At 37.2% G+C, this 144,179-nt stretch overlaps 2 protein-coding genes across 2 annotated transcripts; one reads left to right on the top strand and one right to left on the bottom strand.

Moving 5' to 3' along the window:
- Positions 1 to 43,512: 43,512 nt before the first annotated feature.
- Positions 43,513 to 65,680, top strand: cracr2aa (calcium release activated channel regulator 2Aa). Its single transcript, XM_028449765.1, has 18 exons — positions 43,513 to 43,638; positions 51,700 to 52,077; positions 54,505 to 54,616; positions 54,683 to 54,863; positions 57,472 to 57,618; positions 57,703 to 57,793; positions 57,878 to 57,973; positions 58,640 to 58,827; positions 60,046 to 60,117; positions 60,276 to 60,321; positions 60,712 to 60,791; positions 60,882 to 61,215; positions 61,382 to 61,514; positions 62,201 to 62,282; positions 62,459 to 62,573; positions 62,747 to 62,848; positions 63,028 to 63,104; positions 64,509 to 65,680. The coding sequence occupies exons 2-18, from the start codon at positions 51,847 to 51,849 to the stop codon at positions 64,594 to 64,596; spliced, it is 2,175 nt and encodes a 724-aa protein (XP_028305566.1). The 5' UTR covers positions 43,513 to 43,638; positions 51,700 to 51,846; the 3' UTR covers positions 64,597 to 65,680.
- Positions 65,681 to 68,224: 2,544 nt separating this feature from the next.
- On the bottom strand, positions 68,225 to 110,246 carry LOC114465068 (protein arginine N-methyltransferase 8-B). The gene is made up of 10 exons (XM_028449830.1): positions 109,577 to 110,246; positions 100,160 to 100,405; positions 97,276 to 97,431; positions 82,800 to 82,863; positions 82,174 to 82,316; positions 80,657 to 80,744; positions 79,630 to 79,745; positions 72,624 to 72,774; positions 70,359 to 70,480; positions 68,225 to 68,929 (listed from the first exon to the last, which is right to left on the bottom strand). Exons 1-10 carry the CDS (start codon positions 109,643 to 109,645, stop codon positions 68,846 to 68,848), a joined length of 1,239 nt encoding a protein of 412 aa, XP_028305631.1. The 5' UTR covers positions 109,646 to 110,246; the 3' UTR covers positions 68,225 to 68,845.
- Positions 110,247 to 144,179: the final 33,933 nt, after the last annotated feature.

Genomic DNA, 144,179 nt, shown 5'->3' with positions numbered 1-144,179 from the left:
TAAATCCTTTCCTTTTTACATATAAATCATACAGTTGTGGTCTATATAAAGCAGAACTGCAATGCTTGGGTCTGAATTCCTCATTATTATAGCTCCACAGGCCCCTTTTCTACCCCTTTTCTGATGTGCTTCTGAGAGCAACTCCTTTTGGTGAGGTCTCTTTAAATGCAAATGAGACACTCCATACCCCGCCCCCTCTTTAGGTGACACTCGGTTCAACTCCACCCTGCTCAGCCATTTTTGTAGTTTGATAGAAGAGATACGGCTATGTAGCGGCGCATAAACTTTTTATTCAGAGGTTATTTACAAAATGTCAACAACAGAAGACTTGTCCATCCAGCCTTACATGTTAAAGCCAGAGTCTGACCCAGTGGAGCGAGATGAAAATGAAGATGATGAACCTGCAGAACCCTAACAAGTGAGCTAACACAAGCACCGAGCTAACGCTAGCACCAAGCTAACATCACGAAATGCATTTTAATACAGTCTTTTCAAAGACAAAAACGGCAAAATGAAATGACTAATGAAAACTTTAGACTTAAATTAAATCACGTAGGCCATATCATCAAGGATCTAAAACGAGCACACAGCGCTAACATATGAAGTCTGAAGACGGTGCAACTGCTAATGCTAACAAAACAATGACAGGGACGTCTTATCATCACACTTTTTAGCGTTATTTACAGCTTACCGAAGTGCTCTGTTCGTCGTCTCCAAAGATAGAAGGAATTTAACCCTCAATCAGACAAAGTCTTTCAGTAAATCCTTCTTTATACTGGTGGAGGTTGATGAAGCAATCATCCTTGAAGTGCTCCGCGCGCACAAAAATGACCTTACCCACAGATGTGGGTACATTTCCGTGAAAAATAAAACTCAACCAGGCACTTTGAAAAGGTTCTGATGCTGGGAGACGGTGTAATGAAGCGTGTGGGTTACTACATCCAACAACCAAACATTTTGACTTATCCTCTCGTAACTTCGGCATCCTTGAGCTTGGACTACAAAATAAAAGTGAGAAATAAAAATGGCGGATTGCTCGAAGTGTTGGACCTGGAGTTGATGGACTAATTTGGCAGTTCCGCTGCAAATACTGTGATGTAATAGTTCAAAAAACGTAATAGAGAATAGAAAAATCGAAACAGATTGAAAAATATGAGCAAAATAGAATATAAAGATATCAACAGAGCACCTGAAGAGACTAATTAGATTTTTTCTGTACTTCTAAGCACTCTAAATATACAACAAAATGCATTTAAGGGCTAAAAAGTGGATTTAGCATGATATGTCCCCTTTAAGTGACCCCCCCAAAATTTCACAAATCATGTTTCCAGGTGAATTCATGTCTCATTAGGCGGGGCTGAGACCCCCCTGGCTCCCCCGTAGTTCGCACCCTGGTTACGATCCTTCTGGATGTGCCTGTGGAAAAAAACTACGGCCGACTGCAATCTGAATGTGACTCACATTTTCAATCATTGCTTGTCAGTAGTCACGGGATTCAATTTCACATAAACTTGACAGAGTCAGAGGAGTTTAATCACCACAGAGATTGATCAAACCTTTTTCATTCAACTGATGAAATAAGCTTTTAAGTGATCTGAGTCAACACCTAAATGATTTTCATCAAACAGACTTTGTGAAGACTTTCTATCAAACTTCAAAAATATCCAATAAAAACTCTAAAGTGAAGCATTGGGCTGAATATCCAATGAATACGGGTCTGCTGCGTTACGTCTCCACCACAACACCAGAGCTGATTGGTTTCACTTTAGGCTGTGTGTTTATTTCCACTGGGTCGGTGGAGAGTCCGGAGCCTTCAGGCAGAAAAACGCAGGACTTCTATTTCTGCTGGATACTGGAGTACGACGCATCAACTCAGCACAGAGCAAATGTAGCAAAACAGAAGGTTAAGCACATACTCAACATTAAAACATCCTGTTACTTTTTAAAATAAAACACTTCAGATCATAACTACGTCACAAAAAACGCCATAATGGGCGGGGCCAGGTCCGGAGTCAACAGGTAAGAAGTTTTCAGAGGTCATTGTGAAGTCCAAACCATCCAAAAAAGAATTACAAATATTTACTTTCTTATTTCCGCCTTTAGTCTTTAGTTAAAGATAAAGAAAAGTTCCAGGTGATGTCATAAGTTGAAAATTATTATTGTTTGTTTAAAGTGATTGATATTAATACTTAACACTTAGTGAAATGTGTGTTTACAGTTTAATTAATAAATTAAATAAATAAATAAATAAATGCAATGCAATTTGAGAAAATGTAATTGAGAATTCAAAAATTAAGTAAATTTCAAACTAAGGATTTATAATAACTATTTATAAATTAAGTACATTTTAGGTTTGATTTTTAGTTGTGTATTGCTTTATTAGGTGAGTATAATTTGAGCATACTGTTTAAAATTACAAAAACATTTACTTTAAATCAGGAAAATGGATCAAGTTAACTAAAAATAACAGTGCTGGTAGACTTAGATTCTTTAATTTAATTGCAAATATAACATCCCAGCATGAGAAAATTGTTTATGCTTTGATTCTAACTTTCCCTCTTCTTCCTTTGTCCAGGTTAACAACCTGCTTAAACCTGCTTAACCAAGGAACAGTTCAAATAAACTGTCAACCAAGCACAGAGTTGTTCTCAGCGTCCTCTGTCTTCCTCTCTGGCCCTTCAAGTTGGGCAGTGGTGTTACAAACACATACAAACTTGACAGTCATTGGACGACACCATGTAGGAGGAGAAGCTCATCCTTGCGGTGGAGAACCACAAAATAATTTATAATGTCACCCATCATTTTTACAAGGAAAATTATAGGAAAGATAATGCGTGGAATGCCATATCAGCAGGTGTGGGTGTATGGTGAGGACATATTAATTGTCTTCATTACTAATGTAATGCAATTTGTATAGATAGATAGATAGATAAATATTTTGTTTATTTATTTTAGGTGATATATACAGTTCAATTAAGTGTAATTTAAACATTTATTTATGATGTTACTTGACATTAGTTAAAGTGAATAAAGTAACAGAAATTCAACATTTGAGGTTAAAGTTTCTGAAAAGTGGTTTTTGTGAAGGGATTTCTTGTTCTTTGCCTTTGTCTTGACCTCTTTCCACAGGACGTGTTACTTCATCTGTTTGTTGTTGCGTTTATACCACATACCTTTAACTGCCTTCTCGCTCAATTATGTAAATATCGCGAGAAAAGCAGAGACGTATCTAGTGAAAATTTGAGGTGATAGTGTGTCTTGCATCAGCAATAAGGCCTCCTATGGTGCTCTCCTCTGCTGTAAACATACCGTTTGATTTATAGTAGAGTGGACCACTGTTCGCTGAATACTAATGTGACAAAGTGAAGCCTTGCATACAAATGTTTGCCCCCTTTTGCCTTAGCCGGCACTTGCACTTTTTTTTTTTCTTATCTTCTTCTCAATTTCTCCTTAGTCCACGTTTGTGTTCCTGCCATCACTCTGACTCACTTTTTTTTTACGCTCCCTTGAGAGCCAACACGCAGCCAGCATTCTGTTTCATTCTGTCTTTGTGCATTAGCTAATCGTTTTACTACTAAAGGACAAAAGCAAGCTCGAAAAGCACATTTTCCGAACTTCCATTGTGCTTTGGGACACTGATTGCCTTTCTGATTGAAAGGAATTTAAAGCCCATAAGTGGCGCCACGTACTAGCAATGACCTCTGTTTCAGGCAGTGATGATATAATTCACCATGGAATGGTGGTTTGGGTGACAATGTATAAATATTGATAGTTGGGGAAAAAACTCATGAGTAATTTTTTTTTTATTTTTTATTTCCCAACACAGCCAGCGTTAATTTTGTTGATTTAAAATTTCCGTCAGCTACGTTTTTTAAGTCACAATAACGAGACTATGACAAATCAAAAAACAAACAATAGTGAATGAAAACTTTATCAAAATATATTGATGTTTTTGTTAAATAATAAAAATGGAACTATAACGTTCACATGGGATGAAATTTATTCAGAATGAAATAAAAAGTATCCAACCAAAACTGCTTTTGTTGTGTGCAAGGCAACAAAAGAAGGTGAGTGATCCAATAGGAAGTATGCCGATTGTGTTTATGGACTTGCTACAGTTCATGTGGTCTGTCTATCTATCTGTGTGTATTTAAAAACATTAAAACCATCCCATGCCAGGTTGATCAATGGAATTGATTATACAAAAATATACAAATCGCTTATGCTTTATATTTTATTCAACCATGTCTGTAACAGATTTAGTCGCCCAAAATCTCAATGTCAATTAGTCGATTAAATCTAGACTATAACTGAAATAGTCATGATGGCTAAAATTTGAGAAAAGCTGAGGCTACGTTCAAAATCGCATACTAACGTACTGTAGTACTCATACTAAGTTTGACTTCAGAATGAGTATGTAGTGCATTCACATTGAATGGTATAAAATGAGTGAGTATGCGAGAAATACCCAAATTTGTACTATACTGAGACATTATTGAAGTATGCACGGTGGGCACACTAGTCAGACTCAACCGTCCCATGATGCATTGTTAGCAGAATGTAAAATCACCCTGGGACTAGTTTTAAGCTAAAAATCAAACATCCCCTTTTCAAAACAAAAGCATCTTTTGTTGTCTTCCATTATCCTGCGTTCACACCGGATGCGTCGTGATTACATACAAAGTCAATGAATAGATGCATCCCAGATGCAAAATCTTTCCTGTGGGTGGGGCGAGCGCGCTCCCGATTTTATGCATATCCTCACATTCGCAAGAGTTGTAAATATTGAACTACTGCAAGTGTTTCGCATGACGAAAGCTAATCAGAGTCTTTGTTGACGATGACGTCAGGTCGTCAACACGGACACCGGTCTGTTCACCTATTCAAGCATGGAGTAGAAGCTATGTGTGAGCACCTGGAGCTGTATGACACAGCTTTTATAACCGGGACCGGAATAGGAAGGATTAGCGTGGAGGAGAATCAGCTTTCGTCTTTGAAAGTCGGCACTGAGCTAGGATAGCATTAGCTGCTAATCACACCGGCTTTTTTCACTGACAGTTTATGTTTATGAGAGGTGAAAAAGGAGCGCAGCTCCTCACTTCAGCAGGCAGTGAAACTCACCGAGTCGGATGTGTCGCTGGTGGGCGGGGCTTCGCTTCAGACGTGCATATGAAGCAAATGGGGACATTTTTTGATCCTGCGCGACAAATGTGGAACGTTTCGTGTGGCAGATGCATCCGAAGCTGCAATTTGTCGGCATGAATTTGTTTATGCAAGCTTTATAGATCAAATGAGCACATATTGATATTCTACTTGGTCACTTTCTCACTTAAAATACGTTCAGAACTTTCTAAGGTGGCGAATCAACGGAGATATTTAGCCTCAGTGTGCTTCAGGTTTTTGTCGTATGTTCAAAATGCATCTTGGGAAACTTGGAAGTATACCTACTAGGGATGTAACGATTCACTCAACTCCCGATACGATTCGATTCACGATACTGGGTTCACGATACGATTCTCTCACGATTTATTTTACAAAATGGGACTGTAGACAAAATACTGTATTTTTTTCCTTTTATTTTTCATTGTCAAAAGAATTCTTTGATAAACTATTCAAAACAATGCAATTTAACTAAAAATAAATCTTGAATTAAATAAATAAAAGAATAATACAAATGAAAATGAAGCCTATTAATTTAAATTCTGGTTCTATAATAAACAATGCAAAACTGCATAATAGTTCTTTTTCTTTTAAAAGTGCAACTGAAAATGTATTTTGTGCCTTAAAAAAAAAAAACAGTGATTACACTGATTTACGTCATATATGTTTGGACCAGCAGAGGGCGCTGGTAACACAGTGGTCGGTTGGCATGCAGATATCTTGCAGTGAAGAAGAGAAGCTATGCTAGCAGACAGAGCTAATAGAAAAACGTGACTTTTACAGATATTCAAGTAATATTACAGATATTCTTTCGGTGCTAAAGGGGCAATGAATCATTTATTAACATATTTAAGAGTAGAAGGCGGCCAGAAAGAAAGTATTAGCAGACTCCGCCCGCCACCTACACTTGTGGTTAAAAAAAGTACTGCGATTCAATTTTCAGAAAATCGATATCAACCGTGATACCTATAAATCGATTTTTAACTGCCTTACGATTAATCGTTACATCCCTAATACCTACTCCAGTAGTAACGGTCATCATCCTAATCATACCTATAGTATATAGTAGACAGTAAATACTCATTGAGTTTGTAGCATATAGTATGTAGTGTGCCATGTCAAATGCAGGCTGTCATTTTAGTCAAAACACGACTGAAACTAAATCACAATGAACACTGAGCAGAATAAAAACAATCATCGTCAATAGTTCTTCAAAGCTATTCACGATCAACAGTTTAGGAACATAAGCATCATAAACCATCTACCTAAATCTGACACTGGAGCAATATATTGCACTGACCATGTCGCCATGTTGTGATGTCACGTCTTCATCTCACTGCCTTGATTGAACAACATAGATCACATTTAGCTTTGCTGTTCAGAGAATGAATATGAGGCGTGTCACTTTTAGCTAAACAGATTTGGCAATAACATCAGCACATGACAAGGTTCTGCTCTTTGGTAAGGGATACCATGATGACACACACACACACACACACACACACACACACACACACACACACACACACACACACACACACACACACACACACACACACACACACACACACGCACACACACAAACACACATACACACACACACAAAATTGAAACATCAAAATGACAACATGATATACACTTGACATACACAGATACGAAAAGCAAAACTATGTCACTGATTTACAAAAACGTCTCCAGCCTGACGTTTATTCTTCTAATGACTATTCTGAGTCTACCGTGCACTTTTAAAGGTTCCCACTACATTTGCGTCTGCCAGCTCACGCAGTGCAACGCCAAGAGACGACAGATACTAAACACGGGCTGACTTCTCCAAATACCACAAGACCGCAAGCGACTTTACCATATTTTCCATCATATGTAATAAAATTGGATTTAAATGTCACATGAGCACGAGAACAGACAGGCTCAGAGAGCAATACGTGAAAATTTAATTATGCCAATCTGCCAGTCTGTAAAAATTGAGTAAAATGTATTTTATTCCACCCTGTAGAGTGCATTTACTTAACCCATGTTGTTTTGGAACACCACAGATTTATCTGAATGTCAAACCGGGTCATTTTCAAATTCTGCTTTTTCAATTTAAAGCTGCTGGAGTCAGTAATCTTTTTATCAGATAAAGACATAGTGTTGGCCTTGTGGATCAATAAAATGAAGAACATTTGCTTGACAAAAAGATGTAAAAGTTGGAAAATGTCATTGGAAAGTTTTTTTTTTCCCCTCTCTAAACACTCTCTTCTTGACATTGTTGGAAAAACTGTATCAGATAAAGCCATAGTATAGGCCGCATTGATGAATAAATTAAAGATTATTTGCAAGAAGAAAAAACATGTAAAAGGTGCAAATTGCCACTCGAAAGCTTGTTTGTAACTCCACTGTAAACACTGTTATATTGACATTGTTGGAGTTTGACACAATGCATTGCAAAGAAGTGTCTTTACATCATTCTTGCTGTGATATCTTTTTTTTTCTTTAACAGACAAAAGAGTTAGTGATTCACTTGACACATTTTTGTTCGAGTTTGTTCTCGTTATTCACCTTGATATCACCTTGATCTGTGAGACATTCAATTTCTGCCCAAAAACTCCTAAATAACCATCTACAACAATTGTTTTGCTGCATCTTTCAGTCTGTGAAAACACCAACAATGTGTTGGAAAGTCCCTTTCATAGAGTTGTTGGGGTCAAACACAAGAAATCACAAAAAGAATGAAGTAAAAACACTTCTATGACCCCATCTACAGGGCTCCCATAATGCAATGCACCAAACTCCAATAACATCAATATAATAGTGTTTACAGTGGAGTTTAAAAAAAACTTTCAAGTGTTTTTCTTGCAAATGATCTTTGATTTATTGATCTATGAGGCTGACACGATGGTTCTGCTATATATTATAGGTATAGATAGGATGATTAGGATGTAGAATGTTCCCACTGAAGTATACTTCCAAGTTTCCCAAGATGCATTTCAAACCTACAAACGACAAAAACCTGAAGCACACTGAGGCTAAATATCTCAGTTGAATCTCCAACTTTGAAAGTTCTGAAAACATTTTAAACGAGAAAGTGACAGTAGAATATCAACATGAGGTCAACTGATCCATAAAACTCGCGGAAAACACATTTCTGCCAACATTTCTGAGATTTTTTTTTGTGCTACTGACAAAACTTCCGGTTAACTTCAAAACAAGAGCCCTACTTACAAAAGGGTTAAAAAATAATTATTGAAGACAAGAAGAGAAGCTTTTGTTTGAAAAGGTTTTTTTTTATTTTTAGCTTGAAGCCAGTTCCAGGACGATCTGACATTCCGCTCGCAATGCATCATGGGGCAGTTGAGTATTAGTGTGCCCAACATGCATACTTATATAGTATACATCTGTATAGTATACATCTGGGTATTTCTCGCGTGCTCAATCTTTTCATGCTATTCATTGTGAATGCAATAAAGGCTCTATTCTCCCATGCACGTTCAAAAAGCCGCGCCGCAACGCTGTTTTTGGCTGCGAGCTTTTCTCCCCCTGTACTTAAGTCAGTCACTGCGCGCCTTCATCCCAGTTACGCACTGTGGGTGGAGCAGCCCTGAAATGTCTGGCTTCACGCGCATTCTCCAGTGTGCGTAAGTCCTTTTCCTTCTAACCCTGGATTAAGTGCAGCGCCCTGAAAAGGTGAAACACTATTGCACTAGAAGTATGGACTTCCACTAGTTACATTTTAAGCCACACGGACTCATAATATTGCAGAAGAGACTCCCGGAAAGAATTGATCCAAAGCGACACTGACACGCTGTCAACAAGCGTTGGGAAAACTCCATGTTGTGTGATTTGTAGACAGCCCAAAAAAATGACATCACCGCCTCCTTTCCTTCAGCCCGCCTTCATTTACAGAATGAACACTTTTTGGCTCCTTACGTGCGGAGGGCGTGTCAGGAGCCTGGACCAGAGAATACACTTAAGAGAGAAGCGCGAAACTGCAGGCACGCAAAAAAGCACTTAAGTCCAGACGGGAGAATAAACCCCTATATACTTATTTTGACGTCAGACTAAGTGTGAGGAGTACATTAGTATACGATTTTGAACACAACCAATGGATTTATCTGATTTTTTTTTTAAAAAATTGCATCTCCACCAGCTTTAACATGGAAATCCGGGAAACATTTTTGTTACAAGAATAAATTCTAACAAAATACGCTCACCCTACCAATATGAGAAGTGAAAAAGTCCTCGCTTGATAGAATATGAGACACGTGTACAAGCCTATCTGGAAATAAACAGCCAGCGTTCAGACTCGTTTACTCCCAAAGCCATGAAGATAATGAAAGGTGACGAAGAGATCTTTGATCTGAAATTACAGAGACTTGCTCCTCAGCAGCCCCATTTGACGAGTAATGACCATGAGTGAAATTACTCCCCGACATAATGATATCTTTAGTCTTTCTCGGGGCTTTGGAGTCTTGTGTTTCTCCAAACTGTTTATACCATCAGCTAGGATTACAAAGAACCTCTGCACTGCTGCTCCACCACACACTCTGCTGCGATATGGGATACAGTGTCGCTGAGGCCCTAATAGGCCCTTTAATCTGCTCATCCTTTCAACAGCTGCAGCAGACCAGTGCGTGAACACATGCAGACGCCGATGAGGAAAATATTTTCGACTCCTGATAAACAGTGGTCTGCTAATGTTTGGACGTTTTCTGCAACATTGCACTTTTTGAAGATGATAGTGTTTGTCTTTGTGTTTATTTCAGCCCAGTTCTTTTTGACATCTGCGAGCAATTCAGTGAAGTATTCTTCTGTTTTGTCTCTTTAGATAAGCTGTAAATGTGTGAGGAACTTACACTTTGTTTAGCTTTTCTTTTTTTTCATTGGATGTTGATTCTCTGACTGACAGTAGATTTTCGGAGCCTTAAACCAATGGACTGATTTGTGTTGCTTTTTGTTTACACACATAAAGGGAAAGGTAATCCTTAGATGGTGCTTCAAACAGGTACATAAATATACAGTATGTGTGGGGCAAATAAGGATTGTTACCAATCATTAGCTTTGCTGCTGCTTTGAACATTAATCTCACGCCCGGACTTCAAGGCTCAGCTTGAGTGAATGAGTATTAAACTAATTATAGGGATACATGATAAGATGGGGGATTAACCTTGAAGTTTTCATACAAGTGTGTGTCTGATCAATGTCGTGCAGGATGTGATAAACCATGACAACACAAAGTGCTGATCTCTCTTTTGTTCTTCAAAATCATGGTTTCATTGAACATCGGCTTCTCTTCTGTATTGTACAGAAATATAGTCGGACCACTGTACTGTTAGATCATGTTGAAACATCAACTTAAAGGTTTGATTGAAAATCTTTTGTTTTGACTGACTTTAAATGGCTAAAAAAAAAAGAAGACCTGTTCGAAATGACCAACAAGTTAACCTAAAAATCCAAATTGTCAACAATTAGGATCAGAACAGAGGATACACTGGCCACGTTTACATGGGAGCTTTAATTCCTCTTTAAAGCAGAATAAAAGTTTATTCGTCTTTAACCTGACCTTGTAAACGCATCATTCCTAATGCTATTTTAATTCTGAATAAAGTTAATTCTGAATTAGGTGGCCGGTTTATTCCGTTTTTAATTTCGAATTAGATAATTTCTCTTTCTAAGCTGCTTTAAGTTCATTTGGATCGTTTTGCACGTGCGCAACTTGCTGCGGTGATGCGCTGGTGATGGCATAATCTAAGATGGCGGCGGCCCGGACTCCGGCCGAGACTATTTATTAAGAGCCTTAAAAGACATGGATATAATGAAAAGAGTAGATGGACGGAGGCATAAACATGCAGACTTTCACACGGACACATTAAACACACATGGAGCTCGGTAAAGGGAACAGGCTTTACCGGATGTCTGGCGGAGTAAGTACGTCCCCGTACTGCATTCACAGGCTGTAATATCACCATTTTATCATTTTACCAGTTGTTAGAGCTACTATCTTTACCAGGGAGCAAACATTTATTCCTGGTGTTTTCCAGAGGTTTACTGGGCTTTTTAAGGGTAATTAGTTCCTATCTCCTTCCGCTCCGCAGTCCAAACTGAAACCGTGTGTTATTGTCGAGCTGCTGCTTCAAACCTACAATCAAAATAAAAGTGAAAACAGTTCACATGTGTGGTGTTCTGTGTTACAGCCGACAATAAAAGGTTTGTTTTGTGTTTCTCCTGATAGACGTGATACGTCACGTTCACCCCCTGTCCAATCAGAGCCTTCCCAACCCCCAGACCTAAAGCGGAATTATCTAAAGCCGAATAAACTGGGTTTCCATGTAAACCTCAGTTTGGGAATTACTATGTCCATGTAAACACAAAGCAGAACACTTTAATTCTGAATGATTTAATTCGGAATAACTAAAAACATCATGCACCCGTGGCCACTGATGGGAGTTTTTACAATGTGGAGGATATAGATCTCACATGCACCCAATCAAAGATCAGGAAATTTGACTCACAATGAGTTAAATGCAGAGTGGGGACATAGTCTGTTTTGGATGGTTATGATTTTCCAGATATCTTCTCATCTCCTACATGTTACAAGCTCCAGTATGTCTGCAAATCTTCAATTTCCAACTATCTTCCTCCCATCTCAATAATTTAATAAACAAACCCATCTCGGTCTCAGGAAGTGAATTTCCTCAAGTTAATCCTTCATAAACTTTGTGTTTCAACCACACTGTTTTTCTATTAAACATGCAGGACATGCGTGCAGGCAGTTTAATATGATTAATGTATGACCAATAAGTGCAATGACGTCACATATGACAACATAACAATAACAGCAAGAGCTAAGACAGTCGTGGAGTCATCATAACGGTGAATAAGATATGAACTCCAGTCAGTTCTTCATTAACCCTTTGCGCTCATTTTTGAATCCAGAACTTATTCAGTTTGTATATCCAGGTTTCAAAAGGGTGTAGCTGCATCACGATTATCGTGACTTTTTTCCAAACGTTTGGACAATATGTTGTCTAACAATTATCGCAATAAGCACCAAGATGTAATAGAATGCTTTTTTTTTTCCAACTGCAATTTTTTCTTTCCAAAAATATCACATTGCATATTGTGACACCAGTGTATCGTCCCACCCCTACTATGTACTGAACCTCTCGTTCTACAACAGCCCCATCTTAACTTTTAACTTCTGCCTCGAGTTACGCCGTTTTGACTCCTCCACACGCGATCACCTTTTCTTTCTGCTCTGACCTCGCACCCACGAAAGGCAGGTTTTAAACAATTTTTTTATGGAAAATGTCTTTATTTTTTCATTTATTTTCTAGGGTTACCACTATAAGAATGACAGTATCCATGCATATTTTGTTCTTGCAAAAAATATTAAGTAAAAATACGTTTATTCTTTAGCTTTTAAAATGTTTTTATAAACACACCCCAAATGCTTTTGTATTGAAAGTCACGTGTTCTTGTACAAGGCTGTGTATAAAAATGAGACAATTATTTTCTTTTATTCATTCATTTATCTTCAAGAAAAAAAAAAAGAATAATGATAAAAATCTATTTCTCGAACACAATTGTCAAACCCAGATCCTTTTTTTTCTTTGCTATCAGCCCATCCAACATGTTTTTTAACAAAAGACAAAAGCGGTTCCTTGTATTCCATTTCACCTATTACTCAAGCTTTCCCTCTGACACATTTCCTGTTTTGTTATGTTAACTTCACCGTTTAAACACAATGCCAAAGGTTTTTATGGTTCAGGATCAAGTCCTACTGCACACATTTAAGAGCATATAATATTGTTGGTACACTAGACAGTCAGGAGGCTTTTTAATAATCGGAATGACCTCAGAGTTGAAATCTCCTCTAAACCAGGCATCCTTTCTTTAGGATCCTAATGGAAAATTGATCGTGTTCGCCAAGTTCATGGATCTGTGTGTAAGTAGTTCTCTTCTTACTTTTTCCATCAGCTCCATAAAACTGCTACATGTAAATTATACAGTTTTAAGCTAAAAGTTGCGTGACCCCAAGTAAACAGGACAATAGAAAATAGATAACAACAGCATGGAGAACACACAAAACGGTAATCAAGCTTGTAAATGGACATAAATAAAGTATTCATACAATCTAATAAGTGCTAATATCAGTTCATCAAAATATGTCATCGTCTGATTAAAACCCAAAAATATAGCATCTGCTGAAAGCTAAGCTTCAAGCTAAGAGTTATCGAACAGATGGACACCAGAAGATTCTCAAAAATAAAAGATGTCTGGGAAAGAGTGAGCTGGCAACCAAAAGCACTGATGTGATGTAATACTATCATCCTTTGGTCGATGACTCACAGATATCAACAAGTAAACCTGACCAGTCTCCATAGCAGAGGAGATAGAACCACTGCAGCAGATTCACAAACAAGAACATTTATGTATAGCATTACAAAAGCTATTTTGTATCTTGATGGTTTTATTTTCTTGGCACAAAGCATGGAGTCGCAAAGGAGAGCTAACCTGCTGCTCTTTATTGTGATCTAGGGTTTGTGTTTTGTAGTTTAGTGTTTGGATGCTGGATGTGACGGCCCCTATGTGGAGGTTGGCCCAGTGTCCTCCCTACATTTGTTCAGTCTGGCCAGGGTCTCAACTTAAGTTCCTTTTGTTTCTTTGAGTTAATTATGTTTTTGTTGCTACATTTTGTTACTTTTCTGAATAACCACTTTAAAAATCATTATGTTTTGCTTGGCATCCTTTATATGCTGCGGCCCCTCAAGCTCTTGACTAACATCCTAAAGGGGGCCATAACATATTTGGGGGCTTTTCCAGGGTCAATTTTAAGAGCTGTTCTGTAACATCAGGATGGGCTTGTCTAAAAGTTTGGGGTTTTGTTTTGAGTTTGTAAAATTTGAACTGACTTTGTGTGTCGTAAATTGTGCTGTGGCTGTGGTGGCGTGTGTGTGTGTGTACGTGTACGTGTACGTGCGCGTGCATGTGCATGTGCATTATGCCATATGTTTTGGTTTCATAGTGCAGTTACCAGGGGCGTAGCACCACATTTTGGACCCCGGGTGCAAACCATTTTGCTGGGCCCCTACTGTAAATGATGTAAACTATAAAACTATACTATATATACCATATATTTTTCTTTACAATAACCCAGAGGTTCCAGCCTTCTTTGGGTTGTGACCCCATTTTGATATCACAAATGTCTGGCGACCCTCTAGAGTTTGTTTTTTGATCATATTTATTAAAGTGTGTTACAAATACAGAGTAGCCAGGATTCGAGAAAAAGTGACAAGTGCGCCACCCAGTGACGTGCAGTCAGGGTAGGCAAGGTAGGCAGTGCCTACCCAAGGGTGAATTGACATTTTGAGTTTTCGTTTTAATTATAATATAATTATAAATGATTTGTTTTTCAATTTAGCCTACAGTACCTATAAGTTTGAAAGTGTCAGCATTTTGTACTTTTCATAGCCCAAATAACTAAACATTGCTATTTCCTGGTACGACAGAGACACAGCACAGTCTCACTCCGCTGTAAGGCAGGAGGAGGCCACACCCCCTTCCAAAAGCACATTGCTGCTCTGCCTCTGTTCCCATAGAGTGTTTTTATGTGTTTGCGCATGCGCAGTCAGTTTCCCAATATGAAAACCCTTTACGTAAAAAGGCATCTCTCTACGCTGCCTTTGGACGCTATGCTAAATGCTATACGTACATTCACAGTACATTAGTGAATTGATATCAAGTGGCCGCTGCTGCTACGTTCTCTAGCTAGTGGGCGGGATAACACTACAGGCAGGATGACAGCGCTAGAGAAGATAAAGAAACTTTCTTTTGAGGAAAAATGACAGATTTTAAAAGATGGGAGAACCAACACCTGAGCGACCAGACCTTCAGCAAAGGAAAGGTCAGAAAATTGTTTGTATTTTCTACAGTGGTAAGATTGTCTTTGTGAATGTGCCTCACTGAGGCTGTTCCGAGTTGTTGTCATTTTCTCCATGTTTCCGTGTTTCCATGAGATATATTTTGTTGGGAGAGTATGGAGGCTATATTAAATAACTGTTTATGTTTCTTTAATGGTGTTTTATGTTGTTGATTTTGTTAGATGGCTTAATACTTGTTCATGTGGATCTTGTTGGGTTTTTTCTTTTTTATTATAAATTTTATATTTTGATAAGCGCATTGAGATGACTTTGTTGTATATTGCGCTATACAAATAAAGTTGAATTGAATTGAATTAACACTTGCCAGCAGAAACATATTAAATTGTCATTGCTGTTGACATTGGTGGTCTCGATTTGGAACACCCTGCCTACCCAACCCTAATGCTCACGGCACGTCATTGACTTTATTTGAACTAGATTTATTTTTGAGACAGTATAGGATACAGTTATTTAATATTTATTGTGTGTGATGTGTAATTAAAAAATGATACATTTTAGAAAAAATATTTTATTTTATTTATAACAATTACTAGACATTTAAGGCAACCCCTTTTTAATTCCAGGCGACTTTCCATGGGGTCCCGACCCCGAGGTTGAAAAACACTCCAATAACCTAATGACTGCATATCCATTGTTTGCATTTTATAAATCTGTTCTACTATGGCGACTGGTAATTTTTTGGGGGGTGGGGGGCATAACTACAAAAAAAAAAAAAAACTTCACAAAAACAACTTTTTCGTATGTGACCCCAGACCTTCATTCATAATAGCTACGGTATAATAATTACAAGTAGTAGAATAGTGAATTGATTCCGGCAACAAGAAATAAAGCTAAAGAGAAATACATTTTTAATCCAGAGCAATCACATATTTCATCGCCAGGGGGACATGGTCTTGAATAAAGGGATTATCTGACACGCAAACAATGCTGCACACTGGGATGGGCAGTCAATCATGGGCCATATGGGAGTCATCAACTCTACAAAACATTACATCATGCCCATAACTCAGCACTCCTACCTCTACACAGAAGTTGACTGTCGTATTTGGCCAATGTGATCATTTGTGAACTACATGGTTACACAACATGGGGTTCAACCAGGTTTGAGTCCCAATAATCCCAGTTGTGAGGCCTGTACTAAGCAAAGATAAATGAGTGCATACGAAAACTCATCCTTTAAAGCAGTGAGGTTTGATATTGATATCAGTTGCACACCCACAGATTAATAAAATGCTAATTGGTGTTTTATGTTTAACCTGATGGCAATTATAAAATGTAAGCTCCAATAAAACAGATAATGTGTGGTTTTAGACATCGATGATTTGTTGCAGCTAAGTGGTCTTTGCTGAATTCCACAAAATACCACAGAGTAAAATCTATGGAACCATACGCTTTAAATGAAGGGTAAATGGACAGATAATAAGAAGTCTGACCTTTCTGTTCTTAATGTACAAACCTCCCTATTCTTCCACATGTATTGAAACCTTCCAGCTATAACCAAACAGTTGAGTTAATATAACTTCTGTATCTTTGAGGAATGGTTGCCATGGCAAATAACACTTTGAAATTACACTTTCTATTTCCTTTGTTCACCCTTTTTGTCATAGTATCTACTAATATCGGGGGGAAACGTGACATCACGAAAGGAATGTTTCTATTTTTGTGCTTGCCAAAAATAATTCTGCATTCTTTTTATGCATTCTTAAATGTCTAGTAATTGGTATAAATAAAATAAAATAATTTTGCTCAAAATGAATTAAAATTCTATTTTTTTAAATTTTTTTGAATTATTATTATTTTTCAAATACACATCAGACACAAGAAATATTAAATAACTGTATCCTATACTTTCTCAAATATGAATCTAGTAAAATAAAAATAAAATGCAGTAAAAAAAATATCTAAGGTGGCGCCAGTGACGTGCTGTGAGCATTAGGGTTGGGTAGGCGGGGCATCCAAATCGAGAGCACCAATGTCAACACCATTGACAATTTCATGTTTCTGCTGGCAAGTGTTAATTCAATTCAATTGAACTTTATTTGTATAGCGCAATTTACAACAAAGTCATCTCAATGGTCTTTGCATAGTCTACACCTGAGATCTTGTCTGGTGTGGTAGATCTGGGCCTCTATTGCTCTGGTGCTCAAGGCCTGCTCCTTTGCAGCCATGATGAGTGCCTCTGTGCTGTCCTTCAGTCCAGTTCTGTCTAGCCATTGTTACGATTTCTTGATATACGCCACTTCAGTTTTTTTTTGGTGGTACATCCCATGACAGAACCTCCAGAACCTCATCTTCTGTTCCCCATTGTCTGAGACATTCACTGAGCACATCATCTGTTGGAGACTTGTCCTTGATATACAGTACTTATGGATCTTGGATGTTTCATCCTGGATTGTGGCTCTCACGCTCACTAGTCCTCGGCCTCCTTCCTTACGGCTAGCGTACAGTCTCAGGGTGCTGGATTTGGGGTGGAACCCTTTGTGCATGGTTAGGAGCTTTTGTGTCTTAACATCTGTGGTCTGTATCTCATCCTTTGGCCAGCTTATTATTCCTGCAGGGTATCTGATTAGTGGCAGGGCGTAGCTGTTTATTGCCCGGGACTTGTTCTTGCCATTGAGCTGGCTTCTTAGGACATGCCTTACTCCTCGGAGGTATTTGACCGTAGCCGCTTTCCTAGTCACTTCTTCGAGGTTGCCATTTGCTTGAGGGATTCCGAGGTACTTGTAACTGTCCTCAATGTCTGCTATCAACTTGATGCCATCCATATAGAGGAGGTGACTGATGGTGGCCCCGTTCCTGAGTCGGTATCGCTTCATGGTTGCCTGGTGGACATTTTCGCCATGATCTTATTTTTCAGGTCAGTCGCTGTCTTGTTGAGCGTGATTGCGGTTATTGGGGTTTCGTACCCAGTCTCCGGAGGGGGGGGTTGGTGTTAACTCCACTCTGACCTGGCCGCATGGCTCCACCTTGCCGTAGCATTGGTGTTGTACCTCCTCAATCTCAAGTTGTGATAGCAGTTGCCTTTTGTGGATGTTGGAACACTGAGCTACTAGTTGCTTCGCCGTGAGTTTTGACTGTGGGTTTTGTAGCAACCTTTTCTCCCACATCCTTTGCATGTAGCCCCTCTGACTAGGGTTACTGGAGTAGTAGCATTCCAACAGAGCCCTGTTATCGCACCTCTCCCATTTCAGTCTTGTTCTTGTTCCAGTAGCCCATTTTTCATCAAGGTGCTCTGGTTCCCCAGCACCTGACGCAGACCTTGTTTGGCCGGGCGTCGTCTGAGCCGGCATGTCATTCATTTCATTGTCTCTCATCAATGTATGAGGTAGGCAGTAGTGTGAAGGGTCTTGCCCAAGGACCCACACTGGCAGATGGTATATTGCTCATTTTCCCCAGCGAGGATTCGAACCAGGGACCTCCTGTGTGCAAGTCAGGTGTTTTGTTCTCAATGTTGTAGTGGATTACTTTTTTCACACTTTTAGCCTCTTTTTCATTCTAGCGTGACACTGCCATTTGTGATCACATATTATCTTCTAGCAAAGTTTAATATCTTACCTCAATGAGGGCTGTTTATGGCCACAAATTTGCACTATAACATTTTTTCGCAAAAAAAAAGAATCATGCATACACGAATGTAACATCTATCTCCTATTTGTGGTTCTACTAATTAGAGAGTGCAGTGGATTCCACTTCACTTTGGCAGTAGACAGGGTACGCCCTGAGCAGACTACTAGTTCATCACAGAGCTAACACAGCCAAGCATAATAACAAACACTTATCCCTACAATCTATTCAGAAACGTAGAAAAATGAGCTTTAATACTCAAGGGGAGCCTGACCATCTTACACAGAAAACAATGAGGCCACCCACATTGAACACACAACCTTTTAGCTTTGAGGAAGTGATCCCAACTCCATCAACCCACCCAGGTCTGGATTATTAAGTTTACATTTACTCTTACTTGATATTTTGAATGCTATATTTTTAAGATGCTAATCCTGTTTGTTAAAATCCTGCACATTTCCTTTTTTACTTTTTTTATTTGAAGACAGTTTGTCTGAAAACATCTGATATGATCAAATGCTTAGTCACAGAGTATAGTCATACTGAAGTGTGTTACAAACAGAAATATTTAGTAGCTGATGTGTCACTGCTGATGTACCGTGCCAAGACATAAAAGAGCAAACATCTTTAGTGGCTGAAAAGTGACTATTAATTACTTTGTAGTAAAAATAGAGAAGGTACACTTAGTGCCGCACAAGAAGATACAGATTTCCAACTCGGCTGTTATTTTTGTTTTTGTTGGTAGAGCCAAGCAGGCTATCAGTTTTGAAGATGACTATTTCTATATAAACACATACTTACTGGCTTCATTCTAACGCTGTCATTATGCTAGATCTGAGCGCCACACATTGCCACAAAAGCTTTAAAAAATCACTTAGATTTTAAGTGGGAGGACTGTGTCGTGCCATCTACCCAAAGTCATAAAAAGTACATTTACACAAAAGAGAACACAGTGAAAGGGGAATAATGAAAACACAGTCTGGTGCTTTATTTGAGTAATGGCTGATCCAGTTTGTAATGTTATGATGGTAAACTCTTACACACCATATTAATACAAAGACTGTGTGCATGATTAATTATTGCCAGAGGTTTTTGTACTCTTGACGACCAGTGTTTCTTTGTACAATCAGGGTAAAGAACTATAAAACAAGACACTCGTAAACACACATGGCTAACACACCACTGTGAACCGACCTGACACCAGTTAGCATTGTAATGTAGCCTGAAGTCTTGCTTTCTTCATGGATTTTGCATGTGCTGTACATATGTTCAAAAACAAAGCTCTTGGCAAAAATAGTCCATAGAATAGATAAAAGGCTTACACTTTGTCCTTTAATGCACATTTAATGCCATGGAATCACTCTAGTGACGATATGATACTGTATGGTGTGTACAGCTTTTTCTGTGCACAGTTTTCAAAAGTCAAAGAACACAGTCCAAAACATTATTGTTTGAATAATTAGAGTATCATAATGTGGGAGTGAATGTTTGTAAAGAATCAGAAGCAGAAAGAATTGTGCCACCCACTCTGAACCCACAACCTTCTCGCTGTGAGGCAGCAATGCTTCCCAGAGAGAAACCCTCTTTGTGGCAAAACATTTGCTTTCACTATCTATTTAAAGGAGTTTTACAACTAGCTCTTTAAAGTAAAAGTTTAGGAACACATGTAAATGTTAAAATGTTAAGACTAACCTATATCATTTCATTGAAAAGTGTGGCACTAAACCAGTGTGGTACATTTTTGTAAATTGGTGGCCTTTATCAGTACCAGCTAGGGATGGGAATCGAAAACCGGTTCTTTCTGAGAACCAATACCTAGGAATCGTTTGTTTGCTTGTGTTTCAATTCTGCTTATCGGTTCATCTTATGTCGCAAATACGTAACAATAAACTCTTCCAGGTCCTGTATATTGTGTTTATGCTAGCACCAAGTGAAGCTCCTTCCACCATATAGTTGTTTGCTGTCCACCGCGGAGAATCCACCTCCTCCACCCGCAGCTGTGCTGTCCTCTGTGCTGTGTTTGTAGCGTCTCTCTTGCTACACTACTCACTTCTAGGTTCTGTACACTTGCGCTAAAGTTACATCTTGCACTGACTTTTCTCCTGAAAACAACAAACTTCAGTAAGAACACACACCTCTTCACCAGTTTATGTCCTCATAACAAGTAATCAGACACGGGAGACGGACTGGTACTTATCATTGTCTTTAGTTTGCTCTTTCACATGTTCACACACACAGCTGATGACGTCACATGTAACAACGGGGACGGCGTCTCTGAAGGTCCATTTATAGAAATGTAAACAAAGGCTAAACTAAAGCTTTACCGTTTAAATACATAACATTAAGTGCAGCTGTTGTCACGCCCTCTGGCTCGGAAGCCAGGTAGTGCAGTCTCTGTTCCCTCTAGGTGGGTGGTAGTTTGGCAGGTGGATTGTCTTCCAATCAGCTGATGAAGTGCACCTGGGTCTGATCTTCTCCACTGAATAAAGCTTCACTCTGGAGTTCAGTTCCTCGTCGGACTGTAAAGCTGAATCGTCAGTGTCTGACCTCCAAAATCAGTCTGGTTGTATATTTGTTGCCAGTACTTACCGTTATCTTTATTTCTTCAGTTGGAACTCTGCACACCCTGGCCTTCAAACCCTCCTCTACCCTCTGTGGACAAGAACAGGACAAACGCCGGATTTCATTCCCCTCTGCCCCCCTGCAAACTCCCTGGATCCCTACACCAGGACTTCCGCAGCTTCACCACTCACCCTCCATCACCCCATCAGCAATCCACCTGCCACTGCCATCCGCCGGACTTCCTTTCCCTCACACTCTGCTGCACCCCAGTTAAGCTTTTTATTCAGTTGTTACTTTTCGCTCATTGAAGTTGTTTTTTGTTAGGATATTTTAGTGTAGTGTACCTTTTGTTTCCGTTTGCTTTTGTATTTTGCTGGTTGTTTATTAAAACTTATTTTATGCAATTTTGAGTCGTGTCTTGTTGACCTGCACCTGAGTCTCACCATTCGTAACAGCTGTACTTTTGGATCAAGTTGTCCAAGTTCAAAAGGAGCACTGTATATATTCTCAATTTTATAAAGCGCTTTTGTATATATTATTATTCAGTGAAAACAATCTATACCTGGTGGATTAAAAGGGAGCTGATATCCCTGCAGGAAATTAAAGAGACAAAGATAATATACAGTAATAAAGAGTTAAAGCAAACAAATCCATTTGTACGTCATTGTCACAATATTATCAGGATAATTTATTACACTTGCATAGTGGTCACCATACCCACAAGAGGCTTTACATCAGAAAACATGAGCAAAATTACTTTTGACATATTTTTAATTTTGATAAGTGTTTCACATACACATATTAATGAACACAAACAGGTAAATAAAAGCACATTTAAACATACATCTTAGTAACACCATCAAAATACAAATAATCAATATTATTAGAGTAAGGGATTGTACAAAATAAAGATAAATATAAAGGCTTAGCCTAAATAAAACAAAACAAAACTAATAAACCAAACAATAATTCAACAAAATTGCTGTCGATTGAAAACTTTAGTGCACAATGTAACTTTGCAACAAAAAAGAGAGCTACATTTAAAATACCTTCTAGTGATCGTTTGGCTCATATATTATTATTTTTAATTCAAATACTTATACTTATTGACATTCACATTTTGTGAAAAATCCCTAAACTTCCAGATTTAACATTCCAATACGAAAATTGCAGTAATGAACACACATCAACTTAAACAATTTCAGTTCTCAGAGGTATTGCACAAAGCAATTATTTAGCAAAAATAGCGTCATTTTCTGGTGGTGCTTTATAAAGCAGCATTGAACAACACAAGCTAAAAAACAAAAGCACCGTCCGCACCATTCCTGCCAGTGAAGTCATCTGTGACATCGTCAAATTTCCTCAGGGCATCTGAGAGAAAGAATTATGTTAAGATATGTCTAACAGCAGGTGTTTAGGTCTCGGCTCAATTAGGAATATTAATGTTTTTCTGTATAATCTGTATGCATCTATATATATATATATGCAACACCTTGGAGGTCAGTAAGGCTTTATTGACTGGGATTTATTTGTTGAGCAGTAAAACATGTTAGTTCATGCATGAGTCTGTCTGTTCAATCCTTGTCCTAGAGATGTTGATGTGTATCCAACATCTCCCCCCACCCGGTGATCAAAAGTTTCAATTTTGTTCCCAAATTCATTCGAAGAAATAAAATTCTTATTAAAGCGATGAACGGGCCCTCGCAACAACGTGCATGAATTTATTTTATTGCATAATTGTGACCATCACCAGCTCTTTCTAAGGAAGGGTAAGAAAGACTTTATTTTAGGGAGGATATAAAAAGAGAGGGCAGTGTTCCACCTTGGTGAGGGGGAAGGAAACAGGGAGGAGAGACTCAAAGTAGGAAAAGGAAAGGGTGCGGAAGAGTTAATTATTTTATAGTGAGAGTGAGATCTGACGTTATATACAATATTTTAATTGTCATAAAACACAGTGACTGTACAAAATATATATGAATTCATTTGTTATTTTCTTAGCACTTTTCATATGTGCAATTTTTCTTCACAATATAAATTGTGAAGCGACACTTGGTCCAGCAGTTCATGTATGGTACTGCAGCAAAAATGATGCAGAAAACATTAAAAGACGTGTCGACGCAAATTTTGTAGGCAACCTTATCAATTATGTTACTAATCATTTTTGCATTATTGCTGTTACACACAATGTGGTTAGCGCGAATCTCGAGACGGTCTGTATATTGAATATATTTTTTTCCTTTCCCCCCATGGCAAGAATCTCAAACGCCACCTACGTGTGTATCCCGTGTGTTTATCATTATATAAAATTATATATATACATGTTCTGTATGAGTTGTGGAACTTGTGATTCATTGCTCATGTTATTGTGAACAGTGAATTGTAGATTCTAATCCGGTCACCCTTTAGTCAATGCCAACAGAACCTACAGGAGCCTCTATAGGTATTTCTCACCCCATAATTCTGCTTATAGTGGGAGCTTTGTGTTTGACAAATATAACCACGGCCGATAATTGCACTTGCCATGACAGGTAATCAGTTTTCCCTTTGTTCATTAGTTGTATGTGCCGTCCATTACTAGAGGAGCTGCACTGCGTTTGCGTAAGTTTAATCCCAAACGGTGCAATTTCCTGTGTTTACAACTCCATTACACAATGAGACCTTACAAATATCCGCCTTCATGGTTCATATATGCTGTACATTTTTCTTGCAGGCACACATGTTTAAAATGGTTGGCCTTTGATTTAAAGCTGCTGATGATCAACAAAGTGGAGCCCAATCATACATCGGCATGACTCGTCATTTTTCTTGGTGTTTACTTGAAAATTTGCTTCATCACCTACCCTGAGCGAAAAAGAACATTTTGTCATCACAATGTCACACAAGGCTTTGACTTAAAGTTGAAACCAAAAACAGATAATGCCCATAAAAAAAGAACATGTATTCTCCTCTTGGGTTTTAAAACTTATGCAAAGCATTCACATTACCACCATACACCATAATATTATAACAAACTGAGAGGTTGCCATTTTCTTAGACTGTCAAATGTATGACTTACTTATAATAATAATAATAATAATAATAATAAAACTTGTATTTTAATGCACTTTACATTTAAAATAAATATCAAAGTTCAACAATGGTAGCATAGAAATAAAAGCAGGTTTAAAATATAAAACAGAAAGTGGGTCGGCAATGTTAAAAACACATACTTTAAATAAGAAAATTTGAAATGTATTTTGACTATGAATTTTAATTATTCATTTGTTTTCTATATACCATTATTACTGTATGGAAGCACTGCAATTCTAGAAATTAAAGTTTTTTTTGTGCAAGATTATTTTTATTCAAATCAACAATTTAATGACGTGAATTTAAAATTGAAACATTATTAGTATTGAAACTTGAAATTTTATTTTCTCATGAACAAGCTTTCCCCCGTAACATTTGAATGATATTATTAACGACTTTTTCATTTAATAAATGTGTCTATTCAGTGAGAGAGCAACTGCTTGTCATACTGTACATCTGGTGAGCCCCCTACAGTATCACAACAAGCCAGAAACAATCCCTTGATCGTGAAAAAGCCACAATGTCTAAGTGCTACCATCTGAACTTTAACTTCTATCAGAGTTCTGCTTTCAGTAAATGTTTGTTTTTTAAAAGAAAGAACATGTTAGCAACATTTGAGTAACACAGAATGGTTCAAATAAAAGAGAATTGTATTCATCTGCATTGTCTTGTTACCTTTGACCTACTGAAAGATTCTGTTTACCAGAATAATGTCTATGATCAGCGATGGATTGACAAAACTCATCGATTTTCTAATGCTGAGCCTATTGTATGGTAAGCATCACTGATACACGAGTACAATGCTTTTAGTGCAAGGATGTGGAATAATATTCCATTAATTTTTCAACATGTACCACCATATGCATCAAGTGCAACATGCAGAACAATAATTAAAAAGGAAAACTTTATTCTCTTCAAGAATATAATTTTTCATGGTGTTTGTGGATAACAGAATAAATATAAATCTATCTATAAAAGCAAGGAATCTCTGTCTGATTGTGTGTGTGTGTGTGTGTGTGTGTGTGTGTGTGTGTGTGTGTGTGTGTGTGTGTGTGTGTGTGTGTGTGTGTGTGTGTGTGTGTGTGGTGCGCGCGTGTGTGTGTGTGTGTGTGTGTGTGTGTGTGTGTGTGTGTGTGTGTGTGTGTGTGGCTGCTGCTTGGTTCAAGGATGTGCAATGTCAGATTTGTTTGGACGTCCCACCCCCACGTCCCACCTCCTGAGTCGACGGACTCAGTTATGATGTCATCTGTCCTAGCTCTACAATGATCTCTACAGTGATGATGTCATCAGTCCTACCCCCACAGTGATTATGTCAACCCTATGTTCTAATGGTCTAATTATCCAATGTTCCAATTTATTATAGAGAGATGTCATCAGTCCTTACCTGTTAAAGGTGCAGTCTGCAACTCTTATAAAAGTGACTTTTTGTCATATTTGCTAAAGCTGTCACTATGTAAGGACAGCTTTACATGAAACTTGTAGTTTGTGTGAAAAAACAGGTTCATTGAGTCCCTCTGAGAGTTGCGGACTGCACCTTTAAAAGCAAGAAGAAGGTCTGTGTGTATGTGTGTGTGTGTTCCTCAAATATCTCTGGATTTGTTTGGACTGCAATGATACTGTTAATAAATTATTTTATAAATGCTTTAAAAATGACTGTGTTGGATTAATGATGCTAAACAAGTCAGAACCGTGTCTGTTTTGGTCTGAGGCGATCCGGATCCTCGAGGGCAACAAACTGGAATCGTATTAGATGGGTTCAACTCCCTAATAGCCAAAGTATATGAAAACACAGTAGTTATCACTCTGTACATTTCACAATAAACCTAAATGTCCCTGACGTTCCACCTTCAAGGACAACCTCATTTGGCCGTCCATGAAAAAGCTACTTAACCTCCCACTGCACTAGTTTCTTTTGATTTAAACTCCCTAAGTTACACTGAAAACTTTCATTTCATGAAACACAATGAATCCCAAAGAGAAAAGTATCCCAAATGCAGCTTTAGTCATCTAATTGTATTTTTAAATTGTGATTGATGTTCACAATTCACCACATGTTCCAAAAAATGCTAACCAATAATCTCTTCCAGGAAATGCTATGATTTAGTAAAAAAAGAAAAAAACAAAATTACAAAGTTGTCTGAGGAAGAAATGCAGAAATTAAACAATTATGTGGAAATTAAACAATTATGAAAACCTAAAAGCCGTTTTTCTTGTTCGTGTGGCATTTTACCATCAGAGCTTATGCATGGAAGTTTAGCTAGTTTTATTCTTTTAAACCAGCCTGAAATGGGATTGCATAATATTAACATTGAGTCACGTCATTCAGGTAGAATTTATGGGAATTTATTGACCATGTGGTGAGCAGATAAAAAAAAAATAATGCTTCATCAGAACCAAGAAAACAAGACATCTGATTCATGTCTGCATGTTCAGCTCAATGGCTCTTATCTTCTCCTGAGAGCAGTTTTAGCATTTTAAACCCCAAAACAAAGAAAACTGGAAACACATGCTTGAGTGGGAAAAATCCCAAAATGTTTTGCAAATGCCATCCATTTCTCAAAAACCATTCAATGTGTTCAGTTTTGTACATTCCACAGCAAGAAGTGTTAGCTTCAGCTACTAGCTAAGGCCTTAACCTTTGTGGAGATAGCATGTTCTCCTCTTTCCATATTGCTTTTCTGATTGTTCCCCAATTTCTTTCCACACTCTAAAAGCCTTCAGGGAAGATCATGTTGGGATTCTGGTTTTGTTTACTTCTGTCTGCTCTGTGCTGCTTTATTGAGGTTCTGAGCAGCTTTTTACTCTCAGCATTTGCAGGATTTAACACCAAACTTAACCGTGATCCAGACATTGATGAAATAGGATTAGACTAATGAGACGGAATGTAATATTTTTCAGGAATAGTGAATGGAATACTCAGAGCTAACATTGTAACAAACACTTTTAAAACTAGATGTACAGCAGATGAAGTCATGACAAGATGGACAGATATAGGAATAGCCTATTTATTCCAGAAATATTGAATCCTCTTTACTGTAAAGCTGTGACACAAATCCAATTTGGTATGTAAATGTGTAAAATTAGTCTAAAGTATAATATTCAGTTCCATAGACACTTTTCATAGACACTCAAAGCGCTTTACATTGATGTGCATTATTCTTTCACTCCACACAGTGGTGGTAAGCTACTATTGTAGCTACAGATGCCCTGGGACAGACTGACAGAAGTGAGGTTGCCATAGTGCACCATCGGTCAATCAATTACAATCAATAATTCAGACCAAAAACAACACTGTTGCTGCCGTATAAGCAGGAATGAATGAATGCAGGAATTGATGACTGTTAATGCTTAAATTAGTGAGATTATACAATACAAAGAAAACAAACTGTCAGTTTCACTTTACTAAGGCACAGACATTGTCTGTGGCTCTGATGCGTCGTTCGTACATCTTACAGGACTGACGCTCTCAGTGTCACCACAGAAAACATGAATTAATTAATTTATCAGTCTGAAAGCGTCCGACTCACGCAGGCTTTATCAGCTGTCTAATGTAGGTCAGTCCATCAGATATAAATCTATATGTTTCCTATAGGAGGTCATCGGCTAAATGAAAGGACTGATCGATGCCTAAATATTGTCTCTCCCGTCAGCTGTTAGATCAGATCCACACAACTACGTGTTCACAGAATGACCCACCTTTTATAGAGCAGGTTGTTTTCTAAAGGAACTGATTGGTCAGGAGGCGGGGCTTTCATACTTGCTCTTATCTTATCCACTTCATAACCTGGTTCCGACCAGGTTAGTCATTCAGCATGAGTTAAGAAGTTAGCCAGCGTCATAATGTAGGACACAGAATAAATAGCGATAAGAGGAAATCCAGCTTCGTAGTACAGGCCCAGAATGACTCCAAAAACACACAAAATCTACTTTTTTTCAGATCACATGTTTAGAACATTTTTTTTCATTCAGTAAATCCATTTATAGCAAATATTAGGCAGCCATGAATAGATTATTACAATTACAATTATTTTTTAAAAATTTAAAAGCACATAGAGATTGTGTTACAAAGAAGCCCTTTAAATTCAGATCAGACGAGCGGCATATACAGGATGTGTCATAATATATGTTTAGAGGAATGTGATGGTTTTGGTGAAACAGCAGCACATAGGGTTATGGATATCATTTTTATTTAATCTAAGTCTTTTAATAATTTGGTAAACAGAAATGTGTCTGTCTATCTCTCTGTAGTAGCTTAGTGCTAATGCTTGGTTGTTTTACAAAATATAATGTATTTATAATGTCACCAGACACAAAGCATTGCACACTACATTGTGTGGTATGAAAATAGATAATATAAAGTAGCTAATATCTTAACTTAATACTTCTATTTATTTTAATGGATATTTATTCTAACCAGTCGCTTTGTTCCAGATTCAACAGGATGTGACACTTAGAAAGAAATCCACCTAAATTCATGTCACATTACTATCGTGTCCATTCAATTTATTGAATAATCCTCCGCAACTTGCATTAGTTTTTTTTTGTCAAACATTTAGTTTGACCAACTTTGTAGATTTATTCTTAATCAGGTAGAACATTGATGTGTTTGGCTTCTGTAGTCACAACAACTAAAAAGTTCATTTTGAGGGTTACAGTTGTTTTCTCACGTTGATCGTTCATTAGATGAAGTTGAAAATTGACCAAAATATAGGAAAGAGTCCAATAAAACAACATATGTGAAAATTTAGGTGCCAAATATTTTTATTTTTTTTATTTCACCAAAGCATCTAAATTAGACATTAATAACAGGCAAACTACATTTGTATCAATTGTGTAGTAGGAATTAGATTAGTGATTCTCAACTGGTGGGTCGGTACCCAAAAGTGTTTCGCGGAGCTGTACTGGACGGGTCACGGACAGCTGGTCAAAAATACTGTACTGTGTACACTAAAGTAAGGGCTCTGTGCTAGGTCCAATCCTCTTCTGCATCTATATGATCCCCCTTGGTAATGTTATGAGAAAATACTCTGTTAACTTTCACTGCTATGCTGATGATACCCAATGTATGTAAAAATGAAGCCAGGTGAGACAAATCAGCTATCTAAACTTGAGGCCTGTCTAAAGGACATTAGAGCCTGGATGGACCAAAATTTTCTTTTTCTTAACTCAGACACGACTGAGGTCATTGTACTGGGCCCACGACACCTTAGAGAAACCTATGCTAGCCTAACTGCCCTAGATGGCGTTACTCTGGCATGAAGCACAACTGTTAGAAACCTTGGGGTTCTATTTCATCAGGATTTATCCTTCAACTCTCACATAAAACAAACTTCAAGAACTGCCTTCTTTCATCTCCGTAACATTGCTAAAATCAAACCTATCCTGTCTCAGAGCGACGCCGAAAAGCTAGTCCATGCTTTGTTACCTCTAGACTGGATTATTGTAATTGTCTTTTAGCAGGCTGCCCGAGCAAGTCGCTTAAGACACTTCAGCTGGTTCAAACTGCTGCAGCACGTGTACTGACCAAAACTAGGAGAAGAGATCACATTACTCCTGTATTAGCCTCTCTGCATTGGCTTCCCATAAAATATAGAATAGAATTCAATTCTTCTTCTCACTTATAAAGCCCTAAATGGACAGGCACCAGTCTATCTCAAGGAGCTTGTAGTGCCATACGATCCCCCCAGAACACTACGCTCTCAAAATGCTGGCCTACTCGTTGTTCCATTTGTCTCTAGAAGTAGTATAGGAGGAAGAGCTTTCAGTTATCAGGCCCCACTTCTCTGGAACCATCTACCAACCACGGTTCGGGGGGCAGACACCCTCTCTACCTTTAAGGTTAGGCTCAAAACATTCCTCTTTGGTAAAGCTTTTAGTTAGGAACCAACTCATAGCTCATAGTTGAGATGCAATAGGCATAGACTGCCGGTGGGGGGGTCTGGCATGCTCGGTTGGAGAGAGGTTGGAGAGGGCGTTAAGAGAGAGGTCATTTAGGTTAGAGAGGGACCGGAGAGGGTCATATTCCTCTCTCTAACACTCCCTCTATGTCTGCTTCTTCCCTTGTGTGTTTGCTCCTGTACTCTTACTGGCTTTTGTCTTGCAGGTCCGTGGGATCCTCAGTGTGGAGTTACAGAGTCTCAACAACTCTGTCTCCACCCTTTCCTCTGCACACACCAAACACAGCATAACGTGGATGGCTGTTCATCATAGGAATGGGATCCACACAAGGTTCCTGCTGCTTAACAGAAGGTTTTCCTTGCCGCCATGATGAATTCATGTTGGGTGTGGGATACATATGTATGTGTTAATACGTATATATGCATATGTGTGTATCCATAAAATGAAGAGTCCGTCCTTAAGACTGCTCTACTGTAAAGTGTCTTGAGATACCATTGGTTATGATTTGGCACTATACAAATAAAGATTGATTGATTGATTGATTGATTGATTGATTGATTGATTGATTGATTGATTGATTGATTGATTGATAAAGGCTAAACAGAAGGGGTCCAAGAACAGAGCCCTGAGGAACCCCACAGGACATTGGTAATCTGTCAGATTCAAAGTTTCCAATGCTTACAAAATAGCTTCGCTCCTCCAAGTAGGACTTAATCCATTGCATTACTTTTCCATTTAGTCCAACGCATGTTTGCAATCTGTCCAACAAAATTGTAAGATCTACAGTGTCAAATGCAGCACTTAGATACAATAGAATGAGAACAGATACTTTTCCGGAATCAGTGTTCAACCGTATGTCATTGATCACTTTGATAAGAGCAGTTTCTGTGCTGTGTTGAGAATGAAAACCTGACTGAAATTTATCAAATATTTTGTTGAATGTTAAGAATTGACTCAGTTGGTTTAAGACCACCTTCTCAATGAATGGAAGGTCGCTGATTGGTCTATAGTTAGCCAGTATAGAGGCATCCAGTGTTCTCTTTTTTAACAGAGGTTTCACAGCAGCTACTTTCAGGGATTTTGGTACGGTGCCTGATTGGAATGAGCAGTTAATTATCTGACACAAATCAGTGACAATTGACTTTACAACAGTTTTAAACAAGTTTGAGGGTGTTGTGTCAAGGCAACACGTTGATGGATTCAGCTGCTGAACAGTTTCCTCTATTGTTTTTGGGTTCACTGTAATAAACTCTAACATTGCAGTTGACTCATCCTTTAGTGGTTGAAGCTGTTCAAGCTTTTCGTTATCTTGCTGGTTTGTTCTGATGTTTGACCTTATTGATTGTATTTTTTCATTGAAATATACAGCAAATTCATTGCATTTTCCAGCTGACAGTAATTCAGGGGCTATCTGATCTGGGGGGGTTGTGAGCTTTTCAATAACAGAAAACAACGTGCAGGAGTTGTTGACAATTTTGGCAATAATTTCAGAAAAGTATTGCTGCCTTGCTTTGAACAAGCCATCATTGAATTTTCGCAGACTTATTTTCTATAGTTTGGTTTTCTCTTAGTTTTGATTGGAGCCACCATATCTATGACATTACAGACTTTTGTATTAAACTCATCCAAAAGATCATCAACTGTCTCCGCACCAAATGTTGGTGTCATTGCTATGGCTTCCATTAACTGTGCACTTGTGTTGTCATTTATGTACCTTTTCTTTAAACACACAGAAGTAGGGGGAACAGATGTTACAGTCTCTAGGTAAAAAAAAGACACAGAAATGATCAGATAGAGCTAAGTCTCTTACATCAACAGCAAAGATATCAACACCTTTAGAGATAACCAGATCCAAAGTGTGACCTTGAGTGTGTGTCGGACCAGTCACATGTTGTGTAAGACCAAAAGTATCCATTAAAGCATACAGTTCTTTGGCAGTATTGTCCATGTTATTGTCTACATGAATATTTAAGTCACCTGTTATGATTAAAAAGTTGTATTCAGTGCATACAACTGACAGCAGTTCAGCGAACTCATCCATGAATTCTCCAGAATATTTTGGGGGTCTATAAATGACTAAAAACAGAACTCTTGAATCACCCTTCAGTAAGAATGACATATATTCAAAGGAGATAAAATCACCAAATGTTATTTCTTTGCACTGAAATATTGATTTAAAAATGGCAGCAACTCCACCACCTTTCCTGCAAGTACGACACTTATTTAAATAGATAAAGTCTTGTGGTGAACTTTCATTGAGAATAGTATTACTGATACCATCATTCAACCACGTTTCATTAAGAAATAAAAAGTCCAAGTGATGTGTCAAAATAATATCATTAATTAGTAGTGACTTGTTAACAAGAGATCTAACATTAAGAAGAGCTAATTTTAAAAACTTTACTGGAGACACTGGTGGACTTTTTGGATGACATGTTATAGGAGTCAAATTTTTATCTCTATAAAGCTTTTTGCTTTTCTTTAATTTCACAATTTTACCTGTGTTACCTGTCACCACAGAAATTAAAGAAGGTGCATTAACTCCATAAGGCCCTGACTTTTTCTGGTTGTTCCTAAAAATAGAGGTATTGCAGTCCGGACCCAGCACACATCAGACCTGTGTCGCTCTAAGATGAACACAGCTGGCCTGAGGAGAAGAGTGATCATGGGCCTGGTATCATCGAGGAGGGATGGGTGGTGCAGATTGGTTCTTTAGAGGAGATAAGATGGGACCGTGGTGGGGTAAAGGGTGGGGTGTCAGTCTTGTGCCAGCCAGAACCAGCTCGTTCATCTGGGCAGTTCAATCCAAGAAGGCAGGGGTAGGAGAGAAGCTGGATGAGGTGGAAGTAGGTGAATTTTGGGGGGAAGCAGGTGGGTCCTGAGATGTAGGGGTTGGGTTGACCTTTTCATTTTGGCGATTTTGAGTTCTTGCTGGAAGCTCATCGACTCCATGTTCTTTCCTTGTTGTTTTGTTCTCCGATGGTACATGTTGTCCTCTGTAAAACAAGTAAAAGTAAAACAAGTTGGATGTGAAGAGTTTTATTCCAGCCTTGTTTAGACACAGTCCATCTGCTCTAAAAAGATGAAGGCGTTCCCAAAAAATAGGAAATTTTTCTATGAATTTAGTGAAAGGGCAGCACAAGCCGAAGACAAAAAATTATTCGAGGACTAAGTCCTTGAGAATTTCAGATCTCCTTTGCGGACTGGAGGTATCGGGCCACCAATGAACACTTTAGGCTGCAAACAGCTCACAGTTTTTAGCAGACGGGTGAAATCTAGCTTTAACACCTTAGACCCCTCCTTGGCTAAATCATTTAACCCAAAATGAATCACAACATATTTCAAATGTGGGTAATCTGCAACAATATGCAAGATTTGTCATGTTGCTGCTAAACATCTTCTGAGCATCTTTGACAGAAACGTCTCCCACTATCAGTGTGTGAGGTTGTTGCTTTGGCCTACCATGTCGCTTTTGTTTTCCTGAAGCACTTTCAGTCTTCGCAGTTCCAGAAGGTTGTGTGTTGACCTCATTAGAGCCAGATCCTAGGTCATTCAGCAGTGGGGCGAATTGATTACCCAATTCTTCATGTTTAGTAAATAAATTCCTCGGTGAGCTCCGCTCTGCTCTTTTGCTGCTGTCAGCTCAGCTGCCGGGAGTATCATCACAATAGAGTCAAGGCCTCTCACAACCTTCATCAATCCTTTTGGAAGGTTCCAGTTTAGCAGACTTCCATTTGGCATAGCATCTGCACCCGAGCATTTCCAGAGGAAAATGTTGCAGATCATGGATGAATTCTAGGGTGTGATCTGTCATGCCGATGACGTTCTTGTTTACGGCAGAGACAAACAGGAGCATGATAAGAGGCTGCACTGTGTTCACAAAAAGTTCCAAAGGGTGGGACTCACGCTTAATGAGCGTGGCAACATGTGGGTGCATGGGTGAGACCAGTTGTTGTCTAAGTGTAACATTATCACAGTTTCCTGACAACATTTTATTGACAATCTTATCTTAGTTAAGGTCACACGGGATTATGTACAAGAACAAAATAAAATATAACTTTTTTTGTATTAGAAAATGGTCATACGTAGCATTTTGAATAGGCCTGATGTTTGGTGATTTCCTTGGTTTGGACACAGCATGTGACTCCTGTGGCTTGAAACACAAGACTCTTAAAGTCTGAGAAAAAGAGCTTTTCCGTTTGGTTGGAAAGTAGGAAAGAGGAGGAATTGTCCTCTTTTGATCTTAAATCTTTAGGTTACAGCTCAACAGACTGGAATGCTTTGATGAATCCATCCTTATGTAAACTGTTGGGGAAAAAAGGTTCTCCACAATAATTATTCAATCAGCATCTCACAAAAACAGAAGCTTGTCAGTCGGAACGTCACACGAGAAATCTTTATAACGTCAACGTCATCTGAAGATCGCAGTTAAATCGTTTGTAACAAGAGCCCTCAAAGTGCACAAAGTCCACCAACCATAAAATACCCTCTTTACCAGATATTCACATTTATCTGAACCTGATCATGGTACCACAAGCATTCTCACTTTAAAGGCTTGGAATACATTTTTTACCCCATTAGTAACAACACAGTAGGTCCAAATGTATATGAGCACCCACATGTTTTTGCAATCCAAATTCAATGGGGATGAAATTTGTTGCGGTCATTGAGGAACAAAGTCGACATAACAGTGTCAAATTTCATAAACATCGGTCAATTACAAACTGACTTTACAAACTTTTTTTTAATTTCTCCAATGATGAGAAATAGGGGTTTTTAATATTTTTTTAAACTAATCAAGCGTCAGTATAAATCATCTGGATTCACTCCAAAATGTCATGGAATCTTTCATGGCCTAAGGTCTATCTTTTGTTAAAATTTTTTGACGTAATCTTGCTAACAGATACATAATCTAATATGTTTGGTGGGTGCAGAGGCGTTGCAATAGGATAGCAACACAGGATATTGCCTAGGGCCCCAAGCTGAAGGGGGCCCTGAGGGATGGCTGACAGTCAATTTCAATAGCAAAATAAAGAAACTGCTTTGAGACGCTGCAGCGACAGCGCATTGAAAATCCCCTGCATGGGGCCCTTTCTGAGTAGTCACTGGCTAGTTGCTAGTAGGGGCCCCGACAGACGGCAGATATCAGTGACACAACTTGAAAACCCCCGGACACATTACAGTGATATGTCGGGAACCTCCCTAAAGGGGCCCCACTACTACCGGTCCCTGCGTCAACGTGCTGATGTTATCACCTATAAAATGAAGCGGACATATCCCACAAGGCTCATGAAAAGAAGAAAAAAACCAGAAGAGAATGAAAAGAAAAAACGTACTCTTACTATCCACTTCAATTCCTTGTTTTTTGTTGTTTTTTTTTGCTTGGTTGCATTTTTATCATACTTAAAATTTTGCGCATTTCAGTTGTGTTGGTTTTTCTGGCATTTACATATTGTGTGTAAAGTTTACATTCAGTTTAGATAGTTATGTTATTTATTTTTTATGTTAATTATTTAATAAAGTATTTCTTTAATGATCCGTTGTCCTGGACTTCATTCATCATCATTCTGGGGCTGGGAGGCCCCATAGTCCTTCTTGCCCATAGGCCCTCAGGGGGTCTAGAAACACCTCTGGGTGGGCATAATAACACAAAAGGGAAACTAAATCACAACACTATTGATTGATTATCACTTATTTACATCTTGCTTTACCTTTTGTCTTAACAGGGCTAAGAGTGAATGTGTGTGCAGGACCGGCCTTCCCGCCAGGCAACACAGGCAGCTGCCTAGGGGCACTAAATTGCACCCCCCCCCCCAAAAAAAAAAAAAAAAATACAACACTGTACATGTTTTCTCTTAATTGAATATTAATATTAAAAATCTGTAACAATACCTGCTGATCTTCTGCCCATTTGTATGCATATATACATTTATTTTATTTTAATTCTTTTTCTATTATGTATAATTCTATTTTCATTATTTGCACATTGGGTTCTATGGTTTTAAGATTTTTGTTCGTGACCAGTAAAAACCAAACAGGAAAGTAGAAATTTGATTGCACTGTTTTGCATTGCTTTTACTTCTATTTATGCTAAATAATATTTATTCTGACCATAGCATTCTACCATTCATTATAATGTGGATTGCAGGAAGTGCAAAAAAAAAAAAATTAAAAAAAAATACAGGATGCTAGAACATTGATGTCTGGCTTCTAATCAAAAACTAAAAAGTTCATTTTAACGGCTATTTTCTCATGTTGAATGCTCATTAAATGAAGTTGAAAAATGAAAACCAAATTTTGTCAAAATACATTAAGTACTTTTGACTTAATCTTGCTAACAGACAAACAAATAAATATATGCTGGAGGTATATATTTGGTGGACATGTTAGTGAATGTGTGAGATAATGGGAAAAAAATCACTGTAAACCTGTTAAAAAAAAAACAAAAAAACAATTCAAACGATCATACAGTTGGAAACACGTTTTCATATCAAAAATAGTTGGAATTTATATATGGTATTTATCAGAGGTGAAAGGATTACAAGTACTCACGTTGCTGTAATTGAGTTGCTTTTATGGGTACTTGTACTTTTTTGAGTATATTTCTAAATCAGTAATTTTACTTGTACTTAATTATGTTTTATAATAAGTAAAGTCATTAATTACATTTCTACACCCAACCGGCACTGAGTAAATTATTTTGTTTTAAAATGATCAACAGACATTGTGAAACTGCAAAAAAAAACAATGAAATGACCAGACAACAATCAAATGCATCACATCATAGCAGACCAATCAGATTAGAAAATTGGTTCCAATTGTGCAAGATTTGGTCTCTTCCTTTTTAAGTTTATACATGAGATGTTTACTGTATGCAAGGGAACCGCGGCAAGATTTATGATTGAAAACAAACATGAGGGTTGAAAGTAACTAGTAACTTTTACTTTGAGTATTATTTAATTGAGCTACTTTTTACTTGTACTTGAGTATTTTATGTATGACTTACTTGTACTTGTTCTTTTACAATTTAAATCAAGTAACAGTACTTGAGTAGGCTATATCAGTACTCTACACTTCTGGTATTTACACGCAATCATCATCATCATCATCATCATCATCATTTAAAAAGGAGTGACAGTCCAAACCGGCAAACTCACGGTAAGACTGGGTTAAAATCAGAGGTGACAAGTAACAAAATACAAATACGTTACTGTACTTAAGTAGTTTTTTCTGGTATCTGTACTTTACTTGAGTATTTATTTTTTTCGGCGATTTTTCACTTTTACTCCTTACTTTTTAAAACAAATATCTGTACTTTCTCCACCTTACATTTTAAAAATAAGCTTATTACTTTTAAGACCTTTGAAGATGACATCACAACAACATCAAACTCAAAGCTTCTCTGGGTTTTATTGAGCATTTGCACTTTTTTTTTTTTTTTCTTGAAACAATTTATTTACAAATTGTATTTATTATTAGTGCTAAATTCTCTAGGTGTTCAAAGGTAACATATTAACTTGTTTCCATGTACCAGTATTCTACAAGTTCTTAGAAAAAAATAAAAAACCTGGACATTTGTTTTACTTTTTACTTTTTTTTTTACTCAAGTACATTTAGTAGCATGCACTTTTTAACTTTTACTCAAGTAAGAGAGCAACTTCAATACTTTTACTTTTACCAAAGTCATTTTTTATTTAAGTATCTATTAGGGGTGTAACAATACGGAAAAATCACGGTTCGATACGTACCTCGGTTTTGAGGTCACGGTTCGGTTCATTTTCATACAGTATGGAACAAAATGCAAAACATAAATTTGCTTGTTCATTCAAGACTTTAGTAAACCAACAATACAGAATATGAAAATAAAGTAAAAAAAAAAAAAAAAAGAATACTATACTGTTGTAAAGTGCTGCCTGGTAATAATAGTATTCTCAAACAAAAAATACATTAAATATTAAAAAAAAATAGCTTGTTAACAGTTTTTATCTGCTGCTATAAAGACTCTGATGGTCGTTGTTACAGCTTTGGTCAGATCTGAATTGCTAGGCAGAGGCTGCTTGAATATGGAAGTCAGCCGCGTTTTCACTGAGGACGTTTTTTTTCTTGTCGCTCTCGGATGGTGCCGTTTCAAGTGAGTTAGCATGTTCGTCGTGTTCCCGGAAACATACCCGATCTCAGCTGAACAATGTGGGCACACTGCCCTCGTTTTATCCACTTGCCTTTCTCCGTTGCAGTATTTCACCCGGAAGCCGGAGTGTTCCCAAGCAGAAGACTTTAGCGACAGGGGAGGGTCCTCCAGCTCTGGTTTCTATACCCAAACCGAACGACCTGTACCTAAACGGTTCAATACAAATACATGTATTGTTACACCCTTAGTATCTATACTTTTACTTGAGTACTGAAGACTAGTACTTTTGCCACCTCTGGTTAAGATATGTTTGTGCTTCACAGATCAGTTATTGGAGTCATTTCCATTAAAAACATTTGGGAAGCTGGAGTCAGCTGGAAGTTTTCTCTTATGCTGAGACAGCTGCCACTCATTGTGCCAAATGTTTTATCTGTAAAGTCTGTCTTGCATAATAAGTATATATATATGTGTGTGTTAGTCACCAATCCCAGCAGCCTACTTACTTTGCTTGCATGCTACTGTGGTCTTATCTTGGCAGCAGTTTGGAGCCAGGTTGCACGCAAGCCTTCACCACATCCCTGGAAAAGAAGTCAGATTGGTCACAAGTTTTACCGCTGTAATGTAAAAAACACAGAAATAACAACTCAGACGCAGCACATTAAGGAGCTGTGACAAAAGGATGGAAGACAAGTTTTTCAACTTTGTCAGGAAATTAATCATAGCTTCGGGACAATGAAAGTGAAACTCATAAAGAATGTGGTATTTAGAACGTTGCATTTCCACCATGAAATGATCATTTGATGACAACCTATTAGAACAGCCATTCTCAACTGGTGGGTCACGGACCTGTACTGGGTTGGTCGCGGACAGCTAGTCAAAAATAAATAAAAACTTAATGTCTTTCATGTTGTACTTTTGTTTTGACAGGCATGCTGTGAAAGCATGTTGTACAGGAAAATAAATGAATAAATTATATATGTGTGTTTTCAACAGCTATTTTTGAAAAAACTAAATTTGGCTGGTTGAACTGGTTGAAAAAAGTGGGTCACGATTTATTGACTGTGGCAAAATGTGGCAAAAGAGGTATTTATTATATGCAACATTGATTATTTCTTTCTCAGGGTTGTGTTTTGATAATCTTTAAACTGAATATAAAATTAAAAAAGGTAAAAGGTGCTGCTACACCTGTGCACTTGTTATTTTTACTTCTGATTCATAATTGGGCAATACATGAAACGTGCCTCATATAGATATGGTCTAATCATTTAATTATATTTTAATTCCAATAAAGTGAAAGATTTTGGGGGAAAAAAATACAAGTTGTCATAAATAACAATTTATGACAAGGTATTGGACAAATATCTGGTAGTGAACCTTACTCAAACAATGAATATAGAGCTAAAACTTGTATATAAACAGTATGCACAAAAAACAAGACAAAAAATGTAATGAAAAAAAAAAAAATATCCAGACCTAAAAATATTTAGAAATATATATAGTGTTCTACAATTCTGAGATTTTTTTTCACCCACTTATTTTCTTTTTATCTCTCACTTATTTGAGGTGATGTATTGCTTATAAAAAAAACAAAAACAAAAAAAACAAACAACAACTATCCATTGCTTCAAAAATAAAACAAAGGTCACTGCTTCTGATGGATTCACTGTCCACATCCATAGCCATGGACATTTCTCTGTTTATGGCCATAGACTGAACCACACAGGCTGATTCCTCATGCATTAATGAAAGCACAAAAAAACCCCAGTACTACTGGTACGGTTACCGAAGTACATGTATGTAGCGTTTTATGGTTAGGGTTAGGTTTAGGGTTAGATTTAGGGTTAAGTTTAGGGTTAGGGTTAGGTTATAACCCAATATCGCAACAATTTTTAGGGTTAGATTTAGGGTTAGGGTTAGGGTTAGATTTAGGGTTAGGTTTAGGGTTAGGTTTAGGGTTAGGGTTAGGGTTAGGGTTAGGTTATAACCCAATATCGCAACAATTTTTAGGGTTAGGTTTATGGTAAGGTTTAGTCTTAGTCACGTGACCTAAACTGGCCAATGACCTACCTATCAAGTGTGACCTAAACTGGCCAAATAGGGGCACTGCGTACTGATACAATGTCGGTATAGTGATACGGCAACCGTACGAATAGCCACTGCCTAAATTAAAATTCAGAGAAGGATGAAACTCCCCAAGTATGATGTCAGTTGTTCCTGTGCCTAAAACCAGAGTGTTGTTTCCTTATTACCTAATCTTTGATTGTCAGCACTGGTTCACCTTTATGCTACTGAGGGGTATTCCATAAAGGAGGGTTAACAAACTCTGAGTCTATCCATAAACTCTGGGTCAACATACCCCGCGATGGGAAACTCTGGGTATCTGATTCCATTACAGCTGGTATGAAGTGGGTTAATCAACCCTGAGTATGTAAACCTTGGGTTACTGACGTGCATGCGCGCGATAAAAAGCCATCATCAATATATCAAAGATGACGAGCTGCCATGGCAACCGTCCGGAAAATAGTGATTTATTCACCGTAATGGGTGAAATAAGCTGGTGTTTGAGGAATATGAGCCTGTTCTGAAGGTGCGTTCAGTCTTCAGTGACTATAGTGGCTTAAATCACCCGTAATTAGTCACACTTTTTGGTCACTTCATCACTTTATTGCTTCAGTGACGTGATGAGCGGTGAATAATATGAATAAAATGTGTTTGAGGAGACGTGGCAGCAGCAAAGAATGGCTGTATATTGAGCTCTCCTGTTACACTGGATATTAAGACAGTAACTGTCGCTTGATATCGCATCATTTATATTGATTTTTAATGTAATATTGTTGCCAGAGTCATCTCGATGTCCTAAAAAAACACTGAAGCGGGACGCGAACCCGCAACCTATCACTTTCAAGCGCAGCGTCACAATTCACTATGGCATCGTTCCTTCGAAGGTGCGTAGTCTACAGATTTAACTGTATAACACTATAAAACAAAAAAATCGAGCCTTAAAAGTGGATTCATTTAAATGATCATCTCCTCTTTTACATTATCCACAGGTTTGTATTCAGTGAACTTTACTACAGACGTCAGTAGATGTTTTAATGCAAATCAATCTCTCAGTGACTTTCACTTAATGCTCTGCATCCACAATGTTATGAAGAAAACTACCGTTTGCCTAAAAAAAAACCAAAAAAAAACGTAAAGCAACACAACATTAGTAATGATGTGAACACGTCTGTGGTGTGTGATGTTACTAATGTGTTTCAGAGAAAAGTGTTAAGGTTCATGAAAGTGTTCAGAAACGGTGTTCAGGTGGGCGGAGCCAGGTACAAACCCAGGGTTTCTTTGATAAAACCTGCCAGCGACCAGGTTTAGTTCATGAACAATGTTACCATGATAACATACTCAGAGAAGAACATACCTCACGTTTAGGAATGGGATACTCTGAGTTTCCCTCATTTCAGCCTGAACATACTCAGAGTTTGAACATGGAATACCCCTCGGGTGTACATTTCCATTATTTATTGGTTTTATTTAGGAATGGGGACAAACAGTATGTCTTATATAAAGGTTATCCTGCATTTCTTACTCTAACATTCTCTGTAAACCATGACAATTGCTATAACAGACAAATTTTATTTGCATGTTTGGATATAGCCCTGCAAAAAAAACAACAACCACAACAACAACAACAACAACAACAACAACAACAACACAATGTATTTTATAGTGTATAAAAACAGCTACATCTGCTTGATCTGTACACATAATTCCTGTAAAATTATTAAATTAAAAATATTTTGGTATTATACTTAAGGTATTTATCTATTTTTGTGTCTGCTTCACTGAAAGAGAGAAGCTCCAAAATATTGAACAACTGTATAATGACAATAAAAAGTATTCTATTCTATTCTATTCTAATAAAAGTCAAAAGTAACAACATCAATGACCTACTAGCTGGTGATAACAGAACCCTGATTTATGATGGTTGAATAAGAGTTTAGATCCTGTTTTAATGTCCTATACTGCCCTCATGTGTGGCCCTCTGGTATTACTCCTGGATTATCAACAGTCCAACCTCTGTTTTAACTGGATACTGTTTTCAAAGTGTTGTCTTTTTAATTTCCACATTTACAAATTTTTGATGGACAAGAAAAATTACACATAACAAGGGAAATATGGATGTTTACATTTTTTTTCTCTATTTTTTTTTTTTTTATTCATCAATAAAAATTGGTAAATTTTTTTGTTCATTTACATTGGTTAATATTAATAGTGTGATTTGATAAATACCCTACTCATTAATTTGTAGATTTGTGAAATGAATTGAAAATAAATCATAGCTTAGATATATATATATATATATATATATATATATATATATATATATATATATATATATATATATATATATATATCTACTGTATATAAATAACAAACTAAGAGAACTAAGAGGTGTGTTAAGAAGATGAAGTAACACTGAACGAGGTAAGAAATGGGCCTATGACCAACACATCTAGACACAAAACGTGATTAAATTGTTGTAAAATAGACCAAATGACACCAAAGATCAGGGGTGTCGAACTGATTTTAGTTCAGGGGCCAAATATTATTATATTATGTGGAAAAACAAGTAATTTAAACTTTATTATGACCTAGTTTTTACTTGTACGTATGCATAAAATACAAAATATGTATGTAAGGAACAGGCATTTTGCAATCAACAAGTGACAGATCACAGTTCCAACAGGATCTTCACTTTATATAACCTAAATTTGTGACCAATTTCTATTTAATTAAGGAAAATGTTGTGTAATAATTTGAGGAAAATGTAAAGATTTTGTTAGAATTTTTTTTTACAGTTTATAAATTATAAATGATAAAAAAAAAAAGCATGGAATATAAGCATCGGGAAAGCTGTGCGCTGCAAATATTGTTGAGTTTCATTTACACAAAGATTCATGTTTTATCTGTAGTTTATACTTCCTCCTGCGGGCCGAAATGGATGCTCCAAAAGGCCGGATTTGGCCCCCGGGCCATGAGTTTAACGCTTGTGGACCTTGTCTTGAAAATCTGTTTATTTAATTTATAAATGTATTGTTTTAGCACTCTACAACACATGAGTTGCTGATTGGTTGATTTATTTGGGAGCCACAGTTGTTAGTGGGTACTTCCGTGTTGGTGTTGCTATGGGTTACCGATGACTATAGCCCCTCCCTCTAGACTTGCTGTGTCGGTGCTGGAGGTAAAATTCCTGCACTTGGCTTTAGCGGCACACATCCACACTGAGAAGTCCTCATAAAGGGAAGAAACCAGCGACAGCAGGTCGGTGAACACTAGTAACTAAACTTTACACGTCCACATGCTGGTATTTATTACTAGTTGTGTGTACGGAAGCACTTTACTTTACTTTTCTTTTTTTTTTTTCTTCTTCTTCTTCTTCAGTTTTGGCGGAAATTGCTGTTGATACAAGGAAGTGGTCTCGTGCCCTTTACTTAAAATGCAGTTTATTGAAATTATTATTATTTTTAGATAATATACCCTACTGCCAAAATGTTGTGTGTTATATTTATTGGTTCTTTTAAGGTGAAACAACCAAAATTGCATTTTCTAAACACGTTTGGTGAACTTTTGAGTTTGACAGCTTAGTTTTAATGACAGGTGTGGACAGTATTTACTAATTGTCTGACAATAACAGCAGATTAATAGAAAGCTGCTGTTATTACAGTTAAAATACGCGTTTTTAAGTTTTGATTTTGGCTCAATGACGTGACGTCCAACTGTATTTCAATTTTAGTAAAAAAATAAAACAAAATGAAATGAAATGTGTTAAAGGATACCAAATAAGTTGGACCTGTCCTATATATTAACTCACTTATTTGTCTTTTATTTTGTTATTTAAAGTGTCAAAATATCATGTGGTGTGACTGTCCACAAAAGCTTTCTCGAAAACATCTTCAAAATTACTGTAAATCTATTTAAATTATTTTTTTTATTCTTGTTGGCATGACTTCCTGTAATTCTTTTGTAGTCCAGTATTAGGATGACTTTTTAGGTTGTTGTCTAGAATTATTATTTTTAAATTTTTGTCTGTCAAAATGTACTTATCAGAACTGGGTTATAGGATCTAACAATAAAATAAAATAAAATTAAAAAAAAAAAAAACGTTTTTATGAGTTTATCAAGTTTTTCTATGTTAAAGAGTTACATCAAACTTGTTTTTTAAGTCTTAAAGTTAAATGCTTAAAATAAGAGGCATCTTTTGAAATAAAGATTTTTGTTTTTTGTTTTTTTTATTAATATTTTATTATCTAAACTGAAAAACATTGTATATGAATTCGATTGATTTTGCTGATCTCTGATTTTTTTTTAAAGAAAATTTTCAGTTTCGATTTGATTTTCAAGTTATTTTTTTTCTCAATGCACTTAAAAATGACTGCAGACATCATATATATTGTCAAAAGTGCAACTTTATTGCTGTGATTGTCCTCAAGAGTTAAAATGCATAAAACAATCCCAAAATAAAAAGTAAATGAGGCTCTGTCATTCAACAATTTCAAGCTTTAACCCAGGTTTAAGCAAAATTGCAACAGCTACTTCACAGTAGCTTCAATTTTATGATTAAGAAATCAGATAACTACATATTTTATAACATATAACATTACAATTAAAAAAAATAATAAACTCTTCCCTTAGCGTTTCAGCATAGTGTTAATAAAACATTAAACATGTCTGTGGCACACATATAACCTGCTCAAAGGGTAAACACACATAAACAAAGAGGGGGCTGGCTCACATCGTGCTACGGTAACCCACAAGGACGGAATGCGAAAAAATGTGAAAAAAACTGTGGTGGGGAAAAAAATCTTCAAAATTTAAAATTGTTTTTATCTACAAATTCGATTAATCGATTAAAACAATTTTTTTGCCCAGCCCTAATCTGCATGGTTCCTTTATAGACAGGTGAGCTGCAGAAACAAAGAACTTGAAGAACCAAAGTTAAAATCTGTTATCTGCTATAATAATATAACTAATTATAGACAAGTAGATGTAGTTCAGATCATGGCTATCTATATGTATAATTTATAGGAGTATCATTTAAAATGATGTAAGTGTGACAGATTAGAAGTTTAAAGGAAGCTTGTATTGTTTAGCTGGTTATATCATTTGAGCCTTGTCCATAATGGAGATGTTGTTGAACTACAGTAGCACACACAGCTGTTGCATGCCTTGTTGTCTTATGACCGATAAGAAATACGTGGAAAGTGATAAGCTTCAACTGGGCCTCAAATACACCAGAGAGATTTCCCTTCTGTTTATACCCTAGAAATTACAATCAGAATTACAAACTAGTTGACAACTACTAGTATTATGTATAAATACCAGAGAAATACCTTATTTCATTTCTCATGGATGGGCCTTTGCTTTTATTCTTTGTTTCATGTTGACTTTTGATTTCAAAGTTTCGCACTTGCCTCAAACATAACATACATTAATATTAAATATTTTGATACAGGATATTCCATCCTGATATAAACACAGAATGTAAAAAAGACATGTCTACATTTTTGTCATTCAGGTGTAATAATAATAATAATAATAATAATAATAATAATAATAAAAAGCAAACTTGTTGCCTTAAAAATATATTTTTAGTTGACTTAAATTAATTCGATTTATTTAACTTGTAAGTTAATCAAAAGTAATTGATCTAAGTCAACATAAATTGTATTTATTTTTAGTCAACGTTTTATTCTTTACAGTGCACACATGTTGGGTAATTCTGCGCACCTTACACACATCCCACAAATCTTTATTTGCGTGGGTCATCGCACACACCCTATGTCACTCATGTTCATGTAGGAACTGAGTAAACTTATGGTGCACCTCTGTAAGGCATTCTTCCAAACCAGTGCGTGTTGTTCAGTTGTTGTCTGCACAGAAGTCACCACCGCAGATTTCATCCAGTCAATATTTCTAGGCAAACACGACGGTTCCTTTCTACCATGTCTGTGCTCACCTTTATCAGTGCATGTCAGATGATATTAGTCTCAACGAGAGATTTCTTGTCCCCAGAGAAAATCGAAAGTTATTTTAACCGTAGGGTATGTCAGGCATTGTACATTACATATTGTACACTGCTAAAAAAAAAAGAAATAAAAGTTAGGATCACTTTAAAGTAAGGGTGAACAATTAATTGCATTTGCAATATTATTGCAATATCATAAAACGCGATTATCTAATTGCAAAGGCTGCAATTTTAATTTAATTTTTTTTGTCCTGTCTTGTCCTGTTCGGTTCAGAGTGTTTAAGAAGTGCAGTCCACATGTTTACATGTTTCATGAAATGTGAAGTTAGTTAGATATGTTGAAGAGGTAAAGTCACAGATTCGTTTGCTTTATTGTTGTAATCTGTGCTTTAAAATTTGTATTTTATATTTATTCAAAGTTGAAATCAATCTGAAATTGTTTATTATGAAACAGATTTATTTATTGCTTGTGTTCATTGAAAAATACATGACAACAGGCCCTTGAAAAAATAATCGCATATGAAATTGCAATATTGAGGGAAAAAATTACAATTAGATTATTTTCCAAAATTGTTCAGCCCTACTTTAAAGTCTGCGTATAAACATAAGTTAGTTCAACTCCGTGCAGGATATTGATTTAATAGCAGGAGGTTGGATCATTAATCCGTTTTAGCTTCTTTATTTAGTATTAATGACACTAACAACAGCTGCCACAGACACGTTTTCAGACATGGAGACCACATAATTTATACAAACTACTGAATAGTATTTTATATAGTGTCTGCAGTGAAATTTAAGCAAAATAGAGTACTCTGCTTTTTTCTCAAAATGGTGATATACGATAGAATTTTTTTTTTTTTTTTAACAAAATAAAGTCTCAACAGAAAGACAATTCTGTGTTAAATTTGCTGATGCAAAATGCCAAACAGGCACAATTATTATTATACGGCTGCACACTATGTGACATTTTTGGCTTCTTCTCCGTTGATGGACAGCACGTGTGAGTGATTTCTGTAGTGTGGCTTATTTAGGGGGAAGGTCTGGGTTAGGCCGCACTCAGAAATCCATCTAACTGAGCTTTTCATGCTTTTCTGAGATGTAGTGAAAGCAGCGACTCCTAAAACAAATATTACAAAATACGAAATAAACTATAAAATTGAAATAAATTGTTATAGGTCGTTTTGTAATTTTTGATATATCGCCAATATAGAAAACTCGATATATCTTGATCCCCATTAGCCACAGCGAAAGCTGCTGCTATTTGTCCTGGGGTCTGTAGAAAAATACACAATATACAATTACAGAAAGATAAACAATGTCCTGGACTTTAAGGGGTATGCTACAAAGCTAGATTACCTCTCATCGCGCTAACTTCTGAGATTTAATCAGCATGTGCTGGACTACGAAGCTGGCCATCGTCTTACGGCGCTAAATCACCATGGTTGGTCGGGACCAGGTTTTGTTCTGGCTAGAATCTGAGTGAGTGCTAAAGCCCTGCCTCCTGACCAATCAGTTCTCTTAGAAAACAACCTGCCCATTGTTAGAAGATCCTGGTTGGTGCAGATCTGACAGCTGTGTTTAGGAAATAAGATTATTAATGGATAAATGCAATCCTTTCATTTACTGATGACATCATTTAGGAAAGATATAGATTTAAATCTGATGGACTGATCTATAGTGAGCTGATGAAGCCTGTGTCTCTGTATGTGCGGACGGGTGAAGTCACTCGTTCATTAATTCATTAATTCATACGCTATAGCAGGGTTTTTCAACCACTGTGCCGCGGTTCACTTGTGTGCCATGAGAGATCGTCAGGTGTACCGTGGGAAATTAAAACTCTTAACGTTTAACAACACAGGACAGAATTGAATTATAAAAATTTATTATTAATGTATTAATAATAATGTTTTTTATATATATATATAGTATACACATATAATATAAAAATACATTATATAAACAAAACTATATTTAACAGAATGACGTTCACTTCTAGTTCTAATCATTATTTAGGTTTTGTTTTATATTTATATTCAAGACACTTTGATAAGAATTACTGAATATTGTTAATTACACTTTTTATTTGAAAAAATCATAATAGAGGTGATTGTCTTTGGTAACATTGAAAAGAGGACTGCTGTCAGCAAGTATCTGGAGTCTCGATCTTTAAAAGCTAAAGACCAAGTCAAAAACCTTGGTGTTCTGACTCAGATCTTACATTCAGCAGTCAGATCAAATCTATGACAAAAACAGCTTCTACCACCTAAAGAACATCTCCATAGTGAAAGGTTTAATGACTCAGAAAGATCAGGAGAAACTGGTCCATGCTTTTATCTTCAGCAGACTGGACTATTGTAATGGTCTTCTGACAGGAATCCCCCAAAAGAGCATCAAACAGCTACAGCTGGTTCAGAACGCTGCAGCTCGGGTCTTAACCAGAACAAAGAGGTCAGAGCACATTAGTCCAGTTTTAAAGTCTTTACACTGGCTCCCAGTCAGCCTCAGAATAGACTTTAAAGTTCTGCTGCTGGTGTATAAATCTGTGAATGGGTTTGGTCCAGAATCCATCAGTGAGATGTTAGTCAGGTATGAACCCAGCAGGTCTCTCAGATCTATGGACACAGGTCAGATAGTGGAGCCCAGAGCTCACAGTAAACATGGTGATGCTGCTTTTAGTTGTTATGCTGCAAAGAAGTGGAACAAACTTCCAGCAGAGCTGAAGTCAGCATCTAATGTGAACATTTTTAAATCAAAGTTAAAGGCACTTTTTTTCTCTACTGCGTATGATTGAGAGAGAGATTTTTGGTCATGTTGTTGTTGATGTAGTGTGTTTGTTGGTGATTTTAAATGTTTTTACTGCTGATTTTAAATGTTTTGTTTGCTGCCGATTTTAAATGTTCTTATTGATTTTAAGCTGTTGAATGTTTTCTGTTACACTTTTTGATCATGTAAAGCACATTGAGTTTGCGTTGTGTATGAAATGCGCTATACAAATACATTTACCTTGCCTTGCCGAGATATTTTTGCTGTTGTTCATTTGATTCCTATTAAAAAACACGTATAAGAATGACTGCAGATTGTTAGTTTCACTTTTTATTTGAAAGAAGACATGTGAAAGATCATAAAAACATTTTTTTTTGTGTGTTTATTTGATTCCTATTTAAGACACTTTAATAAGAATGACTGTATATTGTTAATATAGGCTATAAAGTTTAATTTTTTTAACATTTTTGGTTGGTGGTGTGCCTTGGGATTTTTTTTCCAAAACAGGTTGAAAAGCTCTGCGCTGTAGTGAGGCTGACAGCATCAGCAGGAACATACATACTCATCCCAGTGTGTGTGATAAATAGAGGTCGACTTGAATAGAAACGCGTGTGTGCTGTAATGAAGTTTAACTGATCAGAGCGCTGTATGTTTATTATCCAATGGATTAATATCATAAATAATCTGATGCTTTTACGCATTATCAGTGTCAGCATCTTCCTGCCTGAGTTCTTTTATTCCTGCCTTTTCTGTAACAACAGTGTTGTTTTTGGTCTGAATTATGGATTTTAATTATTCATAACTTTAAACCCCTAACCTAACGATGAAGTGGATCAGCGTCCTGATGCGCTGCACTAACACTGTTGCTCTTCGCTGTCATCATGGGTTTAAATTCATTATATTTGTTTAAGATCATAAGCTGTTCCTCCATTATAAAGACGCTCGCTCTGCCAGGTTTCTTTATTGTAGTGATTTGGTCAGACGCTGCAATCTCCACCCCTCATACGTGAGCGTGCACGTAGCAGGCTGAAATCACTTGGCTTAAATGAACATGTTGTTATCGACCTTCGTAGGACAGCTTCTCTCTGACATGGAATGTTTGGTTTGGTGAAGCTTGCTAAGGGAGATAAATCCAGGATTTAATTATCTAGCTTCGTAGCATACCCCCTAAAATACATAATTGGAACTAGGGCTGGGCGATATATCGAATATACTCGATATATCGCAGCTTGTAGTCTGTGCGGTGTTGAAAATGACCATACCGTTAAACTCGCGGACTTTTTTTTTTTTTTTTTGATTTTTTTTTTTTTTTTTTTTTTTTTTTTTTTTTTTTTTTTTTTGAAATGTCATCTTAATGACAACATGCACAAAATGGCACTATTTGTTTTAAAATATTGTAGTGGCATTATGTACAAAAAGTGCACTTTAATTTTGTGTTTTGAAATGCCATGTGAGTTGCATCCTGCACTAATGTCTTGTTTTGAAATGTCTCTGTTACAATTTTGCACAGAATGTGCACTTTCTGTTGACAATTTTATGTTTGAGCCACTCACTGTTTAATAAATACAGTTATGTCAACTTTGACTTAGTTGTGATATCCCCTTTTTTGCATGAAAGTTTAAAATTGGCATATATTAATGCAGTATGATCAAGAATGTTTTAATGTAGACATATAGAATCATCATACTGGTGTGATTTTGTGCATCAAAGTGTTAATTCAAGGGTAATGCAAAATATCGAGATATATATCGTGTATCGTGACATGGCCTAAAAATATCGCGGTATTTATAAAATGCCATATCGCCCAGCCCTAATTGGAACAACAGTTATCAACATTATTATTATGTATTGTACAAGTAATATAAAAATATGGCCTGTTGTGTCTAACAAGCAAGATATTACAATCCCATTAATAAAATAAGAATCAAATTATCTTATGCATTATAAAAGCATAATTAAAGGTACAGACTTCACACTGGAACAGCTTGAAAATAATGTCTTACCTAACCTACTAAGTTTTTATGGAGCTTTTATGGTGTCTTTGAATTCAGCCCCTCATAGGTTGTTAATAATAATAAATTCCATCAAATGCCATGACATCAACTGGTTCCTAGTATACCCAGTCCTTATCAGGAGAGAAATCAAGCTTGATTTCCCCATTGAGATCTAATGTCTTTTCAAATGTTTCCTCAGTGTTTTTGAGTCCGCCCTTGATTTTTGGATTATTTCTTCAAAGGTTGATTAAGTTGTTGATCATCAGCCCTATTTGTATTTTGTTTCCTTCATTTGCTTGAAGGTTTAATTATAATTTGTAATCCCCTGTCCTGTTGATAAAAACAGTTGAAATAGAGATTCACAGATGTTCATATCAGTATGATCTCTTTCAACCGTCTCCTGATACTTAAGGAAAAAGTGAAACATCTGTTTGTTTGTCTTTTTGATTCATTGCTTTTCATTACTAAACAGCCTCATTTGGAATATCACGATTGATGTATTCTTTTGAAGGCAACACAAATAATGATACTGGTAATAACCATGTATATATAGTCTGAATAAGTGGCTGTAAATGACAACTACCAATGTTTCTTTCTTAGGTTTTCATCCTCTAATTATTGCTGTGGTTGCTAAGAGATGACAATCACTGACATCGGTGAAATCAGCAGCTCCATGGTAGAGTTCAGTGGGATCTCTTGGATTCTCATTGCCTCTCATCAGTGACACAGAAGGCGCTCTCTGGGACTATGGAAAGTTGTTCAGCTTTACCTGTTGATGCCAAAGCCACCAACGCCACGCGGACCAGCACAGGATGGCAGAGAGGAGAAGGCAACAACGAGTCCCCCCTAAGTCAGAGCGATCAGAGGAAACATGAGAATGGGAATGTGGGAAAAAATACTATTCAGGAGAAAACTCATGAATTCTTTCAGATGTGCGACATTGAGAACAAAGGCTTCGTCACCCGACGCGACATGCAGGTGAGGCCTTTTAAAAAAAAAATACATTTTTCTTTCAATTATTCAATTACGTCTCCAACCAGCGGTGGTTGGGGAAAAAAAAAGGATTTCATTTAAAAGTTACTTTTCTCTGCATGTCTATTAATGTTATTTGCTACAATTAAGCTTGAATTAATTACTTTATTTGGTTGCAATAAGTAAAAAAACAACAACAAAACAACAACAATTAAAAACATACCAAGGCTTATTTCCTTTTGCTTATCTTGTACAATCAATCCCATCAAATAATCAAGAAAATCGAGAAATCAAATGCCAACCAAACAAGAAAACGTCCAAATGTACAGCTACAGCAGTTTCATCTTTTTTTTTTTCCCATTATTTTCTTTTGATGCTTGTTTCAAGCTTAGAAAAGAACAACATATCCTTTTGATTTACTAAAAAAAATTAAGGTGCATAATTCTTGAAACTATTTGATAATTATCATTTTAATTATTTATAGTTCAGCTAAACTAATACAAACATTATTTACCCAATGGCAACATAAGCTTTTGTTTTTTTTTTTTTTAAAAAAAAAAGTCACTGTTGGGACCAGTTTTCTATCTATGTGTAGTTGGAATGAAGCTTAAGGCCTTATTAATCTTGGAGTTTTACATTTTTCATATATTAAATTAGTAAAAAGCTGAGATTGTTGTCATTAATGGTATTTACCATATTTGGAGAGAAATAAAATATGAAGCAAATTTAAAGCGTATAAAAGAGCGACACTGAGTGCCAGATTTAGGCTTTGTCATGTAACTACTCCACTCACATTATTGTGCAGATTAGTTTGAATATTCATTACTACCATGGCTTATTGTTTGATGAAACACTTCAGTGTAGGATGAAAACACTGAGTGAGCTTTGATGTGCTTTTTAGGAAACTGATTTTGAAATGAGATGGCTAGCACGAAAACAAACCTTTTCTTTTTATGGACGTTTGTGTGTCTCTACTGAAAAATACACCACACTTCAGACTGTCATGGGTTTTTTTGTTTCTCAGTGTTTTCATTCATTTCCACACATTGGACAGATTTTTTTTATTAAACAACACAGCTTCAATAGCCATGAACACAAACAGAATAGATTTCCATCAAATTCATCCGTTTGTTGACAAAAGCAAAAATGCCTCCCTTTGATAAGACACTTTACAATAACAGCTGGTAGTCTTACACAGATAATGTTCTTTCCTGGTTCCTCCCTTGGATTTTAAGGGTGTCTTGAGTCAACATTGGTGGTAATAAAGTAAATACTGTGTTTAAAAGGAAAACGGGCTTTACCACGAGGTGTGGCTCTGTCATCAGTTCCTAGGTTTAGGTTTTTGGGAGGGTCACTTCTCATTGTTAACCTTTGGATTAAGTTCTTTAACAAATACACTGCTGGAACACTGAAACCGTAGTTAAGCCTTTTTAGTTTCAAACAAATAACATTAAAGTCGTTGTAAAATAATGTTTAGCTGTGCTGGAAATGTTTGGTGTTGATGTGTTTACTAGTAAAAGCACACATCAAAGAGATAATTATAGATAGTCTAGATTTGGGGATTGTGTTTTAACAGATTAAAGCTGCTACCCCCAATATTTTTCATTTTTATTCAATAAGATTATAGTGGAGGCCTCATAGATCAATGATTCCAACAGTATTTACTCCACAAAGAAAGGAATAGGTTGAAATTGCAGCTTGAAATTGTGTTTTCATCTTCACTCTTTTGGAATTTCCACGCATTGCATTGTGGGATGTGGAGTCGCGTAGACGAGTTCGTAGACATGTTTTTAATTCATTATTTCATTCAACAAATTTGGTGTCTAGCGGATCAATGTCCTCATTATTTGGCAAAAAACACAAGAAGTCATTGTAAGAATGAAGTAAAAACTTTTCTATGCATCTGTTTACTGGACTCCACATCCCACAATGCAATGCGTGAAAATGTCAACAGACGGAGTGATAAAACAAACTGACAAACATTATGTTAAGGTTTCATTTAATTCAGACAACTTTTTTTCTCCTGATCTCCTACTTATCGCTTTCATGTGGCCTTATGAGGTATTTCTGGGCTTTGATGCTTTCCTGTAGGGATACATCAAAGCAATCACTAGATGCCTCTGAGGAAGACGGACAGTGGCAGTCGGAACATGTCAGGAGATCTAATATCCTGCAAAAAAGTTGTCTGAATAAATTCAATCTTAACATATTATTTAAAACAAAGAAGACAACATTAACTTGCTTGAATTAAACTGACAAACAGACCTTTTTAATTTTCTCTTTTTGAGTAAATGATGTTTAATTCATTGATCTAAAGGCATACACTATGATTGTATTTAATTAAAACTATCGGCGTAGCAGTTTTAAAGGAAACATCCACCATATAAATTGTAAATATTCTCACTATTTGATATTGATTTTCTTGTCAAACAGAGGCTGAATTGTGAACTTCCTCTCAGTGCGGATGAGTTGGAGAATGTATTTAACACCCTGGATGCAGATGGAAACGGTTATCTCACCCTGGACGAGTTCTCCTCAGGGTTTAGTATGTTCACACTTTGCCTTGGATTTGAAAGAAAGAATCACTTTTAAGGATGTGTCATTGTCCTAGGTGAGTTTTTGTTTGGCCATAACTCTTCAGCTGAGGAGAAGAAGAACCCTGGTAAGAGCCTGTCGGAGGTTCACTACCAGGCCCAGTGGGAGCAGAGCCTGGCCACAGGCGCCGAGGATGAAGAGGAAAAACACTTCTGTGCGCTCATGGAAAACCTGGGAGCCAACAGCGTCTTTGAAGAGTGAGCATATGCCCTCACAGCTCATGTTTGTTGGCTCTACTCCATTTATTTGCACACTGTCCGTCTCACATTCAGCTCCAGCATGTATTTTAACTAACCTGTCCTGAGAGCGTAATCAGCTGAGCAAACTTACAGCTCCAGCATTCTCACCCAGGACAGTCTGTGTTGAGGCTATTTCAGAGAGATGAGGAAGGAAATGGCAAAAATATAAATATGGTGGATTTTAAGGTCTGGGCTTGACTCAAAGGATCAGAAGCAGAGGGTTGTCCTCTCTTATTTTGTAAAGATAAATATATATATACACTTAAATGAAAAATTAAAAAAAATTTGAATATTTGTTTTAAATAGAGAATTTTTTTTTTTTTACTTACCAAAGCAGGAATACACTTCTGAACACTGACTGCTCTGATAAGTGTGATAGGGATGGGAAATGCAATCATGGATTCTCTGAAACTACAAAGATTCCTGCTCTTTGCTTCACTAAAGTAAAATTTTATTTCATTTATTTGCCGAAAAAAAAAAAAATGATGACATTTGTGCACTTTTATTGAGGCTGTAGACCTGGGTGCCATAATATTGTTTAACAAAATTATAATAAAGATGTGAATTGCTTAAACCACAAAAAAAAAAAAAAAATCAGAAATAAAACGTAAAATATTTAAATACCAAAACATTACATTTATAAATAAATCACATTCAAATCAATAATCAGACGTGATAGATTACAGGTAGATTGAGACACTCCTTTACCATGCAGATTAAACTCAATATTGGGTCATTCCATGTAATTTCACAAATGGCCCACGCACTTTGGTCTAAAAAAATTCTGAACTTTTCACCAATTGTTCCATGATTATTCACTAGGCACACGGTAAATTTTTTGTTTGATTGGATGAAGACTTTACTGGTGTGTATAGTGTCGATTTTCGCTCGTCCTGATTTTTCTTCTTTTCAGCGTCCAATATCTGAGGAACTAAATCACATAGGAAACTCAAAGTTCATACAGTAATACAGCTCCACCTACTCTCTCAGAATCTATAAAAACATATGCAATACATTCTATCTGGTTGACATGCCATGTCCTCAAAACTGGAAAAAAAAGTTTATATACCATTAGGGCCTTTCATATGACACAGCTCTCTGTAATATCATCTTTGAGCAATGTACATAGACTGTTCACATCACTATTGATTAGTCACATATATGCATTGGTTCTTAGGTGACAGTCTCTTGAAATCTGAAAAAATACTTTTTTTACTATCTTCATTGACCATAATAACTGAATATGGGAATGGAGGAAAAAATCTGATCTCTGTTTTTAATTTATAGTATAAAGATTACTCTTTCTTGTGATATAAAACTATTTCACTTAATGCAACTACTACTTTTTTTATTTTGGACCCCATTGGGGTTATTTCCCCACTGGCCAATATTGAAACTCCTTTACATGAGGTCAGTGTAGATTGTCTTATCATCATTTGTTGGTAAAAATGTCAGACTTTTTTTGAGACCAAAGTGTGTGGGATGTCCTGAAAAATTGTTGAAATGACATAGAATGATCCTGTAAGTAAAACAAAAGTGGATGTCAGATTAACAAATGTCTTTATTATTTTACCTGATTTTTTAAGGTAGATATTGTATTTTAAGGTACAAAATGACATAAAAATGTAATTACCTTGTAAATAAGTGATGAAGGTAAAAAATACAACTTGTTGCTGTTTGTTTCTCTGCAACTATATAGAGTATATTTATTCAAGGCTCAACAGTCATCTGCCTGGCAGCCTTAGAATTATGAATTACAGTTTTATTTTTGTTGGTCACTGTCACTGAAAAACAGGGTCCCCGCAGATTCTTAAAAAAGTCTTAAAAGGCATTAAATTCATTCATCTAAAAATAAGGCCTTAATTGTCACTGCAATTTCTTAAATTCATGTTTTAAAAGTCTTAAATTTTAACACATAATAAGTTTTTATGATTGTAATTAGTCTCACCTTTTAAAATAAATGGTAACATTGGTTTTTGAAAATATATATAATTTACCGTAACATCGGCCAATCACAACAGCGAAACAAACTACAAAACAGTGACGTGGTTGCAGATGCGAGCGTCCTGCTTGCAGCAATTTTCCACAACATAGGGAAAATTTTAATTTAATGAAAATTGCCTGACAACAAATATTTTTTTTTATGTTTTTTATTATTTTGTATTTTTGTTGTTTCATAGATTTCTGGCAATTTTTGTAGTCATTGTGTGTTTTGAGTGATTTTGATTATTTTAGTATGTTTTTTTTGTATATTTTACCATCATTTTGTGTATTTTTATACTTTGAGGGCCGCCAGTTGCACGTCTGCACTAGACGCTGACCCTAACTCTATGTAATTGATGTGGCATTTTTTTCCTCAATTGTGTTTACTGTGAAGTTTGTCTTAAATTTAATTTCAAATGACAGAAGCTGTAGGAACCCTGAAAAACCAACCAAAAAAATTACTTTTTGGACACTTTCAGTGAGATTTTCAGTAATAAAGTTACATTTTTTATCCACACACTTGTATTTGAATGTGTACTTGCATTTAATTACTTTTATTTAATGTCATAATTTACCTCTTTAGCCCTTCGGACGTTCGCACTCTCTGGGTCCAGCTCCGCAGGGATGAACCGCACCTTTTATCCAATTTTGAAGAATTCCTGTCCAGAGTAACGTCCCAGATCAGAGAAGTCAACCAAGAGAAGATAGAAATGGAGAGTGCTCTCCAAAGGTCGCTGAAAGCCTTTGTGTGTCCATTTATCTAGAAATGTAAAGAGCAGATCATCATCACACTGGATTTTTTTTATTCTTACAGGAAAGCAGCAACGCATGATGATGAAATCCAACATCTCTATGAAGAAATGGAGCAGCAAATAAAAAATGAAAAGGAGAGAATTGTGCTGCAGGTATGAATTTTGAAAACAATAGCTTATTTTGGTTTCTGTTATTTTAGGTTTTATAACATTATCTGTTTCATATCTGGACCAAAGGACTATGAGCGATTTCAATCCCAAAATGAAGTCCTGGAGCTTCAACTGTCTAACAAGGAGAAGGAGCTGGAGCAGCTGTCCCAGAAACAGAAAAGGGTGAGTTTAATTCATCTTTCCATGTAAGAAAAAAATATGTTCAGTGAAGAGTGCTAAAGTATGTATAATAAAATTTAAGGATTTGGTTAACTATCAAACAGCACAAAAAGCTTACAAAGCAAAACACAGTCAAATGGCAGTAAATATCTAACAATAGTTAAGGAGAAATAAAAGGGACTGTTAAAGATTTTTGACTTCAGAAATAAGTTTAAAATACTGTTTACTTGTTATTTTCAAAATTATTGTAATAAATTGTCTTTTATTATTATTTTTTATTTTCTTTATTTTTTATTTTGCTACAAATGAATGCAATATAATTCATGTTTTGGGGGTATAAAACATATAGGGAAGCTTAAGAATTAAGGAATTTTTGATTGACTTCCCTCCTTTGGGTAAAACTGAAAAAAACACCATTCTCACTCTGTAATGATGTAGTTCTTGTAAATTTTTATTAATATCCAAAAGTAAACTGACAAATTAAACTGGACTAATGAACATTGTAATAAAGAAGTTTTTTTTGATGTAATCTACTGTAACTACTACAGTAAAGCTTCACTGCAGTAAACCTAGATTTCTAATGAAGTCTGACTTTTTTCAAAGTTTGAGTAGGAACCTGACTTTAATATTAACTTCTTCTTTCCTGTTGGCCAAACCAAACTCTTCCAGCTTGAGAGCCAGTGCAAAGAGCTTCACAGTGAGCAGCATGTGACCAAGGTGGAGAACGTAAAGCTGAAGCAGACCAATGTAGATTTAGCGCGAGAGTTGGAACACACCAGCCAAGAGCTCAGCTTGGCACAAGAGCAGCTTGGTTTACTGCAAGAGCAGTCTGCACGGCTGCACGAGGACAAGGAAATGTGAGTGACTCACACAAACACCCACATGTGTTTCACTACTGCACCCTCTATTACAGGAGTTCTCAACTGGTCTCTTTCTGGGACCCACATTTTCCAACGGTCATTAAATTGTAACCCACTTTTGTTAGAATTCAATCAACCAAATGTATTTTTTAAAAAATGGCTGTTAAAAACACATCTATAATCTTTTTAAAACATAAATCCATATATTTTCCTGTGCAACATGCATTTCACAGCATGCCTGTCAAAAGAAAAGTTTCTTTCAAAATAAAAGACAAGACCCACCAGTTGAGAATCGCCAAGTAAAATACAGCTGTTTGGAGCATCCAATCCAGCCTAAAGTACAAATGAGTAAGAAAACACAAATTATTGTGTGTAAATATCTCACTTCTCTACAAATTCAATGAAACTCCACAATATTTGAACAGTTTTCCCATGCTTATATCACATGGACAGTCATTTATTATTTTTAAATTGCAAATTGTTAAAAGAACTCTCCATTTTTCCCAAAATCCTGCAAATTTTCCTCAAATTATTCCATAAAATTTCTTCAAGTTAAATAGAAATCTGTCACTTATTGCTTGGATCACTGTTACACATACTTTACATTTAGTGCAATATGGGGCACAATAATGTTGAAATTACTCGTCTGGTCCATGTTTAGCCCTGAACTAAAATGAGTTTGACACTCCTGCTCTATAATATGCATTTACTCAATTTATTTAGATATTTTAATCAACGGAAAGCTTGTGGAAAACACTTAATTTGTTTTTTGTTTTTTTTTTGCTTGAGGTAACGGACTTATTCAGTTGCTATCAAGTTACAGGAAGCTTTACTATAAAGTGCTGGGTTATGTTTGTCCAGCTGCTGCAGCAAAAAAGTAGGTTTGCATTTCTTTTCCTCTTTACAGCTTCGACATTTCTTCTGTATGGCTGCAGAGCCACATCCTTTGAGATTAGCACATCTTTTTAGGTGTCAAATGAAACTAGAGACTTTTGGTTTGGCCTCTATTTTCTTATATATAAGCAGAAATCTGCTCATTCTCTTTAGGGCGGCCCAATCCCATTTTAAGGGCAATGCACAAATGTTCACACCGCTGTCTCCAACTAAGCGAACACACAGGTTGTTGTTTGGATTGTTGGAGGAAAATGGAGTATCCAGCTGTCAGACATTGATTCTGCTGTTTCCTGAAGTAATAATGTGCATTGTTCAACACAGGGAGATCTACAGACTGACTGAAGGACTGCAGAGGGAGCGAGGAAGCCTCCTTAAACAACTCGACTTACTCAGGTACACAGGTACACCCAACAAAGGCAGAATGACAATAAATACATTTCTGTAATAGGTTTTGTGATGCAAGTGTAAATCTAAAACACATATATACATAATATAGGAGTCTTAAACAAGCTACCAGTACTCAATTGTGTTTTGTTCTTTTCTTTGTGTAGGGAAATGAACAAACACTTACGGGATGAGAGGGACATCTCTTATCAAGTTTGTTTCACATATTAAAATACATTCTCTTGTTTATTAGTGTCGTATTAAGACTAGGCCTGGGCAATATATAGAGATTCAAGATATGTCGAGATTTTGGTGATATGGAAAATTACAAAACTGCCTATAAGGATATATATGTTTTATTTTATAGCTTACTGTGTATTAAAATACTAATTTTAAGAGTAGCTGCTTTGGCTACTTCTCAGAACAGTAAAATGTAAATTAACTCAGAATGTTCTTTCTGGAAAGACTTTAATGAGTTAAAAATGCTGACATACATATCGTATATCGCCCAGCCCTGATCAAGATGCGTTTTAAAGACAAGTGACAAATGTAATCATGAGTTTAAAACATATCATGAATGAAATAATCCTGGTTTATCTGCAGAAACCAAAGAAAACACCAGTCCTGAAGCAGAGGCCTTATATTGGTGCTGTGAAATATTCCAGCCCAAGTGTTTTTAAAAGGTCAGGTTTACACGGTTTACGTATTTGACGAAAATGTAGTTTTTTTTTATTTTTATTAATTTGTTGATGTGCTTTTTTTGCAAATTTTAGTGAGGATGAAGAGGAGCTGACCTCCAGCTCTGTGAGGCAGAGCCTCGCCAAGGGCTTGTGTGCTCCATCGTACTCTGCAGAGGCTAGAGGTCACCTCCAGAGGATCATCTCTATTGAGGAGGACCACCTCCCCCACCTGCTCAATGAATGCCGCACAAATAATCCACTTGAAGAATGTGATGAGGAACAGGAAGTCTCAGACTGTGAAGAAAATTCAGACTCAACAAGTGATCTTCAGCCACGTACGTCCTCACCTATGGAGCAACAACCAGGAGGAAAAGGAACCCCGATATCTCCGAGAGTTCAGCCTGTTGGCAAGGAGACCACTATCAACGTAAGCATGTGGAACACTTACTACATTCAGGGTTTTTTATTCTATCATCATGGTTGTAGATATACTTTTAAGGCCTTTTTTGCTGTAAGAATAAAAAGAAAAACATAAAATACCCTCACCATGCTTTATTTATTTTTTATGACTCCTTTATGTTGTGTCTCTACAGGAAGAGGGTGCTCCATCTGTGCCAGACCGTCTCTTTAAAATCGTCTTAGTGGGAAACTCCAGCGTAGGAAAGACCTGCATCCTGCGACGCTTTTGTGACGACTGCTTCCACAGCAGTATCTCTGCCACCGTGGGTGCGTATTTCATGTTTGGGAGGTGTTGAATATTATTTTACACATCACTGGTTACTGTTTGTTTTGGTATTTCAGTACAGAGGTAATAGCAAGCTAAAGTCAAACTGTTATCCTGCACAGGGGAAATGCAGTAAAGTGTTTCTCAACCATTGGACTGTGCTTTAAAAGTGGATGAGTATTCTTGTAACTTGGATCCTGCATAATCAATTGATGTAATGGATTTTTTGAACTACAAATGGATTGGCTTTAATTTTTTAATTCAGTCAAACACCATTAACAATAACTTAAATGTTACTTTTAGACATCCTTACCAGACTAATACACCATGTCTGTCTAAAAGAAACCTTTAAATCATTATTATAGAAGAAGACATGGCGATCACAATTAATTTAAACCCCATTAGTGCCTGAAAAGAGAAATATTGTTGCAGCAGAAAATCACTTAAAAGTATTGCAGTTGTCTTTATAGTTGGATAATAACAGGGAAATTAAAGACACAATCTACAACATATTCCCAAACTAAAATTGGTTGTTTTTTACACTAACACAAAGATACAGGTTGTTTTAATTTCCACAATAATTTATTAAATTGCTTTTTTGTGTGTGCATTTTTTGTCCTTATTCTTGCTTATGACTTTTATGTATTAATTTGTTTTTCTCCACTTTGGGAGCATCTGGTTTTTTTAGGTATTGACTACAGTGTAAAAACACTAACTGTTGATAACAGCCAGGTGGCGCTGCAGTTATGGGATACAGCAGGACAAGAGAGGTCAGTGAGTTCATGTAGTTTTGGTTATTGCTTGAAAAAGTTTTTTTTTAACCTTTTAATTGTGTTGGTATCACAGGTGTTGATTTTAAATAAAACATGTTTTTTTTTTCTTTCTTTTTTGTTGGACCTGTGAACCATAAGACAACTTTGTGTGTTTCCTCCTGCTCTACTTGCAGGTATCGAAGCATCACCAAACAGTTCTTCCGTAAGGCTGACGGTGTCGTTGTGGTGTACGATATCACAGCTGATCAGACGTTCACTGCTGTCAGACAGTGGCTGACAAGTGTTAAAGTTAGTCTGCAGCTCACGTTTATCATTTTAATATGGAATGAGTCATTGTTGCTTTATTTTAAATAACTTTCCAAGAGACAAAATCACAGACATTTAGTGCTTAATATTCATGTTACCCAGACTAATTCTCAACAACTCTTTATCTCCCTATCGTAATGCTTTCTTTGTTGCAGGACAGTGCAGGGGACGACATTGTTGTCATGCTCTTGGGAAACAAAACTGACAAAGAATCTGAGAGACAAGTTCAGAAAGGATTGGGAGAAAAGCTAGCAAAGGTTCATTTTTGATCCACTTTTATTGTGCTGGTTTAATTCTGTGCACTGTAGTATTATTTGTTGTTGTTGCCGTTGTTGAAACCCAATTATTTGTGTAATGTGAGGAGCCCTCATACAGAGAAGCTTCTATCAGACACTGTTTGATCTCCTGCTGTTGTGATGATTTGGTTCTCGCTTAGGACTGTCAGATGATCTTCAGTGAATGCAGCGCACGCTCAGGCCTCAATGTAGCCGAATCCATGGTTCGTTTAGCCAGGTGAGAAGAAACAGCATTATTTTTGTGTGTTAAACTATGTTAAATCATCTGAATATTACTTTAAAAAGCAATTTCCTTTTACAGTTGACACGTGATTGTTTGATTTGATCAGTGTTTCTCAAATGAGGGTAGGTGTACCTCTAGGGGTACGCGATGGCACTACACGGGGTACTTGAGGAGAAAGTGGAAAATTAACAAATAAAGTGTCAGTTTTAGTCACACCCTTAGCGTGATATGAAAATCAATCTATTCAGGAGTGTTTTTCAACCTTCACTTTGTGGATCTAGTTCAACTAAAATGCAGTTTAAAAAAAAATAGATATATATATACAGTATATATATATATATATATATATATATATATATATATATATATATATATATATATATATATATATGAGCTCGTACATGATAAAAAACTAATTCTAGAAAAAAAAATGTCTTTGGGGTCACCAGAAATTCTTGATGGGGTCATGACCCAAAATAGGTTGTGAACCACTGCACTAAATACAGTTTCATTCCACTTATTTACAAAATGAGATTCTTTACAATGTGTGTTGTCACTCATTAAATCCATCATTATGCTCTATAGTTGTTTTTAAATAGTTTTCTAAGCTAAATGTTGCAGTTGGACAAAAGGGGGTACTTGGATTCAGAAATAAGTGAAAAGGGTACTTGAGGCAAAAAAGTTCTAGAACCACTGGATTAAACTGGACCACACTTCAACATATCAAAGTCAATACATTGAGTTCAAATGTAGATAATTATGAAGATATAATTCAAGCATGTGTCAGATGTGACATTGATTGGCAGGCGTTTACCTCCTCTGGTTCTTTTGTAATAGTTGTAAAAGCTGCAACAATATGAAGCAGCCCAGAATCAGCTGCTGGTCATTTTATGCTAACATCAACAAAGTTCATAAATTCACTTTCACAGTAAATTTCAAAATACATTTCCTGAAAAAATGTGTCTAATAAATGAAACCTCGACATATTAGTTAAAAAAAGAAGATAAAATGAACTTGCTGGATTTATGTGATATTATTTCATCTATGAAATATTTTCATCTGGTCTAACTTTTTTTTTTTTTTTTTTTTTACATGCTGTCGAAGGTCAACACTACTTGTAGTGCAGTCTTTTTACGGCAGTTATCAATAAATACATTTATTTTATTGCATAATTGTGATCATCACCAGCCCTTCCTATGGAAGAGTAAGAAACACTTTATTATAGGGAAAATATAAAAAGATAGAGCAGTGGTGAGGGGGAAAGGAAGTTATAGTGGGACAATGGAAGGACTGGTTAACAAGCAATCAACTATTTTGGTTGTGTCATGTGATGCTACTGTTGTGCATATTGTGTTGTGAAGATGTGCTGTTTTCATTATTAATCTCATTGTTTGTTAGAATTCTCAAAGAACAAGAAGATCGTGAGAAGGAGAAGACGGTGCAGCTGAACAGCAAACCTTCAGAAAGCAAAAAGACCTGCTGCTGATTAATAGCTAATGCAATAAGCATCACTGTGAACATAATCACTGACAGCTCTTTGACCTATACATGGAATCACTGTAATACTGTTTAGTAATAGCTACAGTTAGTAACGATGGAGAATCTGTGACTTTGATTACCAGCAGGGCATTGAGGGAGATCAAATCCTCCTTTTTTTGAGTCCAAAAAAAATTTCAAGGTAACTTTTCCCATCAAATATTTATTCAGCCTCTAATGGCTCTGTAATATAAAAAAAAAAGACTTTTGGTGTAAATAAAAAACGTAAAGTTTGATCCAGCATTAATGATGGTGTTTTAAACTAGATGTTCTAAAGCTTTGGGTTTTGTGCACAGATATTATGAAGGACACACATTTACTTGAGTTCACTGCTTCATTCAACAGGTCTGCAGGTTTGTTGCAATTACACTGTTCAGTTTGAGTTTAAAATAAATATATGAACAAGTGTATTTTTTACAGGACAGGTTTTTGATATTTCTGTCCTTTTCATTTCCAAGTAACATTGCAATGTTGTAAAATGCATATATTCTTGTATATTTTGTGTTTCCTTCTCTTCGTGTCATTTCAGAACACGGGAGGCCATTACATTGATCAAACTTAATTTGTGTGAGGTAATATTTAAATAGTTTAGTGTACAATTATTTTTGCCAAGTGGTTTCTTTGACCTTTTGTTGCACTTTCAGTTCAAGGCAGCTGATAAAAAGCAGCTGTGTAAATATAACAGTATTTTAGATAAGAGTCTAATCCTACATGTAAAGTTCTGGTGATGGAAGATTAACTGTAAAAAGTCTAGTTTTTATTGTTGCTAATGGTTTTTCACCACTGCTGGGATTCTGCATAACACTTTAATGTATTTGGTGTTTAACAGTAATAAATACAGAGAAATCGATCACATGTATGTTGTGAATGAACCATTTCAATTTTTACTGTACTTAATTATGTTTTGCAATCGATAGGCATTATAAGTAAAGTGTGTGGACTTAGGTTTTGTGCCATTAGCGATTTATGGAATACTCAGTGCCAACATTAAATGTGAGCATTTGAACCTTCAAACAGCATTTATTAAGTACATGTGTATGTTACTGTATGTCAAAGAATTAAATAAAGATGACGATTTATTGTCAAACAGTTACTATTGAAGAATGTTATATATTACTTGCTTTAGCAGCCTAAGTGGCATGTGTTTTTTGTTCTTTGTTTATTTATTTATTTTTAAATGAATACTTTACCATTTCTAGACCCGTTAATGTCATATTTATAGACATATACATGAGGTCTAAAGAGTTCACAAGTTCTTACATGATAATAATATCATGAGTATTGAAAAATATTTTTTATACGTTATGAATCTATTCTTAATTTCCCCAAAGATTGACATTTTTCACATTATTAATACAAACCAGGCGAGTCCTCCTGATTTGGATATTTTAATTACACTATGAAATATTAAAGGTGCTGTGTGATGTCACTCAAGAGAGAAGTTTAATAATTCAGCAGCTGACTGATGTTAAATAGAAGATCAATAATTGAAAATCTAGTAAAGACTTCAACAGCCCAATTTAAATTAGTACAGGGCTTAAATGCAACAGTAAGCCTTTTTAAATAGTCTTTTGATGACATAAACACATTCAGTAACAATTTACTTGAAGTTTTATACATAAAGCTGACAATACGTCGTTAATAGTCGTTAACTAAATAATGGTACCTTTGGAGCTATGTTGACATTTTTGGGTTAGGTCAGGGGTCTGCAACCAGCGGCTCTGGAGCCTCATGTGGCTCTTTGACTGTATTGCAATGGCTCTTTGTAGCTTTAAAAAAAATAATTAAATAATTGTTATTTCTTACAGAGGGTGTTGATGATTAATGACATTAACGTCAAATAAAATTATGATAAAACAATTGGTTTACCTAAAAATAATGCTGTGGTATCAAATTCAAAGTTATTTTTTGTAGCCCTTCAAATTCATTAACTCATAAAATTATTTGATATTATTTTTAACTGTGTAGAGTTTACTACACTGTATTGTCTTTATTGAGAAGGTTTTTGTTTGTTTTTTTCGGCTCAGGAAGGACTTTAATCCAGGCGAGATGTGGCAAAATGGCTCCATTGAGAGTAAAGGTTGCAGACCCCTGGGTTAGGTGGAGGGATCTAGTGGGGTTAGGGTAATGAACAACACTTAAAGCTGCAGTTTGTAGAACCATGAGGTGCTCCACGCTCCTCCCTCCCATCCTGAAAAACTCACCGGTCCTCTTGCGAACGCTTGGAACTCTCTGCGACTGTTTTATCCATAGAAACTAGTAACAAATGTAGGGACTTTATCTTGTGTTATTGGAGAGTAATCTGATGTTTTAGAGACGTGAAAACACGTATCTCTCACAGCTGTGAGAACAATAAGAGGCTCAGAGACGCTGATCAGAGCAGACACACTCCACACTGCAAATGAATTGTGTTGGTTGTCTGACTCCACCGTAGATAATGTTTCTCTTAGGTTTACAAATATTTATCCCGTCAGTTATCATTATCTCTCTCTGTGTGTGCGTGGGGCAGACTGTGCACGGACTGGAAGCGGATCGCGCGCAGTCAGCTTTATACACCGAGTCAGAGAAACCTCCATGACTCTATTCCTCACAAACATGTTAGTGCCTTTATTCTGTTACTTCTCCACCTCGGTCTTTCTTTTTCCTCTTGCTTTGCCGTGTAACCGCTGTGCCAAAAAACTTATGCCATGGGACTGTCCCTACACTCGGATCGGGAAAGCGCATAGACTTTTGACGAGCAGCTCGAGCAGCCAATAGTAATGCTTAAAACAGCTCATAGGATCGCCCTGTTGGTAGAAAAATCTCTGATTGGTTGAAGTCCAGCGTCACGCTCCTTTATGTCTAAAGCTCATTTACAGAGCCAGGATTCACTGTCCACTCAGAACACTTTGGATTACAATACGCTCAAAGATGATTATGGATTTTTGACCAAATAACACCAAAAAAAATTACATGTTGCAGCTTTAATGACACCTTATTCATGCTAATGACAGCGTAATGTCATCCTTTATATACAAAACCTCAAGTAAAGTGTCACTTCACATTATTTATTTTATTTTTTTTTACTCTGAAATGCCCTTTAGGTGACCAGATTTTAGATTTTAAGTGTGAGCTAATGTATATATTATGCAACAAAATTAACAATTAAGTTGAGTAACTAAAATCGTAACATGTCGTAATTCAGTGAAATTCTAATTGCAGCATTTTGTAGAAATTTCAGTATGCAGGGAAACATGTTTCTTCACTGTGCACATGATAATCCATCCATCCATTTTCAGACCCACTTATTCCCGTTTTAACAGGGTCGCGGGGGTCTGCCAGTGCCAATCTCCGGCTCTCATAGGGCGCTGGGCACTCTCTCATTCACTCCTATGGGCAATTTAGAGACTCCAATCAACCTAACAGTCATGTTTTTGGATTGTGGGAGGAAGCCCATGCAGCACGTGGAGAACATGCAAACTCCACACAGAAAGGACCCAAGTCCACCCCAGGGCTTGAACCCAGGACCTTCTTGCTGTGAGGCGGACGTGCTAACCACTAAGCCACCGTGCGCCCGCACATGATAATAAACACTGTGAATCTTTCAATAAAAGGGAAAAGAGTACACTCAGCCAAGGCATTGAGGATGAGGAGAATTAGTTTGTGGTATGTCAACAACTGAGCACATTTAGGGTCTTTTTAAACAGTTTTAATAGAAGCTAAAACACACTCACTGTAAACCACTGCTACACACAACCATTCATGTTACACTTACTCCGTCGTCTCCTAGTGCTTTCAGGTTTCTCATGCTGCTAAACTAATACAACTATAAAATAAAGCATTTTTAGTCATCATTGGCTTCATGTCACCTACATAAAAAGTCTATCAACACTTTTTTTTCTGTATATGCCACTAAATCCTTAATAAGGTCCAAATATGGGGAAATAAAATACATAACAAAACACACCTTGACACCAGTCCGTCGCACATTTACACACATTAACATTCATCAAACTACAAAATATTCCTGACCTCTTTTGTTAACATTGCATGCTACTGCTGTTGTTCAACATCAATCTGTGTCTTTAGGAGCGTCTCTGCCTGCGTGTTCTTTGGGACGGATTGTTGTTTTCTCCATTGGACATCTAATACCGTCACTGTCCACTGTGCGTCTCTTTTTTGGTGTTTAAGAGTTGCTCAGAGAAGTGCACCCGTGTGCTTCAGCGCATCTTGTAGTCGTGGGCTATAGCAGCTTCAGATAACTGCCCTTTGAAATCTAGCTCAAAGGTAAAGTCCAAATCACGCTGCAGCAGAGAGAAGAAAAACAACAACTGATTAAATACACAGAGAAACGGAAATGCTGTCAGATTTCACAATGTGGTATAATGTAAAACATCTGGGAATATATAAGAGCAATAAGTCTCACACTCACAAGGTCTTTAGTAGAATAATCAAAGTCAATGCATTGCTGCTGCAGCTGCTTGAACTGTTAAATGTTGCAGTGCCTTTGACGCGCGAGGGCAGTGTTTTATAATAAAACCAAGATAGTTGCAGTAAAATGGCAAAAAATGCATGCTTAAACTATTATTCCATGACACACATACACTAAACCAAATCTTCTTTTAGTTCAGGAGCCAAATACGGACCGGTTTGATCTCAAGTGGGCCGCAGATTTTAGGTGGTAAAACGAACAATTCAACATTAATGTGGCCTAGTTTGCACTTCCACATGGAAATGATATATAACGTATGTAAGACACAGACTAAATCTAAGCAATAAGTGACAGACATCAGTCCCTGCAGGATCTTCACTAAAATGTTCTTCATTTTGTGACCATTTTTTGTTTGATTTGGGGAAATTTCAAGAAATTATTTGAGGAAAATAGCAGGATTTTGGATAAATTAAGGGTTCTTTCAATAATACGCAATAAAAGCTGTTCATTGAATTGCATTATTAGAAGCAACTGTGATATCTACAACTGGATTAATGGTAATTTACCCAATGATTCATGTTTCTCCATCATTTCTACTAGATGTCAACCAATATGGGATTTTCAATAGCTGATGCAGATACCGATTTTTTATTTTTTTTAAAATTTCAGCCGATATCTAAAGCCGATTTTGGAAGCTGATATTTGAGGCCGATGTACTTTTTTTTTTTTTTTTTTTAAAGCACATTGATTATGAAAGACAATTGAAACACTCATATGATATAAATGTATATATTAGAAATTAAATTAAATACACCAATAAAACTCTTAACATTTATTGAACTTTAAATATATATATTTCAAGTTTCTTTCTTAACTTAAAGTGTCTAGTAATTAAGTTAACAAAATATTTTAAAATACACAATCAAACAGTAACCTGAAAAGTGATTAGGATAAGGAGATTTGATCAGGCACTACTATATTATATCCTTATTCTATTATATCAGCTTTTTATTTGTAAGCCTATTGGCTTCTACCTCTCCCATGCACATGCTATTATCATGATTACTTTTTTTGTACATTCATACATCCAAATGGATGCTTTTTTAGTGTTATTTCTTTGTTCCTTTAATGGCCACTCTAAAGTGCTAAATAAAAAAAAATTAAAAATTAAAAGAAGTTGGCCTGATATATCGGTCGACCTCTAATTTCTATTTTGTCCAATGGGGCCGAATTAGATGCTCAAAGGTCTGGCTTGGCCCCCAGGCCATGAGTTTGACACACGTAACCAACATCATACTCACAATATTCTTTTCATTGGGCTTCATAGCAATACTGCCAATCATCTCCTCTCCTCTTCTTACGGTCAGATAGTCCTCCAGGTAAAACACAGTCTGCTTCCAGTGAGTGTACGGAGCATCTGGAGCTGTTTGACACATGGAGGAACACATTTTAATAAACTACCACCGTTTGTTTCTAGTCATCCATCTTCCTGCTTTATGTCCCTCAGACGTTCCTTTAAGGTTTAAAGTCAGCTGAATGATGGGATATATTAGATGTCAGAAAGTGTAATAAACAGGTTGGCAACACTATTTAATCAGGTGTTCAGTCAAAACCTATTGGTTGATTTAGCATTCTCTTTACTGACATCCAAACAGTCAAACGGTTCATTCGCAAACAGCAAGGCTCCTAGAATGATTTGTCTGTCACTAACTAACCCATACTTCCACTCATCATCCTAAGCTGGAACAGTTGATCTGGGTAGACGTACTGTGCCTAAAAAGTAGCACTCTTTAAGAACAAAAGAACAAATGTATTTGAAACTGTATTTCTGTATTTTTTTTTTAAATTAAAAAAACAGAAAGTCAGCTACTGGGGGTAGAAAAGATTGTTCTGTAAAAAAAAAAAAAAAACAGTTTCATTTCAAGGTACTGTACATCTGACTGGAAAACCTTTTAACGTTTTCTTCATTTCGTTAAGCAATAGCAACCTCTGGAAAGCCATTGTTGATATCAACCATAGTAAAGCTAAACACAAGTATTCTTTTTGGGTTTACTAAAGCACAAGTTTAGTTTATATATGAAGCTAAAGCCTTACATCCTAAGGATGAGGGAAAGCAGATTCCTGCTTATCATTGGCTTTTGAATATATATGGACCAATCAGAGAGCTGGATTTGGTTAGAACCCCTCCTCTTTATTTGCATTAGGTCTACTAGAGAATATTATGGCTTTACTACTTGTTACTACTAGTAAAAACAGTCTAATAGTACTAGTAGTGAGATTTTGAGTGTATTAGTAGTTCTAGTAAACACATTTGTTGTTTTACTAGTAATGGTTTTTGCCACACTAGTGCATGAGTCGACCTTAGTAAAGTAAAACCATCTACTAACTAGTAGATAAGTTTGTGTTACTAGTAGTACTTTGAGTTTTTATTAGTAACATATTTTAGGTAGGTTATTATTCCACGAGTAACATTTTCTTATTCGCATAAATAGCTTATTATTGCGACTAGTGACACATTTTAATTAAATGGTACAGCCAGAGCTATAGTGACGTTTCTATTTTCACTAGTACATGTGCGCTAGTAAAGTACTCCAAAGTTGAGTAGGCTTATAGTAGAGTTAACTATAGTTGATATCATCGATCAAACTGCTTTCCATGAGAACTACTCATGTTGTAGGTGTAAATAGTACTGATACATCCTGTACTCAAGTAGAAGTAAATCATACATAAAATACTCAAGTACAAGTAAAAAGTAGCTCAATTCAATAGTACTCAAAGTAAAAGTAACTAGTTACTTTCACCCCCCACGTTTATTTTTGGTAATAAATCTTGCCACGGTTCCCTGGCATACAGTAAACATCTCATCAAACTTAACAAGGAACAGACCAAATCTTGCACAATTGGAACTTCATTTATTTTACGCAAAGGCATCTGTATGAAATAAAAGCTTACATTTATGAAGTCTAAAACTGAGAAAATAACCTCCATTCAGTAATGCTTTGGTGCGGTGCATTGTGTTTAATCTGGTTGGTCGGCTATGATGTGATGCATTTTAATTGTCTGATCATTTCATTTTTTGTAGTTTCACAATGTCCGTCAATCATTTTAAAAACAAGAAATAATAACTTACTCAATAATGTTTGGGTGTAGAAATGTAACAAATTGGTTCTTTTAAGTACAACTAAAATGACTGATTTAGAAATATACTCAAAAAAGTACAAGTGCCCATAAAAGCAACTCAATTACAGTAATGTGAGTACTTGTAATCTGTAACTTTCACCTCTGCACTGGTGATGCTGTATTTGCAGTAATAGGTCAACCATTGCCACTAGAGGGCAACAATGCGTATGTCTTTAGATGAACCTGACACACCTGCGGCTGATACATTCATTCTGCTGTGATCCTCACCTGCCTGGCAAGTTACACTCATTTCATTTCATTATTTCCAGATGAATGTTTTAGGAACAAAAAGGTCATTTCAGTGTAAAAGGGGATGTTGATAACATTTCAACATTTCTGGGCTGTAAAAAGATGAATGAGGTTATGTAAAGAGGACCACAGCGTACCTGTGGAGAAACCTGTCTTCTTGTGACACTTAGTGAACTCTATGTTGAAGTAAGTGACCAGAGCGTGGATGTAGTCATTCCTCTGGATTTGCAGACAGAAGGCTGAGGTAAAGGAGAGGTCCTCAGGTTTGACTGTGTAGATGTCCACCTCCTATAAACACACAGCAATTCATTTATTATAAAACATTATTAATGTTTACGTTCATGTAACTTCCTCTTTTACGCGGTTAAACAGAGCCTGTATCTTTAACATATTGTACCAACTTATCCTGTACTGGGATGCACTGGTTGACAAAGGCTGGGACAAACACACTGGATAGCAGACCAGTTTATTACCTGGCTGAATAAACTTTTAATTTGAAGTGCCCTGCCATGGTTTTTACTGCAAATATCCTCTGCATTTGTTTAAATGAAGTCATTGTCCTTCCGTTCCATAGTGCACTAAAGCCTTTGGCTGAATATGAGTGGATAACATCACATGAAACTGCAATATTCCTCCTGCTGCTGCTGTTGGCAGTGAAGTCATAACTGATAAAACCACAGCCATATTATTCAAGTACAGTCCCCCACATTCTTTCCTTGATCAAAAGGTGACGTAATTTACTCACAATTACAATGTTATGGGTTAAAAATTCCACTTGCAAGATTGTTTTTGACTCTAACATTTGGTTTGTGGACAAATGGTCTCATGTGACATGAATTAAAAAGTCTTGCACTGCATTGTGGGATTGGGAATCAAATTTAGTTGTTTGTTTATTTTTGGCCGTGGCTATGGATACGTTAAATGTACCCATAGACTGCCACTCTATGCATATGCAGCACCCCTCATTGGCCAGTTTAGGTCACGTGATAGGTGCACCACGTGAATTAAAGTTCCGTCAGTTTTATTTTAGCTCATATTTATTTTTAGCTACCCCGCTAACTTTTTTTTTTTTAAGCCCTAACCCTAACCAAGGAAATACCCTAAAATGTTCATTTTTTTCATATATGTATTTTCAAAGGTTGAATTTGCCTTATTAAAGATGTTAAAATGAAAAAATATATATGGTAAAAATGGGATTCGAACCCACGGCAGTGGAAGGAACAATCCTTGAGTTAGGGACCTTAGACCACTGGGCCATCCTGACACTGTGATAATACAGACACATTACGATCATGTAGAAAAGGTCCAGCAACGTCATCGGTTGTAGCCATAGTCCCGGGGGCTATGGCTACATTTAACCCATCTATAGACACTTTCTTTGTTTTACTTTTTGTTTTTGTTTTTATATTTGTGCCAATAAGAACCATGTTGTAAAGCAGGCCATTATCTACAATTCTACAATTTCATTTAGCAGACGCTTTGGTCCAAAGTGACGTACAGCACAAGCAAGTACTTCGACCCTTACTAAGTGCAACAAGTGTCTAAAGTTGCCGCAGGTTCTGCTATCGAGTACTAGAAGAAGTTCCTTCATTTTTTTTAATTTTATTGAATCAACAAACAGCTGTTCTAAAAGGAATACTATGAATTGTATTTTGTCAGAATTGCACTTCTGGCTCTGGACAGTTCATATTTTTATTCTTTAAAAGTTGTTTTGTTGAGTCATGGTATATAAAGCTGAATTTAAAATGATTGGAACGTTTTTCTGAAACTTAAAGTAAATACATCCAGTCTTTTTTTAATGAAAAATAGTCAAAGGGGTCACACAATGCTGCACACACCGGCTGGAATAGAATTTGTGTTAGCTCATCAAGGAACAATTTGGTTTGCGACCCTAAGATTTTCGCTGGCATCATCGGGGCACTCCATGAGAATATTCTGCAGGCACCATTATTAATAACAAATGGGACTTCTATTTGCTGGCTAAAACCTCTCATTTCTCCTTTAAACACGTTCACTCTAAACAGACAATATACACGTCCTAAAGTTCTGTCACACTGTGGTTTCTATCTGTGCTGTGTTTACTCTCTGCCAATTATTGTGAAGGAAATATAAAACACTTTACAGCGGCGTCTTATCCAAACTGTTAGCGATGATTTCATATCTCTTCATGATGGTCTCTGAGTGTTATCACTAAAAGTTGGCAACAGCAGCAGCAGCCTAATAACACGAGGTCCAGCTTGTGCACTGAAACTTTAATGAGGTCCTTCTACAAATCTATCCAAAGATCAAATCTAGTGTCAGAGGAGTATCAGCGTCTTTTTATTTCTCTGGCGTTACAAGCAACCAGCCAATCAGTGAGCCTCATAGTGGAGTGTGTGCAAGAGCTGTGGTCAGGATACGAGGGATGAGGGAATGGTCAGGAATCATCACTGGGGTAGGATAGATGGACCTGAAAATGACGCAAGGGAGTAAATAGCCACATGAAGTGCTGCAGTAACGGCTCATTAGCTAGAGAGCAAACACCAGCTTAAAACAAAATGAGAAAAGAATAATAAAAATACACACTTGGCTTTATTGATGTTTGCTCTGTTTAGAAATGTACTAAAAACCACATAGTCTGTTTGCAGATGGTAAATATGATTTTAAAAAAAAACTAGTACAGTGCCCGTCGGAAGTATGTATTCCTATAGTGGGAGGAGCTTAAGTATAGTATGTGTTTGAAGGTTAGATATACAAAGAGGTGTACATACTCTGTAGTGGTATAAAGGGGTTTATTTGCGGGTGCAAAGTAAAATAGTGTGTATGATTTCCCTGGTTTATTTCTATGGGACATGAGCATGATAAATGTGTTTATTTCTAAATTTTTAATTAAAGTGTAATCCCGCCCACTAGCTAGAAAACGTAGCAGCAGCGGCCACGCTGTATCAATTCACTAATGCACTGTGAACGTACGCATAGCATTTAGCATAGCTTGGTTACGTCCAAAGGCAGCGTAGAGAGCTGCCTTTTTACGTAAATGGTTTTCATATTGGGGAACTGACTGTGCATGCGTAAACACATAAAAACACGCTATGGGGCCAGAGGCAGAGCAGCAATGTGCTTTTGGGAGGGGGTGTGGCCTCCTCCTGCCTTTACAGCGGAGCGAGACTGTGCAGCGTATCTGCCGTACCAGGATATAGCGATGTTTAGTCATTTAGGCTATGAAAAGCACAAAATGCTGACACTTTCAAACTTATAGGTACTGTAGTCGGAAATAGAAAAATATTTATTCATAAATTTATAATTAAAACAAATAATCAAAATATCAATTGACCCTTGGGTAGGCACTGCCTACCTTGCCTACGCTGACTGCACGTCACTGGTTGAAACCCCTGCACAGATTGGCTCGAAAATGCGCTGTCTGTTTAATAGTGTTGGTTGGGAGTGCCTGCAGGTATAGAGAAGATACTGATTCAAGGTGAGATCACACAATAATACGTCCCCAGGGCAGATGTGAGAGAGGGCAACGCCGTCTAATCACTGCCACTGATAAGAAGGTCAACACGATGATCAGATAGAGGAGACGTGCTGCTGGTGACAAGCCACAGCATCCAGATCAAACCAGTTCACACACAGAGAGGTCACTACCCAACTATACACACACCAGTCAATCAATGCCACAGCGTAATTACAGTAACACGTGTGTTTTATGTGTGTAATCACGTCCATAATGCACTATGTAATTATACAATGATGTCCCGTCAGTTTACCCCGCTCGGCTCATTACTACAGCTGGCAGGTAAATTAGCATAGGAGTGGATGGAGATGTTGTAAATCATTCATTTAATCGTCTTGCTTTTCACAAAGGTCATTTAGCAGCTTAGATATTCCAGCTAACACAGAACCTAGCATACACAGGAACATTTATTGCCACTCACACAAATATATAAGAGTTTTGTCTGTTGTAAACTGTACGTAGAAGATATGTAGAAGACTTGATCCTCAGTGGTGTCCTGTGTTTTCAGCAGATTGAATTATAATAGCATATTTTCCCAGATAAATAGTTCTAAGTGCCTTCAACTAGATTAAGCTGAGTCGATGGATGGAAATAATGTCTATAGGGAGCGCAAGTAGTATAAGTGTTAACAGTGAGATGCACTTGACTACTTTTGGCACTGATTTTAATATTTTGCTATGATTTGTTGGTTTCAAAGTCTATTTTTTTTATACTTGGTGCATATTTCAAATGACGAAGTTTTTTTCTAACTGGGACATCATAATAAAAGTAGTTAATTCAATAGATACAATATAATTTAATATAATATATGCTGTGTATGTGACTTAAAATTAGGTTGGGAGGAGTCGTCTGTTTATATTGGTATCGCTGGACAATCGGCATATTGGATATCGGCAAAAAGCTAATATCAAATATATCCAAAGAACTGTTTTAAGAATATGTTAAGGATTTTCAGGAAATATACTTTGAAATTTCCAGTACTTTGATCTCCTGAGTGAATGTCAAAGTAAATTTAGTGAAAAAAGTTATATGAATAAATGAAACTTTAACATATATTTTGAAAAAAGAAGACAAAAATGACTTGCTGGAAGTTAAGGACAAAACAATTTTAAAGGGATCCTCCTCTGTTTTTACGAATGTGGTCTAAAACCTTTGAAATGTCTTTATTAGAAGCCTAATAAAAAGAACACATTATTTTGCACCACATTCATTTTATTAACTTTTAAAACTGGGACAACTTTACCCAGTGCGCCGCCATGTTGAAATGACATCAATGGTGACGTGATTAGCCTCTTTTAGTCCATTGAGTTGTATAGGAGGTAGAGATGTAACGATTCACTCAACTCCCGATACGATTCGATTCGCGATACAGGGTTCACGATACGATTCTCTCACGATTTATTTTACAAAATGGGACTGTAGTCAAATTTTTTTTTTTGGGAAAAAAACTAGAAAATGCTGTATTATTTTCCTTTTATTTTTCATTGTCAAAAGAATTCATTGATAAACTATTCAAAACAATGCAATTTAACTAAAAAGAAATCTTGAATGAAATAAATAAAGGAATAATACAAATGAAAATGAAGCCTATTAATTTAAATTCTGGTTCTATAATAAACAATGCAAAACTGCATAATAGTTCTTTTTCTTTTAAAAGTGCAACTGAAAATGTATTTTGTGCCTTAACAATTGGACTTTAAAAAAAAAAAAAAACCGTCATTGCACTAATTTACGTCATATTTGTTTGGACCAGCAGAGGGCGCTGGTAACCCAGTGGTTGGTTGGCATGCAGATATCTTGCAGTGAAGAAGAGAAGCTATGCTAGCAGACAGATATTCAAGTAATATTACAGATATTCTTTCGGTGCTAAAGGGGTAATGAATCATTTATTAACATATTTAAGAGTAGAAGGCAGCCAGAAAGAAAGTATTAGCAGACTCCGCCCGCCGCCTACACTTGTGGATAGCGCCCTCTGCTGGTTAAAAAAAAGTACTGCGATTCAATTTTCAGAAAATCGATATCAACCGTGATACCTATGAATCGATTTTTAACTGCCTTACGATTAATCGTTACATCCCTAATAGGAGGTGAAGCATTCAGGATCATTTAGCAGCTTTTTCAGTCAAAATGACAACTTGTGCAGCTTTGGGTTGCTCTAACAGTCAATAAAACTTTAAAAAAAAAAAGTCAATGTAAATCTCTTTTGTTTATTGAGAGATGATAAATTAAAACCATGACCCAAAAAAATCTGTGGCCACAGGGGGCGACAGTTCCCACTCTGGGGAATCCTGGTTGCCCTTATTTAATGCTCTTCTTCTCTCATTAATGGCTTCTACAAAGCAGCAGAGTGGGAACTGTCGCCCCCTGCGGCCACAGATTTTGGGTCATGGTTTAAATTTGTGGCGGCGCACAGTGTAAAGTAGTCCCATTTTTAAAAGTTTATAAAACGAATATGATGCGTTTTGTTAATCCTCTGGGGCCTAAGGCGTTTCTGCTGTTATTTCACTGCGTTTGATTTTACCTTTATATTTTATATACTGTAAGGAAATCCATAAACCTTGCTTGTTTGGTATCATTTTCTTCAGGAGAACCTCCCAAATGTGACTGTGAAGTATTTTCTTTAATGTGGCATACTGTATCAACACAGTGGATCTAAAACCACTATAAAAACTCAAGTGGGAAAAAGTTAGGTTTCTTTTTACTATAAAAGTCACAAACATTTTTAACAAATCATTTTTCTTGCTTGTATAGCAAATCTAAACGATATATTTCAAAAACTTATATACAGATGAATCAAAAAACACAGTTATATACAGCTATTTACAGTGAAATGGAAGCAATGTCTCAGGTGATTTTGTACAACTATTTACAAAAAAGTAAGAATCACAAATACAGGGAAAGACAATTTCTTTGTGCCTCATTGTGTTGATATAAAGCAATAAACAAATACTCTAGACACTACACTCCATTCTCACTCACTACACGCTAACTAAACAGTCAAATCACAGAAATAATCGCTATTATCTTAAATGTCTCAACTCAGCCTCTGTTTCTACCTGTCGCTTGAAAACAAAATTCCCGCTATATGTGGACATTTTGATTGGACAATGGCATTCTTCTTCTCAACCAATATGAAAAAGCTATAATGTGACGTTTCAGCGTTGTTCTTTTGCTGCACAACACTTTGGCTTTCCTTTTAGACGTGCTCTGCAGCGTCTTCCTGCACAAAGCCTGCACTGATGTCACAGAAAAACACATTTTCCCTCATAACTCCACTTTTATTTGGCCTATCAACATGATTTAAAGACGGGTTGGTAGTTTGACATCTGCACTTTCGACACAGGTTGAAAATAAAATCCAAGGACGCTGCGCTTTGCCACTATTGGCTCTTTAATACAATCATGTGATCAGGACGCGCCGGCGTGTTTTTCGGCCCAAGAGGATTAAGCATAGATCTTCTAATAAGGACATTTCAAAGGTTTTAGGCCATATTTGTAAAAACAGTGGAGGATCCCTTTAACTAATTTAGAGAACTTGCACTTTGCCTGACAAGTCTGCTAGCACATTTGTAACTAAATGTAACAACAACATACATTTTACCCTGACAGTTTAAGTGTTTTTATGTGAGGGAGACTATAAATACTCACTTTGACGAGACAAGCGTTGGTCACCACTTGTTTGGGATCCACAATGTCCACCAAAGGCTCCTTCATGGCCACGTTACGAATGCAGGTCATGTCAAAGCCGTAAACATTCTCCCACCCTGGAAAATATACAGGAACTGTTGTAAAAGTTGGATTTCAAACTTTTTGTTTTCAGAAATGCACAAGTTTATTTTTCCAGAAGGTTCACAGGAGGTAAAAGCTTAACAGCTCCATCTTTAAAACAACAGGAACCAAAGGATAGTTTCGATAAATTCCAATTATTTAGAATAATTTTCACTTTAATAGAGAAAAGCCACTTTGTGTGGGGCAACAATAAGGAAACATGCACCTCTTTAAACACAGAATCTGACTGTTCTTCTTCTACTGATGCTGTACCTAAATAATCTCTATGAATTATTCATGGAGCTCTTTTAGACGCCGTGCCTGAGCAAACATCTTTGTTCTAATCAAGAGGAGAAGAACAACTAGATGATGTTTAAGAAGTGGTGATAATGAACAGGTCACAACCCCCCTGGGGTTTCTTATAAATACAGAGCATTAGCATGTTCCGCTGCCCTCTTCAGGAGTCACACTAATGATGGCAGGATGCTCTCATTGTGCTGAGCTCCTTCAAAATAAAGGTCAATGTGGGCTCCCCTGGTTCAGAAGTTGCTGATCAATATGTATTGTTGGCAGAGCCGCTTTAAAAGATGAATCACTTTATTTATCATAGCAGAGCTTAGTAGTTGGCTGTGACTGCGTTCTAACTCTCACGCTGCAGTGGTAATTTGTCACTGTGTGTGTGTGTGTGCGTGTGTGTGTGTGTGTCTGTATTGTTTGTCTAAGTTTTACAATGGCTCAGCTCTGAATTAGTAGAAAGTGGGTTGATGGTTGTATTTTATGAAACTATAAACCATGTTTTTAAAAACCCTAATAAATTTAGTCTGCAAATACTGTATATACAGTCAACAATCATACACTTTTGTACACACACACACACACTCACATACACACACACACACACACTCACAGTGTATTTTGAAGTCTTTGTATTGCCTGTCCTCGATGGCCATCACATACAAAGAGGCTCGGTCAGGAAACATTAATCCTCCAGGTTTCTGTGTGACAATTAACAACGGATGTAAACATATAAAACAGCTTCATTATAATAATGAACATAATGTGTTTCTTAAAGGGATCCTCCACTGTTTTTACAAGTTTGGCCTAAAATCTTTAAAATGTCCTTAGTAGAAGAAAAAAAAGCATTATTATGCACCATATAGGGCTGGGTGATATGGACCAAAACTCATATCTCGATATTTTTCCTCAAAATGGCGATGTATAATGTAAATCTCAATATTTTTAACTCAACAGCTGCAAACAAACAGCTGCACAATATGTGCCACTTTAGGCTTTTTTCCCCCCTGTAAGGGACAGCACGTGTGAGTGAGTTCTGTAGTGTGGCTGGTTTAGGGGAAGGTCTGGGTTCGGACACACTCACACATCCATCTAACTGTGATTTTCATGTTGTTCTGAGATGTAGCAAAAGCAGTGACTCCTAAAATAAGTGTTTTAATACAACATTTATATCAGAAATATGGAAACATTGTAAAAAAGGACAGAAACTGTACAATATGAATAATATTAAATAATTATATGATGTGATTTGTACTGTATGATTGCATAAATCATAACAGGATAATTTTTAGATATATCTCAACATAGGTGATCTTGTCATTTTCTATATCGCCAAAATAGAAAACTCTTGAATCATGATATATTGCCCAGCCCTAGCACCATATTCATTGTATTACCTTTTAAAAATGGGATGACTTTACAGTTTTAGAGCCTGTGTCCCTCCATCTTGAAATCATGTGATTAATGATGTCACACGGCCCCACTGCCTGTAAACATCCCATTGTTTCCTATTAGAGTCAAACATTCAGCCATCTTTTTAGATGATTTAGCAGCTTTTTTGGTCAAAATGCGAATTTGTGCTGCTTTTGGTTAATCAGGAAAAGTTAAAGATGTAACTTTTTTTTGTTTACCGAAAGAGAATAGAGACAGTTGTGACCACAGGAGGTGACAGTTCCAACTCAGCGGTTTTATAGTAGACAGTGAAGCAGAGAAGAAGAGCTCTCCTTCCCTGTAAACAGTGCACGGTTTGTAAAATCAGTGGAAGATCCCTTTAACCAAAGCCAAGTTTAAAACTGCTGAAAACAATATTTTCATTTTGATCGGATAATGACACAGTGTAGGCCTCAAAGATCGAAGATAATTTTCTCAACAGAAAAACAAGATGTAAAAGGTTGAAATTGCCATTTAAAAGTTTGTTTCAATCTCCACTCTAAACACTCTTTCCCAACACAGTTTAGAGTTCCAGTAGCAATTTCAAACTTTTAGTTAACCTTTTGTCAAGCAAATGATCTTCGACTTATTGATCTATGAGGCCCACATCATTTTTAAATGACTTCTATAAACTTGGACTTACATACAGAACAATGGCTATAATTGGAATGTGATATTTTACTCAATAGCACATCTTACTAGCCACTTGTCCCGCGCAAAGATCACCGTGTTTAGCATGGACTCATAGAAGAGACAGTAGCCCATCCACTCAGATATAATGATGTCAACCTTCTCAACAGGAAGGTCCACTTCTTCCACCTTGCCTTTAAAAATGGTGATAACTGTAATTGGAAAAAATAAGCATTAAAAAAAAAAAATTACAATACGATTAACAGCAATTCACCCAAAGTAATCCAAGATCAACAACAGAGGATACAATTTAAGGTGTGTGATTCCAAATGTGCTGACTCGTTATTTTTGATGAAAAACTGTATATCAAAAGGGACATGAATTGATTGGACACTTTTTTTTTCCAAAGAAAAACTCTTCTAACGACTGAATACATTGTGTAAAAGTGGAACAGTTGAGTTAATGATTTTCCCTTTAAGTTGACAAAGGTGCTGTAATGGTGCATCCACACCAAACGCGTGTTCTGCGGCACACGAGAACAGATTACATGCAAAGTCAATGGTTTAGACGCGCTGGGAGGCGAATTACACAGCGTGAAGCTTTGATGGCGTACCAGTTGGGATCATGTTAGTAAAACATAAATGGAGGTTGAAGTGCTGTGTAATTGGAAACAAAGGAACAGCTGCTGTTCTTACTGCTGTGAAGGTGGTTGGACTTGATGATCCGCTCTGAGTATTCTGAGATGCTGGAACATTCAATCTGCAGGAGGAAAGAAAATCTGATTACACCAATGATATATTTGGCAAAAACAGGTTGTTCACTGGCATTTGCTCAACTCATCTTCAATATATAATTTCTACATTCTGGGACAAAAAGCCAAACTGCAGTTTCATCTGTTGTCATAATGTTTGCCTTTAAGTGATTGATGTTATTTTACTAAAAGAACAAATTAATTTTCATTCATTTCTTTATTTAATTCATAATAAAAATAGACATATTGATCGATATAGTGCAAATGTCTTGAGGAAACAACAACAAAAATGGTACAAAATCCAAAAGCAATGCAAAACAGTATAAAGGTCAGTACAAGGACATTTCTACTTTCCCGTTTGAGTTTACTCGTCAGTAACACAAATCTTAAAACCAAAGAACACAATGTGCAAACAAAACAATATATTTACTGTATATAGGATAGAACAATAATTAAAATAAATATAAATATGGGCAGAAGATTAGCAGGTATAGTTACACATTTTTTAATATTAATATTCAATTAAAAGAAAACATATACAGGGTGTGTTTCAAGCTAATTATATCTTTTTAAAAAAATAAAAAATTGGGGGGGTGCAATTTGTCGCCCCTGCAGCAGATGGCGGCCGCCTGTGTTGCCTGTCGAGAAGGCCGGCCCTGGTTACTCTTATAGTGTCTGTCCCTTTGTTGCCTACTAATACCTTTGGATCAGTCAATTAATATTCAACCTTATAAATATTTATAGATATTTTTAAGCATTTTATGTGCCGTATTTACACGTTCACAAAAAGAAAGAAGAAACAGGAGTGATGAGAATGAACAATGAGTAAAATCCTCTTGATAAGGAAAAATAGAAAAGTCCAAGGAAACACAAACATTCAGAGATGAATAGAATGAGGAACTGAACCCATGACCTTAAGGTGACTTAATGGCAAACCAGTAAAGCAAATATCATTCCAGTTGTAGGACAGTTGCCCACCGGACAATTGACCATCCCAAAATGTGAAAAATTGACAATTGCCTGCTGCTTAAATATACTAAAATACAGTAAATTACTAATCCTTTAAATCTGGTTTTACTTTGTACAATATATTAGCTGTTGACAAATGTCTGATTCTGTATCAGTTTGAAAATAAATAAATAAATAAATCCCTATCTCTCATCATCATCAAAATTTCTAAAACTCATATCTCTGTTTGCCATTGATTGATCTTTATGGCATTTGGCCTGTGGGTTCCTCAATTATCCAGATTAATTCCAACAAGTTCCATTTGTCTTATTTTTTTTTAAAATAATGTTAACATGGCAATAGATTGGCCATTACTGTAATCATGAAAAAAAATGGGGGTGCTCATACATATCAACCTACTGTATGGTTATTAATAAGGATACAAATATTTTCCAAGCCTTTAAAGTAAATTATCATGGAACCATGATCAGGATCACTGATCTAGATACAGTAACTGCCAATATCTGGCTAAGAGGATGTTTGGCCTTTGGCGAAGGTTTGTGCTCTCTGAGTGCTCTTGTTCATAATACATTGAACTATGACAGGAGTAGCCTGGGATATACAGTATGTTCTATCACCTTCCACTAATAGGGATCAAAGGTATTTGTCTATGCAACCTTGAAATCAGGAACAAGCGGGTCAGAAAACTGATGGATGAAAGCTACTCATATTTTGTGAATTAGCATCTTAATCTGACATGCAGTAGCGGCACGTTGAGGGATGAGCTGTGACTTCTGTGTAAGTTAATGAAAATCCAAATTTGTGTCTTTTTGTAATCTAATTAGTATCATGGCTTCAGGAGAAAATGTCTCTCCAGCTCCACAGCCATTTGTAAAGCTCTCTGGGATGGAAAACAAGGTCATCTTTGTTTAATGTCTCTCTAGATGATATTCACTGCCCCGCTGAATAAAAGCACCAAAGGCTTGTCCCTGGTAACCAACTTTTTGTTTTGTTTTTTGGGGGGGAACAACTTTGAAACAAATGAAAAATTGACCAGTGTATAATCTAATAAAATCCAATAATCCATTTAAAAATAAGTACTGTATATGAAGGAAGGCATTGTGCAGAATGTTTGTAGGTAATCTGTCACTGTACGTTAAAGGTGGGCTGACGAATAGTAGTAAGGCTGTTCTAGCAGAGAGTCCTAGAAGCTGAAAATTGTGCAACATAAAGAAATACAAAGAGGTTCAACTTAGACAGCTGCCAGCTAGTGTTACATTTGTCGGTTAAAACTTTTCTTCATAGTTTTCGTTGACTACATTTTCTGAATTGACAATAACGACACTATAGCTGTGTTCGAAATGTCATACTAATGTACTGCTCAAACTAAGTTTGACGTCAAAGTTAGTATGTAGTGCGTTCACATTAGATAGTATGAAAAGATTGAGTACACGAGAAATACCCAGATGTATACTAAATTGGGACATTTTTTAACTATGCACAGTGGGTACCAGTGATGTGCAGTCAGGGTAGGCAGTGCCTACCCAAGGGTGAATTGATATTTTAATTATAAATTATTTATTTTTCAATTTCCGATAGCCTACAATCCCTATAAGTTTGAAAGTGTCCGCATTTCCTGGAAGGGCAGAGACGCTGCACAAATCTCACTCCGCTGTAAGGCAGGAGGAGGCCACACCCCCTCCCATAGCGTGTTTTTATGTGTTTGCGCATGCGCAGTCAGTTCCCAAAAATGACAACCATTTACGTTAAAAGGCAGCTCTCTACGCTGCCTTTGGACGTAACCGCGCTATGCTAAATCCTATACCTAAGTTCACAGTGCATTAGTGAATTGATATCATGTGGCCGCTGCTGCTACGTTCTCTAGCTAGTGGGTGGGATAACGCTAGAGAAAAACGACAGCTTTTAAAAGATGGGAGACCAACACCTGAGCTACCAGACCTTCAGCAAAGGTAAGGTCAGAAAATTGTTAGTATTTTCTACAGTGAATGGTACAAAAGGAAGGATTGGCTTTGTGGATGCGCCTCACTGAGGCTGTTCCAAGTTGTTGTTGTTGTCATTTTCTCTGTGTTTCTGTGTTTCCAACACAAACAACGGATGTGCTGCCGTGTCATGAGATATATCTTGTCGGGAGAGTATGGAGGCTATATTAAATAATTGTTTGTTTCTTTAATGGTGTTTTACGATGTTGATTTTGTTAGATGTTCATGTGGATCTAGTTGGGTTTTTTCTTTCTTATTATGAATTTTATATTTTGATAAGCGCATTGAGATGACTTTGTTGTAAATTGTGCTATACAAATAAAGTTGAATTGAATTAATTGCCAGCAGAAACGTGAAATTGTCATTGGTGTTGACATTGGTGGTCTCGATTTGGAACGCCCTGCCTACCCAACCCTAGTGCTCACGGCACGTCACTAGTGGGTACATTACTACCACCCCATGATGCATTGCGAGCGGATCGTAAAATTGTCCTGCGGCCGGTGTCACTGTCTGAGTTTACCTCCGTACTGAGATTATAGCCCTAACCTTAACATAATCCAATAAACAAATAAAACACGTGTCCGTTCACTTTGAAAACAAAAACAAACAAAAATAATTACTTTTTTGACAAAAATTAATTTTTTCGGTAGTTCGCATGAGCGCGCATGCACATATGTGCATATACACACTCAGTACATTTTGAACTCAGTACATGACACTGGTTTCAAACTAAAAGTCAAACATCCTCTTTTCAAAACAAAAGCATCTCTTCTTGTCTTCCATTAGTTTTTAAGGCTTTTGTAAATAGGGCTCTTATTTTGATGTTAACCAGATGTTTTGTCAGCATCACAACGTCAGGTCTCAGAAAATCTCTGAAATATCAGCATTAGATGTGTTTTCACAAGTTTCCTGGATCAAATGAGCACATATTGATATTCTACCTGGTCAGAAAATGCTTTCAGAACTTTTAAAGGTGGCGAATCAACGGAGATATTTCCCCTCAGTTTGATTCAGGTTTTTGTCGTTGTAGGTTGTAACAGATTTAGTCAACTAAAATCTTAAAATTATAACTGAAATAGTCATCAAAAGACTATAATTAAGACTAAATAAAATGTTTCTGTCAAAATGACCTGTTTCTGTGGCTCGTCATCTGCCGGCGCTTTTGAAATAATAGAAATTGATTTATAAATGTGTCGCTGCTCAGTGGAAAAAGGGAACAGTGGGACCTTCAACTTGTAGTTTCATTGCTCCTTTGACATCCTATGTGCTTTTAAATCACCACTGCCCCATTGCTCCTCCTAATTTAATCCGTCTCCTGCTGAATTACAACCCCTTCATGTTTCTTTCATCCATTTATTACATTTTCTCCACTGACTCCTATAACATCCATTCCCACAAGCACCTAACCCATGTGTGATTTACTGAGGAGCCAACAATGCCACTTTTACAGCACATTAAAGCTCCAAACTAAAGTCTGAACACCTTCTTTTAATGTGTAGCTTTTAAACAAAACAAAGATAATTTAGCTGCAGACATTGGTCAATACAGGGATCTCGCTGCAGCGAGGAGGGGCCCAGGAGTATAGATTTCCACTTGAGTGCGTACACTCTGTTCTACTGTGGAGGGACCATGTCTTTAAAGGTGTGGAGACTTTATTCATGCTGTGAAAGATCCATCTGCTAGTGATATAAAAGAGGACACTTTGCATGAACTTTAAGGGCTCTGGGTTGTTAAAAGAAAAGCCAGGCTGGGAGGGATCAGACAGAGGAATAAAAAGGTTGGCAGAGCTTTGCACCGTTCCATAAATTAAGGGAAGTTAAGACTTATTAGAGATGTGGAAGTAGCGTAACTCAAAGGTGGCCAAATATAAAGGATTAACCACAATTTGTCTTGTTTTGCAGTGGGGATGATGTAACATCCATTGGCAGAGATAAAAAGACTCTTATTCTATTTTATTTGGGGGGATTTTCTAATTAAAAATGCAGAAAAGCCATCAAGGAACATTTTTAAAACAACTACATATGATGGATCTACTAGAATACATTAGGGTAACAATTTTCACTGTTTCAACCTGTTTTGGGTAGATTTTACACACATTTTATTAGTTAATAACTACTCAGATTTTACAGCTCTGATCTAAAAAAAAAAAAAAAAAATACACGAATGAATACATACATTAATTAACAAATAAATAAATACATTATTATTATTATTATTATTATTATTATTATTATTATTTTCAAATGGGTAAAATATATTGCATAAGTTTAACCACAAATTACCCTGTGTTTGACTAATCCTGATATAAAATTAGCCAATGAATCCCTGTTTTCTTTGAAATGTAACACTTGCATTACTTTCCCCTAATAGTCAATGGAGCACAATGATATATATCTACTATAATACCCATGCAGGTGGGAAGTCACTCATGATGACACATAAAAAGGCAGGATGTGTGAGTATTTACGACAAAATAAATGTTATTCTTAATGATTAACAAAACCTGAGAGCAATGATTGTCTGTCACTGTTTATATCCTGTTAGAAACAAAAACAATGCAAAGCCTTCTGGGAAAGCTGTACTCCGATGTTAGAGCACGTTTACACACTAACCAATATGAAAAGTTAACTTTTCTCAGTATCATTACTGCACCATTTTTATTTTCATTCCATAATAAAGGAATGTAAAAACCACATTCTTAATCTCAAGGGTCAGAGAATATAAAACCTCAGAGGTAACACATGGTGGTGTGTGGAGACAAAATAGGAAAAGGACTCAACATATGGAGTGCTTTTATCACCACTTGAGTTGTTCCAAAGTGTTTTAGTGCTTTACAATCATCCATTCTCTCTCTCTCTCACACACACACACACACACACACACACACACACACACACACACACACACACACACACACACACCAATGTAGACAGAGCTGCCATGGAAGGCACTCGTATTCCATTTGGAGCAGTGTCTGTCGAGCACTCCACTTGTCTGGTAATACACTAGATAGTGGCACACATTAGAATCCCAAACTAAAACACAAAAATAGGCTAAACATCAGGAAGATATGGATAAATGACTTCAATATGTGGTTATTGTTGCTCTGCGTACAGGAGAGGGTTCAGGGGAGCACGCTGAGTCCTGTCAAACATAAAGGAGGAGCAACTCATAACATGACAAAGAGACTCAAGGATAGAAGTGACGAAAAAGGTTAAAAAACAAACAAAAAATAGGCCTCTGTAAGATACGGCGCACCTGTCGCCTACCCACTAATTGGCCTAGATTTCTCATTTGATTGGCCATCTTCCCTTAAACCTGGATGATAGGAGACAGCCATTAACAGCGTGTCCTGCTTTAGCCTCAGGCTGTGTTGGCTCCCTCACACTTTGCCTCCTACACCCTTCACTGGTGTCAGGAAAAGTCACCGTCAGTCCGATTATATCCCCAGGCTACAGCTATTCACAGATAGTGCAACTTAAAGTCTGCAACTCTGCCATGATACTACGAAAGTGTGTATTTATATATATATATCCTGAGACCACGGAAATGATCAGATTACACTCTGCAGTACAGTTCATTTTCTGACTTTACATTAACATTTTCCCATTTAAGAAGATACAGGTTGATGGTCTACCTGCTGGGCATTGCTGCCTAATGCACCTTCACCGGTGCTTCCCTTGCATGTGTGTTAATCTGAACACCACCCTAGGCGTAAATGGGTCATCAGCTGGGGACCACCAGTCATAGATGTTTCGCTCCTTTAACCCCAGTACATCTCCTGGTGGCCGAGCAATGGCAGGGATCTCTCCCTGCCACCCCCTGCTGATGCCCTAGGTGTTATCTGCCCCCCAACTCTTATGCTTCGTCCTCAGCCATAGCCAAAAGCTGCCCCTTTCCGCCTCCTCCCCCAGTTCTTAAATGGCTTTTCGACACCCTACTCCTGTGCATCCCATATTGCGCAGCAGGCGAACCATTGAGGACCCGACGAAGCCCCTGCATCCCACTTCGACGGGGCACATGATGGCTTTCCAGCCAGCCTCCCTGCAGTCTTCAACCAGGTCTGCGTACTTAGACCGCTTCCGCTCGTTGGCAGCCTCCATACCCTCCTCCCAAGGAACAGTTAGCTCCACCAACATAATGGTCTTACGTGGCTCTGACCACATGACCAAGTCTGGCCGGAGCGATGTTTCTACTACCTCCCTGGGGAACTGGAGCTGCCTCCCCAGGTCGACCCTCATGGACCACTCGCTGCCAGGTGTGATGACTTTTGACATACTTCTCTAGTGAGGGGGATTGACATTCTCTCCGGCCCTTGCAAACAGGATGGGTTGTCTCGCTGGAGACGAAGGACTGCCGTTAGCCTCCTGTCTGCATAACTCTGCCACCTCTGCCAACTTCCTCAACACCAGATCATGTCGCCACCAGTAGCGGCCTTGGGACAACGCTATCTTGCAGCCCAACAGGATATGCTGGAGGCTTGCATTGCTGGTACTACAAAGGGGACTGTCTCTTCAGCACCGAACCACTGGTGGAGGTTTCTGGGACAAGGTAGAGTGTCATAGGTGGATCTGATTAGGAAGCTGAGCCTGGCTTGGGGGATCTTCCACAGGTCAGACCATGACAAGGACCTGTCTGTAACACCTTACCATGACATCCAGCCTCCCTGCCGGCTTTGCGACACCGCTTTGATATTAAGGCGCTCCTGCTCGGTCCTCGTCACTTCTGCCACCACCATGGCTCTCCGCTCTTCTTTGGAGGCCTTTGACCAGAAGCGGGGGTCTCACTCCTCCCGAGGCCTGCTCATCCCTCCTGGACTCTGCCAACTACCTCGCGATGTTTCAGCCTGCTGATTGCCATGGCAAACTCTTCCTGGGCTTTCCACTTCCTCCCTGTTCGTATCTGGGAGCCAGCTGCTCTCACCAGTGGGTCATTGGATCCCGTCAGTTCCAGCACCAGCCGAGCCTTCTCATGCCTGTAACTCAGGCCAATGGATTGCAGTGGTAGTTGTAACGTATTCCTGCAGAAGAGGCCTACGTCTGACTGGCATCTCGGCAGTCCCAGCCACTTCCTGATGTATGATGAGTTGGCCAGCCTATCCATCTTGTCTACCACTGAGGAGGGGACTTCACTCATCTTCAGAGGCCACATCACCCTTGGGTACAGTATGAACTGGTAACTCCTTACTTTGTTCTTGCCGGGGAGCTGGCTCTCATCGATCCTGGCCAGGCCATCTGCAAGCTACTTCCTTGCTGTTTCCCCCATCTGTCTGTCAGAGAGATCTGCTGTGTAGGTGCGACCCAGGCTACAGACGGGTTGACTTGCTAGCACTGGAATCTCTTCACCGCCTGCGACAAAGATGGTACAGTTGTTTTTTACCCCTTTCCTGAGGGACAGGCTGCGTGATTTGGCGGGTTCATCCTCGCCCACCCCACAAGCTCGTTGATCCTCTTCAGCAGTCTTGTTGTACATGCTGCTGTCTGAAGAATGGTGGTGATGTCATCCATGTAGACTCTCACTGATGGTAGCCTTTGACCTGATGGTAGCTTCATTCCACCGACCATCTTCTTTGCCCTTATTAGGATGAGCTCGAAGGCTGCAACAAACAGGATGGGCGAGATCGAACATTCCATGGCAATGCCTACTTCCAGCTGTTGCCAGCCTGTAGTGAAGTCTTGATGGGTGCAGCAAATCTTAAGGTCTCCAAAGTACTTTGCTACCAGGGCACGTATGCAGGCAGGAATGTGGAAGAAGTCCAAGGCATACTCGATGAGTTGGTGGGGGACGGATCCGTATGCGTTGGCAAGGTCCAGCCACACCACGTGTAGGTCACGTCGCTCTCTTTTTGCTCTTTGGATCTGCTCCCAAATGACTGCAGAGTGTTCCACGCACCCTGGGAAACCTGGAACGTCAGCCTTCTGGCAGCTGGTGTCAATATACCCATTGGTTATCAGATAGGTGGTCAACCTCTTGGCCAGGATGGAGAAGAAGATCTTCCCTTCTACATTCAGGAGCGCAATACTCCTGAACTGGCCAATGGTGGTGGAGTTTGCCTCCTTCGGGATGAGAACTGTGACAGCCCTTTGCCACTTTAAAGGGATGACTTGATTTTTCCAAGCCACTCTCAGGAGGTTCCACAGATGCCTCTGGACCCCTGGGCAGTATTTGTACAGTTTGTAAGGTATCCCGTTGGGGCCTGGCGCTGAGGCTGCTCTTGCTTTCCGGACAACTTCTGCTACCTCACTGAGTTTAGGGAGAGCAGTATTGAACAGGAAGGATGGGGGGCCTGGGCGAGGAACATACCCTGGGGATCCCAGGGGAGAAGCCTTTGCTGGGTCACTGTACTGCTCCCTGATGTGAATCTCCAGCTCAGACTGTGTAATCTCCAGCTTCCCGCTCCTCTTGTCCTCCAGTAGCTGTCTCGCATGCTTGAAGGGATTTTTGAAGAAGTTGCTCCTCTCCTTCTCCTTACGCCTTCTGCGTTTGTGGAAGCGCTCTGCCCTGCCTAGGCTTGCAAGTTTCTTCTTCACTTCCTCCCACAGTGGCTTCAGGCCCTCCTTCTCCTCTTTGCTTGCCTTCCTCCACTGCTTTCGGAGCTGACGTCGCCTCTTCACCAGTTGCTCTATCTCTCTGTCCCTCCTCCCCTTCTGCTTTGGGCCCTTGCTCTGCTTTTCAACCACTACTCCAAACCTGCCTCTGCACTCCTCGTACAGGATGTATCCAATGCAGTTCAACTTGCTTTCCACCTGACCACGCAGTGAGTGCTCAAGGATAATGCTGAGGTCCTTGTCAAGCTGCTGCCAAATTGCCACCTCATTTGCTTTTGGCCATTGGACCGGCTGCCTCTGCCCAGGTTGTTTCCTCTCTGTTCTCTGGCCTGACTCCTGGTTGATGGGATTTGTTGGTATTCTGAGTTTTGTTGGTGTTCTAGGGGTGTTTTCGGTGCCACCCTCAGAGAAGCAAATGTCCACCGAGGGCCCTCCTGTGTTCTCCACCTGCCTTCCCTCAGCAATTTTGGAACCCTCAGCACTGTGGTTAGCGACCTGGCTTTAAGCTCCTCTTGTCTGACCTGCTTTCGCAGTGCAATGTCGCTGCTGGCCTCCCATTTCACACTTCTTCTTTCCCTGGTGAATCCTTAAACCTCTGAAAGTGGTCACCTTCTCCCATCCACACCTGTGCCTTCCCATGATCTTAGAATCGTTGTCTGTGTCCGTTCCGGTCATTGCCAAAAAGTCTGTCAGGGTTGGCCCTTCTTCCACGCGCCTCTCGGAGGGCCATCTTAGTGGTTGGACTCTTTTGTCCAGTTGAAACTGTGAAGTGTTTATTTTGGTCTCTAATGAATGAATTTAAGCTATACTTGGATTTCCTTCTTTAATAAGCTCCATATTCAGACTGGGTTTCCTGTTGGCCCACAGCCCACTTTTCCCCACATGTAAAGACACATCCCTCACACCAAGCTGTTACATAACAAGTTTTATTGCTAATGAACTAAATTACCAAAATATAAGTACAATTAAAGCTACTGCGCAGCAATGGTCAGGGCCAAGCAATTTTAAGAAAAACAAGACCGCAGCTGTTAGCATTTAACGACATTTTATAAATTCAGTTAAGAAAAATATCCAAAAATACACATGTTGCATCTACACAGCATGGAGATGTCGGTCATTTGTTCTTAACAATGACTTATTGGCTTCAAAAGTAAAAAAAAAAAAATATATATATATATATATATTTTTTTTGAAAAATCATTTTTTCACATGAGAGAGAAAGTTTTTGAGATAAAATTCTGATATTTTTCAAACATCATCTACCATGACTCCAACATTTTGACTTTTTTTAATGGACAGTATATGTTTACATCACTGTTTACTAGTGTTGTGTTCAAGACCACACTATCCGAGACCAAGACTTGCCCGAGACCAGAATGCACCAAGACCAAGACAAGACCAAGACTTTCGGGAGCCGAGACCGAGTCAAGACCGAGACCAATTTAATTAATTAACTTTTTAATTAAAAAAAATATATAAATAAATAAAATTATGACCAGGTTCGACAGTTAAATAACATTCTCTCTTTAATTTTAGTTTATTTTAAATACATTTGATGGAGAAAAAAGGTGCCTGCAAAAAATTAACTAAAATATTAAAACTACTACTGCTACTGATAAATTCACAATTTTTCTACAGCTGAATGTACAGCAAGTGTTTAAAAGCATTTCTGCCAAGAAATAATGATTCGCGATTCTTTGAGTTGTGCAGGTCAACAGGTCACAGATTTCACAAGATAATTTTTTAGTTTGAAAAAGCCTTTACACAGGCCATTTTTATTCATTCACTTAGTTCATATATTTTAATTTGGTTGCTGTAATGTAACTAGGATATTCAATTAACAAAGGTTTCCAGCTGTAACTGTAAATGTGAAACTTGCTGAAATAAAACTACAAACAAGTTGTCAGAAGTCTAAAAAACATAGAGCTACAGGTAGATGTGAAACTAAATAAAACAAATTCAAACCCTGGAACAGTCATGTGACAAATTAATCAATAGTTCTTGTTGAGAATTATTATTATTATTCTGGATACAGTGGAAACAGAAACTATAAAAAATAGTTATATTGTGAACCTGTTTATATTGTGGGGAATATATTATATACATACATGTAATTGGAGTCTAAAGACACAAAAAAACACCACTTTAAAAAGAAAATAGACTAATAGAAGACCTATTTACAGTTATTTGAGTCATTCTGCGCTAGTGCAACTTGTGGTGATGACGCGCTGGTGACGACGTAATCCAAGATGGCGGCGGCCCGGACTCCATCCGACACTATGTAATAAAAGCCTTAAAAGACATGGATATAATGAAAAGAGTTGATGGACAGAGGCATAAACATGCAGACTTTCAAACGGACACACGGACTTATTAAACACACACGGACCTCGGTAAACGGAACAGGCTTCACCAGACGGCTGGCACTAGGACCCATAGGCAAAGTAAATGCGTCCCCTATCCAGCCTTCACAGGCTGTAATATCACCAGTTTATCATTTTACCTGTTGTTAGAGCTACTGTCTTTACCAGGGAGATAATATATTCATGGTGATTGTTTTCTGGAGTTTTACTGGGCTTTTTACTGGTGATTAGTTCATATCTCCCTTGCGCTCCGCGGTCCAAACTGACACTGTAGCCAGACACACACACACACACACACACACACACACACACACACACACACGAGTGTGTCACACATGTCACTCGGTCACATTAAGGAAGGTTCTGGTCATTATACGAGGTGGATTAAAGAATGAATAAAGGATTGTTTTATCCCGTTATTCTCTGTGTTATTATCACATTATGAAAAAGTTTAAAAATAGCAGGAATTAGTGCTGGTCTCGAACGAGACAAGACCGAGTCAAAATGCTTCAGAGTCCGAGACGAGACCGAGACTTTTAAAGTTTGGTCTCGAGACCAAGACGGGTCTCGAATACCACAACAATACTGTTTACAGTCAAACATGTTGATGCACTGTAAGCTCAATTTTCAATAAATCAAAAATCTGTGTGGATTGTTTGTGATGGACAGTCTGAAGATGTGATAGCAAAAACTGTGGGAGGAAATAGGTTTAAGTTTTAATTAAAAAATAAATAAAAACAGTGATGGACTTTATAATTTACTGTAAATTTAAATGTACAAAAGTCTCTCCAGTATTGGGGCTACATTTTGGTGAAAGATGCAGAGTTTTCATAAGTTTGAACTTTAGAAGGTTGCTGTAGTGCCACCTTTAGGATTGTTCCCACTTGGTAAGTATGATTTCCTCAGAAGAAAAACAACATGCAAGATAACAATAGGTTCCCTGACCCATAAACAAAGCATTAAACCAAAAGTAAATGAGATATGAGAATAAACATAGGGCATAAACCAAATCAATCAGTGTACCCTTCAATCTTTGGTTAATCTATTTTGAAACCAAATCAAAATAACAAATAAACGGTGTGGTTAGTTTGTTTTACTGACTTAATGTCAAAACAGAAATGTGAAACCACAAAAACCAGAAAAGGAGCATTTTTCTGTTTTAAAATAAAAATGTTAATGGCAAAATATTGTTCTGTTTGTGAGATATTTGATATTTACGGGGAAATTAGAGCCAGAGCTTAAGCACGTCACATTCTGTCAGCGAAACTGGTGACTGACTATCGACTGTGAGGCTGGTGTGAGGAACAATATAAGTCAGAACTTCTATTGTATATATAGAAGTTCTAATTAGAGCCAGAGCTTGAGCACGTCACATTCTGTCAGAGAAACTGGTGACTGACTATCGACTGTGAGGCTGGTATGAGGAACAATAGATGGTAGAACTTCTACGATTTGACACTTTTGCAAAAACAATTACACAGACATTTTTAAGGCAGTAAAAATATCTATTATGCACGTTATAATACTGCTAGCCACTAACAGCAGCCCGTCAACACACACAAAAGTTGATCACAAGAAAAGAGGAGCACCAGTAGATTCATTACACCACCTCTGGTTCCTTTAATCACATATCATATGCATGCTTTTCATAAATTTTAATTTAATGTATTAATAGTGTTTTAAATCACCAGTTCATCAGTAATGTGACTTATGTGTTGCTCCTTTTTTTGTCAGGGAGTAAATGTCTGCCCCCGTCTGTGGGTGCTCTCTGTGTGGTGACCTTAAAACATGAAGCTCTCGTCCTAGTTTCCCTTAAATATCCAAATATCACACAGACAGAACAAGATTTAATTTTAAAACAGGAAAACGCTGCTTGTCTGGTTTTTGATTTTTCTGTATTTCTGTTTTGGTTTTAAGTCAGTAAAACGAAACAACCACAGCATTTATTTATTATTTTAATTTGGTTTTAGAACATTTGGGGTGGCGGTAGCTCAGTCCGGAGGGTCGCCGGTTTAAGTCCCGGTGCGGACCAAAAAACTGAAGTTGTTGTGGTAGATGGAGAGGTGCCAGGGCACTTCTCGAACACCGCTCTGGTGCGCTCCTTTCATTGTAAAAGCAACCCCAGTCTGACATCTGTCCAGTATGCATGTCCACAGGTCCATGTGTGTGTGAGAAGCATGTCCCTAAAATAACAATGGAATGTCATTTCACTTCAGGGATTTATAGAGTATTTCAAATTACCAAAGAACGAAGGGTACACGGATTCAAATCACGCACTTGTAGAACAAGGGAGTACAACGTCTACTAGCAGCTTACAAGAAGTCTCTCTACAGTGCAAACAAGAGTAGAAAAATATTATGATTCCTAACAGTGTGCTTAGCAATAACTCAATAACCCCTAAAGATCAGCACACAGCACAACAACCAGCCTATCAGAGCATGCTAAAAGGTATTTAGGAAAAACAAACACTCTATGATGCACATGAGCAGGCACACTGTTTGTTAGACTGTGATCAAATTCAAAATAATTCCACATCATTCTGGAAAGGAAACACATCTTACCCCATAAACATGCTTGGCTCCTGCTTTGGCTGCAAACATGGAGAGAATCCCTGTTCCACTTCCAACATCCAGCACTATTTTGTCTTTGAAGACATGCTTGTTGTGGTACATGGCGTTTCTGTAGGTGAGTGTCCTCACTTCGTCTTTCAGCATTTCCTAGGAAAGCATGTGACAAACATTATCTGGCCAATGTTGACACAGATCAAAGCCTGCAGAGAGTCATTGTTTGAGTTCTGCAGTTTAGAAAATGGACATTAGGGGTGTGTGTTGCCTGGCATCTGGCGATACAATTCGTCTCCCGATGCATACGGTATGTCACGATACAATACGATATATCCCGATATTAAAGTATAAGGCGATTATTGCACTTATATATATATATATATATATACAGTATATATATATATATATACATATATATATATAAGAATCTGACTTAAGAAACAACTAATCTGTAAATGTGTACACCGTGATGTATAAAATCTATTTTATTGGCATATTTTACACTCAAAACATTGGCTTTAACATGCCATGTGCCAACAACTTAAAATAACAAAATAACATACAATCTGCCTGTAGCTTTTAAACCAACTTTGACTTTAGTGCAATTTAACTGACGTATATGCCATGAACAATAAAATAAATGCAGAAAGTTAGTTCTTTCTTTTTAGATTTTATTGAAAAAACAAAAGTTGGTCAACATGCCCAGGTTTCAGCACTTCTTTGTGTAGTTACAATGTCTCTTGCAGTGGAAAAGTCTTTCCTGGTTAAATAAAGGTAAAAAAATAAATAATAGTAATCATTTTTAAAAATCGATAAGAATGCATTTTGAATCGATCCGATTATTGCGCGACGTCATATCGCGATATATCTCCGAATCAATTTTCATCAACACCCCTATTCGACATTGAGAGTCAAGATTTCCAGTGACGTACAGAGGCAGAAACAGCCTTCACTTAATCTTCCTGAGCTCCCTTCTCCACTTGTAATTCTCCTATCATGCCCACTGTTTATTTGTTTCTCCATAAGCTCCGTGAGCCCGTAAGCTCAGCCTGTCAGCATCCCATGTCCGTATCCAAAAACGTCAAAAAATTACACTGACTAGAAAGAAATCAAGGTTTATTGATGGTTCAAAATGTAAATTGCCCATTAGGAACAAATAAAGTGATTTGAACTGAATTGAAAATCTCCATCGAGAAAAAACAGAAGCTAGTGCAAGTAATATGTTATTTAAAAGACAAAATATGACGGCTGAAAAGCTGTTTCATGTAATAGCTAAAAGTGCATATTTAAATTTTAATAGTTTGAAATACTTTTTTAGTGTTGCCATATTTTCAGTTGAGGCATTGAGCTGGTAGAAGTACTTAGAGGGTTATGGACAGACAAACGACTACTCAGTTGCTAGAAAAACTCACAAAAAAGGTCAAAATAGGTCATAATGCATAATGAAATGCTTTGCCAAAACACAAATACTGGTCTGAGCGTTATCGTCTCCCTTGTTTAGAAAAAAAATATACATAAATTACACATTTAACCAAAGCTAGGTGACAATTTAAATTTAACTAGCCAAAAATATATGGTAACACTTTATTTGAAGTTTTCTTCATAAGGCTGACATTACGCTGTCATTATTATGACATGACACCTGTCATTAGCATGAATAAGGTGTCATGAAGGCCTCATTAAGTGTCCCCCAACTAAACCTAACCCAAATAATGCCAACATAGCTCCAAAGCTGTCATAATACAGTGAATGATAGCCTTCATGACACCTTATTCATGCTAATGACAGGTGTCATGTCATGATAGTGACATTAATGACAGCGTGATGTCAGCTTTATGTCTAAAATGTCAAATAAAGTGTGACCAAATATATCATCAAATTTTGCTCTGATCGTTAGATTTATCTTTGCGGTTATGTTGGCATAGGCACACGCTTCATACAAAAATTGGTGCAGTGACAACTAAAAATGCTCAATTTTCTACTAAATAATTTGAATATGGGTTTAATTTCATTTTTACATTCCTTATATGAACTGATCAATTTTATTCTTTTGAAAATCCACATGTACATGAATTACTTGGGTATGGAACGCTATGTGATACCAGACAATGAAGTCTTACAGTAAATGCATGGCTTTAATTATTAAACATCTCATAAAAGATTTATACAAGCTATAATTTGTTGAAAATGTCTCAGAGAATCTAAGAGAAAAGTAACAAGAAGACATAGTCATCAACATCCCCTGCCGGATTGGTTGTCATTATAACTCGCAACCATTTCCTAAATGTCCTAAATCTACCTTAGATGTATACATAAAAAACTATCACATCAGAATACAAAATTACTAACTATCTTAAACGGTTTCTGAGAAAAGCTGTCCTCTTTGAAGATACTTCGAACAAAGTAGAAAAACAGAAAAAGGGCAACAACTCTGGAAAAAATAATTGTGCGCTTCTCATTTTCGAACTCCATCAAGGTATTGATACAATGAAGCAATACACTGAATTTGGTTATTGTATCCTAAACGATTTCTAAAAAAAAGCTGTCCTCTTTAAAGATACAACGAACAGTAAAAAAAGAAAAAATAACGGAAAAAGGGCAATAACTCCGGTAAAAATAATTGCGTGCTTCTCATTTTCGAACTCCATCAATGTATTGATACCCTGAAGCCACACACCAAATTAGGTTATCCTATCTTAATTGATTTCTGAGAAAAGCTGTCCCCTTTAACTCGGACGAACAGACGCATGGACGGACGGAGCTCAAACCTAATAATTTGATTATTAATTTTGGGGATAATAAACAGGAGTTGAAGGTAAGATTTCAATCCTGATTTTTTTGAATAACTATATTAATAATACATGATTAAAAGCAGGCTTACCTCATGAATACCAAAGTGGGCATATGAGTCAAAGTAGTAGTCTCGAGAAGTCATCTCGTCTGGGTTTAAAAACTTGGTCATCTTCCCCCGCCCTGGACAGCTGGGAAGGCTGGCAGCGTGTGGCGTGTGCGGTGGGAGTTTGGGCCGGGATACGGGCTGGATAGAAGGCACAGGCTTGGGCAGCGAGGTTGGCTGTGCCGACTGGGATGGAATAATGCGGACAGACTGTGGTGCCAGCTGCGGCGGCTACAACCAGAACAGAGAACAGGAGGAATGCTTCAGAAAAGCTTGTAAATAGGGACCATCTGTCAGTCCATTCCCAGTTGTAATTGAAACAATCATTTCTATCCAAGGGTTTAATTTGCATTGACACTAATCAGATACTCTCCATAACATTTCTTTTTCTTTCATGAATAAAGAAACTTCTGATCACTGTAAGTCATAGGTTCCCAACCTTTTTTTCCCGCGACCCCAGAGACATTTTCTTTTATTTTTTGGAATTAGTTTTTGATCATCTTGATACAGTGTTAGGAGTACAGTATACTATAGTGATGAGATGAGCCCACCCAGATATTCTTATCCTTTTTTTTTTTTAACTAGATTTATATTTGAGGAAGTGAAAGTATAGAATATAGTTGTTTGAGATTGTGTGGTGTTTTAATTTGAAATAAAATATATTATTTAAATTATAAATATTTTTATTTTTTATTTTATTACCATTGTTGAATTAACTTTGTTTATTTAATTTTTGTACTGTATTTTTTTTAACTAGATTTATAGTTATATTGTCAGATCAATAAAGTATTCATTTTTTAATTAAAAAAAAATAAAATTAAAAAAATTAATACAGTTGTTTGAGATTGTGTGGTGCTTAAATTTGAAATTATATATATATATTTTTTTTATTACAAAAATATTATTTCTGTTCTATTATTATTGAATTAACTATTTAATTATTTAAATTTCATACTTTATTTAAATTTAATATTTTTTTAACTACACTTATATTTGAGGAAGTGAAAGTATAGAATATAGCTGTTTGAGATTGTTATTATTATTGAATTAACTAATTATTACATTTACATACTGTATTTTTTTTAACTAGATTTATATTAGAGGAAGTGAAAATATTGAATACAGTTGTTTGAGGTAGTACGTCATGTTTTAATTTGAGAAAGAAGAATAATTTAAAAATATTTCAGGTGACCCCAATCGAATTATGGACGACCACATGGGGTCACGACCCCAAGGATGAAAAACACTGTGTGGATAAAATTGAGACAAAGATACAGAGAAAGTATTAAACCTGGAAACCAATGCAGTGTTTACTCTTTGTACAACGATAAAACTCCCTAAAATAAATGATAGTCGGGCTTCACTGGTGGAATAATCCAAATGTTGTGCCGAAGTAGAAAAAACAAGAAGGGAAAATTGCTTTAAAGCACAGTTTAGAAGTACAGTATACTGTACGTATGCAGTCTAAACTCATCATTCATTCACTGAAGCCGTTTATCAGTTTCAGGTGTTGTTTATAACTCTACTCTCACACCCCTAGACTTCATTTATCACTCAGCTTCAGATTCATCACTGGTGAAGTTTACTCCACTCACACCATTGCTGGGAACCCCTGACTGTTTAAGATGTGACATCCACTGGTTCTCATTCATTTATAAATATAAAAGCCTTCCTTGATAAAATCATACATCATATCTCTGTTAAATCAGTCTCATCATTAGTTTTCAACCACATCCACTAACTTCCTAATGCTTGAAGTTCCACAAGCCACAAGATTTTATTTGGAAGATATGATTTCTGCTTTTCTGCTGCATTCACCTGGAACACTTTACAACAAACATGATTGTTATTATGTATGATAATAACAGTTCTGCTTTTTAATGGTATTGTAATATTGTTTTTATTCATTTTTGGATACATTTTATTGGTTGCACTCTCGACATCATTGAAAATGAGGGAAAACCGTCTGTGATTGAATTAAGATCTACTTCAGTCATTTTCAACCTTGGGGTTGTGGCTCCATTTGGTGTCACCTAGAATTAAAATGGGGTCGCCTGAAATGTTTAGTAATTATATGTGTTAAAAAGTATTGATTAAAATGATATACCTATATATATATATATATATATATATATATATATATATATATATTTTTTTTTTTTTTTAAAGGCATCAAACACAATATCAAACAACCGTATTCTATACTTAAACTTTCTGAAGTATAAATCTAGTTCAAATAAAATGCAGAATAAATATCTGAGGTGGTGCATCTGTATTCATACATGATCAAAAACTAATTTTAGGGAAAATTGGGAACCACTGCTCTAATCAATGAATGAATTACCATTTGAATGTTGAACTTTTCAGTATTTTAATCTTAATAAGTTGTGTTCAAAGCAAGATTAGTATTTAGATACTGATGCAAAGACATATTTTCAGCTTAGTCGACAGCAAATCTGAAAGGTGTCATGGTTTCTATTGAATTAAACTTCTTTGCAGAGATAAATCTGTTACCATGGTTAGACTTAGATCACCACACAGGACTCCATTAGCAGAGGTGTGAGGGAGATGTGTGCACTTCAACCACGATATCCCATCAGCCTTTTCACACTCTGGAAGTGCGCATGCGCGACTAGCGGGGGTCATAGGTCAAAGAGGGATATAAACGTCAACACGACGCTGTTTGTGCTATGCGTTGAGATTTTCAGCTGACTTTTTGTATGATAAAGGTAGTCCTAATCTACCTGATATTCAATATATTGTAAGTGCTGCATCTCAGTCACTTATACCAGTTTTCAACGAACACGTTTCAATGAGTATTTGTGCTTTTAATGGACTGTTAATGGAGGAGTCGCAAAAAACAAAAAGAAAGTGCCCGTCATAATATATGGTTAACTGAATGTGTGAATAAAATTGATAAATATAAATGATATCTTGTTTAACATTATGAATTATAACTAAACATATATTAATAGTAGTGGTACTGTGATAAGGTGAAAATACACACAGAAGAACAAAATATACTCTTGACTTGGTCTAATCTTGATGCGTTCATGATGAACAATTGATCCATATCACAGACATGTACTGTACATGTATATAAACTAGCCATTATATGACACCAGGGATGTGGACCAAGCAGGTATTACAGTATGAGGTCTCACTTTGAAAAAGTACATTTATGAGGTACACCATTCATACCCAGGTCCATATGATTATTTTTTATTAAGCTATTACATTATTTAAATTGACAAATTTGAAGGAAGTGCATGATGGACAGGTCATTTCATTTGCATATTTTCTTTGTGTAGACTTGCTCCTTTTTTCTGCGTGTGTATAATTATCATTATTAGTGTTGTTTTTTAAAACATCGCTCTGCAGTTCATACTATACTTGGATTTTACTAAACCCCTCTGTGTTAAATAAAGTATTTCCTGATTCTGATGAAGTGAAACGGCACTGATCAGCCGATTCACGTTTACAAAATGTGACTATAAACTAGGTCACTGTTGAAACGTCAGGCAAAACCGGAATATTCAACTCGTGTGCAGCAATAGCTTTAGCATCATTAGCTTTAGCAACATTAGCTTTAGCAGCGAACTCGGTCCTTGGAGACTGATGCCACGTTTGCGCAAAAAATCTCATAAAGGTGCAGTCTGCAACTCTTATAAAAGTGAATTTTTGTCATCATTGCTAAAGCTGTCACTATGTAAGGACAGCTTTACATCAAACTACTAGTTTGTGTGAAAAAAAAACAGGTTCATTGAGTCCCCCCTGCTGCTCCTGGTAGATTGCCAGAATGCACCGTGACCGAGCAAAAAGCACCAATCAGAGGATTGTGTTTGATGGGCTGTCTGACAGCTGTTGCTCACAATCCCCGCCCCTTTTCTTTTTTACAGTGTATGGTCTGGAGGAGTAGAAGATGGAATTAGCGACTTTTCTGCTTGAAAGGTAATTACTGCTGCTTGATTTACATTATGTTTGATTTGTAATTGTTACACTAGAACTCTGTAGTGGATTGTTCATGCACACGTAGCAGCCTCCGTGTGGCTGCTGTAAGTGACACTGTGTTGTTGCTGCTGCTTGATTGGTTTGTGCACATAGAGAGAGAGAAGCGCTGCAGTAATATGCTTTTGACAGAGCATGTTACATTACTGTGATGTTGCTGTCTGGCTAATGTTAGCTTGTTAGCTCCTCCGAGGGATGGACTTTGAAAAGTTTGGAGGCAGGGCAAGAGAGCAGTGGGGAGGGAGGGGGAGAGGGATCTGAGAGTTGCGGACTGCACCTTTAAGGAATCAAAGCTCCAACGGCAAAAAAAATTCAAAGTCCCTGTCAGACTTGCTTCCTACACCGTCAGCCATGGCGAGTTTATCCCTCTGACCTAATGTGGAAGAGCAAGAGTGTGAAAAGTCTTATAGATGAATTGCCATTTCTCTTGTATCTATTGTTATGTAATGTAATTGTATTTTAATGTTGGCATTAGTGACATAAAGACAGAAGTACCTAGATGGCAATGTGCAGTAAAGGAGCCTTCATGGGTTAAACACTACATTGTGTATTCTATGTGTCGCCAGCATGGGTCAGTTTAATATCAGGGGGTCGCTAAAGGTCTACAGACTAATATAAGACTGTAGTCGTTGGTTTGTTGATAAAACAGTGGCTCAGACTCAGACTGATGACACATTGAACTTTCTTTGGTTTCCCAATACAATGAAAGACAAATAAGATGGCTTGATGTGAAATAAGGTGAAAACATCCATAGCTATTTTAAAGGATAATGTTGATCCGAAATCCTAAAAATTTGCAAAAGTTGGCTCATATTTCACCCAATTAAAATACTGCCTGCGTGTCTGTAATAATAACTACATGTAGAAGTCAAAGTGTATTTTAAAAGTCATATAACAAAAAAGCTACTCAATCCAAGGAAGCAGACCTTTTTAGCTCTAACAAAGCAGCACGCCGGGATGAAACTGCAGTGTCTCAGCAAATGTAAGGGCTCCAGATCAAGTACAGTTTATAGGACATCTCAGAGTGAGGTACTTTATCAGGAATCAGGAAAACCTCTGTCATTTCTCAGACCAAACGACCTCAATCATCAAACCAAACACCATCAAAATAAGTCGTCAGACTCAACGACCTCAGGCCATAAAACAAGAGTCTGCGTTTCATTTTGAAGGGACCAGAAGTGCACACGATGAAGTAAATTGAAAATGTGTTCTTTCCTTTTATTTAAAAATAATCAAGATATATCAACATTGATTAATTTCATAAATGCATAGTTAAATGAAATGATGTATCTTAACCTTTAAAAAATAAATAGAAAATAACAGCTTTCAACTTATTTTCGTATCCGAAGCGGCACATATTGATGACGTCATGTGTGTTTCCTAAGCATGTCCTGAAACAACTTTTTCACTTCCGATCCGATACTGATATTGCAGCCTTGACTAGTGGCCGATACTGAAATCGATCCGATACGATATCAGCACGAATCATACACACTTGTATTACTTATTTTGTAGTGTGGAATGTTAGAAAAGGCTTGATCATGTGATGTTACTCTGAGAACAATAGTCAGCAACAGTAGGTATGAGAAAAACTGACCCATTTATTATCAACCAATTGGTTACATATGTTTTAACCTTCAACATAATATCTACAATATTCTACAATTGAATAAAATAAATAAAAAATACATTATAACACCCCAAAAAATAACTTAAATAAATCCAATTAAAACAAATTATACTTTTAAAGTGCAAACAATTCAAGTTCACTTCAGTTATTTTTTACTGTCAGTATATGGTGGGAACAACTGAGGGCGGGGACAAAAACAACAAAAACTTATCGGAGATTTTAGATGCAGTCCAATAAAATCCGATAATCGTTTTCTGGCTGACATCAGACCGATATCCGATATCAATATTGGTTTGGGACACCCTATGGGACTTTTATTTTGAAGCCTGAGGCCGTGTCATTTGATGCCGTTTCATTTGACTGAGGTTTTGCTGAGTCATGAGTCCGTTTGGTCTGACAAATGACAGAGGTTTTTTTGATACCTGATACTTCACTCTGAGACCTGAGGATGTCCTAAAATGTACAATATGTACACTGTACAACAAGAGCAAAATCTGTATCACAGAATTTCATAGAAAGCTGATTCAAAGTCAACTTTTGAAGAAACTCAATCAATATAAAAAAGAAGTATCGGCAGGAATCACTGAGGCTCAGAAGCTTTTAAAAGAGTAACTAGTATAAAAGTTGCCAAAGTAACACCATAAATAACACTATATATAGTTATTTACTATAGAAGTAGAGAACTTGAAGGTTGTTTCAGAGGTGCTGAGTGATACTGAGACTGTGGACACAGAAAGGACAGGCTGCAGCACGTCCTTCCCTCTGACTCCTAAACAAACACATTCGGGGTTGTTTTTCACAGTGGACGCTCATCTGTGCACCGAGGCGGAGACTTGTTATTTGAGAAGGACTTTTGTTTACTTTTTTCTTTTTACTTCTGAGAGGAGACAACATACCAAAAAGGGAAACCAAACATAAAATGATATGCTCCCTCAAAGGGATCACTGCAAATATCTCATCTCTGTATCTTTCTCCATTTGTCACTGGTTGCTGACTGCCCTTTCTGTTCATCATTACCATAAGGAACTGTCAAACCAATGAGCTTCTGACCCTTTTTTTTTGTTTGAACACCCAGGCCTAATCAAGTCTTGGCTTACAAAGACGTAACGTCAGTTTAGAGAGACTCAAACTGTAGAATCAAAGCACAGAACCTTCTAGCTGATGGTGGCAGTATTGTTACCCTTTGCACTGCCGAGAAGTCCTAAAAGGGAAAAATGGAGAAAAGTCATGTTGAAGTCAGGAAACGGGTTCACTTTGATTTTCTACCGTTATTGCACATAGTGCCTTGTATAACAGACAGACATCAGTGGAGAAGAGTGCATCCACTAGATGGAAATCCATCATGTTATAATGTACACTCACTTCCTGTTTCCAGACATAATCCTAATGTTGCTTTGAGAAAACTTTTCAGTGATGAATTATTCATGTCAGAGACAGAGTTTGACTGCAGACTGTGATTTAATGCTCACCATTTCAATACAAAAGCACTCAAACCTCCGCCAAGCACCAAATCTCCTCTTTGCCAGATATTCACAGTTAATCTGGGTCAGTGATGCTGATCATGGTACCATGATCATTCACACTTAAAAGGCTTGGAAGGACATTTTATTGCCATTAATAACAATACAGTAGCTCCAAACAATACAGTAGCTCCAAACAATACAGTAGCTCCAAACAATACAGTAGCTCCAAACAATACAGTAGCTCCAAACGTTGGAAACTTGTTGTGGCAATTGAGGAACCAATCCAACATAATTAAATCCAATTCCATATAAATCGGTCAAATACAAATGAGATATGATTGCTTGAAATTTCACCAATGATGAGAGAATGAGATTTAATGATTTTTTTTTTTTTTTTATCTGATCCAGAATCAGTATATTGATCTAGATCCCCTCAAAATTGAAGATCTATCTTGGTTACATTGTTGTCCAAATCCGTTTAGAGCTGTAGAAGACCAGACTTAATCCTGCTAGCAGACAAACATATAAATAATTAAACACTAGTATTAAAGCTGCATCTCACACACACACACACACACACACACACACACACACACACACACACACACACACACACACACACACACACACACACACACACATTTCCTATTTCTGAATCAAAGTTGTCCAAGTAAAACATTTTTGCTTGAAATACTATGAAAAAAAAACCACGTGTACAGCCTAATGAGGAATGAACTTAATGAAGTGATAACACACATTTGATAGAATCTCGTTTTGTAAATAAGTGGAATAAAACAGTATTTAGTGCCTCCTGAATAGATTTATTTCTATAATTTTTATCATTTCCATCTCAAGACTGAACCTTACATTTTCAGTTCATGTTCTAATCAACATCATTTACATCACCATTATTAAGATTATCATCTTTAACTAAAAAAAAAATAAACAAAAACAATATTTTTTAATGCTTTAATTTGTAATTTTTACACTCTTTCCCTCTCTCATGTACACCCTGTAGTGCCATCGTGCCCCCCAACCCCATTTGAGAAACACAGCCTTAGACCATCAACACCTTTTGGCTAATGTTGGATAGTCAGACCAACTCTACACTTCTCCCCGGGAATTGAACCAAGGATCTTATCACAAGGAGGGCAGATGTTACACTTACAGTTGCATGAGAATGATCTGGATTTGTCAAGTTGGCTTAGACACGATATCTGAAGCTCACCTCACCAGTATCTAGCAAACTGCTCTGCACATCATGTCCCAACTGTCTCTGTTAGTTCTGCCTGATACTGCAGTACCATGGACAGCGCACGTGGCATCAGAGCAGCTTTCATTCATCTCGCCTAATATTGTTTCACCTATTTTTAACTAAACAGATCTAAAAGGGGTTTTTTTGTTTTTGTTTTGCTGAGTTGGCAGAACAATTCCCTCTCAATGCTTTCTGTTGTAGGAAAATCTCCTCTAACCTTGGTAATGATAGGTTGAGCTAGACCAGTGGTTTCCAATCTTTTTTGTCCCACGTACCCCCTTTTGCATTTTGTCAAATCATGTGTACCCCCTCTTAAATACGGTCTCCATAATTTCATATGCTTTTTCATTTATAGAACAGCAGGCTCTCCTAAACCCATAACTGTCTCCAACATTGGTTCCCTATTGCTGAATCTACAAATTCAAAGCAATGACTGTAATTTAAAGTGTATTTTATTTTTTATTTTTTTAAATACCACGCAACTTTTATGTGATTACTTCAATAGTAAGTAAATACGATCTTCTGTGTAAAATAATAATGAAATCAAAAATGAATTATTGTGTGTGATAAAATGACCTCTACAGCCTAAAATAATCCTGTTTCAATAAATTACGAGAAAATATAGTATTTTATTGAGCAATAGTGCTGTTAGTTTGAGGTGAATTAGTTTTTTTAAATAAAAAAGGAACTAGGAACATTCCTAGATGATTTTTTTTTAATTAATTGTTGAGCATTTCCAAGTACCCCCTGCAATGTGCTCCTGTACCCCCAGGGGTACACGTACCCCATTTTGGAAACCTAGGAGCGAGACAATAGTTTGACAGTTTCTATGTTATTCTCAACAGACTTTGGTATTCACATTGCAATCATCCTTACAAACAAAAATACTAATTCTGAAATCATTCTCCTCCTCCAGACAGTCACGTGTCACAAGCACCGCGCCAACTTCACCCTGGGTGTCTACAATCCGTCAGAATGGAAAAACACACACACAAAAACAGAGTCTGCACAAAATAAATGCAAATCTAAAGGTGTATCCACACTTACCTCGCTGCTATCAGACTCCGCCATTTTTCTCCTGAGAAGCATGCAGCGGGACGAGTGTTTGAGTCCCATAGGGGCCAAAAAAATGCGCACCGACACCTGGGAGTAAGGACGCAAAAAAAGAAAAGCAACTCGTGCTGTGCGTTATTGCGCTTCTTTAATCCTTTGATTAATACTATTAGTATTCACGCGCCATCCTGCAGTGCTGCTTAGATAACCCCAAACTGTGACACAAGGTCCGATATGCACTGCTGTCCCTGCAGCCACAAAGTGTGCTGATGGATCCCATAGTGGAAAAGTTTGCGTCCGCCAAAGCGCGTGAGAGGAAACAGGCAGGCATCAGCTGTGAGGAGGACATGGATAGAAATGTGACATCCTGTCCCAACAGCAGCCACACCACAGAGGCAGGAATCCTCACAGCATCATCGCAGCAGATTGTCATGAATACAGTGTTTGATTCCTCCACTGCAACACCGTTTCTAAAAATAGTCCCCGTGCCCGAGCACAGCAGTGGAGAGACATCGTTTACGCACGGCTACGGAAACCCCTAAAGCGTGAGAGTACATTTCCTAATGGCACGTGACATCCTAATTGGCATTATATTTAATGTGCACGCGCTCCACTGGAGAATTAAAGTCTCTGCGCCGTTTAAAAAGCTGTCCATCTGCGCACAACGATGTACGCTGCCTGCGCAGAGCAAAAGTTGGACATGGCACGCACGCACGCACATTAAATACTGTACACAGGCCTGTCCTGTTCTGTTCACGTCTGGAATAAATACACTCCTACAAACCTTCACACATTTTCTGCAACCCTGTTACTCTAGTTTCAACCCTGTTACCACATCATTTGAATCAAAAACACTCATGAACTAATGTCTTAGCTCACAAGGATTTGATCTGTTGACCTTAAAGGGGGCAGTTTTATGAAAAAAAATCACTTTATAATGGTTTTGCTACAGTGATATACATTCATTTAGCCTCATTCAGAGGCCCAAAGTTGAAAAAAGTTCTGTTTCCTCTCTCCCTTGTTATTCCACATTTTGTGAAAAGTCAGCTCCAAAGGCGAGTTGGATTTTTCTCGTGTTGTGACGTCACAATGCGGAAACTCCTACTGTCAATCCTGCTCCTCCTACCCAACATAAGAATGTGAGCTCCTTCCTGCCAAACTACCTCACAGGTAAAACAAACACAGCAAAGGCAGGTTGATTACATTTTATATCACAGTTTATATCTTTACGTTCAGTATACAGATAATCCAGTATATAGATAAACCGAAGACCGCTCACAATCAGTTCCAGTTTTAGCAGCTGTATCGTATCGCCTTTGACATGATCTGACGTGTTTGTGACCCAATGTGACGCAGCAGTTGGACAAAACAAATAAATATCATCTTAAATGGACTATTCCTATCATCATAAGAGGTGAGGAGAAGAAAGCGGCGTAGCATCTTATGTGAGTGTCTGATGGTTGAGAGTTTGCTTCCCTGTAGTGCAGAGCGCGCAGTCACGATCAGTTCCATTTTTAGTAGCCGTTATACCATGTCTTTTATGTTAGATCTGTTGTGTTTGTGACCCAATGCAATGCAGCAGTATAACAAAACAATGGACAATTCTATAAAATGGACTATTTCTGTGCTCCTATGAGTTGGGGAGGAGATGGAATACTGGCCACATTTACATGAGAGCTTTAATTCCTAGCAGAATAAAAGTTAATTCCTCTTTAAACTGACCATGTAAACACTTAATTCCTAATGCTAATGAAATTCCGAATTAAACTTAAATCAGAATTAGGTGGCTGGTTTATTCCCATTTTAATTCCAAATTAAATAATTCCTCTATCTTGTAAACACTTCATTCCACTTTAAATTAATTCTGATTGTTCTGCCGCGATGCTGGTGACGACATAATCCAAGATGGCGGCCCGGAATAGAACCAACACTATTTATTTAATAAGAGCCTTAAAAGACATGGCTATAATGAAAAGAGTGGATGGACGGAGGCACAAACATTCACAGACACATGGACTTATTACACACACATTGGCAAACGGAGCAGGCTTCATTGGACGGGTGATACTAAAACCCGGAGACGGAGTAAATGAGTCCCCGTATTGCTGCACAGGCTGTAATATCACCAAGTTTATCATTGTACCAGTTGTTAGAGCTACTATCTTTACCAGGGAGAAAATATTTATTCCTGGTTATTGTTTTACGGAGTTTTACTGGTTTTTTTTACTGGCGATTAGTTCCTATTAATAGAGACAATGCAGTGTTTATGAGCTAAAAAAAGAAAGATTCTCTTTGTTATTAAACCCAACTTTGAAGTATAGTTTAACGCATTCACAGCATTTTGTAGACGGCCACGATCTGCTGTTTGTTGTCAAATGTTGAATTGGCCCTCGTCAGCTTCCGTAGATTTGACTTCATTAGCAGACCTTTTATCATAATATTGTATTTTGAGTTCATTCTCAAAATTTCAACTTCAATCTTCACATTTCAACTTTATTCTATAATACTATGTTGTTGATATTAGACCCATTCTGCTTCCGTAGCATTCTCATTGGTCTTTCAAAAAATGACATTTTATTTCAAATTAAGATTTTCTTATTTAAGTCTTTCTTTGAACAAAATCATCTCTTGTAAACTTGCTAAACCTCATGCTGCAGTGGATTCTGTTGTTGGTATACAATACAACATCACTCCTGTGCGTTATTTTTCCCTCTCCACTTTATTGTGGTGGTCTGACTCTGACCGTCCTGCTTTGACTACATGATCTATTTTGAGTGAAGGCCATCTCTTTGTACCACCCACTCAACTTGCCACTTGTTATATTATTCATAGGGAATGCAGGCAGCTCAGACAGAGATACATCTAGGCAAATGCTTTTTTTTTTTTTTTTTTTAAAAGCCATTACTCTGCCCTAACATCATGACTGTTTTCAAAAGATTTTATTAAAAAATACCAAACTTTTTTTAGATGCAGGCTTTTTACAATGGTTGACCAAGACATCAATACGTTTTAAATGGATGGAGTAGCCTACAACATAAATATAACACAATGTTCATCTCGGTCTGTCTGTCTGTCTGTCTGTCTGTCTGTCTGTCTGTCTGTCTGTCTGTCTCAAAACAATTTGTACACCATGGATGGATCACCTGCTAAAGTACAAAAGCGAATTCGGGCCAAGTTTGATGAAGAAAATAATTTTGGGCAAATCAAGATTAAAGTCAAAATGTCGAGAATAAAGGAGAAATATTGAGCGATTAAAGTTGACATTTCCAGAATAATGTTGAAATATTGAGAGATTAAAATTGAAATTTTTAGTTTAAAGCTGAAAAAGACAAGATTAAAGTTAATAAAAAAAAACAAAAAAAACTCAAAATACAATATTGTGGTAAAAGTCAAAGGTTTGCTAATAGTCAAATCTACAAAAGCTGACGAGGGCCAATTTCTTTACCATGTCAACTTTAATCTCAACATTTCAACTTTATTCTCTTTATCCTTGATTATTTTCTCCATCAAAATTGGCCCTAATCCGCTATCAAGTCTCTCGCTCAAAATCCTTCATTCATCTCTTTAAAGTAAATATCTGAGTCAGTGAACATGTCAGAGCCATCAGAATGACAAGTCTTTGTGTCACTGTGTACGAATAAAACAGTGAAAATGCTTTGTCATGTTGTCAGTCCTACAGTGAACTCTGGAGGGATGCTATGATGCAAACTTTGGCTAAAGTTTGGATGTAAATTGTAAGTTCAACTTTAGTCTATAGTGTGACATTGTTTGTAAGAGATTGTGCAAGATTCATATTTACTCTTTTACTGTTTGTACTGTAATTTGTTGATGGGCCATGTCAGTGTGATACAGAAAGAAAAAGACAACGCTGCATAGCACAAAGAAAACAGAAATTAAAGTAGAAACATGAACACGAGGACAATCTGCTGATTGTACATGCAGAGCTCTATAGTCTGCTGTGGGCCAAAAGTCTGAATGGTTGAGGGCAAAGTTGTTCTCCCAACAATCTCATTATAAGATGTCTCTCTTATGTCCTCGGCCTCTTCTGCCTCTTCTGCCTCCTCTTTTGTTTTACCTCCCAACTCCTCCTCACTCAGCCTCACTCCTCTTCCGCTTCTTCTCTCTGGATGATGAACCCGTCCAACTCCTTATCTTTCCATTGTCAGACAGTGTAAGGCAAGGCAAGTCACATTTATTTGTATAGTGCACAATTCATACACAAGGCAATTCAAAATGCTTGACAAGATTTAAAAAGTGCAACCGAAAACATTAAACAGTTTGAAAATCAATAAATACAATAAACAGGGTTGAAAATCAACAAAAATATTGCACAGTTTAATTGAGATATCCAAATCAGGAGGACTCACTTGATTTGTATATAATTTGAAAATATATATAATCAAGTTTTGGAAATTGACTATCAAACTGCACATTTCACCTCAATTGGAGCGTAGATATCAACTGCTTGAAATTCTCATTTCTATAGTACTTCACGTTTACTCTAATGTCTAACTCTGAACTCATTTCTTTAGAATTGCATTTCCCTCTGGAAATTTAGTTGGTTTTTTATGTTGTGGTGTTATTGAGTGCAGGAAAAGGTTCTTGTTTAAATAAATGAATACAAAAATAAAATGCATGGCTTGTTTCAGCTTTTACGTAAACTGTTTATCTTCAGTAAACCCAAAAAGCTGACATGTTGAAAAATATCAGTGAAATCAATATTTCAGCACCTTAAAAAAATCTGTTACGTAAGCCTTCACATTTTTCTGCACAGTGCTTCCAATATCACAGTGTAGTTACCGTTCATTGATGCTGTTTTAATTATGATGATGGCAGCAGATGAATTTGCTTATTCAACTGATTCAGAGCTCAGCATTTTCTTAAAGTCTCACCTGGAATCACCTCCTTTACCTCTGAGGTCTACTCTGCTCCTTGTCATCACATAGTTGGATTCCTACTGTGAATATACTCAGGGGGCGGATTCACACAGATCTGAAATAAAGGGTGTTAATCCAGTTGCTTCCCTAAATCCTTTAGTGACGCAGTTTCCTCACCTGCTGCACGGAATTCACTGAGATTGCAGCAATTATTAGTGCACGAACAGGACTGGTGCAGACCGCCCCTATTTAAATGAGCATTTTGCTTAATGTGGAGACGTCAGTGCGCACAAGTACACTGAAATTTGAGGAAGTTAAATTTGAGGCAGATGGACTTCTCTGCCTGCTGCACAAACATTTGATAATGTAGAAACATTTGATAATGTAGAAACTAAAACAAATAACATTTTTTTTTTTTCAAACTCCTTAAAAATTGAATTATATTTTTCCACCTAATTTAATGTGGGTGCTTCATCAGGACCTGTAAATTTACTCTGATCAGTCCATGAAAAATAAGCAGATTTGAACAGAAACCGTCCTATTGATCTGCCATTGATCTGAGTTAATGTAGCAAGTCTGTCAATCAGTCTGTGTTATTTGAAGATGAACTAGTGACTGTAATTGAGTAGGTCTGAGCAGCGCTGTGTCTCATGTGAACATTGTACCATCAGTGATCACCACTGCGTAAATTACGCATCTGATCTATTGATTCTGGCCCGACAACAACTGTGTTTTTTGTCAACTGCGTGTGTGTCTGCACGTCCTTCTCAGTTGTACTATTTTTCCATATTAAAACAATCACCGCAAACAGTTCCAGATTTCATGAATTGTGTTGCATCCGCTACATTAATTTATTTGCATTTCCTCCTCCCATATTTTTGCTTCCCCTGGGAGATCCGCCTACTATGCATATTCATCAGAGGGAAATGCGCTAAATGGAATGAGGGCGCATTCTGATGCGCTGAAGACGTGCAGTCCTGATTCCCTGGGCTTTATACTCCTTATGTGTTGAGTGACGTTTGCACATATTTTGATACCACTAACCCTGAATTTCCACTGGATACGTCTCCGCTGCATTACGGCTCCGATTCGTTTTTTTCTGCCGTCTGGCAATCCCCACCAGCTGCATTTTGAGTGCACCATGGCGTAGTCCGGTCATACGATCGATGCCACGAGAACTATGAGGAGATATCGCGATATTTACATAATCGTGCGAGAATGCAGTTAAAGGTATGTGTTATAAACGCAACAACAAACAGATAAACAGGTCCATGGTGTCGTCAATGACCTCTGAAAACCTCTTACCTGTTGGCTCCAGGCCTGGCGCCGCCCATTATCGCATTTTGGTGATGTAGTTACTTGAAATAAGATCTGAAGTGTTTTGTTTTGAAAAGCAAAGGGATGTTTTAATGTTGAGTATGTGCTTAACTTGCTGTTTTGCTATCTTTGATGTGCTGAGTTGCTACGTCGTGCACCGGCATCAACCAGAAATAGAAGTCCTGCGTATCTCTGCCTGAGGGCTCCGGACCCGGTGAAAATTAACACATAGAGTAAAGTGAAACCTATCAGCTCCGCTGGCATAGCGGAGACGTAACGCAGCTGACTCGTATCCAGTGGAAATTGGGGTAAACCTTTTGTGAATTTGCCCTTCAGTGTTTTTATCATTGGTAAAAAAAAAAGACTTTTTTACTTCCAAAGGCACAAATGCGGTTCAATGTATGAATGAAGATTCTGGAGATAACACAAAAGAAGTCCAAAATGACTTTTACAGTTGTTTACATGGAGAGGTTGTCGTCAAAGAGGGAAAGCAACAAATGTTTATTACTGTGGTAAAACCCCCTGCATCAGCAGAGAAGCACGAGAATAGGCAACTTCCACGATTGACAGGTAATAAACATCCCAAAAGCAGAGCTACAGAATTAACTGGCTTGGATTGTGTTAAGGCCACCTGTTGAAGGCCTATACTCAGCTTTTAAGTGAAAAGGTTGTATAGCATAAATGAATATTAAGCAATCAATACACCTCAAAGTGCTAAAACAAAAAGCACAACGATGTTGAAATGGTGCTTTTTTCTTATAAAATTGCCTTGACTTTTCTGTTTCTGGCCTAACTGGCATCAAACTGTCATTATTTTATAATTTATAAGAGACTAGTGCCATTATTCAAACCAACAAGGCGTTTGACTTGTTTGTTTTTATCTCAGTAAAATAGCAAACACAAAACATTTAGAATATTATCTCCTCATATCTTCAGAACTGTTGAATCTTGATCGTACACAGCCATAGAGAAGATGACTCAAAACTTGCATTTATTGTTTTATTTGCTCATTTATTTACCCATGTCACCAAAACCACTAGATTTATTACGCACACACAAACTTTACAATTACCATTTCCTCCATTTCCTTTTTAATTTATGTCTTTTTATTGGTAATTCAGCAGGTTTATCTTGAGCAGCTTTTCTGCACCTGAAGCAGCCCTATCTTTACACAGAGAATCCACTTTTCCAGACATTAACTGCAGAGCTTTATACTGCATGAGTTAAGGAGTTTTTGTCTAAGCTAATGCTTATATATTACTTTTTGCTTCCTGATGGAGGAGTGTGAGCTGGCTTGTTGTGCATGTTTAGATTTTTGGTTGGTTTTGCTGTTTTAGTTCCTTTCATCTCCGTCCTCATTTTGCCTTTTCATTAACTGACCTCACTGTGATTTAAGGGTGACTAATGGGTAATATTGCTGCTGGTCTAATTACAGTAAAGGCTAAAAGATATGAAGCCATAAAAGAGCTTGACAATTTAAAGTAAAACACAAGGAAGATGTCTTCTTCACCACAGTGCACATTATACGAAAATATGTTCACATCACTTCAGAATTGTTGCGTTTATTAATACTTCATGTATTTACTAGAGAATATGACAAAAAACACACCTATAAAGACTGCTCCCCATTAGCTTACTGTTGAACAAGTAGAATGACTCTGTTAACACTAATACAACAAATTGTAACCAGTGACAGTTTATAAACTTTAATGTGTCTAAGGAGAAATTTGTTGAATATCCAAGCTTTGCCAAAATAAGACGAGACTATAGTATTTCATTATAAGACAGAGTCTGTTTTCATGTTAAGCTGCCATGTTACCCTGTATGTGTACTGCTGATCCTTCTGTATGCTGCATAAATATAAAAGCTATGTACCCCACCAAACACCCGTCATTTTGACATTTTTTTTTTTTCAGCTAGATCTAGTCGCACTGTCTTAGCCTTGATTTAGTCTAAATATAGATGTTGAAATTGTTTTTTTTTGGACCGTCAAAACCGGTCCCAATGGTCTAAATGCACGCTTCGCTTCCATGTTTGAGTGAAAGAAGTTCCGGTTCCTAACCCTACTGTATTATGACAAATAAATATGGTTTTCTTATTAATCTCAAGCAACTCAACAATAGCAGTAAATAGCAGTGGACATCTTATACATTTGCATAAGCTTCTGGCTTTTCCCTGACCAACAGTTTTTCCAGTTTATTCAGAGTTGCTCCTCTTGTTTTATGTTAGCTAGGCACTATGTTTTGATAGCTACAGATATGTTTTGATAGCATTTCTTATCTTGTATAAAACCTAATGTTCTCATCTGAAGCAGCAAACTGTTCCAAGCCAAACTTGTTGCTGATGGCCATCTCATCCATCTGTATCCGGAGCGCAGCGTTCTCCGCCCGGACCTCCTCTATAACACTGAGGGCTAAGTGCAATGCACCTGGCTCAGCAGAGAAGCAGTATGGTACATCCATTTCGTCCTCGGGGGTCCTCAGAGGGACAGTCTGGTCGCTCTCTTTGCTCCCAACCCCGGGGCGAGGTGCAGGAAGGGAGTAATTATTCCATTAAAAAAGAACGGGGACAGCTCCGCCGACGCCCTTGTGCATTTGATCGCTCCTTCATGTCAGGGTTAGGGGTTAGGGTTTACCTCTCCAGATGTTGATGATCCACTTTTTTTGCAGCTCATCCTCTTTTGGGATCGTGAAAAAACTCAAAGCAGAATTCCATCTAGCTGAAGCTGTACACCTAGGAACGCAACAGTGGTATCTTGATGTGCTTTCTCCTCTTGTTTGGAAGGTAAACCTCCTTTAAGATGTCACTGTGTAGCCACACAACCAGACAAACTGGCACAATAAAACAAAAACTGTGAAAAACACTGTTTATAAGTGTGACAGCTCACTTCTCCACTGTTTTGACTGTCCAAACGCGGTAACAGGAAATACTTCGTCTTATTTTCAACCCGAAATATGTCACATCTCACTGTGCATATAGCCCATATAGTCATTGTAATTTAGTTGCGATTGGAATGTCCAACTTTGTCCAATTTTAGCCCAATTATAGTCATAGAAATTGAGTTACTAGTTGGCCATAAAACTTTGTCCAGATTTAGCACATTTGGTCTACGTGTGACCCTAAAGTAGTCATTTGGAAATATGACTTCTCATGTGGGGTCAGTAGCTCAACAATTTTAACCCTTTTGAAGAAAATGTATTGTACAAATCCTGGTCATTTTGAGTGCATAGCACAACCAGAAAAAGATGGCCTTCTACCTTCACGTTTCAACCATATAAAAACCATAACAGGATGCTTAAAAAAAGACATTTTTTTCAATGACCAGAAAACTACTGCTTTTCACCTTTCACTTTTCTGCTAAAGTTTGAAGTTGTTTAGACATGTGGCAGAGACATCTTTTCAATATATTTTCAACCATATTTAGCAGAGTGGGATCGCTGTATGGTATAAAAGTAGTATTGATCTGTCAGTAGGAGAAACATGAAAAGCTGCCCTGTTGTCGCTGTCCCTGTGGATTCTTTGTCATGTTGCACAAACCTAATTCTTGTCTTTATTTGCGCATCAATCAGGCCAAATGTAAACAACATGCTAATATCAAAATGACACAGAACCAGAATAGAACGTTCATTGGAGGTGGTTTGAATAAAAGTTACTTATTTTGAAATTGGATAAAAAATATTTGGTAGCAGGTTTTTGATCATTTAAACATATAGATCGGAGACTGTAGCTGTGGTTATTGTCAGTTATGAACTGATTTAGCAGATTCATTGTAATTCCAGATGTTAGCTAAATGAAAGTGGTATTATATACAATAGTTGTAAATTGTTAACACATACTGTATTGATTTTACTCCTTTTATAGTGATAATTTGATTTAACTATTATGATCCTACCATTATTATGTGTGGGACTTTCACTGGATTTTCTTCACCTGTGAAGTTTATGTTTAATAATCAATTCTTAGGTTTAATAAAACATGTTTGCTCTGTTATTGCAGCCTGAATTAGTTGACCAAATCACATCATGTATGTGTTACTTTGATGCTGAACACAGTCTCACACAGGAACAGGTGGTTATTATATACAAATATTCAACACTTATAAACTAATGAAAAGTGCATGCATTACTAATTAGCACATCATTTGTTCTACATGCCCGTCAAGTCAAAACTGATATGCTGCAGTTGGATTTGCATTAATGCAAGCATGTTGAAATGTTTTACTAATATTTGCATTTTGGCTCTCGACGCGACCAAAATAGAAGTGTAACGTCAGGGTCTTCATATTCTATTTCAGAAAATAATTGCAAAATATTTTATTCATAACCATAGCTTTTAAAGCAACATATTAACAGTCAAGAATTCATGGATCTATATTTATATATATATTTATGGCGTGGTTTTATACATAGTGCAAATGCAAACATTCATGAAACGAGTAAATGACTTTACATTTTAAATTCATTAAAAATTAATCAGGTTTTAATCAAACACCCAAATAGCAACACAACGTTTTAGAGAGTAAAGCTTTGGATTGAGATGTCATGTTGTCTGCACAAAACCTGTAATTTATGGCATGTTTTTATGTCTCTAGTACATTTTTATTAAAGCATGATAATGAAAGCACATGATGCATGGTTAGTTTGGTGTTTGGTGACAACATTTTGTAATGGTAAGAAATATCAAACAATTGCTTTGGTTGTAATGATGTTTAATGTGTCTTGAAATTAAATTAAATTGGTCTCATTAAAGTTTACAAAACAAACAAAAAAAAAACTCTTAAGTTTAATCGTAATTCAAGTTTAAAAAATTTCAAGTTGCATTAATTCAGGCTTTATTATGAAGCCAATCCACAAAACTAAAATAAAATAAAAAAATGTTTTAAGAGTTTGCTTCACTTATGAAACACATTAAAGGCTGTTTGTTGATACGGTGCAGGCAAAATGAAAGCACACATTGTTTAGTAAGTCATAGATTAGATGAACATAAGGTTGGCTTTTCAGGTCCAGGGTCTAAAATATTGCTTTAAGATACAGAATTAAATCTTTGTGCCTCGTTCTTGAATTGGATCCTTAATGCCCTCTCACCTTCCCTTTCCACTCTCCATAATAAGACCCTGCTGTGGCAACGCTGTGAGGAGAGGATTCATATTTAATGACCATTGCAGTAGCAGCACTGAGCTGAGCTGCTGCCACATCCAGCTATGGGCTTATTGGCTTGTTTTCTGCCGCAGAAATCCTGTATTTTAGGAAGACCCTTGCAATATTGAAGCATCCATTGCCCACAGGAAGGACCAAGGGAAAAAAATCAATCATAAGTTGAAAAAATGCATTATGAAAAACATTGCATCTTTAGACATCACTTGAAGGAAAAGCTTCTGTGGCTGCATGGACGTTCAAAAGCAATCATCTATTATTCCCTAGACGTAGAATAAATGACAAAATCAAAGATTATAGCTGAAGATATGAGTCGTCTGTTTAACTATTAATAAAAGCGGTGTTTGATATTGAAATTATAATAAGGTCTATAAAATGTATAGGGAGTCTAAAAAAGACTTTTACTATATTTATATAAAGTGGTTTGTGTGGTATTTGGTTTAATCCAGCAGCTGTGGACTTACAGGGCTGACGTCCTGCATATACTGGTGCTGCATCGCTGCTCAAACACACATAATTACAGTGAATGGCTTGTTATCAGCTTTTCTGCAGAGCTGCAGGAATACACATTCAGGAGTGTTGGATCAGCCACAGATCCAAAAATGGCAGATTGTGTCACTTTGGGCCCAAAGATGGATGTCTCTGGTGTAAACAATCAATTCCATTTGATTAACTCAAAGCTTACATTGACCACCTGAACAAGCGATATTGGGACAAAACACAATTATTCTGGTGGAAAAACTCCCTCTTCACAATGACCTGTAAGTCATGGCGAGCCTGAATGAGGACTCTTATCGCTCCGTGTGTGTGTGTGTGTGTGTGTGTGTGTTGTGTGTTGTGTGTGTGTGTGCGCGTGTGAGAGAATGCAAGGCTTGGTCACAGCTGTTTGTTTCATTAACTTTATCGTCCACAGATCTCTGGTTTGTTATAAAGTGAATGAAGCCCAGATTATTGTCGATTGCGCTTCCTGATGACAATATTGACAAATTTGACAAAGTGACATTGAGATTTCAATCCAAAAACCAGGCAAAGTTAAGTCAAGCTGAAAAAAATGTAGTTTAAAAAAATCTAAACGGTATTGTAGAGGCTTATGGGGTCACCTCACTGCAAGCTGCGCAAGGCAAACAAAGCAACCGATAGAAAATGGGAAATAAATGGGAGTAATACTGTATATGCCCTGATACTTGGCCATTTTGCATTTAGTTTAGCAACTGTGTTTCTAAACGTTTTTGTGCTTTTAACAGTTTTACAACGCCCCGTATGGTAGTAGTTGACTTTTTGCTTCACAATGGAAAGACTCTGGGATCGATTCTAATGTTGAGATTTCCTGGCTTTTACTTTCACTTTCAAAAGTTATTATCATCCATGGCTGATGCCAGTGTGACCTCAAAAACAAACTGCTACAGGTGTTGATGGAAGAGAGGCTAGCGCAATAGAGTTCAAGGGGAGGGTATTGGGGGAAATGTGTCTTTATGTGTTCAGGGCCCTGATTTGCTTGTGGGAAGAAACTGTTGCGCAGTCTACCACAGGCCCGTATGCTTCGAAACCTCCCCCCAGATGGTAGCAGTGCAAAAAGGTGGTGGGTGGGGTGTGTTGGTAGCCCTCCGGAAACGACGTGTTTTGTGGCTGTCTTACCCGTAAACGCTCAAATACAGCTGAAATTTTTTTTAAATCATGGCATGATAAGGGATTGAGGCGTTTTAAGGATTTCTACAAAGACGGGGTTTTTTGCTCTTTGACAGATCTTTCGCTTGACTTTAATTTACCGCCCACTCATCTATTTAGATATTTCCAGGTGAGAAATTGTGCCAAAGCACTATTCCCTGGTTTTCCTTACCTTCCTCCTGAGCAGCCTTGGACTGAACTTTTACGATTAACCCCCTCACAAAAGTCAATCATCTCTAAAATATATAACATTATTCAATCATATGATAACTATTTAACCACAAAAACAAAAGAAGCCTGGGAGAATGAACTAGGAATGGTCTTTAACCAATGCTGGTGGGACTCTGCGTTGCAACTTATTCATAAGACAACTATCTGTGCTCGTTTGACATTGATCCAATTTAAGGTTTTGTTCAGGTGTCATTACTCAAAAGCAAGGCTCGCTCGAATTTTTCCAACTACTATAGACATTTGTGATAGGTGTGGTGGATCGCCCTGTGATCTTGCTCATATGTTTTTCTCCTGTCTAACTTTAAATACATTTTGGCAAATCTATTTTAATACCATGTCTAAAGTGCTTTCAAAAAACGTTGATGTTTCTTCTCATGTGGCTATTTTCGGTATCCCCGAGAACTACTCCAACTATTCAGCTCTTCACCTGCAGATTTTAGCATTCACATCTCTTATTGTCAGACGGCATCTCCTCATACATTGGAAGTCAACAAGTTCCCCATCCAGCACTCAATGGATAAATGAGGTCATGTCTTTTCTGAAAGTTGAAAAGATTAGATATTCCAAGAAAGGTATGACTGACAAATTCTTTCAAAAGTGGCAAGCATTTCTTAACCTTTTTGAGGAAGCGTAACCACCCCCCCTTTCTTTTTTTTTTTTTTTCTTTACCTTACATTATGTTTAAAAGAAAAAGAAAAACGAAATGAAACAGTGTGCTTACTTTCACTTGTACAATTGAGATACAATGTTCCTGTGCACATTAATAAAAACATTAAACAGAAATACAGCTGAAATTTAAAGTTGTGTGGTGTGACGGCATATCACGGGAAACGACATAAACAAACCACAACAAGTGAATCACTGTCTTCTTTATCTAGAAAGAAACATAGGAAATCACAGTACAAAGTAAAAATACTTGCCACAATACAATGCGCAAAACTTTTTCGAAGTTCATGTCACGATCATTTGCCAACAAACCGATTGTTGGGAAAGGAGTAAAAAACAAATGAGCGGCTATTTCAGCATTTGACAAATGATTGTAAGTGAATTCTCCCATTTTTGGAAGAAATACCTTCGGTTTATTGATCAGTGCGGCCTAATCTATTAATCTGTGTTATTTATCCCTCGCAGCTTTGAGGTTAAAGTTAATACTAACTACCATTGGCCCTGCTGAGTCCCACGTTGTGGCGTGACACATGGTTCACTTCTTGACCAAATCCTTTGAAGATTGTCAAGGTAATCAGTTATAGGCAGAAACAAGACAGCTTTTCCTCACTATGCTAATAATCTTTCCTAAACTGCTGGCTGACCTTACATCAAGGTCAAACTAAGGACAGGGTAATATATATTGTATTTGGCTTCAGTGTGTTATCCTGCCTTGGCATGTGGTCTTTTTATGAGCATCGGAATCAATCTCAACATTGTAAGACAAGCGGGCATCGAGTCTCAGGTGCCTGTACACAGTCAAAGAGATATGAGGGGAATGGGAACAATCAGGTCAGCGCAATCAGAAAAGCTATCAATAAGAAAGAGGGAAAGAAAGGAGAAAAGAAAGAGGTGGAGGAGGAGGCAGTGAGACAGTTGTAAACCAGTGGAGACACAGAGAAGCTGGCTCTGCACTATCTTCTATCTTACACTGATGCTCCTACTGTGACCCACTTGAGCGATTAATCTCATATATTTATCAAAAAGCTGTACATGGTAGAGTTGATGGATAACTGAAATGGTTCAAGATGAAGTCAGAAAAGTTCAAACTGAATGCAGTAAACACAATCTGGCAATGTAGCTTTGGATGGAAATCTATTAAGCCCTGTTGCTCGCTCCTGGGTTGGTAAATGGATACCTTAAACTCTGAAAGCCCTAAGACAAAACTTACTACACGAATAAATGCATAACTTAACTTTGAGTTAAGGTGCAGGTTCTCCGTATTTGATTTATATTGTTATTATTTGTTTGTTATGTTCAAAAACGGTTTTCAAACGTATATTGTTTTTCATGTTTGTTCATATGTGTTTGCGTGTCTGTTTGTGTACACGATAGTGTCCTCAATTTTTGACGTTATCCACTTAAATTTTTTTCTGGTAATTGGTTTTTGGGCACAGATGAGACCATTGAATTTTGGTGAATGTCCAAGATAACCAAGGTCAATGCATTTTAGCCTATAACTCCCACACCGTATGTCGCACATTGAAAAAAAACTTATCCACAGATTTCCTGAATAGCACTGAATCACCTGGGCTGGGCCGCACGTTGGCTTGTGGCCTGATGCTTGCCCCATGCCCGTCATCCTTGTGATGTACTTCCATGGACTCTGCAAAACCTGGGGGCCGAGTCACGCATGCGCGGGCTTGGCCCCCATATTGGTTGTCGTATTTGTTTGTTACTTTCTAAATCCGGATTCCAATCCGCATTGCCGACTCAGCGATTTTTGGAAATAAACGTTGGAAAGCCCATTCACGACTTTCAAAAATTCATAAATAAGTTTTGATTTCATGCCAATTTGATGGATTGATGTCGGGTTATGACATCTATCAACATATCGAGTTTCGTACGGATCCGATCCAGAATGTAGATTTGGCAGCATGTTGAAGTTTTGCCGATTTTGACATGGAAAACCTCATTTAGCAGTATTTTTGTCAATTTAACAGTTAAGACCATTTTCAATTGGTAGTTGGAGACTTTATTTGGTAGTCTTCAACTGACGTCCGCATAGCCAGTAACTATGATTATGACAAATTTTATCAGTGATGTAAACAGCTACAGTAAGTCTGTGCTGCACAAGCGCTTTCATTTGTTTGTTTGTTTGTTCCTGATCTTGAAGCTCAGTCACCTGTTCTGTCATTTAAAGCTAGGCTAATGAAGAGGGGCTAAGCTAACCTTACAGCCTGATGAATTCTGTTTTTAAGCTACATGCACAGTGTTAATTAATACTTCGTTTGCATGACTTACCTTCAGATAAGGAAAACAGATGAAAATGGCTAAAGAACATAGATTTAAAGAAACATTAGCTTTGGATACTATACATTCCAGTAAATGCCCAGTGCAAGAACAACAAACCCATGATTTTAAGAGCAGACTTGCAGGACAAATGAGAGAAAAACTCTGGACTTAGAAATAACGATTTTCCAAGTCTTTTCTGACAAATGGGAGATGCCAAATTAGTTTTCTTATTTGAGCAAAAACGAAAAAGGAACAGAAAATGTTGTAAACACCAAGAAAATGGAAAATGAGATGGCGATACTGGAATGACAATGAGAGCGTAAACAAGGGGAAAAATAAGGTGTCTGTCTGTCGAAGTATTTATGGGAAGGAAAAGAAACTTCTTATTAAAATGAGTCTCGTTAGGTAGTGATACAAGTGTCAGATCATTGTTCACTTGACAGCATGCAATTTAAAACCCTGCACCTATGTGTGCATTTACCTCAGTGGATGTGTCTGCTTGTCATTTTATTCCTCCACTCATTATCATCACATCATTTCATCACTATGACATGTGGACTTCAAACACTTTTCAAAGCTTTTTCCTGTTTAATGGGGCATTTACAGTTTTTACACCCAACTCATTCGTACTCAAACACTTCAATTAGATTATACTTTATTTCTCCCATAACAGGAAGATTACCTTGTTACAGCAGCAAAAAGATAAAAGAAAAAAGCAAAATACACATTATACCCTATTTAGAAAGAAAAAACATTTTAACAATATCTAATAAACCTATTAGTGAAGTATGGAATATGTGTATGACCAAGTATGGAAGCACAAAAGACACTCGAGGATTTTAATTATTAGATAAATGATATTTACCAGGAAAAATAATAAACAATATTGAATATGATAACATTATCAGTGAATATTAAGTAAATACATTTGTATTAAACGGAGGTTTTGCATGAAAGTTTGGATGAGTTTTATTACTTTTAAAACTAATATCACAAAATTTCTGCACATGTAAAATGTTGAAAAATTAGCCACTCCTTAAAATACAGTCGAATTACCTTTAAGCAATATTTAAAACAAACCCAGTGTTCATCCATCTATTCTCTTTTGCTCATCCGTTGCTGGGTCACGAGGGCAGCATCTCTAGCAGGGAGGCCCAGACTTCCCTCTCCCCGGCCACTTCTTCCAACTCCTCCGGGGGATCCAGAGGCATTCCCAGGCCAGCTGAGAGACATAGTTTCTCCAGCATTTTCTTGGTCTTCCTCAAGGTCTCCTTGCAGAGGTACTTGCCCCGAATGCCTCACAAGGGAGGCGTCCGGGGGGCATGCTATCTATGCATGCTAACTTCATTTAGCTCTTCTCAGTGTGGAGGGGCTGCGGCTCTACTCTGAGCTCCTCCCAGATGACTGAGCTTCTCACCCTTTCTCTAAGGCAGAGCCCAGTCACCCTACGGAGGAGACTCATTTTGGCCGCTTGCTCTCACGATCTTGTTCTTTCGGTCATGATCCAAAGCTCATGACATAGGTGAGGGTAGGAACGTAGATCGACCGGTAAATCGAGAGCTTTACCTTTGGGCTCAGCTTGCGCTTTACCACGACGGATCGGTGCAGACTCCGCAGCACTGCAGACGCCGCAGCACCAATCCGCCTGTCGATCTCTCGCTCCATCCTTTCCTCGCTCGTGGACAAGATTCCAAGGTAGGCTACTTGAACTCGTCCACTTGGGGCAGGACCTCATCCCCAACCCGGAGAAGGCACTCCACCTTTTTCTGCACCTTCAAGGACCCTGCTGAAGGTGTAGCGCTGGTCCACAGTTCCACGACCAGGACAAAAACCACAGTGCTCCTCCTGGATCCGAGGTTCGACTATATGGGTTACCCTCCTCTCCAGGACCCCCAAATAGACTGGGGAGGCTGAGAAGTGTGATTCCTCTATAATTGGAACACAACTATAGCGGAATCACACTGAGAGCAAAAAAATTAAAGAAATACAATATATATATATATATATATAGTTTATTTTTTTATATATATGTGGATCTGTTAGCAATGTTTCCAATCCATAATGTCAATGTATCTTATAGTTCCCCAGTTTGAACTGTAAATAAAGCTGCAAACACTTTGTTCTATTTTGAAAATAGGCTTGTGGCCTCAACCAATTCACAGTGATTGGCTCTGAAGTTTGAAAATAAAAGGCTTTTAGTAAACATACTAAATCTTTGTGCTCTCATTAATAGAAAACAAACAAGTGTTGTAAAACCCAACGTGATAGATGTGGAGGAAGCATTTGAGTGAACCTAATACCAAAGTAAATTCATCCTGACCACTCTCGATTTTAAAGAGACGCTTTTAAAAGATTTTTGGTCTCACGGGAATGTTTTAAGACCCGGTTGAGCCCTAAAGTCAGGAGCACGACACTACATTCTTCGCTAATAGGTCTTTTTCACTGCAGTGATGGCAGGAACTCACTTCCAGACTGAGAGAGAGCACTGAATAGCAGATTCTTTCAAGAAAAGACCCAAAAAAGAACACCTCTGGTTGTTTTTATGACACTGACTCACTCACATTTTACCTTTGGTGTTAGCGCCATGATTTCTGGTTCTTATGATTGTTATGTCCCAGGGAGCCAAAAGCTTTGTTGTCACTACAGAGAATTGAAGGACAACTTTTTTTCACAGTGGGAGCCAAAAAACAATTGGTTTTCAGATCAGAGGACAACAAGATCAACATTCATATCAGCATTTAGAAAAATGAGCAATCCAAGCATTGATCAAATAAATAACAAAGGCCTTTTTTGTGGGAGTCATTTTGTGTATTTTTGTTGAAGTTTTATGTATCATTGGAGTTTTATTTATATTGGTTGCCATTTGTTGGTTTATTTTTGCCGTTTTGTGTTTTATTTATTAATTAATTTTAGTCATTTTTTAAATATTTGTTGTCAATTTGTTTTTGGAGTCTATTTGTGTATTTTATTGGAGTCGTTTTGTTTGTAGATGTTGGTGTTCTGTGTGTTTTTGGAGTTAATTTGTGTATTTTCATTGTCATTTTGTTTGTTTGTTGGTGTTTTGTTTATTGAGTCATTTTGTGTATTTTGATGTCATTTTGTGTGTTTTTGGAATTATTTTGTGTGTTTTTGTTGAAGCTTTGTAAATTGTTTATGATGTTTCTGTGATTTTATTTGTTTACTTTGTGGGCCACGCAAAATCAGACTCAGGCCGCATTTGGCCCTTGAGAAGCCAATTTCATTATGCTATTTTTTTTTAGAAATAATGACAACTGCATCACACACACACACGCGCGCGCACACACACACTGTTTCTGCTGAGTTGTGTCAAACCGTCCTGTATTACTACGCTCATTAATTGTCGACTCTCGACAAAGATGTGGTGATGTTCACTGAGAAGGAAAGTCGATGGTGGAAGAAAGAAATCGATTTTCCACTAATGCTTCTGAAGACAAATAGTTCATAGTGATGGAAAGAAAAGAACAAAAAATACATTCGTCTCCCATGTAATATCTGTCATGGAGGATGATATGTCTTTGTTTTGCTTTGGTCTCACAGCTCAAGGTGCATCAATGAAAGCACAGTACTGAGCAGTAATAAGATCCATCTGAAAAAAGTAGAAGAAAAATGTCAGAATCAATGTTCAGATGGAGCCCGTCACAGCAGAGGAGGAAAATAAGTCAAAGAAATGTCTGTAAGCAGTCGTAATCCTATCATTACTTGGTTGGTTATCTGTCTTTTCTTTCCTAATCCGACCGTCTTTGTTATCCTTATTCCTCCATCGTTTTGTTTCCATCACTTCATTTTTTACCCAATTTGCAAATCATTTGTCTTAACGTTCAGAAAGATTTTTCATGTTTCCATTTCTACTTAAACTCAACCCCTGTCACCTCTCCTAACCCTTCTTCTCGCTCTCTTTTCTACCTTCTCAAACTAATGGGGTGCAAAAGGCGTACTAAAAATAGTCACATCCTTTATCTCCCCCCCCCCACCTTTTTTCCCTCTCTGTTTCCAGTGTTTCTATTTTTTCTTCTTTCTTCGCCTCCCTCAGGAGGGAAATGAGTTACAGGGAGGTGGCTTGTCAGCTCATTTATCAGCTGGCAGCCCATGTGCAGCTCTTTGCTATCAGGGTTGAACGGCTGGGGCTGTGGGAGCAACGGCCTGAGGCTAGGCTACTGGCTCTCTGTCAGTCAAGGTTCCTCGCTTTACAACCATAAAGGCAGAAAAAGGGAGACAGGCCGGATATTGATGACCAGTCAGTAGGTACCATGAGGACCTTTAGCGTCTGTCCAGAGTTTGGGATTCATATCGAAAAGAAAAAAGGTGCTGGGAGACTCAAAATAAATGGGAGTTTCAAAGGGCGTAAAGAGGTACATCAAAAAATAAAGCAAGAGCATGGAAAACTGTTTGAGCATAAGTTTGATGTCAGTGATATCAACCATCGTAAAGCTCTACTAGTATCAAATATGGAGGACATTTTGGTTTACTAATGTGCTATAGTACACTTTACTAATAAAGTAAAACATGTCACTATAATATGCCTTATATGCCAATAAGAGGTTGGAGATTTTGAGTATACTAGTTAACAAGCATTTGTTTAACTAGTAAAGGTTTTTGACGCACAAGTGGATGAGTAAACTTTACGAGTAAAGCAAACTCATTTAGTAGACACATCTTTGTTACTAGTAGTGTTGTAGTCAAGGCCACATTATCTGAGACCAAGACTTGCCTAAGACCAGATTGCACCAAAACCAAGACTTTTGGGTGTCAAGACCAAGGCCATGAAAATAAAATTTCAAAAACCATGACAAGGTTGAACAGTTAAATAATTTCTTTAATGTTAAAATACATTTGACAGACAAAAAAAAAAGCTAACACATGAATCAAAGATATTTATTGCTTTACCAAGTTCTTCTCCACATTATCAAGAACAGCAGAAATCATTGCTGGTCTTGACCTAAAAAAGAGACCAAGACAAGACCAAGTAAAGATGCTTTCAAGTCTGAGACAAGGCCAAAACCTTTAAAATCTGGTCTCAAGACCAATACCAGTGTTGAGTACTACAGCACTAATACTAGTACACTTAAAATATGCCTAGTAAAAACTCAAAGCTTTAGGGTTGATATCACTTATATTAAATGTATGCCCTAATGGCTTTTCATAGATGATTCCTAAAGTTACTTTGTTTCATAAACTCATGCCAAGCTTTCACAAAACCCACAGTTATCTGCGTCTTGTTCATGTTACACTTTTTTTAATTACTTGGACTGTGACTATTTCAAATAGCTTTTTTTTCCTACTAATCAGAGACATCTTTGGCCTTCACCCACCCAGACTTTTCTTTTTAGAAGATATTACAAACTCTCAACATGATATATAAAATGTCTTTATTTAGGGGTCAAACTTCTCTTCAGGGTCCACACAGAACTGTAAACGAGAGCACTTAGAGAGCGCAAACCTCTGCCAAGCTCCAAATATCCTCTTCACCAGATATTGGCAGTTATTTGAATCTGTGATCTTGAAAGAAAAAATGATGTCCCCATTAATAACCATACAGTAGGTTGCAATGTATATGGGTAACCTGGGTCTTTTGAAAAATTGCGATGAAATGTGATTGAGATGAAACTTGATAGAGTAATCGAGGAAACAACCTGACATAACTGAGTCAAATAAAGTTTGTTCAATTACGAACCGAGATATGAATTTTAGAAATTTTGTCAATCATGAGACTGGGATTTTCTGATTTTTGAAACTGCTCCAGAATCACTATATTGATCTTAAACCCCTCTGAAATGTAATGGATTTTTTCATGGCGTAAGGCTTGTCTTTGGTTAAAAGTTTGTCAAAATCCGTTAAGTACTTTTAATGTAATGGATACCCTGGTTAACTGGAAGTTTGATAAATGCTAAAAATCTACCTGAGACTTTCTTTTGAAATGATGTATTCAATGCACGAAATGGAAAGGTTAGTGTCAACAAAAAGTACTTCATTTTATAAAAGTGAACGTGCTTTTCTGTGGCTGACCACTGCTGGAGTGTATTTATGTATTCAATATAATACATTTTATGAGCAGAGCAGAAAAAGTCACACTCAGGTATTGAATTTGTTACAAAACTATTGTAGTAAATGGGTTTTTAATGAAGACTTATACAGAAGCTGTTTAAACAACACAGGCACTCACACAGTGTTTTAACCAGCGCAATGATTTAAATGTTCTTAAATTTCACAAGATAAACGGAAAAAATGAGAGAGCAAAACTCCCCTAGATCGTTTCTTTTCTGAAACACAATAAGTCACGGCTGGAGTAACACAGAAGCAGAAACAGCGGCCGAGGTTAATGATGCTAACAGCTGATTAATGGTTGACTCATTATAACTGTCATCTGTGCGTCTCTAATGATTCTGTGAGCAGCGTATGTGATTCTTTTCTTTTTTTTCTCCTGGTGTAAACAGCGTTTGATGCACACAGACACAAACACAAGCTCATAAACTCTGATGGTTCAGCCTTTGAAATGAAAACACTCCAGCAGCACATTTCTACACATTCAATATTTATCCTAATAAGTACAAAGCTTCCTCCGTCGCTCTTTTACACACGCACACACACAACTCCAGCTTTCCACTGACAAAAAAAAGATGAATTGAAGAAATGCACAGATGAAGAAAATAACTACTGTATGATCAGATCATTAAAACTGGTTCATTCTCTTTCTCCTCCTAATGGTGCGTCTCCCTTTGAAACACTTAGATAAGCATGTGTCTTTCTGAAATTTAATTGATGTCCAGGAAAACAGGAAATAAAAAAAACTGAGACCTTTCTTTGTTCCTCTTTGTATCTCCCAGAATTTATATTTTTCTCCACAATACGAGCTTATTTCAATTTTTCTGACTGCAGCAGGTCTCAAAAAAGTTAGAACACAGGCAACTACTATAATATGATATTAAAGATACAAAACATCTGGCTTTTTTCTTTCCTGCTTGGGTCGAGATGTTATTACCTCCGCCAAGGTCCATCTTCCTGTTAATGTGGATGTTTGTTAGCAGGATATGTCAAAAAGTCCAGTACGGATTTAAACGAAATGTGTTGAGCTGTTCGACAAAAAGAAGGATTAGTTTGATTTTGGAGATGAAATGGAAAGTACTGTAGATATATTATCTAAAAGAGGTTTTTGAGGAAGGATAATTCGAAAAGTTACAAATTTAAATGAAATTTGGAGAGCTGATCTAAACATGGCGGAGGTTTGACAATCATGGTCAGAGGTGTAAAGAGCACTAATATTTCCTAATCAAGTAGAAGTACTGTTACTTGATTGAAATAGTACTCAAGTACAATTACAAGTAAGTCATACATAAAATAATCAAGTACAAGTCAAAATTAGCTGAATTTAATAGTACTCAAAGTAAAAGTTACGAGTTACTTTAACCCTCCACGTTTATTTTTCATAATAAATCTTGCTACGGTTCACATGTATACATTTTAAAAGGAAGAGGCCAAATCTTGCACAATTGGAACTTAATTTATTTTCCACAAAGGCATCTGTATAAAATAAGAGGTTTGTCAAAATGTTCAATGTTTTTTTTTTTTTTTTTTAATAAAATAACACCAATGACCTCAATTCAAAATAAAAAAAATAAAAAATGACCAGGCTCTAAGTGTAGTTTCATTAATAAAACAGTATTTAATGCTGTTTTGGCACCGTACATTACGTTTAATCTCGTTTGCTGGCTATGATGTGATGCATTTGATTGTTGTCTGGTCATTTCATTTTTTTGTAGTTTCACAATGTCCGTCGATCATTTTAAAACAAAAAATAATAATTGACTCAATAACGGTTGGTGTAGAAAGAAGTATTCTAAAAAAAGTACCCATAAAAGCTACTCAATTACAGTAAAGTGAGTACTTGTAATCCATTACTTTCACCTCCGCTCACGGTAAATGAGTTTTCATCTTTCAAACTCAATGTACAGAAATAAGAATAAAGAAGCAGGTAATTGTTGTACTATTGCGTATGTTTTTAGAGATGGGTTAGCATCTGCCGTACCCTGGTTCTTCCTCTGGCAGTCGACCCGTGTGAAACCATGCATCATCAAGGCAATGACACAACACGCAGCACGTTTAACACCAGAGGCTTTCAGAGCCACCTGCCTCCTTCCACTCTGTGACTTCTGACCGATGCCACGGAAACCAAAATATAAAGAAATCATCCTTTCTAATGAAAAATCAATTAAAACAGTGATTCTCAACTGGTGGGTCGCGGACCTGTCCTAGGTGGGTGGCGGACAGCTGGTCAAAAAGAAATGAATAGCCTACTAATGTCTCTCATGTTGGACTTGTCTTTTATTTTGAAAGAAACTTTTCTTTTGACAGGCATGAGGTGAAATGCATGTTGCACAGGAAAATATGTATGTACTGTATATTTAAGTTTTTAAAAAAAAAAAGATAATACTGTATATGTGTTTTCAACTGCTATTTTTGAAAAACTATTTTTGGTTGGATGAATTCTCAAAAAAAAAAAGAAACGTGGGTTGTGATTTAATGGGTCTCAGGGTGAGACCAGTTGAGAACCCCTGAATTAAAGAACATGCATTCAGCCCCTGAGGTTGGAACCTTAAATAAAAAAGTACTGTAGTTGTTAAGTATTAATTTTGGTAGAAAATTTTGATTGAGTTTTAGTCTTTGTCAAAATGTGGTCATCAGGACCAGTTTAATTCTAGTTTTAGACAGTCAAGTAATGACATAATCTGCTCCAGATAAAATTGACTAAAATATAAAGCATAAGAGTTTATTTTTTTAAAAAGATTGAATTCCCATTGATCAACCTGATCTGGGACGGTATTGTTTGTAAATACACACAGACAGATTTGAAGTGATCAATGAGTAAGACCACATGATCACGTTCTCGTTTTGATTTCTTCTCATGTGGTAAAAATAGTTTTTATCAGTCGTCGAATATATATTCATATTTTCTATATTGTTTTTGTTAACATGTATCTTTTTAAATTACTCATAATCTAGTTATTGTCACTTGTGGCTTACCAAACCTATGACAAACATTTTTAGTTGACAAAATTATGTTGTTGTTAATGGAGTTTCTCGTTCACGTATTCTAAAGCAAGCACAATATAATGTTAAAAAAAAATAATGAAATTGATCTCTGAAACATTGAGTAATAACTGATCATTTCATGATTCGTGAGTTTTCTACTGGTAAGTTAATTTCTGACAGAATTTTCCAATTACCACAATTTAATGGTTTGTTTATACGAATAACTTGTAATAAGTATTCCCTCGGCTTTTGCTGGTCAGTGAACTAATATCATGTCTAGGGATTACTCTACCTTGCAAAGAGTTTGATTAAATAAAGTATAGCATTTTCTGATTTTTCTTCAGTTTATAAAATTGTTTGTGTTTTAGTAGTACAGTGCACACTATGCACTCTGCTAACATCGTGTAATTCTGTCTAATAATTGCTGGTAGTGAATGATAGTCTGGTAATTATTTGGAAAATGAACATTTATTTGACATTTATGAAGTGATCAAGTCAGTACACACATGATAATACAACAAAAAAGCTATGATAAGCTACCAGAAAGTAATGATACAAGTAACCAAATGCCACTTAATATGTTCAACTTTCATTTATTCAGACAACTATTCCTCAGGAAATCCACTTTGATCTCCTGACATGATTCGGACGACAACTGCCTGTCTTCATCAGAGGCGTCTGCTGATCGCTTTGAGTTTCCTTTGAAGTTTCCTTTGAAGTTTCCTCTACTTGTGCGTAAGCGAAAAGAGCGCATGGGCAGCAAGTGAAAACTGGCCTAATGCAAACTTATCACCAGAATCATTGACAATTTGGAGGACCAATAATCTTGATGGTCCACCCGGAATTTGAAGCCAAAATAACATCCTCCACAATACCTTTAACATATTCAAAATAAACACGATAAAAAGAATCATAATGCCACGTGTTTAAATGCATATAATGTTTAACAAATTTACAAATGAATGGCCTTGGAATCTTGAATCATTAGAACTGTATGATTAAACCTTTAAAAGAAAGGGGAAAAAATAAAAAACAGTTTGTAGGTGTTTTTTTGGGGGGGATTTTTACACTCATGCATAATCTCAACCTCTGACGAAAGGTGAATGTTCTTTAAGCACAGAATAAATGCACTCTGTGGTTTTCTCCCTAAGCTTTAATCACGTTACACATAAAGTGCATTTTCTTCAGCAGGTAACAGAGGAAGTGGAGGCACTCAGTCTGAGCACTTTGAGAAACATGCTCCCCATGTGTCATCTCCACTCCCTCACAGTCAAACTAGATTAGAGAAGATTTTTAACATTGGTTAGGAGCTACTGATGGAGGACGGCCTTGTGCTGCTACTCTGCTTCCTGTCAACACTACTTCATGATTCTGTCTTTTAGGGCGTGTGTGTGTGTGTGTGTACGTGCATACATGTGTGTTTGTTTATGCGTGTGTGTGTGTGTGTACGTGCATGCGTGTGTGTTTGTATACGTGTGTGTGTGTGTGTGTGTGTGTGTAATGCTATATTAGAGGCCTGATTCAAACCTGATTGCCTTGTCTAGACTTCACTGAGGTATCCCTAGTGATTGAGATAAACACACTAAGCATCTCTTTAAAGTTTCTATTTGCTTCTGTCAAATAGCAAATCTCCCTCCTGTGATACTGCACAGCATTTTGATTTATTCACCACTGCTCAGAAAAACAATACACTCTGATAGGCCAAAACAAATAAACGGTTTCTGTCTCTGGAGGCGGTTTGACAATGAAATGTATTTTAAAGTCAGATTTACAGTCAATATTCAGGTTACACATTGTGTTTTGGTTGGGGCCAGCTATTGATTTGAACATGATATTCATGTCATAAGTTTAAGGTTGTATCAAAAGTATCTGCAGAGGCGAGACATTTTTCTTGAGCAATGTTCACAAGTCAGTGACTTTCATGGCAGATCTACGGCAAATGTTTTACAACTCCCAATTACACAATAGATGTGTAATCTGAAAATAAAGTCAAAATGCGATATATCCCAGATCACATGAGCCAATGTGCTCTTTGAAACTGAGACATTTTATATTTTTCTCCACAATACGAGCTTATTTTAATTTTTCTGACTGCAGCAGGTCTCAAAAAAGTTAGAACACAGGCAACTACTATAATATGATATTAAAGATACAAAACATCTGGCTTTTTTCTTTCCTGCTTGGGTCGAGATGTTATTACCTCCGCCAAGGTCCATCTTCCTGTTAATGTGGATGTTTGTTAGCAGGATATGTCAAAAAGTCCAGTATGGATTTAAACGAAATGTGTTGAGCTGTTCGACAAAAAGAAGGATTAGTTTGATTTTGGAGATGATCTGGAAAGTACTGTAGATTTATTATCTAAAAGAGGTTTTTGAGGAAGGATAATTCGAAAAGTTACAAATTTAAATGAAATTTGGAGAGCTGATCTAAACATGGCGAAGGTTTGACAATCATGGTCAGAGGTGTAAAGAGCACTAATATTTCCTAATCAAGTAGAAGTACTGTTACTTGATTGAAATTGTAGTCAAGTACTATTACAAGTAAGTCATACATAAAATAATCAAGTATGAATTTAATAGTACTCAAAGTAAAAGTTACGAGATACTTTCACCCCTCACGTTTATTTTTCATAATAAATCTTGCTACTGTTCACATGTATAAATTTAAAAAGGAAAAGGCCAAATCTTGCACAGTTGGAACTTAACTTATTTTCCACAAAGGCATCTGTATAAAATAAGAGTTTTTTTTAATATAATGACACCAATGAATTCAATTCAAAATAAAAATAAAAAAACTTCTGACTGCAGCAGGTCTCAAAAAAGTAGGAACACAGGCAACTACTATAATGCGATATTAATGAATTGGATTTTTATGTAGCGCCGTTCCAAAACAGTAAAGTCTCAGAGTGTAATATGTAGAGAATTGGCTGAAAGAACATTTAGAAGGCAGTCCGAATACCAAACAACAACAACAAAAAAACACTTTGCTTTGACATTTCAAAGCGTATTCTCGATTATAAGAGCTAAAGTAAGTGTCTGGGCTGTAAAGTTATAAGAACTGATCATAAAAACATCAGCAATACTTCTCTTTTACTGATATAATTCTCCCATGTCGCAGGAATGCATATTACTTTGGCCAATGCCCTCTGAGAACCTTCAATCTGTACTTTATCCTCTGGATCTGACCATCAAATCAAATCAGATTATTAGTATACTCTCCAACATTCCCAGTTATCCATAGTCATCAGAGTCAAGAATATTACAGGCAGATATGTGTTATCTTGCTAAGCCTTGAACCTGATAGGCAGCGTCCCTGCTCGCCTCAGAGGAAACACAACCAGTGGCACAAAACTGATCCTGTCACCTTGAAATGTGACCTATCTACCAAAGAATGTGAGTTTAAAATGTTTGAGTATGATAGTGAAATATTAAAAAATAAAAAAAGGAAATAACATAATCTAATTATAATTTACATTATAAGGGATTAAAATAAAAAAGATGATTGATAGTGTTTTTTCAGCTATGGACAGATCAATAGACAAATCTATTGAAAGTTAGTTCAATGTAGAATTTTGTTTTGTTAAAGTCAATCTTCAAAATACATTCTAAGATATATTAGTTGATGAAGGCTGCATGGGTAAAACACTTATGGGACTCCTCATCCCACAATGCAATACGCAAAACTTGTGTGTTTACAGTGGAGATCAACGTGAACTTTGGAGCGGCAATTTCAACCTTTTATGTTTTTTTTTCCAAGCAAATGATCCTCATTTTGTTGATCCATGAGAGCTACACTATGGCTGTGTTGTTAATGGCATACTAACATCCGCTTTTCAAAACAAAACCATCTCTTATTGTCTTCCATTAGTTTTTTAACTAAAAAGGGCTCTTGTTTTTAAAGTTAACTACAAGTTTTGTCAATAGCACAATGGAGGGTCTCTGAAAATATCCAAAATGTTGGCATGAAATGTGTATAGGCTCTATTAGTTTCATGGATCAAATGACTTCATGTTGATATTCTACTTGGTCACTTTTTCGCTTAAAATGTTTTCAGAACTTTCAAAGGTGGAGAATCAACAGAGATATTTAGCCCCAGTGTGCTTGAGGTTTTTGTCGTTGTTTGAAATGCATCTTGATAAACTTCGACGTATACTTCAGTGGGAACAGTCATCATCATAATCATACTTATAGTATATAGTAGACTAGACACTACGGTATATACTCATTGAGTTTGTAGTGTATAGTTTGGAGCGTGCCGTTTCGAACACAGCCTATGTTTTTACCTGATAAAAAAAGTTATTGTGTCCAGCATAAATCATAGTGTAATGTCATAATACTGTGATGGATGATGCAGAACATCTAAAAGTCTACAAAATCAGAGAAGCAGAGGATGATGGGTTCATTACCTCCTGTGGGGTTCCTTTTCTCTCCTAGTTAGCCTGATCAAAGCTCTTCTGCCGCCCTCCAGGTGGCTTTGAAAAATCAGTGTCTTCCTTTGCACACCTATTATCTTATTGACAACCTTCATGCACTTTGGACCAATCACCATGTCACTGTGACCATCAAGTTTGTCATCAGGCTCGTTCATTGTTATTCAGCACAAGTTGTGTGAATCTACTGAGAAACATCACCTCCACTTTTCATTGCATCATGTCAAAGATGTGAGTGAACCAGAGAGTTTATCTTGCACAAATACAGGATCTTTGACAGATAAAGCATTTTTTTTTAAGTAAAATGTGCCAGTTTTGAGGCACACTCTTTGAAATACTTACAAGTTATAGTACGTTCACACCAAATGCGTTTCGGACGTCAAAATTGTGCCTTACGTGTAGTTGGGCGCTTGTGCTCATTGAATACAGATGCTTATCACCAGTGTCGAAGATGCTCGGGACGCGCGTCAAGGGGAGGGGCTTCTCTGTTGCCGGTGGTGTTCATACAATGGATGATATTGTGTCGATCAGTTACATTCATAATTCACCCAGTGACTGTGATGTGGTGGGGAACATTATTGTGGTGAGAAGGCGGTGTTTCCGGTCAGATGTATTTTGGTGTGACTCATTGTGTGCACTGTGATGTCAGAGGGCTATAGAGAAGTGTGGTTAAATGAAGAATAAAGTTTGGAGTTACTTGCTGAACACGCCTCCTCCGACCACCATTCATCGGCTCTACATTATCGAGGGAGTGGCTTGGTTTTATTTGTGCCTCGGCGCCGCTTCTGTATTCACTAGAGCTTCGCTCGGACGAGAGTCGCTTTCAGCGCTACTTTCGTCTCTCCCGTCTCTCCTGTCCCATCTCCTACCGGGACACCAACTACAGACGCTCTAGTCCAGCAGAAGAGCGCCTGTCCATCTGTCTCCGCCTCCGGTTAGTGTTTTTTTTAATTCTTCTCATTATTCATGGTTGGGGAACGCTCTTGATTGGTCGACGCACAGCAATATGCCCCAAAAGTTCAACAATCCCAACTCAAGCGTCGGCCGTATTGGAAGCGCCGGACGCATGCCAAAAGCGTCCGCCGTGCAAAAAGCTTCAAAACGTGCCGCACAGGAGGCGCGGGATGCACAGCGGGACTTCTGACGCTCCCTAAAAGCTCGTCCACCATATATTGTGAATGTACACCTGACGCTTTTGACGCGTTTGGTGTGAATGCGCCATAAAGCTTGTGATGGCTGCCTTGAGTGAAGTTTAATTCAAAATTTGATTTGTGGCTTTCAGTCTCTTGTAGGGATGTAACGATTAATCGTAAGGCAGTTAAAAATTGATTCATAGGTATCACGGTTGATATCGATTTTCTGAAAATTGAATCGCAGTACTTTTTTTAACCAGCAGAGGGCGCTATCCACAAGTGTAGGCGGCAGGCGGAGTCTGCTAACACTTTCTTTCTGGCCGCCTTCTACTCTAAAATATGTTAATAAATGATTCATTATCCCTTAAGCACCAAAAGAATATCTGTAATATTACTTGAATATCTGTAAAAGTCACATTTTTCTATTAGCTCTGTCTGCTAGCATAGCTTCTCTTCTTCACTGCAAGATATCTGCATGCCAACCGACCACTGTGTTACCAGCGCCCTCTGCTGGTCCAAACAAATATGACGTAAATCAGTGTAAACACGGTTTCTTTTTTTAAGTTGTGTTAAGGCACAAAATACATTTTCAGTTGCACCTTTAAAAGAAAAAGAACTATTCTGCAGTTTTGCATTGTTTATTATAGAACCAGAATTTAAATTAATAGGCTTCATTTTCATTTCTATTATTCCTTTATTTATTTCATTCAAGATTTATTTTTAGTTAAAAGGAAAATAGTACAGTATTTTCTAGTTTTTTTCCCCCCAAAAAAATTTGTCTACAGTCCCATTTTGTAAAATAAATCGTGAGAGAATCGTATCATGAACCCAGTATCGTGAATCGAATCGTATTGGGAGTTGAGTGAATCGTTACATCCCTAGTCTCTTGTTGTATGGTAGAGTGGGCTAAAAAGGCCTTTTTACTTGGTAAACTTTTCAGACGCTTGGGGCTGTAGTCCACGTTTTATACACAGTGGAAAAATATGTGCAAGGTTAGTTGGCGTTTGACCCAAGGCTGGGATTAGCCTGACACCCTTAGAAAGCTGCAGCATCTACAACCCAAAACAGGGCAAGTGGGTATAAAAAGGGATTTAAAAAAAAAAAAAACACAAGCACAAGATGCAGTTTTGCTCCACTGATCATTCCCCATGTGTAATACAGATTTCTCTGGACAGCGTTAGCCTGTTAAAACAGTAAATAACAGAAAATAAACTGCAGCTTTATGTGTAAAATTAACCAAACAGAGTTTAAAGTATAATATAGATAATCCTCTTTTTTGCCCTTGTAAGTCTTTAACCAAAGCACCATGATCCCTAAACATATTCAGTTTCTACAAGTCGCCTGGAGGATAGAAGTGCTTTTTAAGAAGTGGAAGTGTCTTTATAAAGGTGTAGGAGGACATACCTGGAAAGCACTGACCATAAAGAGCAATGTCCATTCAACAAAAAGCTCCTGCATCAGTAAAAAATCAATCTGTGTGGAAAATATAAGATAAAAAATACGTTGTAAAATAAAACTGTTGTTGATAACCAATTATACAGTATACAATGTTGATTCTTTAGAATTTATGTAATAAATCCCTTAGAGGAAAGTACTGTCAAAGAACAAATTGCAGTTTTTTTTATTAAGTTAGAAGTGTGATAAATTGAAGAATCTTGTATCCAAAGAAAGACAAAAGATTGATTAAAACACTTTAAGTTTTGTCATTGTTCTTGTTTTTTGACATAGTTTAACATTTGGTTTTCTTTTTTTGTAGAACATGTTTCTTCCTTAGTGAGGTGTTCAGGGCACGTCCCTCCTGAAGGAGACCTCGAGGATGACCCAGGACGTACACTGGAGACCGGGGAAAGGGAAGTCTGGGCTTTCCTGCTAAGGATGCTGCCCCCGCAACCCAGCAAAGGATAAGCGGAAGAAAATGGATGGATGGATGTTTCTTCAACATGTATTCATTGTCGATGAAAACTTGTCCATCTCATTTTGGACAATAATATTACATGTATTGTACTTTGCACACTCTAGTTTAAACCATATGCTTGTGTTACTTTTTTTCAAAGGTGTGTTGAAGGTAAAAATGTATCAAACTTGACAGTTGTCTGCTTTTAAAATCTGATTGCAGAAAGAAAATAGAATCTGACAATGATCCTACTTTATAAAATCTGCTGAAAGGCCAGTAAAATAAAAGGTTTTTCATGAATCCAGCTGCTGAGTTGTTACTTGTCGGCACAGTCGACAGTGCAGATTGTCGATCTCCTCAGGAGATTCTGAGAGTCCAACCTAAGCTGTTTTTTCTTCTTGTAAAAAAATGTATAAATGTTTTTTTTCTTGCAAACCTGGACTTCGATTAAGCCTGGACTCAGCCCTCGGGCACTTTTAGAGTGAGGAACCTTTAATGCTTTTCAGGTGGTATTCTGTGTCACTGAAAGTAAGTTTTATTTCTTTTTCGTAAATTGTAATGCTCCATTTCTGGGTTTAGCTTTGTCTTGTTCTCAGTGAAGCCTGCACAGCTTCATTTGAATGATATGAGGCAGGAGCTCACAGGGAATATAGTAGAAAAACCTTTTTTTTACACTTATAGTGTTATATACTGTATTTCAATTATTTCTTCTGTATTCAATGTTTTACTTTGGTCCTAAATGGTATGATGACAGGAAATGTGTGTAGAGTTTAATTTAGTGATATGGTTCAAGTCAAACATATAAAAAATAAATAAGTTGTAATTCGTTAAAGTTGTTTTGCTGTTGTCAAGCAGCCATCGTGTCCTAAACTGCAACAAACAACCACGTGAGTCCAACTTTCTTAATTATTGACAGAGTTTGTTACGTGGGAGGGAGACATTTTTACACATGAAGTTCGTTTTGTTTTATTGTAGAAATTCCAATGCCTTAAATTTCTGTAACTTCCCTTCTCGGTCTGCTTCTTAGAGTGAAGCTTGAAACACCTGACTCCAATGTTCACAATTGGACTATACCAAGTTAATAGGAAGGGGAAAGGTTCATAAATGTTATTATTTTTTATCAGAGATAGCTTAACTAATTTGAGGTAAAAGTGTGGAATGTTTAAAAAACTCTTAATTTTGAATCAATGGCAGATGGAGCTTTATTTATTCCTCATTTGAGGTCCATGACGGGTAGAAGTTTTTTTCTTCCAACATTTATGATGGAGTCCAACTTTTGCAGTGAAAGACCAAAAATGGTAATTTTGATGACTCGCCAAAACCAATATAACATCAATTAGCTGCATGTAATTACTGATAACAAATCATTGATACATTTTTTCATTACAACTTCTACTCAAGCAATATGAGGTCATGTTCAACCCTTGGATTACTCATTATTTTGAGCTGAAGTCACATTTGAAGATAGCATTTGTATGCTAATGTGCCCAGGTTTTCCCAACAGCCTTTAGAGAGGCTGCACACAGAATTCATTCCAGGAATTTTGAAAGCCGATACTTTCTTTCCGAATGTCAGAACAGAGATGTCTCCCTATCGGTAACACAATGTGAGAAAGACAAAGAATGATAATGAGCTTGACGACTGGATAAAAGCCTGTCAGGCTGCTGCTGCTGACAACCGCTGCATAGAATGATGAGCATAGTTGTTTTGAGAAGATACTGCACTAGGAGAAGGATAGTGATGCAGATATGGAGCAGGAGGAGAAAAATACTTCTTCAGGTTGAGAAGTTTCGGTTACAAGAGCTGTATGTAGCGCTGTCAGCAGAGGTCGAGATAATCTGCACGACCACCAACAGTCACATCCCACAGAGAGGTGAAACTCCAGCTTTAACAACACATATACACCCACAAGG

The sequence above is a fragment of the Gouania willdenowi genome, chromosome 6, assembly GCF_900634775.1.
Source record: "Gouania willdenowi chromosome 6, fGouWil2.1, whole genome shotgun sequence".
In the NCBI taxonomy this organism is placed as follows: Eukaryota; Metazoa; Chordata; class Actinopteri; order Blenniiformes; family Gobiesocidae; genus Gouania; species Gouania willdenowi.
The sequence above is the reverse complement of the archived record's forward strand: the minus strand, read 5'-3'. Positions and strand labels throughout refer to the sequence as shown.

What these genes read in the sequence shown, in the direction of transcription:
- LOC114465068 (XM_028449830.1), bottom strand. Translation starts at nt 109,645, where the DNA reads ATGGGACTCAAACACTCGTCCCGCTGCATGCTTCTCAGGAGAAAAATG. An exon ending in CGGAGTCTGATAGCAGCGAG is followed by an intron (nt 100,406 to 109,576) that starts GTAAGTGTGGAT and finishes TTCTGGTTGTAG; the next exon opens with CCGCCGCAGCTGGCACCACA. An exon ending in CAAAGACTTCAAAATACACT is followed by an intron (nt 79,746 to 80,656) that starts GTGAGTGTGTGT and finishes TATATTTTCCAG; the next exon opens with GGTGGGAGAATGTTTACGGC.
- cracr2aa (XM_028449765.1), top strand. Translation starts at nt 51,847, where the DNA reads ATGGAAAGTTGTTCAGCTTTACCTGTTGATGCCAAAGCCACCAACGCC. An exon ending in GCCAACAGCGTCTTTGAAGA is followed by an intron (nt 54,864 to 57,471) that starts GTGAGCATATGC and finishes TTACCTCTTTAG; the next exon opens with CCCTTCGGACGTTCGCACTC. An exon ending in GATACAGCAGGACAAGAGAG is followed by an intron (nt 62,283 to 62,458) that starts GTCAGTGAGTTC and finishes CTCTACTTGCAG; the next exon opens with GTATCGAAGCATCACCAAAC.